Source organism: Leopardus geoffroyi, chromosome C1 (genome assembly GCF_018350155.1).
Source record: "Leopardus geoffroyi isolate Oge1 chromosome C1, O.geoffroyi_Oge1_pat1.0, whole genome shotgun sequence".
NCBI classification, from domain to species: Eukaryota; Metazoa; Chordata; class Mammalia; order Carnivora; family Felidae; genus Leopardus; species Leopardus geoffroyi.
Genome location: NC_059328.1, coordinates 24,619,713 through 24,763,891, shown reverse-complemented (window position 1 = coordinate 24,763,891; position 144,179 = coordinate 24,619,713). Strand labels below are relative to the sequence as shown.

The 144,179-nt window shown below is 41.1% G+C and overlaps 4 protein-coding genes and 1 long non-coding RNA gene across 12 annotated transcripts in view; 3 read left to right on the top strand and 2 right to left on the bottom strand.

Annotated features, from left to right (window-relative positions):
- SYNC (syncoilin, intermediate filament protein) overlaps positions 1 to 4,700 on the top strand; it is a 16,060-nt gene extending 11,360 nt beyond the window's left edge. The window contains exons 3-5 of one of the 2 annotated variants that reach the window (XM_045476527.1): positions 1,598 to 1,722; positions 1,900 to 1,976; positions 3,304 to 4,700. In XM_045476527.1, coding sequence (XP_045332483.1) covers positions 1,598 to 1,722; positions 1,900 to 1,976; positions 3,304 to 3,314 — 213 coding nt within the window. In that variant the 3' untranslated portion in view covers positions 3,315 to 4,700. The remainder of the gene's footprint in view (positions 1 to 1,597; positions 1,723 to 1,899; positions 1,977 to 3,303) is intronic. The other variant, XM_045476528.1, reaches the window with a different exon arrangement.
- RBBP4 (RB binding protein 4, chromatin remodeling factor) lies at positions 4,492 to 25,745 on the bottom strand. Its single transcript, XM_045476531.1, has 12 exons — positions 25,506 to 25,745; positions 24,772 to 24,919; positions 20,168 to 20,313; positions 13,070 to 13,243; positions 12,606 to 12,721; positions 12,327 to 12,487; positions 12,104 to 12,230; positions 11,889 to 11,966; positions 10,029 to 10,105; positions 9,865 to 9,922; positions 9,664 to 9,774; positions 4,492 to 5,509 (listed from the first exon to the last, which is right to left on the bottom strand). Exons 1-12 carry the CDS (start codon positions 25,519 to 25,521, stop codon positions 5,444 to 5,446), a joined length of 1,278 nt encoding a protein of 425 aa, XP_045332487.1. The 5' UTR covers positions 25,522 to 25,745; the 3' UTR covers positions 4,492 to 5,443.
- A 143-nt stretch (positions 25,746 to 25,888) lies between these two features.
- Positions 25,889 to 48,778, top strand: ZBTB8OS (zinc finger and BTB domain containing 8 opposite strand). 5 transcript variants are annotated; one of them, XM_045476532.1, is made up of 7 exons: positions 25,907 to 26,404; positions 36,627 to 36,651; positions 37,181 to 37,302; positions 37,525 to 37,607; positions 38,586 to 38,638; positions 40,690 to 40,726; positions 43,434 to 46,544. In XM_045476532.1, exons 1-7 carry the CDS (start codon positions 26,272 to 26,274, stop codon positions 43,518 to 43,520), a joined length of 540 nt encoding a protein of 179 aa, XP_045332488.1. In that variant the 5' UTR covers positions 25,907 to 26,271; the 3' UTR covers positions 43,521 to 46,544. The 5 variants fall into 5 exon arrangements, with proteins under 5 accessions (XP_045332493.1, XP_045332491.1, XP_045332488.1 ...); XM_045476538.1 differs by having other exon boundaries at positions 26,295 to 26,408; XM_045476536.1 differs by having other exon boundaries at positions 26,331 to 26,404; positions 37,160 to 37,302.
- Positions 48,779 to 55,317: 6,539 nt separating this feature from the next.
- ZBTB8A (zinc finger and BTB domain containing 8A) lies at positions 55,318 to 125,562 on the bottom strand. Of its 2 annotated transcripts, XM_045476529.1 has the most exons (5): positions 125,247 to 125,562; positions 111,726 to 111,829; positions 70,417 to 71,240; positions 65,741 to 65,910; positions 55,318 to 59,381 (listed from the first exon to the last, which is right to left on the bottom strand). In XM_045476529.1, exons 3-5 carry the CDS (start codon positions 71,237 to 71,239, stop codon positions 59,049 to 59,051), a joined length of 1,326 nt encoding a protein of 441 aa, XP_045332485.1. In that variant the 5' UTR covers position 71,240; positions 111,726 to 111,829; positions 125,247 to 125,562; the 3' UTR covers positions 55,318 to 59,048. The 2 variants fall into 2 exon arrangements, with proteins under 2 accessions (XP_045332485.1, XP_045332486.1); XM_045476530.1 differs by lacking the exon at positions 111,726 to 111,829 and having other exon boundaries at positions 125,247 to 125,330.
- On the top strand, positions 125,289 to 139,195 carry LOC123597545. 2 transcript variants are annotated; one of them, XR_006712155.1, is made up of 4 exons: positions 125,289 to 125,383; positions 129,866 to 130,077; positions 131,718 to 131,762; positions 139,031 to 139,195. It is a non-coding gene; the product is annotated as an uncharacterized LOC123597545 (long non-coding RNA). The 2 variants fall into 2 exon arrangements; XR_006712156.1 differs by lacking the exon at positions 125,289 to 125,383 and adding an exon at positions 128,945 to 129,066.
- Positions 139,196 to 144,179: the final 4,984 nt, after the last annotated feature.

The window sequence follows — 144,179 nt, the reverse complement described above, 5'->3', positions numbered from 1 at the left end:
GCCTTTTGACAAGGTTGACCAAAGTCGAAATTCAGCCAGAGTATCAAACGCTGCAGAATGATGTGCCATAGGTATATGAAGGATGACTTAGAGAACAAATTATTTAGATCCTTCTAATAACAGCATGTACCTAAACTGGATTCCTGGCTCATTATTCTTCAAAATCTGAGGTGAAGTCATTACCCCTTTAAAACAGGCCTTCCAGCTGCAACCTTCCCTTCCCATCTCCCTCATGCTTCCTAAGGATCCATGCCAACTACCAACTATGCCAGAGACGGATTTGCTGACATCTTCCTTACCTCACTCCTCAAGCATTAATCCTGGGCAGAGACAGTTTACAGAATATATCCTGTTTGGTTTGGGCAGAATGGGAAACAGACAATCATCTTAAGGCTCCTGAAGGCCTCTGGGGCATATAGCTTCTTCATCTTCCAACTTAGCACTTTGGAACAAATTCAGTCTTTTTGTGTAACAAGTAAACAGTATAAGGTTATAAATTAACAACTAGGATAGCCAACATCCTAATAAAGCACCTATTTGCATATGATGTTACAGAAGTACTGGGCAGAGCTATTTTGGACTTCAAGGAGGTTCAAATACAAAACTTGTGTTTAGTCTTTCCTGTAAACAACTGGACTTCCAATAGTTTTAACTCTCTTAGAAATACATTTAATAGCCAAGAATAAGTGGGGCTAGGTGGCTCAGTCAGTGTCAACTCTTGATCTTGGCTTAGGCCATGATCTCATAGGTCGTGGGTTCAAGCCCCATGTCAGGCTGTGCTGATGGTGTGAGGCCTGCTTGGGATCGTCTCACCTTCCCTCTGCCCCTCCCCTGCTTGTGCTGTATCTCTCTCAAAATTTTGGCTCAGGCCATTACCTTATGGTTTGTTGGTTTGAGCCCTGCATCAGGCTCCGTGCTGACAGTACAGAGCCCGTTTGGGATTCTCTCTCCCCTTCTCAGTCTGCTCCTCCTACACACTCTCTCTCAAAATAAACAAACAAAAAAATAGTTAAGAATAACTGCATACAAAGACTTGATTTTTTTTTTCCAAAGTAGGCTCCACACCCAACGTGGGGCTTGAACTCACAACCCCAAGATCAAGAGTCGCATGCTATACCGACTGAGTCAGCCAGGCACCCCCAAGACTTGCTTTCTTTTAAATTGCTTTAAGTTGCAGGATGATGTAAAAACTGATTATCCTGATAGAAATAAACTTGCACAAAGCCAGAGGTCCATAAAACTCTCAGCACACTGACTAGAGGACCAAAATTCTCCCCAACACTTCTTAAAACTGCAAAACAAACAAACAAACAAACAAACAAACAAACAAACAAAAAACCATCTGATTACCCACCCACTCACCCTTTGTAGGATTCTATTAAGCAGTAGTCTGCCAGTATAGACAAGACTCCTTTCTGGTCACCATTTTCATAAGCAGGATTACTTTGTCCCAACATTTCTTTGAACCAGTTTCTCAAACTATACGGGCGTGAAGATTAAACAACATCTAAGAAAGTGCTTTATAAACTATAACGGGCAATGCCAGTTTTTTTATTGTTCTGCTCACTAGAGATGTTCTTGACTCTCTCACCTGCAGGAACAGCTGGAGGAAATGGAAGAGCGACAAAGGCGGTTAAGGAATGGGGTACAACTCCAGCAACAGAAGAACAAAGAGATAGAGCAGCTAAGGATCAGCCTCGCCGAAGAGCTCTCAACTTATAAGTCAGTTTTTGCTGCTATTCAGATCTTAACTGACACTGGCTGAGGGGATGGTGGGGAGGGAGATGTTGCTCAGGGGAAATTTCATTTAACATGGAAAAGCAAAAAAATGACTTGGGAAAGGATTTCCAAACTGTGCTCATCCAGGACAAATGGAAAATGGCTTTCTTTTTTTTAAAGGGCTATGCTATCCAAGAGCCTGGGACAGGCTAACGCTCCCACTTCTCAGACAGGTGGAATCGAGACACAGTCTCAAGGTGATCCTTGAGGGTACAAGAGTGGTGTTTGCCTTGTTGCTGCTTTCCTAACTTAACAATACTAATGCCTGAAAAAAAAAAAAAGTGTGTCAAATGACAAGTCAGTTAGGAATAACACAGACCTCCAGATTGCCCGATTTAAGCATTCAGCAGTCACTAGGAATGTTTCTGTTTCTAGCAGGACTCAAAATATGCCCTAATTATCACTGGGAATTCTGTAAGAGGATGACACATCTAGGGGCTCTGTGCATCACTTTCCTTGGCCTATTCTACCCCATCAGCTATTCATAAAGTTTCCTTAGAATAGCAGAGAAGACAGTTATACTACCTAATTCAGACGACAAAGGAGGCCAGAAGGCTAAATATGGAAGTTAAAACAAAAACAAACTCAAGTAGGTGTTGTTTTAGCCTGAGGGACAGAATTTATTTCTAAAGTTTATTTTGAGTGACAGACAGCAAGCAGGGGAGGGGCAGAGAGAGAGGGAGAGAGAATCCCAAGCAGACTCTGCACTGGCAGCACAGTGCTGGACACGGGGCTCAAACTCACGAACTGTTAGATCATGACCTGAGCCAAATCAAGAGTCGTATGCTTAACCGACTGAGCCACCTAGGTGCCCCAAGATTATTGCTTAATATGTGAAACAAGCAACACGCCTATCCATTGATTTCTTTATATACTAATATGTTCTTATATTCCTGATAAAATCCTAGATTCTCTTGGATAAAGACATTAAGGATAAAAAAGGTCTATGTTAAGTTGTATACTAGACAGATGCCCATAAATTTAATTTTTACTTTCTAGCTAGTCTTGTGTCTTAGATACAAACTCACAAATAACAGTTATAACCAATACTTTTCGTAACTTACTAGCATTTTCTTTTACCATGTTTTACCTAGGAGTAACTGATTACGCTTATTGTTTGGGAGATTAGAGAACCTTGTAATTGAGGAAAATGGTATGTTAAACACCTTTGTGTGGATCAGATTAAAAGTACAATAGGGAAGGAAAGGGCGATTCATCTTAAGAAACGAGAATTTCAGTCATTGTTAACACCCATGCAAGGTTAACCTGGGCAGAGAAAATTTCTAGCTAGTCCGTCCCATCACCACCACATAGGTTACCATTCACTCAGTTTCACAGGTAAGAGGCACCCTGATAGGCATTTGGAGGGAAATGCATTCCTAATCATATGTAAATCACACTCTAGCAATCTCTCCCCAACTTAGCCCGCACTAAGTAAACTTCGGAAGTTGTGATGAACTTCATGCTGTATTATTTCAAGTTGCACAAAATATAAACTTATTTTTTCTTTTCTCAACTTTACAGGGGCTGTTTAGAAACATATGGCCAAATCTGCAATCCAGAAACAGCAACACAAAACTTCTTAGCAAAGGATCACTAAGTACCCTCTGGACATACTTTTTTTCCAAGAGAAGGGAGTGCCAGGGACTTGGCAAGCAATTCACCCTGGGAAAGTTACAAATACTGGCTGACCTGTTTAAAAAGATTCTAAGGCTGGCTGGAGGCAGAACACCATCAGTCAAGGCTTAGGTGGAGTCTATTTCATAGGCTGCTGGTACCAAGCTAAATGCACTTAGCAACGGAAAAAGAAGCCTTCTGTTCTCCAGCAGCAACCCCACGTGCAGAGTAAAGGATGGATGTATGGACACACTTTAGTGTTGTGAAGAATGTATCTTGCCTTGTGTTGACCCCAAACAAAAACCTTTTTTGGAGCACAGGTAGGGTCAAAAAGGCAGCCGATTTTCATTATATGGGTTTACAATTTGAATTCTTTTGTGCCATGAGTGTTAGACTTTAAAATGAATCCTTTTACAAAGTTTAAGTCTGTGCAGACTCATACAGTTTACTCCTAATTCTGTGAAGATAATTTTCACTATACTCTAAAAGAACTACTGACTTGGAAAAAAGGAACCAATCCAGATTTGAACCTAAAGGTTAAGAATACTCAGATTTTCCCAAAGACTGTGTCTCATGAAAATGATTCTGGGTCAGAGTGATCTACTCAGTTAAAATTGAGTGCCTGGCAAAGAACCAGGCATTTTATCTGGTTATGGTACTTGGTGATAAAGGCTTTCAAGAGCCTATTATTTCTAACCTCTAAGTACAGACCCCAGTGAAAAATATACTGGGGAGATTCAACCTCTCTATGGGAAAAGGTTCAAACACCTTTTCCAAATTTAAAATTTGCCTTAAATGCTCTCTGCCACATTGCCTTTGACAGTCTTGAAAGTCCATGTAGTTCTCTAGAGAGACTTCAAAAAGATGTGATTTTATCAAAGACTAATCCTGTGCCTCTCGAGTTCAGCGTTTTATGTCTTGCACTTTCCCTGGGAAGGAGTGAACCTCTTTTCTCTAGCTCTGGGTCTATTATATTTAATTCTGCTCTTGATAGTCAAAGACCAGAGACAATTACTGTCCTCTGAACAACCCTTCGAGAAGCCAGACTGGTGTTTGATGAATGTTATGTACTAAATAAAACCCATCAGCATGGGGTTACGTAGAAAAGCAATTTATTCCATTATAAGCACTTACACAGTTAGTCATGGAGAGTAACAGGCCTGCTGGTGAAACAGGTCACCCAAAATAGAGATGGTACCAAACTAGTGGTCAAGGACTAACTCCTTAAAAAAAAAAAAAAAAAAAAAAAAAAAAAAAAAAAAAAAAAAAGCAACTCTTATCCAGGATTAATTTAATTTTAAAAACAAATACAAGCTATCAATTCACTCTTCTCAACTCAACTGGACAGTCTACCTGTGGTATAACTGTCAGGTAAAAACATACATCTTTACAACTTGGTGGTCCCAAGTTTTTTAAAAAAAACCATTTCACAGAAAGGAAAGAAATATGAAAACAGCTCAAGAAATACACTAACAAGCAAAAATATATGGGGAAAGAGGAACACATAGGTTTGACTTAACTGAAGAAACAGGGGAGACTGGTCTACATAGGAAAATGTGCATCCTGGAAAGTCAGGTGTGAAGATTTCAGAAGAGGAATTTATAGGACTTGAATCTCCCCCATTTCCTGAATAAAAATGACATCGTGTGGTATTTATACTCCATGGCTCAGACACCTACCTCACTTGGCTCTATTCCTTCCTCACTTTAGCCTTAACTTAAAGGAGTCTGAAAAACTTGGGGATACAGCCTAAGAAGAAAAATAACCACACACAATATTCCCCTTTCTAAAGTGGCTACTTTAGACCTTTGTTACTAGAAAATTCCTGAAGAAAATTTAAATAGAAGTCTGTGGTTTTACTGAATCAAGTCCCCCAGTTAATATTTAGAAAACACCCTCTGTTTGGGCTAGTAACATTGTTGATGGTACCTATCTATCATAGAGGGATAGCCAAACAAAGTCTGTGTCTCAAAACCAGTGTTAAATCAATCTCAGGGTTGAGAGGAAAAAGAGGGGAGTCTAAAAATCACAAGAAGTGCAGACATATCTAGGACCCTTGTCCTTCTGGATCCACGCTTCCTTCAGGGTCTTCATCATTATAAATGTTCTCTGCCTGCCCAAAAACAAGAAACAGAGAAAGGGCATTTAGTAAACATGGAAGATATTTCTTGAAGTTAAAGTTTCAAAAACAGATCAGGCCAGAGAGAGAGACTGAACCAGAGTCTCTGTAGCAACTATTCAGCTCCGCAGTTGCTGCATGAAAGCAACCATTGACCATCTGAAAATGAATGGGTATGGCTATGTTCCAATAAAAACAGGCAGCTGGCCCACAGGCCAAGTAGATTAGGACATTCCCACAAAACTGAAGTATGGTTACTGTTTGTCTTCACACTCAACCTTCAGGAGTCCTTTTATTGGACGTTAGTCACAAGAGTCAAAAAGTAAAAACGACAGGGGCGCCTGGGTGGCTCAGTTGGTTGAACATCAGACTTCAGCTCAGGTCATGATCTCACAGTTTGTGGGTTCAAGCCCCGCATCAGGCTCTGTGCTGACAGCTCAGAGCCTGGAGCCTGCTTCAGATTCTGTGTCTCCCTCTCTCTGTCCCTCCCCTGCTCGCGCGGTCTCTCTCTCAAAAAAAATATAAAACATTAAAAAAAATTTATAAAATTAAAAAAAGTAAAAACACCACAAATGCCCATCAAATGATGAATAAATAAAAAATGGTATGTGGCAATTAAAAAAAAAGGTAGTCACATATTGTATTATTTAGTTTATAGTAAGTGTCCAGAACAGGCAAATCAGTAAAGTGGACTGGGGATTGCCTACTGCTGGGTGGACTGGAGAAAAATAGGGAGTGATGGCTAATGGGTATGCAGTTTTTCTGAGGGGTAAATTACTGTGGTGACAGTTGCATAATTCTGTGATATCAGTAAAAAATAAATAAGCGTTCATTAAAAGACTCCCTCCCCCCCCCCCAACCATGGGTTTCAAATCTCAATTTATGAATATTTTTAAAAGAAAATTGCTCTAGGGGCGCCTGCATGGCTCAGTTAGTTGGGCGTCCAACTTTGGTTCAGGTCATGATCTTGCAGGTCGTGGGTTCGAGCCCCACGTCGGGTGCTCTGCTGTCAGCATGGAGCCTGCTTCAGATCCTGTCTCCCTCTTTCTCTCTGCCCCTCCCCTGCTTGCGCATGTGCTCACTCTCTCTCAAAAAAAAAGAAACGTAAAAAGAAAAAAAACTGCTCTAGCATAAAATAAACTCTACTTCTATTATTTGATGAAAAACTTGCAGCCAAAGGCATAATCTTAAATGCAGAAAATACTTTTATTTGGGGAAAGTTAACTGTTCTTACTTAGCATCTACTGTGCACAAATCACTAGGCTAGGTGCTGCAGAGGATGGGACAGTCTTATCTTTAAAAAGCCTGTGATCTGACTGCAACAGGAACGTGTACGATTTTGTAATGTTTTCTGACAACGAATGTGTAACTGTCTTTTTCACCCAAAGGTGTCTAGCAATTCAATTCAATCCTAACACTAACTACACCTAGAAGTAGTGTCAGACTCCATAGGTTTAAGGGCCTGGTCCCACAAGACAATAATCCTCACTTCAGAGGCCAGTGTCAAGCCGAGTGCCCAGACTAACCAGGTACTTCTGTCCAACTTGCCTATAAAACTTGGGGGTTTCCACAGGCTGCCCTCCCACCTCCTGCCATCTTAGATTTGATAATTTGCTGGAATGACTCATAAAATCATGAAAACTTTTATTTAGTATCAGCAGTTTACAACTTAAAACTCAGGAATAGTCAAATGCCACTGATGACCAGGGCACGGTGAAAAGGGAGCACAGAGCGCCCATGCCTTCCCTAGGCAGCATCGATCTATTTAACAACTTGGAAGCTCATTGCATTGAGAAGTTTTATAGAGGCTTTTCAAGAGTCTTTACAGAGCGCAATCCCCTCTGCTTGTGGGTGGGAGGGACTGAAAAGTTTGCCAATCAACTGTTCAGTCTTTTGGGAGCCCAGACCTATCCTGAGGCTATCCAGTGGCCCTAAGTTACCTCCTTAGCCTAAACTCAGGCGTGGCCAAAAGGGGCTCTTTATACATAGGAATAGAGACTTCTACCACTCTGACAATCCCAAAGGTTTTAGGACCTCTGTGCTAGGAACCTGGACAAAGACCAAATATTTATTTTATAATTCTCCTTTTCTTTTACCACAATTCTAAAAAAAAACAAGTAAATACCTGGCCTGCCTGAAGATGATGTAGTTCAATCTACTACAACAATCCCATGGGAACAACTAAAATATTTTTAATTTAAAGGCTATCCAAGGCAGACTATTTCACTTTTCCGTCTTTAATTTTTATATTAATTTTATGTCGGTACAATACAAGGAAAAATGTGAGCCAGATTTTCTGTTTACACATATAACACATAATTATTACTAAAAGGAATAAAGAAGAAATAAAAATACTCCCTAAATATACCAACCATATTTTGACAAATAGCCTTCTAAATAGTGACACATAATTTTTAAAAAATGTTTATCTTTGAGAGTGCACTCATGCAGGCGCACCCAGGCACCCCTAATTAAACACTAGCTATAATAATTTTAACATGAGGGATTACAGCATGCTATTGTTCTACAACCTGCCCTTTTCCTAGTTAAAATGTCATGGGTATCTTATAAAAACAAAGCACATTTCTTTTTGATACATAATATTCCAAAGTACAGATACACCATACAATATGTTAATCTCAGGAGCACCTGGGTGGCTCAGTCAAACATTGGACTTCCGCTCAGGTCATGATCTCATGGTTTGTGAGTTCAAGCCCTGTGTCCAGCTCTATGCGAACAGCTGACAGCCTGGAGCCTGCTTTGAATTCTGTGTCTCCCTCTCCCTCTGCCCCTCCCCCACTCACGCTATTTTAAAACTAAAATAAACATTTAAAAAAATCTGTGGTAAACACATAAAATTTACCATCTTGGGGCGCCTGGATGGCTAAGGCAGTTAAATATCTGATTCTTAATTCTGACTCAGGTCATGATCCCACAGTTTGTGGGACTGAGCGTCAGGATCAGGGCTGACACCACAGAGCCCGCTTGGGATGCTCATTCTCCCCCTCTCAGCCCCTCCCCCACTTGCACACATGCTCTCTCTCTCTCCAAAAAAACTTACGAAAAATATCTTAAATTTACCATCTTAACCACTTTTTAAAAGCATTTCATTTTTGAGACAGTGTGAGTGGGGAAGGGGCAGAGGACACAGCAGATCCAAAGCGGGCTCTGCACTGATAGCAGTGAGCCTGATGCGGGGCTTGAACTCACCTAACCAGGAGATCATGACCTGAGCTGAAGTCAGACACTTGACCGACTGAGTCACCCAGACAGCCCCCATCTGAATCATTATTAAGTGTACAGTTCAGAGGCATTAAGCCCATTCACCTTATGTCCAACTATCAACCACCATCCATCTCCAGAAGGCAAGTGTTTCTAACTCTGCTATATATTAGACATCATAGTTATCTTTTATTAAATTCCAAGCTCTCTGGAAATTCAAAGAATTCACCTCAATCACTTCCAACCGGGGTATAAAGGGCAGGGATGTTTTCAGCATCTACTAAAATTTCACGGAGAAATGATAGTATTTGATGCTGTGCCACTGTGGTAGGCATGTGCTGGGCATGTTCATAAGCCACTTCAAAGGAATGCCATTCTCAAAGATTCAACTGCCAGCAAAGAGGGGAAAGCAGAAGGCAAGCCAACAGCAAGGAGGTTATTATAGTCTAGAAAGTAGTAGTAAGAATCTGACAAAAACTAGGGTGTGTAGTAGAAACAGGAAAGTAAGTATGTAAGTGTGTATCCTGTAAGAGGAGTATAGATATGACCCTGCAGACAGACAATGTTAAACCTGGTAAGTGAACTAGACTTAGAAGTCTAGTGATAATAGAAAACTCTTGAGTTTCCAAGTTGGAAGAGCTGGAGAAGACACTAGAGCCATATAGGAAACAGGAAAATCAGGAGGAAAGGGGAGTAAGGTAAAGGGGGAGAGAAGTTTGGTTTCTTTGAGTCTGAAACACCACTGGGACAAGGAGATAAAGGTAACAAGCAGACACTTGAAAATGATAATGCGCAGCTAAGTGCTAAAGTCATACTCAGGAATAAACTGACCAGAGAGGCCAGTGGTATTCATTAAAGTCTATAAATATGAAGTGACACTACATCTCATTTACCTAACCTCCCCCAAATAAATGATTAACACTTACCATTTGCCAAACCTGCATGATATTATCTTCTGATACAGAACAAATCACCCAAGGTTCATTGGGATTCCAGGAGAAATCAGATATCTTGGCAGTGTGACCACCATGAATAAACTGCAAGAGGGAGAAAAACAAAGATATGAGGAACAGATAGAGGACAATAAATACAGACTATTTCAATACTACTCAGTGTGCGTAACATACCAACAATTCTGGTGGCCCATCTTCTGCATCTTCTGGGGATTGTTCCTCTCCAATTTTACTAGCACAAGAAAATTTTTATAAGTTAAAACATTTATCCTGAGTAACTAATTTGGGAAAGTATAAATAAAGTTAACTCCACAAAAAGTAACTAACACAAGATTTACCTTAAATCCCAGACGTTCAGTCTGCGATCAGTACCACTGGAAGCCAAAATAGTCTCATTGTGAGGCGACCACTGAACCTATAGTAAGAATGAAGGAAACAGAAAAGCATTTAGAAAATTCAGGGAGGGGCACCTAGGTGGCTCAGTCAGTAAGCGTTCGACTTCAGCTCAGGTTGTGATCTCACGGTTCATGAGTTTGAGCCCCACGTCGGGCTCTGTGCTGACAGCTCAGAGCCTGGAGCCTACTTCCGATTCTGTGTCTCCTCTCTCTGTTCCTCCCCAACTCACGTTCTGTCTCTCTCTCAAAACACAAATAAACATTAAAAAAAAATTTAAAAATTGAGGAGAAAATACCTAAATTATATTTAACAATTAAAACATTTTGTAAATAAAAGAAGAAATCAATGTATTTTAGATGTTATAAAACTTGACAGCTAGATAATATTGTTTCTTATATGGAAATAATCTATCACTAAACCTAGGAAGTCAGCTTTTGTTCTTTTTCACTTTACATGTATGTATTTTAGAGATTTTTAAACTTTAAAGTAGGCTCCACACCCAAAGTGGGGCTTGAACACACGACCCCAAGATCAAGAGTTGCATGCTCCACCAACTGAGCCAGCCAGGTGCTCATCTTATAGTTTTGAGGATCTGATCTTATCTATTCTTACCAATTCTGGCTTCTGGCTGAATGTAATCCAATTCTGACCTTAGAACCAAAATGCAAAACACATACACACAATATCTATTTTCTCAAATACTTACTATAAATTCAGTACTATAAAACTGATAAAAAATGACTCCTTACAATAATGACTTTATTAAAGTTAGCTACTACACACACAACAAAATCACATATTGTTACACTGTTTGATAAGAAAGTCCTAGGTTCACGGTACGGATAAGAGTGCATTAGTGACCAATACTTAGGGAGGAATTTAGACATACTCCTGGCAAGAATACCATTACAGGCAAGGACAAAGAGACAGAGTAAAGACAAAATGTTCACTGGAGAGGCTGAGAGTAGAAAATAAGGTTAAGTGAGACTAAGTGCATGGGAAAATGGCTCACCTAGAGACTAGTTCAGAGGCCACTTTCACACAACCAAAATTAAATTTGACCACTTTTAGGTTCTTAACACTTGACCATCTTTTATTATGGTGACTCTAAATGGGCCTTTCCTTGCTACAGAATTGTAAGCTCTTTGATGGCAAAGACTAGAACATATTCCTCACAGTTTTCCAGCAATAAGCTTTGAACATAGTGCAACATTTCTTGACTGAGTCAGTTTTTCCAGATTAAGAAAGCTTAAACTCATGAGGCAGGAAACATGGGAGCTAGCACTTTAGGCTTCAACTACAAAATCAACAGACATGGCAAGTTCTGGAAATAAGGTAAGAGACAAGGGTCAGAGACAAGAATAAAATCAGACCCTAATTTTCCTTCTTTTTTTGTGGTTTAATTTTTTTCAGTTTATTTATTTTGAGAGAGAGAGAGAGAAAGAGGGAGGGAGGGAAGGGCAGACAGGGAAGGAGATGGAGAATCCCAAACAGGCGTGGAGCCTGACGCGGGGCTTGAACTCACTAACTGGGAGATCATGATCTGAGCCAAAGTCGGACACCTAAACGACTGAGCCACCCAGGCGTCCCCAGGCACTAATTTTCTTAATACCTCAAGAATGTAAGTGGCCAATGACCAGTTTGAGGAAGTATAGAAATAACAATCCCAATTCCTACAGAGATTAGCATAAACATGTAGAAGGTTTTTATTATTTATAGTAATGGGATAAGCCACAAGTGTGCCTACTCACACATCCAGGTTTTCCTTAAAGAAAAAAAAAAAGCACATTAGTTTCTCTTACTTGGAATATTTCATCCTTATGTGATTCAAAGGAATGCAACTTAAGTTTCAGATTTCTCAGATCCCACAAAGCAACGGTCTACATACAAAAAGGAAAGCAAGAACAATCAATTTTTTTTTAATGAGAAGAAATTCCGTAACTAAAAGATCTCTGTGCATTCAAAGGAAGCCAGAGAAATTCACCCTATGTTTTTTCTTAAAATAAAACAAACTGACCTTGTCAGCTGATCCTGTGGCAAGAATGAACTCACTGTAAGGATTGAAAGATAGGCAGTTCACTTCAGCAGTGTGAGCATCAACTGAGTGGCTTGGTTTGGAAGTATTGTTTGAACGAGTATCCCAGCTTTGATAAAAAAGAAAAAACAGGAAAAAAGCTTAAAATAGGTAACAATATAAAACTTAGATAACAAAGAAAAAATTAAAACACGATTCTACTCACATCATAAGTTTCTGATCATCAGCAACTGACCCAAACAGAGACTCATGGAGCAGATGCCAGGAAACGTCTTCTACTACTGCTGTATGCCCTGTAAAGATGGTCTTCGCATCCACAACTTTTCCTTCCTTTGGAACAGCACTGATGTCCCAGAGGCAGATGGTCTTAAATGTAAAATTAACTATTATATAAATGGAAGATTCTCACTTTCCCACACACCCCCGGAAAAGAAACCAACTGATAACTAGCCCAGATTTGCTTCAAAATGGGAAGGATACGCACATGGTCATCTGAAGCACTAAGTAAGTGCCCACTGAGATTTGGGTTCCAAGAAAGCCCATAGCCTTCCTTCTGATGTCCACGGAGACGCAGGTCGGGGTTGCACTCTCCAGAAGGGTCTGCAAAGTAACCGACATATCAAGACTATCCAGAGCCCACTTCCTCCTTGGGTCTACTAAACATAATGGAATTTTGATCAAGAGTTCGAAGGCTCTTCATATCTACAGCGATACAGACCCATTATGATCAAAGAATGCTTAAAATTAAAATGAGCATCACTCTATTCTGTGTAAAAAAGCACTTTTTTCCCCACCTGGGTAAGAAGAATGAAGAATACCCACACATACCAGTATAAATCACCAGTATAAATTATACAAAGAATAACAAGCAATTAAATTCCAATTGAGTGGAGCAATGTATTCCCACAGCGACTCATTATCTGTATTTGAACTAAAGAGGGCAGGTACCTGGTTTGGAAGGATGTTTGGTATAGTCAAAAACAAGAACATCGCTGGATGGAGTCTTTGTTGCAATGATGCAAGGGTTCTGGGGCATATAGCGTGCCCTGTTTACTTCTCCTTCATGGTTGATCTTGATCTCTATTTCAATTTTTCCACTAACTGAGCCAAAACCTCCAAATTCTGTAAATAAGAAATTGCAAATGAGGACAAAGCAAGAGATACCCTATGTCACTCAAATGATGACACAGGCCAAGTTTGCTTTTTATCAGCAAACTGATGTAAGAGAAGTAATCTAGACATTTGTCAGCAGTATAAAGTGTTTTCACACCTTTTATTGATTTTTATTGCAATACTACACAGTAGGGAACAGTTAATATCCTCAAAATTTTTACAAAGAAAAACAGAAATCTGGAGTACCTACACTAATGTGTTCCTAGTGACATGACTTTGGCAGAACCTAATGTGAATCCCCATTTTTTGATTCCCAGTCTAGTATTCTTTCAGCCATAACTACACCAACTCTGGAGAGTTGTATAATTAATAAATATATATGCTATCTAAAAGTAGGAACACTATACCAATTCCACTTCAAAAGTAGGTTCTTGGGGTGCTTTGGTGGCTCAGTTTGTTAACCATTCAACTTCAAGTCAGGTCATGATCTCACTCACTGCTGTCAGCGCAGAGCCTGCTTCAGATTGTCTCCCCCTCTCTGTCCCTCCCCTGCTGGAGTTCTCCCTCTCCCTCTCTCAAAAATAATAAACAAAATAAAAGCAGATTCTCAAGCAATTAAAAAAAATTTTTAACCTTTATTTATTATTTTTGAGAGGCAAAAAGAGACAGTGTGCGAGCAGGGGAGGGGCAGAGAGAGACAGGGAGACAGAATCCGAAGGAGGCTCCAGGCTCTCAGCACACAGCCCGACGTGGGGATCAAACCCATGAACTGTGAGATCGTGACCTGTGCTGAAGTTAGACGCTTAACCGAATGAACCACCCAAGCACCCGTCAATAATCAATTTTTAAATCTCACTTAAAATACCGAAAGTGCTGAATAAACAGAACCTAAGTTACTATTTTAATGAATATTAGAGTACACAGTATGCCAGGTACTAAAGAGTTCTTCCTATACCATTTATTTGAAGACCTAGTTTGGAATGTCCTTTCTGAAATACCATCACATCATTATCTTTTCCCTATACGATTTCTTTTAGTCCAGTGACAAAACACAGAGCCCAAGAGGTAGTTTCGTTTTCCTAACCCCCACTTACATATGCCAACCATGATCCTTAGCTGAAATAAACCAGGCAAAGAATAGATAAAAACATTTCTTATTCACATTTGACTACTGTATGCACTTAGTTCTCCCAAGTGTCACCATAAAATGTATAACAATATAATTTGTGATTATGTAAATCTTGGCAAAGCAACATATAAACAAACAAAGGTAGTTAACTATCAGCCAAAGAATTACAAAAGGCAGAATAAGATATCTAAGTAAGAGTCGGATGTTGGCCTAACTGCCACTTAGCTTAGTGATTTGGGGGAAGACCTTCAATTTCTCTGAGCCTCAAATACTTTATTCATAAAGCAAAGCTGTGAAATTAACTTGTAAATGAAAATGCTGTCAAGAGTACTGTTACTAAGTGTTACACTTTGAAGGACAAAAAAAAATTTTTTTTAAGTTTATTTGGGAGGGTGGCAGGGAGAGGGAGAATCCCCAAAAGGCTCTGTGCTGTCAGTGTTGAGCCCAACATGGGGCTTGATCTCATGAACAGTGATCACGGCCTGAGCTGAAACCAAGAGTTAGACAGTTAACCAACTGAACCACCCAGGCACCCCAGGACAAAAATGTTTTTAAAAAGCAAGGATATAGATGGGTAATATGGCTGGCAGATTAGATAACTTTCAACTTCCAAGTTAACTTTTAGACGTTGAAATGCAAATGTTTCATACAGGCTAAAAATCTAAAAATAAAAGCTCAAAATAGACACTAAAAGAGAAAAAAAACCACATTAAATGAATTTCCCCCCAGAACTCTAGACCATGAGCATCTATGATGTAAAAAAAAGAAGGCATGATAGGATGTGACTACAAGGAACTTTCAGTCCAAACACACAGAGATAAAATGTAACTACAGATGACTATGACAAAAAAGCAGAAATACCAGAAAACAGATACCAATAACAAGGGAAGAACAGCTGGCACAGAGTCTGCGGAACAAGGGTATTAACTACAGAATGTGGGGTATTTTGGTGTGGGATACATACTAAACAGAGGAACTCTCTAACTGTGGATAAAGTACAGTAATAAGTCAGCTTAGAGGATTCACAACTGAGTTTTTGTGAAGATGATGATTTATCAATTTAAAAAATAATTAGGGGTTCTCAAGTTAAAGCTGGTATATGAAAGGCCAAATCTGAAATAGGAAAGATTGAGGTATCAATGTACAATAATTAAATGGCTATCAAAGTCCAGTTATATTTATATTGTTTGCTTCTCTCCATATAAAATGGTATTTAAAAAACTTGAGCTATAATGTAGTATAAGTGCCTAGTTTGACAAATTTTTACAAATGTATACACTAGGAAAACCACCACCCAGATCAAAATACAGAAATTTCCAGCCTCCCAGAAGGTACTATCGTGTCCCTCCCAGCCAGTATTTTCCCCAACGAACTAGGTAACCGGCATTGACTTCTACCTCTAAGCCACTCTTTCAGCCCATAAAAACCTTTTCACTATAAAGAGTAAACTCTAATATCCGTTAACTATCTCATCATGATTTAATAACAGTTTATTATGTATAATTCAGACAAAAGACTAAAGATATCTTAAAAAAAAAAATTCCCCAAATAAGTTGCTAGAAATAAACTTGATATTGGACAATCTTGGTAACAGAGTCATTTAAATGTAAATTTTAGAGGCACCTGGGCGGCTCAGTCAGTTGTGACTTTGGCTTAGGCCATGATCTTAATTAGTAGGTTCAAGCCCCAAGCCCTAAATCCCACAATGGGCTTTGCGCTGACAGAGTGGTGTCTGCTTCAGATTTTGTCTCCTTCTCTTTGCCCTTCCTCTGCTTGCTTGTGTGCGCTTGCTCTCTCTAAAAATAAGTATTAATAAAAATTTTTTACATCTAATCTATTTTATAAGGGCTTAAAACGTGACTATAGCCAGGCTGAACCTAATATAAACACAAATTATTTTAACGTCAAAACAAGACTAAGTCAGTTTTTAGTTTTCACTTTGGAAGTTCAATGATCTTTTGAAGCTACCTGACATCAATTACCTAAAACCAAATGGGGTCAAGTGGATGGTAACTCATTACAATAGTTCAATCTGAGTGTCCAGGACATTTCATCTGAGAGTGAGAGAGACTAGTAACTATCTACTTCACCACCACCCAAGAGACACTATGATATTATGTACTTCCATCATTGTTAAGACCATATGGAGAGAAGCCTATCCAGTGATCTGAAGATGGGGGGGGGGGGGGGGGGGAAGAGGGAAGGGAAGTAAAGAGAAGAGGGAGAAATGGGAGATAAGCTATGTAACCTTAGGGCAAGTTACGAAACATCTGTGAGTATCAGTTTCCTTGTGAGGATTAAATAGGATGGTTTATATAGTGGTACAAATATAATTACTGGTATTTTAAATTGTTTCTCCATAATTAAACATTAATTAAGGGGGATGAAGCAAAAATTGGCTTGATGCTGTTCAAAAAACTCAATTACCAGAAAAAGACTTGAGTATATATGTTAAAAAATGCCACTTCTAAAACCAGTGAAGAAAATAATTTGCCAGCAAATGGTTTTTAAAAAATTGCTGGGGTGCCTGGGTGACTCAGTTGGCTAAGTTTCCAACTCTTTGATTTTGGCTCAGGTCTTGATCTCACAGTGGGATTGAGCCCCTCGTGGGGCTTCGAGCTGACAGTGCAGGGTCTGCTTGGGATTCTCTTTCTCCCTCTCTCTCTGTCCCTCCCCTGCTCAGGCATGGGCTCTCAAAATAAACATTAAAAAAAAAAAAAAAAAAAAAATTAAAAAATAAAGTAAGATAAAAAATTGCTAACCACTTAGAAAAATGCTTAGATTCCTACTCCATACCCAATACCAAAACAAATACCAGGAAGATTATAGTTTTAATGGTTAAAACATAAGTACCAGAAAACAACAGCTAAATATTTTAAAATCTTGGAATGATGAAGGCATTTCAAAGAATGACACAATATCTGAAGGACATCAGAGAAAAGTTGGACAGGTAAATCCAATGTTGCCGAGGGCATGGAGAAACATACAAATACGATTGCTATTGGTGGGACTGAATGTTTTTTGGAGGGCAGTTTTGTTCTGATCGGCCTTCCACTTAGAAAATTTATCCTATAATGGGGCGCCTGGGTGGCTCAGTTGGTTAAGCATCTGACTTCGGCTCAGGTCATGATCTCACTGTTTGTGAGTTAGAGCCCCATGTCGGGCTCTGTGCTGACAGCTCAGAGCCTGGAGCCTGCTTTGGATTCTGTGTCTCCCTCTCTCTCTGCTTCTGCCCCACTCATGCTGTCTCTCTCAAGAATGAATAAACATCAAAAAAAAAAAAAAAAAATTAAAAAAGAAAAACAAAACTTATTCTATAGTAAAACTATAAAGGACATATGGTACAAGTACTGTTTTTGAAGTCCGAAAATTGGAAACCACCTAAATGTCAAATAAGGGATAGTTAATTATGACACAGTATATAACCATCAAAAGGAAATTATGTCTAAACAAAACAAAACAAAAAAGGAGCTATGTCTTACACAAAAAGATGTTCAAGATACATCAGGCCAGAAAAGCCTATTCTATGCTATATCCTTAGTACCAAGGAAAAACCCTGGCATTCAGTATTTGCTTTGATTTTTAAAATAATTTATTACATTACCCATCAGAATATTGCTTTGTCACTAAACCAAAAATCCTATTTCTTTTTAAAAAAAAATTTTTTTTCAACGTTTATTTATTTTTGGGACAGAGAGAGACAGAGTATGAACGGGGGAGGGGCAGAGAGAGAGGGAGACACAGAATCGGAAACAGGCTCCAGGCTCCGAGCCATCAGCCCAGAGCCCGACGCGGGGCTCGAACTGACGGACCGCGAGATCGTGACCTGGCTGAAGTCGGACGCTCAACCGACTGCGCCACCCAGGCACCCCCAAAAATCCTATTTCAAAACAATTTATCTTCACTTTTTTTAAAGATTTTAAATTTTTTAATGTTTAGAGAGAGAGAGAGAACACACGCAAGTGAGGGAGGGGCAGAGAGAGAGGGAGATACAGAATTCAAAGCAGCCTCCAGGCTCTGAGCTGTCAGCACAGAGCCTGATGCAGGGCTTGAACTCCCGAACCGTGAGATCAAGACCTGAGCTCCAGTCACACGCTTAACCGACTGAGCCACCCAGGCGCCCCACAATTTATCTTCATTTAATAAAAAGAAAATTAATGCTCAGAGAGGCTAAATGATTTATCCAAAACCACACAGCTAGTGAGAGGCATAACAGGATCTCAAGCCAAAATCTTCGGATTCTTACATTCAGTGCCCACACCCGCAAACACTAATGCTTATCAAGAAAATAACTTCCCGGGGCGCCTGGGTGGCGCAGTCGGTTAGGCGTCCGACTTCAGCCAGGTCACAATCTCGCGGTCCGTGAGTTTGAGCCCCGCGTCGGGCTCTGGGCTGATGGCTCAGAGCCTGGAGCCTGTTTCTGATTCTGTGTCTCCCTCTCTCTCTGCCCCTCCCCCGTTCATGCTCTGTCTCTCTCTGTCCCAAAAATGAATAAACGTTGAAAAAAAAAAAAAAAAAAAAATAACTTCCCAATAATCACATCACATATATTTGGGTCAGTGACACAAAATCATGTTTGCAGATCATTACCTTAAGATCTTACTACTTTGCATTCTGTATCACCCTAAGGCAAATATGGAGTAATCAAAAGATTAACTGCACAGAACGATCCTGGCAAATAACTGGAGGGAGCTCAAAAGAACTTAGATAAAAAATGGATTCTGCTAGTCAGGAGAAATCTAAGGAAAGAAAGATTAAACATCCATTTTTTTTTAAAAGATCGCAAATCTCAATGAGAGTGTATCTTTTACCTCTTGGTACTAACTTGCGTTCAAGGGTAACAACAAAGGTAACTCACCCATTTCTACCTCTACTAAAAGGGAAAAAGTATTTAGTTAAACCCTTAGGTCATCTCCTAAAAATAGGATACAATTAAATGGCTCATTTAATTTTTATATACATATCAAGTGCCATGGTTGTCATTTCTACCACTTCAATCTGAGAAAGCGTAATTTAAGCCAGTGTTTCTTAGTCTTTTTTCCCCAAGAAACAAGATGTTTTATAAAACATTTTTTCTGACACTCTTGATGAAATTTTAATACCATAGATATCCTGTATATTTATGTACACCATGCACATCTGTGCTTTACACATTTAAAGAATTAAGATGGTTTTCACACATCCCACTCTCTGAGAACGAATTTTCATCCCCTTGGGGGCAATTATCTCCCAAGCTGAGAATGCATGCACAAAAACAGAAATGGCAGACTTTTGGGGCACCTGGCTGGCTCAGTCAATAGAGCATGCAACTCTTAGTCTTGGGGTTTTGAGTGTGAGCCCCACATTGGATGTAGAGATTACTTAAATTAAAAAACAATAAAAAGGGGCACCGGGGTGGCTCAGTTGGTTAAGTGTCCGACTCTTCATTTTGGCTCAGGTCATGATCTCATGGTTCATGAGCTCGAGCCCTGCGTTGGGCTCTGTGCTGGCAGCATGGAGCCTGCTTGGCATGTTCTCCATACCACCTCCCCCCCAAATAAATAAACATAAGGAAAACGACAACAACAACAAAAACCTCCTTAGTAGATAGAGGTTTATAGAAAAGGCACAGAACCATGTTATGTGTTAAGTAGCTCTTCTGAGACTTAATATCTGTACTGTAAACCCAGGCTTTCCAAAGCTCAAAATCTTATTACTAACTTGACAGGCTAATTTATCAAACTTAACATTCGTTTCATGATACTTCAAAAATATAAAAAATATAACCCACACATTATTCCTTCTTTTGTTTTTAAGATTCCTACCTCCTTTCTCACTATCGTAGTGGGAAGCATCAAACTGAGCATCATCGTTAGGGAGCTGCACACTGGCTATCACAAGGTGGTTTTGTTCATCCGACGTGTGTGTTCCCAGGACAAGTCGATGAATGCTGAAGTCTTTCCCTTCTGGTCTGTTAACAGCAACATATGGTCACTATTCAAATTAGCAACACTGATAGAGACAATGAAGTAGTGATATACATATACATGCAAAAAGGCACAATTATAACCAGGTTTTGAGAGGACAAAGTCATTATGAGCCACATTTCTAACTTAAAAAAAAAATTTTTAACGTTTATTTACTTTTGAGAGATAGACAGCATGAGCAAAGGAGGGGCAGAGAGAGAGGAAGACACAGAATCCAAAGCAGGCTCCAGGCTCCAAGCTGTCAGCACAGAGCCTGACGCGGGGCTTGAACTCACGAATTGTGAGATCATGACCTGAGCTGAAGTTGGACACTTAACTGACTGAGCCACCCAGGCATCCCTACACATTTCTGACTTTTAATGTATCTTCCATAGAGAAGACTACATAGCACTTAATAGGACTACACAGCACTTAATTTTCTTAACTTGACAAAAAACTTATAATTACTTTGGGTAAAACATCTAACAGAATAAAATGTGAATTAATTTCTCACCCTCCACAATGGGTTGGAGGTAAACAAAGTAATTGCTGGGTACACTAATGCTTCAGGTTACTTCATTAATTTCATTAAAAGGTATAGGAAAGAAAATAATTATTAGATAAACTAATTGTTCAAATATTTACTAAGTGCCTAATCAGTGACACATTGTGCCAAAAACTACGAAGTACAAAAAATGATTAAGACATGATTCATGCCCTTAAAAAACCAGGGGCAATTAATCACATATACAAATAATTAAAATACAAGTCAATAAATACATGAAACGTACATAAGAATATGAGAATTTAAAAATAAATAAATAGGGGCGCCTGGGTGGCTCAGTTGATTAAGCAACTGATGTCGGCTCAGGTCATGATCTCGCAGTTTGTTGAGTTCGAGCCCTGCATCGGGCTCTGTGCTGACAGCTCAGAGCCTGGAGCCTGCTTCAGATTCTGTGTCTCCCTCTCTCTGCCCCTCCCCTACTCTCGCTCTGTGACTGTCTCCCAATAATAAATAAACGTTAAAAAAAATTTAAATAAATAAATAAATAAATAAATAAGATTGCTTCTGTAATTAAAGAAGTATTCATGAAAGAGGTGATACTTGAGCAGATATCAAAATGAGAGATAAAACCTAGAAGAGACAAGGGTTTTGAAAGACAGTATTCCAAAGAAAGGGAACTGAGCAAAGGGCAGGTCTACAAAATGCCAGATATCATGTTAAACACTTACAAACCATGCATCAAAAGATGAAGATGAACTTGAGGTTTAGGAAAATTAGGCAACTTGCCTAAGATCACACAACTACTAGAGGGGCACCTGGCTGGCTCAGTTGGTAGAGCATATGGCTTTAGATCTTGGGGGTCCTGAGTTTAAACCTCACGTTGGGTGTAGAGATTACTTTAAAAATAAACAAAAGAACTCACACCTACTAGGACCAACATCCCAACTGACCTTGGACATGGCAAAATGGAAAGAGAAGGCTAGAAAGCAGATTCTAGGGTACTGAGTGCCACCTTAAGGAATTCAAGACTCTATACTATAGAGGGAACAAAGGACCATGGAAAATTTCTAAGGACACAGCACCATTTGAATTATCACAGGAGGATTAATCTGACAGTGTAAAGTAGAGGTTCTTCAAGTGTGGTATCCGGACCACCAGCATCAGCATCTAGGAACTTCATCCAGAAAGGCAAATTAAATTCTCAGATCCACTCCAGACCTACTAAATCAGAAATCTGGAATGCAGGGCACCACAATCTATTTTACAATCCCTCCAGCTGATTACAATGCATGTTAAAGTTTGAGAACCTTTGGTCTAGATAAGAGATATTATACAAATATAATTCATTGAGGCTTATAAATGAACCATCAAGTGGAGAAAGAGAAAAACCTAGGAAATGTCAAACCAAAGTCAAGTATGCTAAAGAGAAATAGGAACAATAGGAGAAAGCTGATTGGGACCTCTATGGAAAGAATATACTCAGTTTGGAAAATGTCATGTTGGGGAACCCAGTAAGATAGTTCAGAGAAGACACCAGTAGGCTGCTGAAAATTCAGGAAGAACTCAGAAATTGGGTCTAGAGAGAACCAACAGAAATTCCTCTGCACAGAGGCAATAGGCATCTATATGCTACATAGAAAAAGTAGAGGAAAGAAAAGAGAATTGTCAACACAAAACTGGGAATGTCTACATTTAGACGGCTAAACAAAGAACCACAGGAAGTGGGGGAAAAAGATACTACAGAACTATAATAGTATTTTTTTTAAAAAAGGATATGAATAAACACCATCCCCACAAGAAAAAAAAGAAAACGAGAAAAAGACCAACAGACACAAAATACTAAACACTAAGCCAATAGATATGCTTGCTTCTAAGTAATCCTCGTCTTAAAAAAATTAGCTTTGGGGCTCCTGGGTGGCTCAGTCGGTTAAGTTTACAACTTCAGCTCAGGTCATCATCTCATGGTTTGTGAGTTTGAGCCCTTGCATCGGGCTCTGCACTGACCGGGCACAACTCTCTATCCCCACTCAAAATAAATAAACTTTAGTCTAATTCATTGCTTTCTAAATTGAGCTACTAACTACATTATATAGGAAGGTTTTTAAAAATATGCTTCCAGAATGATTTAGTAGGTATGCAGTGGCCAGTATTTGGGATCCACTGTTCCAATATGATGCATGCAGCTCATGATTGTGGAATCACCATTCAACTATTTTTCATCAATTACTCTGCCAGCTCCTAAATGGTTTGAACTACCATTGAGAACTCCTGACAGAAATGGCTCCACTTAACCTGAACTCAAGTAATTCTGATGATCAGTTAAACATGGGAATTCCTGGTCATGACAAAGCTTCTGACTCTAAATTTCTGGGTATTTTTTTAGAAGTTTGTTAAACATCATTAGGACAGATCTCCTCATTTTTAATGCCACTGTGAAGGTAGCAGCCTTGTTCTTAAGTCATTAGTAAAATTTGTATCAAATTTTATTACTTGTTGAGCTGAAACATGGCCTAATTAACCATATTCTGCAAATATCTTGAATTCTAAAGACATGAATTCTGAAGAAATGGAGTTATTTAATACAAAATGTAATTTTTAAATGCTATTCTGAAAAGTGAAACAGTTTTATAATAGAAAACACATTATTCCAACAGGCACACTGGTTTTTATAAAACCTTGTATTATTTAAATTTACCTTCATCTTTGCATTGTCATTTCCTCCTGGGAGCCTTTCAGGATACCCTAAATTGAGGCGATTTTTTTCCTTCCTCTGATAATTTTATCTGTGCCACTCTCATGATAATTATTTTTCACTGTAATATAGTAGCCCCCCTCCTTCAGTTTGGTCAACTACAGCCCCATCCGGAAGCAGATGATCTTCCTTCTGCCTTAACATCAGGTCAGTAGTAGCCTAATACTTCATCACAAGGCCCATGTCATTCACCTCACTTTATTTCATCACATGTGCATTTTATCTTCTCAACATCACAAGAAGGGTGAGTACAGTGAGAAGTTTTGACAGCAAGAGACCAGCTTTTATTATGGTACATTATTCACTCAGCTTTTGTTATATTATAATCATCCTGCTTTATCATTAGTCTCTTATTGTGCCTACATTGTTTAAACTTTGTCAGTTATGCATGTATAGGAAAAAACATAACACATAGAGTTCAGAACTATCCATGGCTCCAGGCATCCACTGGGGATCTTGGGCCATATTCCCTACAAATAAGGTTTGGGGGAGGGGAAATCTACCATACCATATACACAAGGAGTCGAGGTAGGGAAGGTGACTTATCTCAATTTGCACACCCTGATATGTGGCACCTACCAGACTCTCAATAAATGTAAGCTAAATGAAATATTATCTTATCCTCTTAGAGGTAAGTTTCTCACGTGTAAGACACACAGGTGATTAATCTTTCACTATGCATAATTCCCTTATATAAAAACCATCCCATCCTCAGGTGTTAGTTCTAAATATCCTAAGTATCTCTGTAAAACCGCTCTTAGCACACGTATCTATAATTATTAGTCTACACCAGCCTCTTCAACTAACTAGACATGTGCTCCTTGAAGGCAGGTACCATGTCATACACATCTTTGTACTAACCAGCTACTACCTATACATTCAAACGTTTTCCTGAAAGTACTAGAATGACCCATCATGGCATTTTTTGAAAGCTGACACGTTTTATATTATTTGGCCAACTATAGTTCTAACAGGCTATTCATTTCATATCAGGAAAAGAAAACAAATTTTCCCTTATCAGCTAAGTTGCAAAATTATTTTTACATTTTGTTTTATTTATTTATTTTTTGGCCTAGAAAAAAACATCACCAATAGGCTTTGATCACGTGCCCTCTCCAAGAGACTGGCGGAAAATAGGGAAAATCAATGTGAGAAATCTCCACTGAGGAGGACACAACAAAATAACGTTCAAAAGATTCACGTCACCTGGTTACATCTGGAAGCCACTGTGCAGTTAGGCTAGGCCACTCCAGAGCATGGGTCATCACCAAATCGTAAAGAAAAGGGGTGTTCTTTTTCCATATTTTGTACTCTTCATTGATCACACGTTCTTCTACTGCGTCATCAAAGGCTGCTGGAAAGTTAAAAACAAATTAAGTTAGCAAACACAAATGGAAACGGAGGAAACACTTCCAAAGCTACCGGCACAGCTCGATTCTGAAATGGAGATTTGCCTCAATCTCCCCCAGGCGGAGGTACCGACCCCCCTCCCTACCGTCGCGGGCCCGCAACCACTCTCGGGCCAGTCACTCCGTTAGGCGTTGGGGCGACGGCGTCGAGCTCGGGAGCACGCTCCGGTACGCGCTAGGTCCACGGAGCCGGCGAGGAGGCCCGAGCACCGGCCTCTGGGATAGGGAACGGCGTAGGCACTCCCGGGAGAAGCGGGCCGACCGACAGGGAGCGCGGGGAGGGACCAAACAGCCGCCGCCGCCGCCGCCCCCCCTCCCCCACCACTCCGGCAGCTCCACGCCGCGGCGACAGGCCTCCGCGCCGCTGGAACAGGCGCGCCGTTAGCCCGACCCGCGGGGCGATTTCTCCTCACGCCTTCGATGGTGGAGACAACACTCAAGAGTCGGGCTTGCCTTCACTGCTAGGCCCTGTCAAGGCCGCGGCGCCAGCCCGGCACCCCCGCCCTCCTGGGGCAGCCCCAGCACCCTCACCTTCCTTGTCGGCCATGGCGGGCAGGCAAGCCGGGGGGATCCCGGGGTCGAGCGTTGCGGGAGGGGCGGGGAGGCTACGGGCGCTCGCTCGGCGCGCGCGGCCTCTATTGTTTCCTGCTGCCCCTGCGTGAGGGCCGACTCGCGCACCTTCGCGCCAACACTGGCCAATCCGAGCGCAGCGAACCGTGGGGTGGGCGGGGAAGCCGCGTTCGCAGCCTATCCAGACGCGCAAAATCGCTTTCTGCGGGGCTCAGGCGCGCGCCCCTCCCCTGCCCCCACTCGGCCGGGAGCCGACTTCCTTCGATTGCGCGCGCGCGGACCTGGTGGGAGGGCGCCCGCCGGGTCACGTGAGATGTTTAGTCCGCACGCTACAGGGGGCAGCCATTTTCTTAAAGGCTGTTCAGCTCGCGACAGTTTCAGAGCACTGTCATGAAAAATCTGGGATGCTTTCGGGTCTAGTTATCAACTCTGTGAATGAGGCAGAAAGAAAACACGTCTACCACTCAGGCATAGGAGTGTCTAGCTCAAGTGTCTTACTACTTCCAGGTCCCCCAATTTACTTGTTTCCTGGGTTCTTAGAAGTGATGAAGCAAACGCAGAAAATAGGGCCTAAGCCTATTAAAGACGTGCTTCCACCGGCGGGTCCTAGGCCAGGAGTCTTAGGGTATAAGTACATCTGGGAGAATGGAGTCCTGGTCCTTTAAGGGTGTGTGCCAAGGGGCGGAGTCTAGAGCGGAAGTTGTAAATCAGGGCTGAAGTCCGGCTAATGAAGGGCGGAAGTGGAGTGTCCAGGGTTGTAATTATGGCGCAGGAAGAGGAAGATGTTCGAGATTACAATTTGACTGAAGAGCAGAAGGCAATCAAGGCCAAGTATCCTCCAGTCATTCGGAAATACGAGTGTGAGTAGGTGGCTCAGTTTTCTCATGCCCTCTTTCCTTGCCCAGGTCTTCTGGCCTCTCCTGCTTTACCCCATTAGGTGCTTCAGGCGTGATCCCATTTCGCCCTGTATTGTAGGTACGAGTCCGGGGGATGCTGGAGGAAAAACCCACCTGGTCTGAGAGTCGGGAACTGGGCTGCTGCGTCTACAGTCTTTTGAACTCTTTCTACATATACCTAGTCACATTTATCTTGTGGGAATTTTATCAGTGTATTCTAAAGATAACCATATTTCAGGGGCGCCTGGGTAGCTCAGTCGGTTAAGCGGCCGACTTCGGCTCAGGCCATGATCTCGCGGTCCGTGAGTTCGAGCCCCGCGTCGGGCTCTGTGCTGACAGCTCGGAGCCTGGAGCCTGTTTCGGATTCTGTGTCTCCCTCTCTCTGACCCTCCCCCATTCATGCTCTGTCTCTCTCTGTCTCAAAAATAAATAAATGTTAAAAAAAATTTTTTTTAAAGATAACCATATTTCTAAGCGTTTGCGGGGTTGTCTCCCCTACGTATCTCCCAACAGTGGGATGGTTAGAGCAGTGAATATACTTGTGCATCCTTTGTTTTGCACGTGTGCAAGTGTATCTGTAAATTTCCGAAGTTACGTTGCTTTGTCAAAGGATATGTGCATTTTTAAAATTTTTATTTATTTATTTTGGAGGGAGGCAGAGAGAGAATCCCAGGCAGGCTCTGCCCTGTCAGCCTCATGTTGGGGCTCAGTCCCATGAACCGCGAGATCATGACCTGCACCAAAATCAGGAGTCCCACGCTCAATAGACTGAGCCACCCAGGCACCCCAAGATATATGTATTTTTAACTTTAACAGTTTTTGCTAAATTGATCTCCAGTGATGTTGTAACAGTTTATACTCTCATTGTCATTATGTGAGCGTGCTTTAGTCCTCACACTTCCGCCCATTTACTGCATTACCATACTTTGTCTTTTCCAATTTAAATATTTTGTGATAGGGGCGCCTGGGTGGCTCAGTCGGTTGAGCGTCCGACTTCGGCTCAGGTCATGGTCTCACAGTCTGTGGGTTCGAGCCCCGCATCAGGCTCTGCGCCGACCGCTTGCTCAGAGCCTGGAGCCTGCTTCAGATTCTGTGTGTCCGCTCTCTGCCCCTCCCCAGCTCACGCTTTGTCTCACTCTGTTTTTGAAAAATAAATAAATGTAAAAAAAAAAAAAAATTTTTTTTTTAAATAAATATTTTGTGATATTAGTTGCATTTTAATTTTTTTTAACATTTATTTATTTTTTGAGAGACAGAATATGAGCGGTACAGGGGCAGAGAGACAGGCAAACACAGAATCCGAAGCAGGCTCCAGGCTCTGAGCTGTCAGCACAGAGCCAGACATGGGGCTCAAATTCAGGAACACAAGATCATGACCTGAGCCGAAGTCAAGATCATGACCCGAGCTGAAGTCGGATGCTCAACCGACTGAACCACCCAGGCGCCCTGGCATTTTTCTTATTATAAGTGAAGTTGAACATACTTAAGTATGTTTGGAGCTATTTGTATGTCCACTTCTGGGATGTGTATATTCATATTTTGAACCCATTTTTCTATTGGATTGTTGGTCTTATTTTACTCTGCAGAAATTTATTTTTATGTAGTGAAATTTATTAACCCTTTTTATGACTTCTGGGTAGTCATACTTAGGAAGGCTTTGTCCACTCTAAGATTGTAAAACAATTCTGTGTTTTCTTGTACATTTGGAAATGAAAACTTTTTTTTTTTTTTTAATTTAAGTAAGCTCTGTGCCCAGTGTGGGGCTTGAACTCACCACCCTGAGTTCAAGAGTGGCATGCTCTACCAACTGAGCCAGCCAGGCGCCCTTGGAAATGCAAACTTATATTGAAGTATAATATACAGAAGAATGCACATACCATAAGTGAATGTTCACACACTGAATACACATGTATACCTAATAACCATGTGGATAAACAATATTACAACATCCTGTCTTATGCCCCTTTCCAATCACCACCGCCCTCCCCACTGCTCCCATTATCCTGACTTTTTTTTAAAGATTTTATTTTTAAGAAATCTCTACACCCAACATAGGACTCGAATTCACAACCCTGAGATCAAGAGTTGCCCATGCCACCAATTGAGCCAGCCAGGTGCCCCCCATTAACCTAACTTTTAACATCATAGATTAGCTTTGCCTGTTTTTTTTTTTTTTTTTTTATGTTTATTTATTTAGAGATATAGATATAGATATAGAGAATCCCAAGTAGGCTCTACACTGGGGCTCAAACTCACAGTGAGATCATGCTGAGGCAAAATCAAGAGTCAGACGCTTAACCGACTAAGCCACCGAGGTGCCCCTATTCTATCTTTTAATATGTTGTAGGACACTCTCCCCTCACCATTGGCCCCTTTCCTGCCATTCTTGTTTTTTTTTTTCCTATATGTAGATAAACATCAGCTATGTGTAAATATATACAAAACTAATATGATGATTTCCATCTGCACATCACCCAGCTTCAGCAATGATCAGTTAATGGTTTACCTTTTTTTATCTGTACCCTTATACCTCTGTAGGGGAGGAAAAAAATCTTTCTCCTATACCCATCATAGGTACATTGGCTGGGGCCCTACAAATCAGTTAGAAAAAACAAACTTATAAACACATGTGTTGCACATTCACCTGCAAGTATTTTTTTTTTAAGTTTATTTATTTTGAGGGGTGCCTGTGTGGTTCAGTCGGTTGAGCGTCTGACTCGTGGTTTCGGCTCAGGTCATGGTCTCACGGTTCATGGGTTTGACCCTGTATCCGGCTCTGCGCTGGCAGTGCAGAGCCTGCTTCGGATTCTCTCTCTCTGCCCCCTTCGCTCTCTGTCTCTCTCAAAATAAATAAACTTAAAAAACATTTTTAAAATTATTTTGAGAGAGTGTGTGAGTGGAGGAAGGGCAGGGAGAGAGAAAGAATCCCAAGCAGGCTCTGCACGGTCAGCCCAGCCCAAAGTAGGGCTCAAACACTCAAACAGCTGAAGTCAAGAGTCGGATGCTTAACCGACTGAATCACCCAGGTGCCCCTCACATAGGAGTATTCAGTGATGAGTAACTCAAAGCGCTGGTTAGAACTTGAGCTTATATAGCGTCTTAACAGGAGCAGTAATTTTGTAGAGAAATGACAAGACAAAGGAAAAGCATTTTGTACTTCTGGGGCAGCCAATTGTGGGATGATAAATATATAGAAAACTAATGGAAGGTGAGGGCTAGTTAGGAAACTTTATTATGTAGATTCCTCTGGTGCTGACTGGGTGGATAAGGGTCTAGAGTTTTCTTTAATTGATTTCTGTCCTTGCTGATAGGCAAAGGGGAGCACCTTTATACATTTATGTTTTAGACATATAGTGGGAGGGCAGAGAGTTTTTCTTGTATCTTCTCTCATTTGTCTTCAACTCAAAGTAATCTTTATACCTGAGTGGCATATTTCTGGCTACCTTTCACCTCCTTTTCATTTATTTTAAAGTAAACTGCAGATAGGGGCACCTGGCTGGCTCAGTAGGTAGAGCATGTGACTCTTGGTCTTGGTGTTGTGAGTTCTAGCCCCACAATGGGTATAGAGATTACTTAAATAAATAAAAACTTTTAAAAATAAAATAAACCACAGATAAAAAATACTATTGGTATTTTCTCAGTCATATTAATTATAAATTTAGGGAGAATTAAAACTTTAATATTTATATTAGGAATTTTTTTTGAGGAATGGTGTATGCCTTTCCACTTTTCAAACCTTGTGTATCCTGAGAAGGTTATTTTTAGGTATTTCATCTTTTTTGTTTCTTTTCCTTTTTAAAAAAATATTTATTTATTATGAGAGAGAGAGCGAGTGAGTGTAGGTGGGGCAGGAGAAGGAGAGAGAGAATCCTAAGGAGGCTCCATGCTGTCAGTGCAGAGCCTGACATGGGGCTCTATCCCACAAACCAGGAGATCATGACGTGAGCCAAAGTCAAGAGTTGGATGCTTAACTGAATGAGCCACCCAGACGCCCATCTGTTTTTTGTTTTTTGTTTTTTTTTTTTTTTTACAGTAATGTCTTTGCCATTGTGGGACTCAAACTCATGACCCTGAGATCAGGAGTCACATGCTCTACTCACTGAGTCAGCCAGGCCCCCACACCTTTTTTGTTTCTGATGTAAATGATCTTTTCTGCCCTGATATCATCTCTTGTCTATCCTGTTATTGACTATAATTGTGAAAGCTGCTGAGTTGTATAATTAATTTTTTACCCTGCCTCCTTATAGTATTCCCTTATAGTTAGTATAATTTTCAGTTGATACCCAAGAGTATCCAAATTTTTTTCATCGTACACTTTGAATTTTGTGTGTTCAACTGTGTTATAATAATATATGCATTATAAAACTCTGTTTTCTTTCCTCTGATACCACTTCTGACGTCAAGTGTGTGGTTTCTCCACATCAAGCAGTTTTCCAGTTCTCTGACGCCAACTTGGGTATCAGTCAATTCAATTCTGTTCTGATCCTAACTCCCTGGAATTAACACAGACCCCACAGTTTAAGGGTTGAATTGCACAAGACTGCTTCCACTTCATATGGCAGCCCCAAATGGGGTACCCAAGCTACCCACACTTCTGCCTAACCAGTTGCAAATTCTGGTGTTCCCATGCTTCTCCTCCCACTCCTCCTTGGGCTCAAGTTCAGTAATTTGCTAGAACAATTCACAGAACTCAAGTAACCATGCTTTACTTAGGTTTACCAGTTTATTATAGGGGATCCAACTGAGGAACAACCAGACGGATGCCATGCATAGAGCAAGGTATGGGGAGAGGGTCTGGAGCTTCCATGCCCCCTCTGGGCTTGTCGTCCTCCTAGCACATGGATGAGCTCACCAATGGGATGTTCTCCAAATCTCTTTAAGAGTCTATAACTCAGTCTCCTGCTCCACCCTCCACAGGCCAAGCACTCACACCTGGTGGTGAGGGGGTGGGGCTGGAAGTTCCTGCTCTTTAATCATCATCTTCCTGGTGACTGCCCCATTCTAAGGCTATCTAGGGACCTTACCCTGAGTCACCACCATAGCATAGATTCAGGTGTGGACAGAAGGTAATAATTAATGAATAACAAAACACTCATCACTCAGGAGAATCCAAGGGTTTTAGGAGCTTTGCCAGAAACCAGGGACAAAGACCAAATATATATCTTTATTACACCACAGAAACATTCAGTAAATATAGCAATTAAGAATGAGAGAAAAGGGGCTCCTAGGTGGCTCAGTTGGTTAAGCGTCCGACTCTTGATTTTGGTTCAGAGCATGATCTCCCCATTTGTGGGATGGAGCACTGTGTTGGGCTCTGTGCTGGGAGCCTGCTTAGGATTCTCTTTCTCTCTCTCTCTGCCCCTCCCCCTGCACATGTCCTCTCTCTCTCTCTCTCTCTCTCTCTCTCTCTCTCAAAATAAGCATTAAAGGGGCGCCTGGGTGGCGCAGTCGGTTAAGCATCCGACTTCAGCCAGGTCACGATCTCGCGGTCCGTGAGTTCGAGCCCCGCGTCGGGCTCTGGGCTGATGGCTCGGAGCCTGGAGCCTGTTTCCGATTCTGTGTCTCCCTCTCTCTCTGCCCCTCCCCCGTTCATGCTCTGTCTCTCTCTGTCCCAAAAATAAATAAACGTTGAAAAAAAAAAAAATTAAAAAAAAAAAATAAGCATTAAAAAGAATGAGAGAAGAAAAATAGTTTAACTTTTTAATTTGTTGTACAGAAAAAACTTTTTGCTCAAAAATCCTGTTAATATTTTTATATGTTTCATGATTGTATCTATGGAGAGGATCATATATGAATTACATTAATCTATTTCCTAATAACTGAATCTGTGCATTCCAAGAATAAATCCCACTTGGTCATACTGGATTCTACTTGGCAACATTTTGTACAGTCTTTGAATTGATGTCAGATTGATTTGTGAGATTAGTCTGTATTTTCTCCTAGTTTCATTTCTTTCCATAGACCACCCCCAAATCTCTCCCCAAGCTTTTCCTGTAGCCCTGTTTTTTCCTTTAAGACTGTGTAGACAACAGTGTAGTTGTCATCTTATTGATTCATTCAGCAATATGATTGAACACCTGTTGTGTATCATGCATTGAACAAAAATTGGAAATAAGAGAATGGGCAAACACGTACGGAGCACCCTTAGTCTTTTGGCACTTACAATGTTAAGTCTTGTTTCCTTTGGGAATTCAGTCCAAGTTAAGTTTATTTCCTAGTCTCTCCTATGTTTCAGTTCTCAAAGTGTGACCCTTGGACCCCTGGGGTTCCCCAGACCCTTTCAGAGGATCTGTGATGTCAACACTACTTTTGCAATAATACTGAGATACTTGCTCTTTCACTGTGTTGGTATTTGTGCTGATGGTGCAAAAGCATTGGTAGATGCACCTGCTGTCCCCTTAGCACAAATTGAGGCAACACCAAACTGTACTGGTAATCACTTTATTCCTTAACCACTATGTACCTAAGGTTAAAAGAAAAAATCATTTTCACTTAGAGATGTCCTTGATGAATCAGTAAGGACTGTCAGTTTAATTAAATCTTGGCCAGTGAGTACATGCCTTTTTAATGTTCTGTGAAACAGAATGGGAAATGTGCATACAGTGTTTCTGTTGCTTGTCAAGGTATTGATGATTACCTTGAGGAAAAGAACTTGTGTAATTGAGTTGTGAGCTGGTTTTTTGTTTTGGTTTTGTTTTTCATAGAAGACCCCCCCCCCTTTGTTTTCCTCCAAAGAAGGACTGAAAGATGTAGTGTTGTTATTCAGATAGGGGTATTTGGCACTTAATTTCTTTAAAACACTTCAAAGAAAAGAACACAATATTTGTTGGCAATGATAAAATTCAAGTATTTGAGTGAAATTCGAATTTTGGAAAACTTGTGTCTGTCATCATGAGCTTGACAGTTTCCTAGTACTAAAAGATCTTTCTGATGAGATTGGTGGTGATATTAACAAATATACGTATATATGTAATTTCACTTCATATAATTAAATGTGTCGACATTACCTGTATAAATCAATGAACTAATATTTTTTCAAAAGACCAGTGCTTTGGTGTTATACCATCAGGCACAGATAAGATCCCTTCTAGGCACAAGATAGAGTTATGGATTTTAATGTTACAGAGTATGAAAATTCATTATAACAGCTTCAAATTCCACATTGCATGTTTCTAGTTTCGGTATAGCATCATGGAAGATTATATATAGTTTTGTGAAAAGCTATTAAGATACTCCTCCCTTTTTCTCCTACATATATGTGAGGTTGATTTTATGTACGTATTTCAACTATATCAATATATTGCAACACATTGAAAGACATTCAAAATACTTACCTAAATGGTGCCACTCTTCTCACTAAAGTTTTGGGGAAATATGGTTATTTTTTATAAAGGTATGCAATTTATGTTTAGTGAAATGGCTTTGTTTTTTATTGATTATTACTATTTTCTAAAGATTTTATTTTTAAGTAATCTCTATGCCCAATGTTGGGCTAGAACTCAATCCTGGGATCAAGGGTCACATGTTCTACTGACTGAGCCAGCCATGTGCCCCAATTTTGTTGTTATTTTTAAATGAATTAATAAGTATTTAAACGTTTTTTTCATTAAAATTTCTAGTATGGTTAACATGGACAGATACAACACATATCAATCAAACCTTTTTGGGATCTTCAATAATACTTGAGTAAAGGGTTCCTAAGACCAAAAATTTGAGAACTACTGGCCTATAGTAATCTGTCATTGTTCTTTCAAATTGTTTTTTAAAATGGAAATATAATTTATATATGGTAGAAGTGCTCAGATCTTAAGTGTAGAGTCTGATAAGTTTTGATAAACATATACATCCATTTATGATTGGAGTGTATTATACATTGGATTGTAGAACATTTCCATCACCCTAGAAAGTTCCTTGCTTTTTTTCCTATAAGCCTCCCCCCCCCCACCCCCGCCATGTCCTTACTTTGAGGCAGTTTGGATTTCTATTACCAGAGCATAATTTTGCCTATTTTAAAGTTTCGCACAGTATAGATTCTTTTATGCCTGGCTTCTTCACTTAGTATCAAAGATAAACACAGCTGGACATTAAAGTGGTGAATGACTTTTTTTCAGTAATTATAGTAAAAGAAAGAACTGAACTCCATTCCAAATTTTGCAGAGGTGATGGGGCCTTTTAAAGGGAGAATGGAGAAGAGGGGAGAGCAGGGGCCTCATAGTTTCAGAGAAGTGAAAAATTACAGTTAGTCTGCGTAAATTCGATTAGGCCTGTAGGATTTGGTAGCAGGTAGTTATGGAAGTTAGGATTCGATCCTCCCACTGAGACCAGGAGTCCTTTATGCTGATTACATTTCAAAGGAGTGGCTCTGGAGTCCTTGAGAAGGACCCTGCTGAGTTGTAAGAGATAAATATTCACAGTTGTAAGTCCTTTATAGTAAATGCTTTAAGAAAGGGAGGTTAAGGGCCTATTGTTAGGTTTTGGTTGGAATGAACAATAAATTCTCCTGTCTGTGTAGCGCTTTCCCCCGGCAGGTAATCTAATGCTTTGGGGCCCGGGTGATCCTCGGAACTAGGCTTATGCTGCTAGAAGTCCAGCTGTGCTAAAGTTTGATCACTCTTGTCACAGAGGAGTTTGGATAGAGGTGTTACATGCTGAGAGTTCTGCAGTTTTCACTTAATGTTTTTGAGATTCATGTTAATGCATGAGTCAGTAGATCACACCATTTAAAAAAAAATGTTCATTTATTAATTTTTGAGAGAGAGAGAGTGCAAGCGGAGGGGGGAGGGAGGACAGAGAGAGAGGAAGGGAGAGAATCCTAAAAAGGCTTCTTGCCGTGAGCGCAGGGCCTGTCGCGGGGCTCAGACCCATGAACCATGAGATCATGGCCTGACCCAAAACCAAGAGTTGGATTCTTAAGGAACTGAGCCATCCAGGTGCCCCAGTAAGTCACACCATTTTATCGCTGAGTAGTATTGCATCGCATCTTTATCTGTTCTCTTATCGGTGAACTTTTGGTTTTTCATTTTGGGGAATCCACTGCTGTGAGCATTCTGGACACATGCTTTCATTACTCTAAGGTTAATACCTGTCATTTTCTTTTAACTTCTTTATCATCTCTGCTGGTCATCTCTGGTGCCTAAAACATATTAAGTCCACAGGAATATTTTTGAGTGACTTGGAGAAGAATTTGAGCCTTGAGTGTCACCAAAAAACTATGTGTTACGGTACAAAATCTACTACACTGGCACTCAGGACATCTCAATTCTAGGCCCAACTTTGCCTCTAAACAACAGTAGTCTTTAACAAGTCCCACGATCTCTTCGGATTTCAGGTTTCTTCTTCTTTTTAAAAAAAATTTTAAAGTAATCTCTACAACCAACATGGTCTCAAACTCACAACCCAAGGTCAAGAAGTCACGCGCTCTACAGATTGAGCCAGCCAGGTGCCCCAGTTTTCTTCTTGTCCATGAGGGAATTATATTAAATGAGCTGCAAGGCTTCCTTCTAGCCTGAATATTCAATGATCTAAGTAGGAAGAACTGACAGAAGTCATAATACCAGTGAAGAGTAGACTGAAATGTTGGGATAACAGATCCAGTGGGAGTTTGCTGTAGTAGCAGGTGTTGCTTTCAGGTGTTTCTGTGGGGATAATCAGGAAGAAGCTCATAAACATCGTGTTGAGTTTACTTTTTTTTTTTTAATTTTTTAATGTTTGTTTACTTTTGAGAGAGAGAGAGAAAGCACGAATGTAGGGGCACAGAGAGGGAGACAGAGGATCTGAAGCGGGCTCTATGCTGACAGCAGAGAGTCCGACACGGGGCTCCCAACTCAGTGAACCGTGAGATCATGACCTGAGCTGAAGTCGGACACTTAACCGACTGAGCCACCCAGGCGCCCCTACTTTTTTTTTTTTCAGTAATTTATTTATTTTTGAAAGAGAGAGCAAGAAGAGGAGGGGCAGAGAGAGAGGGAGACAGGATCTGAAGCGTGCCTGTGCTGACAGCAGTGAGCCTGAGGGGGGCTCGAACTCTTGAACCCCGTGAGATCATGACCTGAAACACAGTTGAATGCTCAACTGACTGAGCCATCCAGGCACCACAGAAGGATAATATTCTTAATAATGAACTAGAGTTTCTTGTGACTTGCAAGTCAAGTTCAATGACATATGTGTTTCCCCCTCTGTCCCTCAGATTTGGATCATACGGCAGATGTCCAGTGAGTATACCTACAATTTATGTCTTTGAAATCATGTTCTTAAATAGGAAGTCCGATGTTTTAATCTCGATGTCCCTAATTTTATTTTATTATTTATCTATTTATTTTTTAAAGTTTATTTATTTTGTGAGGGAGGGAGAGAGAATGTGCACACAGATGCACACACAACCCAGGGAGGGACAGACAGCGAGGGAGAGGGAGAATCCTCTCTGTCAGCACAGAGCCTGATGTGGGGCTCAGACCCACAAACTGTGAGATCATGACCTGAGCTGAGATCAAGAGTTGGACACTTAACCAACTGAACCACCTAGATGCCCCTCGATGTCCCTAATTTTAATTTTCTCTTCCTATTTTCGTTCCTTTACAACATGAAAATGATGGTTTAAAAGAACCCAGTTTCTGTGCCATTAAATTGATTGCTGCCTTTGGTTTTGTATTTACCATGCTAATTTTATTTTGACTTTGCTGTCAAGTTTTCTCTCTTGCTGTCTTGAATTTTATTACACAGGGCATAAATGTATTTCTTTAGGTTACATGCATGGGGAGATACTCTGGAGGAAGCATTTGAGCAATGTGCAATGGCCATGTTTGGTTACATGACAGATACTGGGACTGTGGAGCCCCTCCAAACACTAGAAGTAGAAACCCAAGGTAACCAATTTGTTTTCAGGGAAGAAATTGTTATGCAAATGTGCAGTGTTGTACATGATTTCAGTATATTTTCACAGTAAGAGCAACTAAATTAATTATGAGCTTGTTCTTCCTCTTTTCAGCTAGCCTAAGAAATTCATTACACTTTTAAATTCAAACAAGTTTTTAGAGAGGAGAATCATTAAACATCATACTATCATGGTTCTTCTTGATCCTATGTAGGAGATGACTTAGAGTCTCTTCTGTTTCACTTTTTGGATGAGTGGCTTTATAAGTTCAGTGCTGACGAATTCTTCATACCCCGGGTAAGCAACGGTTTTTCTTTTTTACTGAGCAAACGGGTTCTAGTTCAGATTTTAAGAGAACAAATGATTGAGAATAGAATGTGTGATGCAAAACCAAGCCATACAGATCCTAAGATGATACTGATTTGTAGAAAACAGGGACTCCTTGGTTAATCTGCCTTTGCCTATGTATATGCATCTTGTAATATTTTAGATCTCTTACCATATACTTGTCACTAATCAGGATTGTGTGATCAGAATGCACCTGCTGTCTTCACCCACACTTTTTATGTCTCCCTAGTTTGAGCTGTATTTATGTCCATCCGTATGTTCCTTTGTCCCTTGTGAAATTTAGCAACTCTGCCATGTTGGCCTAAATTTAAAAATTGCTGTCAGTTTTCCTTAACATGAAAAAGGAAAATCCAAATGGAGATTGCCTGTTGCCATCAGCCTCTAGAAGGGAATCTATCTCAACATCACTGTTACCTAACACACAGCGCCTTGCTTCCTTGCTTCCATAATCGCTCCATTCTCTCCCTTTCTAGCTATGCTACATACACTCTTCTAACTGGTCCCTTGTCCTGCAGAGTTCAAGAGCCTACAGTGTTAGTTAAAAATGGGCCAAGAATGATTGAAATCCTGTATCATTCTATTCTATTTTACAGAGAAAGTTCTTGACTCCTGTTTTTAGAGTGTACATTTTTCAAGAACGTTTCTCTTCACTATATAAGAAAAAAACCTTATTTCCTTGAAGTATATTTAGTTTGTTGTTCTACTTTAGTTAACATTTTAATTTTCTTTGCTTCAGGGAAGTTGTACATTGTTATTTTCTAGGAAAGGGGACAACCTAGACATATTTTTGTTAATTAAAGTATAACTGACATACAATATTATGTCAGTTTCAGGTGTACAACATAGTGTTTTGACAGTTATTAGACATGTTTTAGTAGATGTCTATTATGAACATTTTTTTAAATTAAATTTTCTTTTCCTCTTTAGGAAGTGAAGGTACTTCATATCGATCAAAGAAATTTCAAATTACGGTCAATTGGGTATGTTTTGAAGATCTTTTTAAGTAACAAGCCATGAAAGATGTTAAAATTATATTCTTCACTGAACGTACTGGGCAGGAAGACAGAAATGTTAAGTCAGAAGTCCCATTGCAGCCCAGTGGGCCTCTGCAGATTAAGCTTTGTGAACCCTAGGAGCAAGGGCTTTGGTCCTCAGCTTTGGAAGACCAGAAATGTGTCAGAACAGAGTTAATTTTGGTTCTTAAGCCTGATTCCCAATTTATTGATTTTTTTTTTTATGTTTATTTATTATTGAGAGAGAGAGAGAGAGTGCAAGCCCAGGAGGGACAGAAAGAGAGGGAGACACAGAATCTGAAGCAGACTCCAGGCTCTGAGCTGTCAGTACAGCAGAGCCCAATGCAGGACTCGAACCCACGAACTGAGCTGTCAGTACAGCAGAGCCCAATGCAGGACTCGAACCCACAAACTGTGATCATGACCTGAGCCGAAGTCAGACGCTTAACCAACTGAGCCACCGAGGCACCCCTGGTTTGTTTTGTTTTGTTTTGTTTTGTTTTGTTTTGTTTTGTTTTGTTTTGAAGATTTATTTTAGAGAGAGTGTGAGTAGGGTAGAGGGGCAGAGAGAGAGAGAATCATAAGCAGGCTCCATGCTCAGTGTGAACCCCACGTAGGGCTCAGTCCCACAGCCGTGTGATCATGAACTGAGCCGAAATCAAGAGCCATATACTCAACCAGCTGAGCCACTCAGGCTCCCCTCTTTTAGGTTATTTCTATGTAAAGCCTATTTTTTCCACTTCATGTTGAATTTGATTCATTTCTTTTTTCTTTTTGTAAAGTGAGGTCTTTTATTCTTCTCCCTCCTTTTTTTTTTTTTTTTAATGGGTATGGAATCAGCCTTATCCAAGGGTATTTAGCTAATAAATGGTTGAACAGAAATTTAAAACTTTGTTCTTTTTACTACCAATGCTGCTTCTCCAACTGTGATCTCTAGCCACATTCATCTTGAAGAGAGAGAAGATACTTATCCCGGGTTCTAGGAAAGTACCCTTCTAGGGCCTTCTATGCACAGACCATGGACATTTTCTCAAAAGTTATAAAATAAGAGCGTATTACAGAATGTAGTATTTTGCCTCTGTGATACTCAGGCCTACTTTCTCCAGTGGGAGATAGTATTTAAATCATTGTATAGCCTTGAGTACAGTGAAAATTTTAATTTTTTTTTTTTTTTAACGTTTATTTATTTTTGAGACAGAGAGAGACAGAGCATGAACAGGGGAGGGTCAGAGAGAGGGAGACACAGAATCTGAAACAGGCTCCAGGCTCCGAGCTGTCAGCACAGAGCCCGACGCGGGGCTCGAACTCACAGACCGCGAGATCATGACCCGAGCCGAAGTCGGCCGCCCAACCGACTGAGCCACCCAGGCGCCCCAAGTACAGTGAAAATTTTAAACATGCTGCTGTATTTATTTATTAAAAACTTTTTTTTAATGTTTATTTTTGAGAAAGAGACAAAGCATGAACAGGAGAGGGGCAGAGAGAGAGGGAGACACAGAAGCTGAAGCAGGCTCCAGGCTCTGAGCTGTCAGCACAGAGCCTGATGCGCGGCTTGAACTCACTGACCATGAGATCATGACCTGAGCCGAAGTTGGCTGCTCAACTGACTGAGCCACCCAGGTGCCCCTATTAAAAACATTTTTTAATGCTTATTTTTGAGAGAGAGCGCAGGTGCATGAGTGGGGGAGGGGCAGAGAGAGGGAGACACAGGGGCAGAGAGGGAGACGCAGAACTACAAACAGTCTCTAGGCTTCATGCTCCGTGCTGTCAGCACAGAGCCAAATGCGTGGCTCTAACTCACGAACCACGAGATCATGACCCGAGTCGAAATTAGACGCTTAACTGACTGAGCCACCCAGGTGCCCCTCAAACTGAAATTTAAAGCCCCTTATCCCTCCCATCTCTTTTGGCCTTCTCGTATCTTAACCACATTTATAAGATTTATTTTAAAATATGTAAAGGGAGAACAGGTATTAAATCCTGGAAGTCTAAATCATGTTTTAATTTTCCTTCTCAAGGTGGGGAGAAGAATTTTCATTGTCCAAGCACCCTCAGGTATGTTTAAATCCAGCCATTGAAAACATTTTCTACTTTCTTACCATAAAGTTAGTATATACCAGTAAACTTTAGTGAGTTCTAATAAATTGGTGTGAAGTAAGTGGTAAGTTTTCCTCAGGCTTCCCTGACCATGTTATGTTTAAACGCTGATTCCACACATCTGATTTGGTGGATTAGGAGTCAGCACTTGGGCTCCAGGGTCAGGTTTGTTATACATTTTTATGGGATTTAAAAGTCCCTTTGCCTTTTCAAGCTTCTGTATCTCTTCCTGTGATGAAGGTTTTAGACTGGATGTTCTCTAAAGTACCTTCTACTTTCTGTGCTTCTCCGGATTCTGTATTTGCCAACCTGTATGACTCCACTCTATACCAGTCAAATCTGTATATAGGAATAGGAGGAGGCAAATTTTTTCTGTAAAGGGCTAGATAATGTTTAAAGCTTTGTGGAACAAGAGTGATAGAAGAACAATATTTAGCTCCTTTATTGTATCACTATAGCCACCATAGACAATACATACACGAATGAATGTGGTTGTATCCCAATAAAACTTCACGGACATTGAAATTTCAATTTCATATCGTTTTCAAATGTCATGAGGTATTCTTTTGTGGTCCCCCCCCCCCCCCCCAACCATTTAGACATGTAAAAAACCATTCTTAGGTGGTAGGACTATACAAAACCAGGTGGCAGCCTGGGTTTGCCCTGTGATTTGCAGGTTGCTGACCCTTGTGTTTAGGCCAAAGAGACCTAAATTAGTTGAGGGTGACTGGGAAGTCCTGGTTGCTTCTAGTAGCTGCAGTATCATTTCTTCAAGCACAACATGATGAAATGAAGCCTGATGAGGGAACTTCGGGAGAGAAGCTTAAAAAGAGAGAAACTGCTAGAAGGGAGCATATGAATTACAATACAAACGACACGTGGAATTTTCTTTTGAACATCTTATGTGTGAGGTATATATTAGACATCTAAATGGAAATGTCTCATAATAGGCATTTGCCTATAGGATGTCTTGTTCAGGAGATAGCTATCTCTGCAAACATAAATCTGGGAGCCACCACTGAGCAGAGGATATCTATAGCCATAGGATTAGATGAGATTATGTCGGAGGGAGTATAGATAGGAGAGAGTATAGAGGGGACTGAGCCCTGGGGCACTAAGTTTGGAAGAGACAGAGCCAAAAAGTAAAAGACAAGGAGAACCTCATGAAAGGGAGCAAAAGAAGAGGGGGTGCCCTAAAGCCAGATATCTAATGATCTTGAGACCGCACAGAGGTTGCGTAAGATGAGGATTGAGAATTATCCATGGGTTTACTAATCAGTGGAAAGATACATGGGTCAAAGAGAATGAAAGATAGGAAAGTGGAGGCAGTGTATTGAGACAGTTCTTTTGAAGAGTTTGAAAAGGGGAACAAATAGAACAGTACTAGCCAGAGGGGAATGCGGCTGGAAAGGGAGGAGTTGTGTGTGTGTGTGTGTGTGTGTGTGTGTGTGTGTGTGTGTGTGTCTTGTTTTAGCTACAAGGTTTGTAGCACCAGCGTAGGCTGTGTGGAAGTGATCTAGGAACTTGGGGCAAATTGATCATGCTGGAGAGCAAGAGAATAATTTCAGAACAAAGACCTTAAGTTTTGGTAAAGGGGGGTGTGGGGTGGTGTGTTCAGGTACAGGAGCTGATCTTCTGATAGGAGCAGGGACGGGCTGTTCATTGTAATAGGAGGAAAGGCTAATGTGAGTACGGATGGAGAAGATAAGTCACTTCTTGCTGATTGCTCCTGTTTTCTCTAGGACGCCTGGTGTGAGGGTGAGAATGAGGGAGGAATCCTAGAGGTGAAGATGGAAAGTAATTGTTTCAGAGACTGAGCAAGGGAATTCAGTGGCAAATGTAGGATGACTAGTCAGTGCTGAGTGCCCTTTTGAGATTGTGGATGTGATTTAAAGTGACACCACTTAGTATGGTGTGTGCTGCCGTAGGCAGAAAGTTGAATTTGATTTAGGTTGTGGTTTCACCGGGTGATTATGGCGGAGGGAAAAAAGCAAAGGTGGGTGCCATTCAGATCCATCTGGGAAACGTTCAGATTTCTTTTGTGCCATAGAGCTAGCAAATGCCAGTTGCCTATTGCTGGCTATGTTTTGTGCTGCAAAGAATTATTGTAGATTCTTTTCTAGAATGGGAAGGAACCAAGAGAACATCTAATCCTGTGGTTTTAAACCAGGGCAGGCAAGGGGGGATTGTCTTGTATCAGAAACATGTAGAGAGAGAACCCAGGAAGTAAAGTGAGTTGGCAGCTGAGGAGGAGAGGAGTCTGTGTTCCTAGGCCCCAGGTTAGACTATAAGGAGGAGGTCCCGAGAAGGAGCTCTGAGCCAGACCATAGGAAAGCTTTGGGCTCCTTGACTCAGTCCACTTGGTAAATGAAAAAGGGGATGCTGGAGAGGTCAGCCACCCTCCTTATCCAGGTGGAAACAAAGCCAGGATTAGAGCTTCATCTCTTACCTCCCAGTCAGCGCTCTTTCCCTGTGCACAATGTGGCTTCTCATTTTTACCGGATGACTGTACAATGCTGTACAAATAACTGCTTGTATCACGTGAGTTTTTAGTTTTTCAGAATAATAGTAAAATTTGGCCTTTCTGCCTATTGTTGTAGAGTTACTGATCCTGAGTTTGATTTTCATTTTTTCCTATTTGTTGTTTCTCTAACCCCAACTTTAGGGCACTGAAGTCAAGGCAATAACGTACTCAGCAATGCAGGTCTATAATGAAGAGAAGCCAGAAGTTTTTGTGATCATTGACATTTAAGATGCAAAAAAACAAGAAAAACCCCCTCCTATGAAGAACTGTTTTTTCTCTTCTTTTTAAGAAGATACCATGATACCATGATATAAATTCTACAGTATCTGTTGATATATGGAGATTTGCAGAACAGAACTTTTTTTTTTTTAGTGTTTGTTTATTTTCGAACTAGAGAGAGTGTGAGTGGAGAAGGGACAGAGAGAGACAGACAGAAGATCCGAAGTGGGCCCTGCACTGACAGCACAGAGCCCGATGTAGGGCTCAAATTCATGAACCACAAGATCATGACCTGAGCCAAAGTCAGACACTTAACCAACTCAGCCACCCAGGCGCCCACAGAACAGAACTTTTTAACTTAAAGTGTGACTTTCAGAAATGGAACATCAAGGTGCAGGTTTGGTCCGTGTTACGCAAATACTCAAACTTTAAAGAATTCTTCAGGTGGCAAGTATGGCTTCTCATCTCTTAGTCCCCTGCTGTAGTAGCACCCTTCTAGCGAAACGTCCTGCCTGGTCCCCAGAGGGACCAACGGTGTCAGCAGCAGCCCAGGATACTCTGAACCTTCCATAGTCTTATCGAATTCAATTTGAAAAAAAAATAATATAATTTGAGAAATCCTCAACCAGGACTTTGCTTTTTTCTGAATTGGTTAACACATATATTTTCTATATATACATTAAGAGAGGTTTTGTTTTAGATTTCCTGTGGGACAGAGCCATCCTGTATGCCACTCGGTTTTCTTAGAAGAAATAATTATAGTTGGAACATTTGGAAGACTTCTCTAGAAAGAGTCCTGAGTTTCTCTCTTTCTCACTATTTTAAAGCACTAATGTATGGACACTTTTCCTATTTTCTCGTAAGAACAAGTCAGTGCCCTTACAAATGAGCCCCTTCCAGGAGTGCCTGGGTGGCTCGGTCAGTTAAGTGTCAGACTTCAGCTCAGATCATGATTCTCGCTGCAGTTCATGGGTTCAAACCTTGTGCTGGGCTCTGTGCTGACAGCTTGGAGCCTGGAACCTGCTTCAGATTGTGTCTCCCTCTGTCTCTGCTCCACCTCTAGTCTCACTCTGTTTCTTTCTCTCTCTCAAAAAATGAATAAACATTAAAAACATTTTTAAATAAAAAAATGGGCCCTTCTAACGTGATTTTATATTAAAGCCCATATATTTATACAGTTGGAGAAGAAAACTGTTTTACATTTCTTTGTGTTTTTCTAAGTTCTTCATTGTGGAAAAAAAACACGTTAAAAATGATCTAAACTTTTCAAAGTAGGTAATGTAATGAAACTGCTTCTGTTTGATTTGCAACATTATGCTATTCTCTGTTCATTGATTGAGGTATTTGTTGCCACCACAAGAATTTGCAAAGTTGCTATTTATTCGCACATACAGGAGAAAAGATTGCCACTGGGTGGTGCCAGATACCATTACGGCATGCTAAACTTGACCTAAAACGAAATGGTGAGCTTCCGAAGTGTTCTCAGCACTGTATCTTTTGCTAGCTCTCTAGAAAATAGAGCTAATGGAGACTAGGCCAAGAGTCTACCATTTGAATAGTAGTTCTTGCAGTGAATACGTAGCAGGATCACTGGGGTGGTGTTTCTTCCCCTTCTTTATTTTGAGGTACATTTTGTTCATTTGAATTGTGGCCCTCTAAGCAAAAACTGTCTAGAAGAACCTCTCTGCCTTTTGTCAGGATGAATTTCCAGGCTAACCTAGGTCCCTTTTTTTCATGGACCCCTTTGTATATCATGTGCTATTTGGGACATTGATTGTGAAAACGAGCAGCGGGATATTGTGAGTCCAGTGGAAGAGCTGAATCCAGAATAAGAGCTCTTGGGATGTATTAAGCCAAGTAGGGTATAGTCTTGACTGGGAAAAAAAACGGGTAACCGCACCTCTTACCACCAGTGCTGTGTAATGGGGTTCAGTAAAAGCAAGTCAGTTTTAATTACACAATATGAATTCTATTTCCTTTTATTTATAATAAATTTATAATTAACTATTTTATGTGAATTTTAAAATGCAGTTTGTGGGGTGCCTGGGTGGCTCAGTTGGGTAAGTGTCCGACTTCGGCTCAGGTCATGATCTTGCGGTCCGTGAGTTCGAGCCCCGCGTCGGGCTCTGTGCTGACAGCTCAGAGCCTGGAGCCTGTTTCAGATTCTGTGTCTCCCTCTCTGTCTGTCCCTCCCCCATTCATGCTCTGTCTCTCTGTCTCTAAAATAAAATAAACGTTAAAAATAAAATTAAGTTAAATGCAGTTTGTGTTAGGGGTGCCTGGGGGGCTCAGTCAGTTGAGCGTCTGACATCGGCTCAGGTTATGATCTCACAGTTTGTGAGTTTGAGTCCCATGTCGGACTCTGTGCTGACAGCTCAGGGCCTGGAGCCTGCTTCGGATTCTGTCTGCCCCTCTCTCTGCTCCTTCCCTGCTCACACTCTGTCTCTCAAAAATAAATATTAAAAAAACTTTTTCTTTTAAATGCAGTTTGTGTTCATTTTTAAATATGCCAAAATGAAGATACTCAGTGGAAGGAAAATGAGTATGTTACCTTTGTGTGTGAAGTTGGCATTCTTGACCCAGCAGCAGCACACAATTTATTTGTTCATTTTTGTTTTTTTATTGAGATGGTCGTACAGTCTCCCCCCCACCCCCGACTCTTTTAGTTTCAGCTATGTCTTGGCCTCGGGAGCATATTTTTCTCCTACCGTATAACATTCCCACTCATTGTCACTTTTGTGTCTTATTCTCCTATCTGGGCTGTCTTGCCCCTTTCCGAAAACATGAACAGCACATCCAGTGCCCAAGGAGTCACAGAAGTAATGAGAGTGAACTGTGGGTGTTTGGCTGAAGATTTATGCAGTAGCTATGGGGGCAGCTGCCTCACAGCTCTTGCCCTTATTGCTACTGTGAATACAGGCCTAGTGCTGCACTTTTCGTGACACCTCACAATTGGGATTTTTATCTGAAAGTCCCAAGTTTGGGGAAAGAAGAAAAAAAAAAAAAACACTACAGATCATCACAATGGGAAAACAAATTGCGGGCTGAATCTGTCCACAGGTTGCTGGTCGGAAAGTCCTGCTTTAAAGCGCAGCTAAGGGGCCCCTGGGTGGCTTAGTTGGTTAAGCGTCCAACTGTTGATTTCGGCTCAGGTCATGATCTCACAGTTTGTGAGTTCGAACCCTGCCTCAGGCTCTGCTAAGGAGCCTGCTTGGGATTCTGTCCCCTGATTTCTCTGCCCCGCCCCCGCTCGTACGTGATCTCTCTCAAAATAAAAACATAAACTTCAAAAGAAATATTAAAAAAAAAAAAGCTCAAGTCCCATTTTCTTGAGGCCTTCCTAATATTCTAGCCTTCTGTGGTCTTTATGTCTCCCTAGTTAGCTTTAAAGATTTGCAGCCTTAATGTTTTAATTGTTCAGTGTTTGCTAGCCTCATCCCTCTAAACAGAAGGAGTGCTTCCCGATGGCACATAACGGATGGTCCATCACCGCCTGGTGGTCTCTGGGTTAAGCATCTCGGAACTGCATCAAACTCAAGCAGAGCTTGAGCTCTGAGAGATCAGCTCCTTGAGCAGATCTACAAAAGCGTAAGATTGCAAGTCACAAGCCTCAATTTCTAGCCCTCACTCTGCTGTCTAACCTTGGACCTGCTTCCCCATCTGCATAAGTGTTAGTGGGGCACCTGGGTGGCCCAGTTGGTTGAGCTTCTGACTTTGGCTTAGGTCATGATCTTGTAGTTCGTGAGTTTGAGGCCCACATCGGGCTTGTTGATGTCAGTGCACACACTGCTTCGGATCCTCTGTCAACCTCTGTCTCCCTCCTGCATGGGCTCTGTCAAAAATAAACAAACATTTAAAATAAGTAAACAAAACAAATGAAATGGGAGTGTTAGTGATTCCTGAACTTTCCAGTTTTAAGTTTCTGTGATCCTGTATACTGTATTTTAAACAAGTGAGCTGAGAACGAGCAGGTTTCTGCAGTTTCTGTTTGTTTAGTCCAAAGCACACCCATCAGCATCTTCTCATTCACTCTTATCAGACAGCCTTTGTTGTGAGTATGGCTGGATGTGCTCTGATGGTAGCAATTTGCCGTAGTGGACATTCCATAGTGGCATGGTGACCTTTTCTCACTGGTGTCTCTCCCTCCCAAGTGGGCCAAGTGGTCATCTGTCTCTGTGACCACTTTGCCAATTCTCTTTCCACTTTGTTATTTTGCCACTTGGGCTTTGGAAGAAAATGTTCAAGAAGGGTGGAAAAAGAACAATTTATACCCTCCTCAAGGTGGGGCATGTGCACTGAGTGAACTAGAATTCTGGCCCGTCCCCACCTCTGAAGTCTGAGCTTCAATCAGAAGGCTTTGAGGATTCCAGATTGAGACCGAGGATTCTGTTTCTTCATCTAAGAAACCAGGGAATTGGAAAGGATGTCCTCCAAAAGCTTTCAGAGCAAATATCCACAGAACTTAGTGACTATAGTACTTTATCAATGTTGTTGCCCATCTAATGTACTATAAATAATTTTTATTTTGTTACCTATCAAATGAACGATGTCTAATTCTGGACATGCAAGAAAGTACTCTTAGGAAAAGGGCCAACACATTTATTTTGTCATAAACGCATATCCAGGACTGGTCTGTGTGAAGTATTTTCCCAAGTGCTTTCAGTATGTTTCCCATTTGTCCTTACAGTATTTTTTTCTTTTCTTCCTTTTTTTAGAGAGCGTGCACATGAGTCGGGGAGGGGCAGAAGGAGAGAGAGAATCTTAAGCAGGCTCTATGTCCAGCGCATGGGCTTATGACCTGAGCCAAAATCAAGAGTCAGACGCTTAACCGACTGAGCCACATAGGTGTTCCATGTTCTTCCAGTATTTCTATACATGGTATCTGCATTTTACAAACATGGAAATTAGTAACACCTAGAACCACCTGGCTGTATGACTCTCTTCATTGTCTTCATACCATATCCTTTAATATATAACAAATCACATTTATGTAATGATCCTCTGAGATTAGTATAGCAGCCATCACTCACATTTTATATATAAGGAAACACTTCATGTTTGGGTGATATTTCTAAGGTACAACCCAAAAAGAGATCACTGACAAAGATTGTGCCACTTTCTCTGACATTTATTCTGAAAGTTCAAAAGTTAATGTTATTTAGCAGAGACATTTGAACTATAGAAACGTCTGGTTTCCTAGGACAAGACAGTAAAGAATGGTGGATTTCTACTGTTTCTTCCCACTGTCAAATAAATATACAACTGTGTGTGTGCGTTTTAATTTATATCTATATATTAAATTTTTTAAACATTTATTCATTTTTCAGAGACAGAGACAGAGCATGAGTGGGGGAGGAGCAGAGAGAGAGGGAGACACAGAATCCGTAGCAGGCTCCAGGACTGCTATCAGCACAGAGCCTGACGTGGGGCTTGAATTCACAGACCTCAAGATCATGACTTTAGCTGAAGTCGGATGTTTAACGGACTGAGCTCCCCAGGCGCCCCTATATCTATATATTTTTAAGTAGACTCCACACCCAATGTGGGGCTTGAACTCATGACCCCAAGATCAAGAGCCGTATGCTTCGCTGACTAGGCCAGCCAGGCCCCCGTGTGTGTTTTTTAAACTGCTTCCAAGTATAACTATTAAGGTCATTAGAGTCATGGATTCTGACGCTGACTCGGTCATTCATGAACTGTATGACTTCAGGAAATTTCTTTAACCTATCTGAGGCTTAGTCTCCTCAACTCTGAAATGGTGAGGATGACTACTGACAGACTAGGTTGCTGTGCAATACCCCAGCATCACTGGGGTCATTAAGAATCTTATTTTGTAAATGAAAAAAAAAAGGGAGTAATTTTGGAGTTACACTTGGAGCTGTGGACTATGCTAGCGTTATTTTGAGGGTTTGGACTGTGTTGTAAACAGCACAAACCAGACCCAGATCACTGGGGTTCTTGAACAGTCCTGGTAAGCCACTTACTAACTGTCCACTTTGGACATGTTGCTTTACCTCTCTGCCTTAATTTCTTTATTTGAAGTGATGATGATAGTACTTGTAGGATTGTTAAGAAGATTAAGAAATATAAATAAAGGACAGCACATGACACATAGTAAATGCTCTGTGAGGGCTAGTATTATTACTTTGATGAGAATAATAAATGCTAACAGCTCCTTACTTTCCTCTTTATTAAAACAGTCCACAGTGTTTGGTTAGGGGGTGTCACCAGCCTAGAGACAACCCTGGTAGCCGGTGCCATTCTGCGAAGGTCTGTGTTTATAAAGAAGGGCAAAAAAGCCGCTTCTTTCTGCTTCTCCCCTCTCCTGTTTTCTCTTTCGACTTCATTTTCCTTCCTGCTTCTCTACGCCAAGTTTTTCCTGTTTTTCTTTCTTCCATATGTCAGTTGAGCATCCATTTTCAAAAGCTGTGCCCATCTCTTTATGCCAAACCAGTTGCCCTTCTGAGGCACTCCCTTCCGCTCGTCCCTTCTGGGTTTCTTTGTAGCTCACAGCGTTAAACATTCAAGGGTGTATCACAAGGAGAAGGAAGATGAGCCAGTTATTGGGTGACTTTGTTTCTGCCTTTATCATTGTTCCCCTAGGCCCTCCAGAGCCCCTCTCAGGACCAGTGCAACTCACCATCACCAACCAGCTAAGTTTACATAACTCTCCAGTTCTGCCCTTTGATTTTTTACCCAGATTGTTTTTATAACTACTTTATTGAGATATAACTCTACCATACAGTTCACCCACCGAAAATGTACAATTCAGTGGTCTTTAGTATATTTTCACAGTTGTGCAACTGTTGCCACAATCAATTTTAGAACATTTTCACCCTCCAAAAAACCCACTACTTTTTTAAGTACACTCCCCACCCTCCTGCCTCCCAGCCCTAGGCAACCACTAATCTACTTCCTGTTCTTTAGCTCTGTGTATTCTGTTGCCCAGATTCTTACCTGCCAATCCTGTCCTTTTTTGAAATAACTGGAAACTCACCTTTTAGAAGCTATTTGGACTCATCCCACCTGCTTGATCCCAACTTTCCTGGGTTCTCTGATTTCCAAAGAAATACTTAGACTGTGTTGTAAATATTTGGATACATTGCTGCATAAAGTCCCTTAAGTAAATATATGTAGTCACAATTCTGCTTTATATACGTTTTTTTAAGTTAATTTATTTTGAGAGAGTGGAGGAGGGGCAGGGAGAGAGAGAATCCCAAGCAGACTCCGTGCTGTCAGCACAGAGCCTGACACAGGCCTTGATCCCATGAACAATGAGATCATGACCTGAGCTGAAATCAAGAGCCCACGCTAAACCGACTGGGCCACCCAGGTGCCCCTATACCCTTTTTAAACCTTCTTTTTTTTAATGCTTAAAAAAAATTTTTTTTAACGTTAATTCATTTTTGAGAGATGGAGAGAGACAGAGTGTGAGCGGGGAGGGGCAGAGAGAAGGGGAGACACAGAATCTGAAGGAGGCTCTAGGCTCTGAGCTGTCAGCACAGAGCCCGATGCCAGGCTCCAACCCATGAACCATGAGATCATGACCTGAGCCGAAGTCAGATGCTTAGCCAACAGCCACCCAGGCGTCCCTGAACCTTCTATCTTTAGTGGTCTGTTTCGGTGACACTTAATCCAGGTTTTCCTGGATTCCAAAGCTCCTGGCGCCACGCTCCTTAGGAAGAGATCCTTAATGTCATGTTTTCATATCCAAATTCCATATTTCTTATTTCTATCTATAGCACCCTTAGCCTCCCACTCCCCAGACTGCAGCTGTCTTGGATTCCTCTTAGACTTCTATTCCCTGCACTCATTCCGTGGTTATATTGATGTCCTTTCCATTCGAGGCATAGCTCAAAACCAGCTTTCCTTTTCTTTTTAAATCAGCACGTCATTTGTATGTTGGGATGAATGGCCATTTTTGTTATCTATATTCGTTTTTGTGTAAAAACGTAATACTCTCCCCACCCAAATAATTTGTCTCAACTCCACCTAGGGATCCGTGTGTTTGGAGGAGGCTGCAAATGGTAGATGTTCAGGTATCTGTTGAACGGACAAATTGATACGATTCTGGCAGTTGGTACTTTTCGACCTCACATCATTATTGGCCGTATGTACGTCTCCCCACCTGGAATGTAGTGTTCCTCCACCCTTTTCATTTCATTCCTCTGCCTTGCACGTGACAGGGTTCCCTGAGTCATTATAAATGCCTAATCTCCCAATATATACTTAGAAGCAGGAGCCAGAGCCTCTGCTTCCAGTTCCGTCTGGAAACTTCCCGACTGTGGTCTTCCCTAAGCCTGTTTCTTCATCTACCACAATAGCACCTACCTCACAGGAGTGGACCGTTAAAACATTTGTTCAATGCTTCTCTTAAAGAGTTATGACCCTCTAAAAATTAAGGGAACGAACGAGGGACGAGGGGCGAAGAAATAGAAAGGGCAGGTACGCCGGATAAACTGCAGAACAGCAGCGAGGTCCTGGCTGAGTCTGACCAGCAGGGCGTTCTGGAGTGGCAGGGGTTTCGGCCAACAGCGGGTCCGGCTCCGCCCCACGTGCCTTTGCCTGGCTGCGATTGGCTTAGCTGCGGAAGCCTAAGACTCTCATTGGCCGCCAAGGCCTGTCTGTCCAAGCCACCTGACCGGCGTGCGCAGCGGCCTCGGTAGACTGGTTCGTGTGTGAGGGTCCCGAACTGGCAAGCGGGGAAGCGCCTGGTCGCAGACCTCGCAATAATGTAACCGGAAGTCGGGATCAAATGGACTAGCTGCCCCTGGCGTGGCCACGACTTTCGGCATGCACACGTGGGTGTGCCACCGCGTGGGCTCAAATCCCTGCTGGGACATCAGTCAGCGTGGCTTCGGAGTCAGTCATTCACCTACTCAAGCCTCAATTTCCTCCTGAGACAGGGGAAACTGAAGGACTTCATAAAATCTGCGTTTCGTTCCTTTTCCTGCTCCTGTTCTTGCTAGGACCTGCACCGCCACTTTACACATGTCTCATCGTGCAAATAGCATATGTCCTTGTAAGGGACAGGGAGTTCATGATTTCTTTAGAATAGATAGCATCTAAGGAAGGACCAGGTGAGAATTACCAGCAGAAGCTATCGTATGCGTATTCCAGACCACTGGCCTAGACAGTTCCAGGTCAAGACCCCCTGGCTCCAAAGAATAACTCCTGGGCCCTCCTCTTTGTTCTAGCTGGTTTCTGGATGCCTGCGAGGAGTATACACCAGATCACAATCCTCAATAAAAACCCCAGACCCCCAACAAAGACGAGGCTCTCCTTTCTGAGTCTCCCACTCTACCTGCACTCTCTCCATACCTTCAATAAACTCTTTCACCTCCTGCTGGCTCCTGTTTGATTTCTACCCTTGCTTGCATCCAGGGACCCTCTTGACTGGTTCCCTGGGATCCCCTCTGGGTCCTCACCAGGGCTGCCAGCATCACTTTCAATCATAAACAGGGATGGTGCCAATGCCTACCTCAGAGGACTGGGATCCAGTAGGCACTCGGGAAATGGGGGCTCTTTAATCTGGTGCCCACTTTGCAGACCTTTACGTTTTTCCCCTAGAATGTAGTCTTGGGGTGTCTGATAGGTCGCGGGCCTCTCCTGGGATCTAGCTGCGGGACTCTGTGATAACTTTCCAGGAAAAGCATTTGTGGGAAAAAAAAAAAACAGGACTTAAAAGGAAAAGGAAGGTTCGTACTACTCACTGCTGTACTCCTCCCTGAAAAGAAGATATAAAACCAAGCCGTTTACCCACCTGACTGCGAATAAATGTTGCTGATAGTTAGCAAGAAAAAACAGGCTTTCATTTTTTAACATGGCCCCCAAATGCTGGAGCCTTCTAGTGCTAATGCTTACAGGTGCCGCTTTTCAGGGTTGTGTTCCTCGTGGATTTTTTTCCTCCAGGGGAAAAAAAAAAGTTTTAAGTCAATTCAAAAACGCAGCAAAAGGCACAGTATCTATGTCTATTTTGTTTCAGCATTTAACCTTTTGAACTAAGCAAAAAAGTGCCACTTCGTTATTGGATAACATTCTTTTTTTGTAGGGGACCAAGCAAGGGAGTGTGTGTATACTATACTGGTGAAGGGGATATACCCATAGTGTTTGAATCACAAACACAACCTTAAAGGTGGGAATGAGGAGGTACTCTACTCAAGTCTTCTCATTAAAGAAAAAAAAAATTTTAATGGTAATACTTGAAGAATAAGGAAGAAAATTACTTTTGTTTCCTAATTTGTCCTCAGCCTTCTTTAAATAACACATCTTAGTATTGAATCCTACCTTTCCAGTATGACATTTAACTTGAATAAAAAATGATTTAATTCAATTCATTGATGGAATTCTAATGTGTAGCAACTAAGTTCCATAGTGCTTAGAGAGCGTTCTGGTTCCTTCTTCAAAAACAAGACATAATTTCAAGATACTGTATTTCAGTCACATATTCCTAATGTAGTTTTTATTAATCTGAAGTACTGTGTGAATTCCCAGAATGCAATACCCATAATCAAATAAAACCCAAATGTATCCCAAAGTAAAAATGGACTAGTTTAAGACTACCCAATAATTTAGAGTGTTATTATTTGTCCTAATAAAAACTTTAAGGAAACATATACGGTATCTTGACATTTCACAAAAATTAATATCTTCCTTTCAGATAAGGTTGAGAACCAGTAAGCTGGAAGGTCAAATGGTTCAAATGCCCATTGGGGCAAATATAAGGACAGAGGGAAACCTTGAATAGGGGTCCTATTTTGCACAAAAGACACTGGGAAGATTTTTAAAAAATATCTCATCAAGGTCCCATCTGCCAAAGATTGTGATTTGCTTAGGCATCTGTGTTTTTAAAAGCTTCAGAAGTGGAGCGCCTGGGTGGTGCAGTTGGTTAAGCATCCGACTTCAGCTCAGGTCATGATCTCACTGCTCATGAGTTCAAGCCCCGTGTTGGGCTCTGTGCTGACAGCCTGGAGCCTGCTTCAGATTTTGCGTCCCCCACTCTCTCTCTGCCCCTCCCGGCTCATACTCTCTCTCTCAAAAATAAATAAACAAAAAATAAATAAATAAAAGCTCCACAAGTGATTCTAATATGCAGCCAAGGCTGAGAACCATGGTCTAGGCAGAAATGTTCCCCTTTCTCCCCTTAAGGGTTGAATAAATGTAAATGTAAATGTAAAGTTACTCTTTAATGAAGAAATTTAAGTGGTTGTAAATAATATCAACAAGGGATTAAAAGATTTTCCCAATGGGAAAATCAAGCAACTATATAATGGATTTGTATATCTAGAAATCTGAAAGAGCAAAGCAGAGTATAATAAATTCCTAGATATACTTTATAAGCTGTATTCCATTTAATAATGTTTGTAAATGATCTATCTAATCAAGTCTAAAGGTAAAGAGCTGACTGGCATTACCCTGGTCACTGGTTTCCAATCTCAAGGTGGTAAGTATCCAATGGCTTTTGAAATGGATGTGAAAAAAAATAAAGAGATGGAGAAAAGTGTTTATCCTATTTCAGTATTGAAAAGCCTCGAAAAGTTAAGAGGCCCTTGGCTTCTCTTGTGTGTGGTTTATCACTTATTAACATATTTGACTTTTTGTTGGCATGAAGACGAAGTGTATAGATCCTCTGTGGATTTCATTTTTCTGGTCTATTCATGGCTCCATTAGCATGAATAGTTAAGAAACTCCTATATCAAAATAAAATATTAATTATACTTCACAATATATAAAGCCACTGGCTAAACAGTGCTGTTTCTGTGATAACCTGAATTTTATCATTAAAACTCTTATAACTAAAGTCACATCCTTTACATAATATTTATTCTGTATAGGATTTATCCACATACAATGACGTCAACTTTAAGACAATTGACTATTATTTGTAAAAGGCATCTTATAAAATCGAGTAATACACAACACACCTCAGTGAATTAAGCTGATATTCTAGGATTCAGAAAATCCGATCATTCTAGTTCCTATTTTTGCCATCGTTTCACTGGGTTGTCTTAGGGAGGTTGCTTTACTGTTCTGTGCCTCAATTTCTTTACCTTTCATGTGAGAGAACTGTCCTATTTCATAGATATGTAAAGAATAACATAAAAATTATTAAATACTTTGTAAATATAAAATGCTATATAAATGATAAATAGTAATACTGATCCACTCTAATATAAAATAACATAGAACTTTCCATGTATAATCTAAAGTTTGGTCCTCCAGTACCTATTATTATCAGCCTTCCCAGTTAAATAATCTTACATTATGTCACTTTTAGTGATTTTCCACATTATTAAATTTCCATAGTATTGATTAATTTACGATATATATGTATATATAGGATATATATGTATATATAGGATATATATATATATCCAATATGAGTGGAAGTTTCGATATATCTTAGCATGACTTAGCAAAATAACTTTAATGAATTCAGTCTGAGCTCTTAAGTAACTGACACACCAAACTTTCTTCATCCATTAAGCAATGACTTGGTGGCATAAAAGCAGTAACGGTGCTTGTTTTGATTTCATTAGTCAAAAATACAATGTTGAAAAATTTGTTCTTCAAAAGACATGCTAACTATAGAAGGAATATTGTACAGATGAAGGCTGTGATCTGCTGCTCTAGGAGACCCCGTGATTACCAGTTTATCAGCACGGTGAGTAACAGAGGTAATGAAGTAAGACCGCAATGCTCAAAGGGAATTCAAAAAGTTCCCTGGTTCCAAGGTTTTCAGTACCGCACTCCTGAGCTCTGCAGAGGTGTCTGGTGAAAGGCTCACAGAGGGCTTTAACAAGAGCAGCTCTGATTTTAGGGTTTCGCCCACCTTAAATGGTGGGCTTCTCTCTGAAACAATTCATTTGAAGAAAGGGTTTCTTGGGTTAAAAAAAAAAAAATCTTTTAAACCACCGATCTAGTCCATTTTGCCTCCTCCAGCCACTAGGCACGACTGCAGTATTGCTTTATTTTGCAACACTTCCTCCCATCGCCACACACTCTTGAGGACCACACAGTTAGAAAGGCATTCACCAGCTGATAAGCAGCATTACTGTAAGAGCAAACTTTGTTCTAACCGACTCCCGCTATTTTGCTAATATTAAAAAAAGAAAAAACCCTTGGCATAAATTAAGCTTACATTAAGAGATTACACCCCTATGTAACATTTCCCCACATTTAAAAGCCAAAGACTTTTGTTTTCTCAGAAACCATTACTGGACAGTCTCACTCTGGGAAAGAACTGGTCTTTAAAGTCTTCGATACATATGATATGATAACTGGAGTTATTATTTACAACTTACAAACATGTCACAAATGTTTTTCTTTTAGGATACTAAAATGGTAGGATAGATGAGCTGTCTAGTTTGATGAGCCTGATGGCTGTTTTGTGGGGATAGCTTGTTGCTTGTTATAAACAATGAGAAAGCATTATTTCAGATAAGGTGCTGGTGGCACCGTGTCCAGTGGACTTTGCTGACATTCATGCTGATGTTCGCATGCAGAAGAGAACAGCATAAAAGAACATTTAGATCACAGACTAAAGTGCATTAGAGCATACACATGCAAGCACTAATCATCCTCATGAATAAAGCTCCCATCACTCATTTTTCCTCTTGGCTCCAAGGACTAAAAAATCAGATAATAATTTTAAAAGATGCTACCATCTGGTGAGACTAGAGAATGACAAGTGTTCCCTCCCTCATTTGGATACAACTTCATTGTTAAGACTCCTGATTCAGGAACAGTCATGTTGGGAGCACAATGAACTCAGTGCATACCATCCAGTCTTGAAGCGAATGGAAATTTACCGTCAGGGGAATCTTGAAAAAAGTCTCAGCATTAAGTACCATAAAACAAAAACAAATGGTTAGTCATCTATTTATAAAAAATGTTTTAGAAATTAACCATTTTAGCCCTCAACTTGTATCAAAGGACAATCACTAATGAAAGAATGAGAGAAAGAATAAAATGAAAAGGATCATATTGACATATGTTATGACATTTAGAAATATAGTATAATTTGATAGAGAGCCTCTCTCAATCAAAATTAAATCAGATCAAGCTTAATTGTAATAACTTGCAGTGACCTTTAGTAAGGTCAGGTTTTTTTTGGCATTTAGATTTTATCTTCAGAACTAAAATAATGCTTCTCCAATTTAACTGTACATTTAGAATGTTTCCTAATTCATACAGGGGAGGAGTTTAAACTCACCTTTGTTTCCTTGGGGAAAAGTTTGTTTTGAAAAATTACATAAACAAGATAAGTAAAAATGCTTAAAGCATTTAAGAGAATTGGTTCAAATAGTGTTATATATAAAATTTACATATAAATAACCTGACATTAAAAACATGTCAAAAGACACTGTGGGGACATTACTGAGCACTCTTGGATAAGTCTAGTTCAAGTTATTATATGTTGTTAGAGATTATTAAATTCTTTCATGCTTTCTGATAGGCTTCTTTTTCTAATTACTGCAGATTGGTGAGGTTTGACTTTAATTCTCTGCCATTTCCAGAGACAATACAGGGAGAGACAGTTGGAAGAGGGCTGTGTGAAATCAAAACCTGTCCGTCACAAGTCCCAAAGCTTAAACTTTCTGACCTTAATTTCGTCATTTGCAAATCAGAGGCAATTAATATTTACCTTGCTGATTAAGTGAGAAAATGTGTGAGACAGCACTTTAAAAACAATAGAGCAGAAAAATAAATGTTAGAAATCATTCTTAAGAAGTGGTAACCTCCAATTTTCTTGTGTATCGTTTTTTGTTGTTTTTTTCTCCTGTAGAGAGGAAGAGGATTACATTGTCAGATCTTCACAAACTACCTTGACTTTTAGGCAGTATTAGTTCCTGCTTTAGAAAATGAGGTCTGTATGTAATCTCTGGTCTGCCTCTACTTTAGGTTTTTGTTTTTTTAAAACAACACGGACTACGTAAGAGTAATTTTCAACTGCATGACAAAACATTCAAATATGAATCGTTTCAAACATTTTTGATTTGTCTTCTTCCATGATCCTAAAACAATATGTAGCATATTGGGATAATGATAGGTTGTTTTAGATCTGAAATTAATAGAAAGACTTATCAGTTCAGTCAGATTGGGTGCCAGACCCTTAAATGTGCTCTTACCTGGTTCCCTGTGAAAATTCAGTATTTATAGTTTGTGTTTTTGCAACACCTTGAAATTCTCTTACATAAGGTTTGGTTGTGGTAAATTTATTTAAAATATTTTCTTTGAGAAAAGTTTGCTAAGTAGATCTTCCAGTATTAAAAGGGGGAAAAAAAAGAGGATTAATTGTTCATCCATCATGCCAACTCAAGCTAGGTCTTCCTTTCCGGTGCAGCAACATATTTTAGGGCAACAAAGTTCAGAATGGATACAATGACCTGTTTGGAAAGCATGCAAGTTATATTAGGTCATTACTTTTAAGTCAGTCTGATAAATTTGTTAACCAGACTCTGACCATGGAAAGAGAGATACAGGAAGTCAATGTAAGTTGCATACACACCACAGCTCTGTGGGGTCACACATCAGCTACCTAATGTTGGGTTTTATTTCCTTTTCTTCTTCTTCTTCACTATCATCAACCTGTTGTATGACCAGATCAGCAGACCCATCCTCTACAATCTCCACGTATGATCTATTCTCATCTTCACTCAAGTGCCATCTGGAATCCTTATCTCCATCTGATGGGGACATAAGATGCTGTTCAGCTTCCAGATCAATGGGGAGGCTGTCTATGCCAACTTCAGCAAGGCACTCGTTACAGAGTCTGTAGCGCCTGGTTCCTTCCTGGACCACTTGCCCTGTTAGATCAGTCACGTGGCGTTTGCATTTTCTGCAGATTAGTTTGCATGCCTGGTGAATCTGTGTAGAGATTTAAATAGCGATAAAAAAAAGATTTTTCAAAAGCGGCATAGTGCGAGATCTCAGTACCAGTGCATAAACTTAAGATGTCCAAAACCAAGCACTAATATTAAAATTAACGTCTAATTATTAGAAAAAGATCACAGGTTTTGATGATAAACTGACGTCACAAATAAATACCAACTTTCTCTAAATGATGGCTATAACATTTTTATGATTAATATCACATGCTTAATAATTTCACATATCCCTTAATCCAACAATATTTTGATATCTAAGGTAACAAGGGACACCTTCCAGAATAATAATAATTGCAAACACTAAATATATCACATGTACTATTCTAAGGACTTTATATACCTTAATTTTGGTGAGGGAGAAACCTCTTGTTTTGTGTGTTAATTTATTATTATCGGCTAGAGAAAGAAAAATATATTGTCCCAAATTTAAGTTTCTCGAAACATTTTTTTAAAAAAGATTTTATCTTTGGGGCACCTGGGTGGCTCATTTGCTTGAGCATCTAACTCTTGATTTTGGCTCAGGTCATGACCCCAGGGTTGTGGGATTGAGCCCCACATCAGGATCCACACTGAGCATGGAGCCTGCTTAAGATTCTCTCTCTCTCTCTCTCTCTCTCTCTCTCTCTCTCTCTCTCATTCTCTTTAAAATAGAATAAAAAATATACAGGGTGCCTGGTGTCTTAGTCGGTTAAGTGTCTGACTCTTGATTTTGGCCTAGGTGATGATCTCACAGTTTGGGAGAGATCAAGCCCCAAGTTGGGCTCTGCACTGACAGCATGGAGCCTGCTTGGGATTCTCTCTCCCTTCCTCTCTCTCTGCCCCTCCCCTGCTCGCTCATGCTCTGTCAAAATAAATAAATAAACTTAAAACAATAAAAAATAAATAAAACTGGGGCACCTGGGTGACTGAGTCAGTTAAGTGTCCGATTTCAGCTCAGGTCACAATCTCAACATTTGTGAATTCAAGCCCCGCATCAGACTCTCTGCTATCAGTGCAGAGCCCGCTTTGGATCCTCTGTCTCTCTCTCCTTCTCTGCCCATCCCCCACACTCTCTCAAAAATAAAAAATGGGGGGCGCCTGGGTGGCGCAGTTGGTTAAGCGTCCGACTTCAGCCAGGTCGTGATCTCGCGGTCCGTGAGTTCAAGCCCCGCGTCAGGCTTTGGGCTGATGGCTCAGAGCCTGGAGCCTGTTTCCGATTCTGTGTCTCCCTCTCTCTCTGCCCCTCCCCCATTCATGCTCTGTCTCTCTCTGTCCCAAAAATAAATAAACATTGAAAAAAAAAATTAAAAAAAAATAAATAAATAAATAAAAAATAAAAAATGAGACATTAAAAAAATATATATATATACACATACATATATGTGTGTATATGTGTGTGTGTGTGTGTGTGTGTGTGTGTGTATATATATATATATATATATATATATATATATACATTTTATCTTTAAGTAATCTCTATACCCAACGTGGGGCCCAAATCCACAACCTTGAGACCAAGAGTTGCATCCTCCACTGACTGAGCCAGCCAGGATACATATTTTTAGATAGAAGGATCTCTTGTCACTTCTATTAATGAAAGATCCTGTAGAAAGAGGCCTAGACCAGGAACTGGAAGGCTTGGGTTCTAGCCCTGCTTTTGTCATTTATTAACCATGTATCTTTTTTTTTTTTTTTTAATTTTTTTTTTTCAACGTTTATTTATTTTTGGGACAGAGAGAGACAGAGCATGAACGGGGGAGGGGCAGAGAGAGAGGGAGACACAGAATCGGAAACAGGCTCCAGGCTCTGAGCCATCAGCCCAGAGCCCGACGCGGGGCTCGAACTCACGGACCGCGAGATCGTGACCTGAGCTGAAGTCGGACGCTTAACCGACTGCGCCACCCAGGCGCCCCTATTAACCATGTATCTTGAAGCAAGTAACTGAAAACAATATAAACCTGTTTCCAGGGTGATAGTCAAAATATCTAACAACCAGCAAGGTAGAAGTACCACCCAAACAGAACAGAAGCCTGAAAATCACAATGGACGTTGGTCCAAACAACAACATATGTCAAAACATCACAGGCCGCTATGTGTCAGCCTATTATTATCCCTGCTTCCTTCCTTAACAACTAGTGGGAATACAACTCGGGTTGTGAGAACCAAATCAGTTAATACGTGTGAAGTGCTTTAGAAAAAAGTTGTAAGATGAGTAATTATATAATTATACTTATTAATAAACAGATTTCTTTCTTTCTTTCTTTCTTTCTTTCTTTTTTATTTATTTTTGAGAGAGAGAGGGTGCAAGTGAGTGGCAGAGAGAGATGGTGAGAGAATCCAACAAGAGGCAGAGAGGGAGAGAGAGAGAGAGAGAGGGAGAGAGAGAGAAGTGGGGCTCACCTGAAGCAGGACCTGAACTCACGAACCGTGAGATCATGACTTAAGACGAAGTCAGATGCTTAACTGACCACGCCACCCACATGCCCTAAATAACTTTCTTTAATAGCTGTCAGAGCAGAGATTATGGGTTCTACTCTAAAAATCACTATAATTAATATCATAATGTTGAATTAATATTTATGGCATATTCATTTAGATAAAATCAGAACACTATGGAAGTACACCACCAAACACAAATGGCCAAAAACCCCAAGAAAACTAATGCAGTGTGGTAAAATATCTAAGAAAATGTATAGGACTACAACTCAGTATAGTTATTATTTTCTACTTAACTCCTGACATATTAATCAGTAAACACTGAAAGTACACAATTTGAGTGTACCTTTATTTCTCCTGAAATAGTAATGTTATGGGTATCATATGTGGTACTGTTTTTGTTAGAAAGTTCTGGCACAGATTCATGTTCATCCCCCATCCCTTCAATTCCAATATGATTATGAAGTCAAAGAAATTAAATAAAACATTATGTTAAAATTGAATATATCATCGTGAATTAATTTTTTTAACTTTTTTTTTTTAATGTTTTTATTTATTTTTGAGACACAGAGAGAGACAGAGCACCAGCTGGGGAGGGGCAGAGAGAGAGGGAGACACAGAACCCGAAGCAGGCTCCAGGCTCTGAGCTGTGAGCACAGAGCCCTACGCGGGGCTCAAACCCACGAACTGTGAGATCATGACCTGAGCCGAAGTCGGACACTTAACCGACTGAGCCACCCAGGTGCCCCATGAATTCATTATTTTAAAAACATATATCTTCCAGCTCTGTCCACTGAAATAATCTTTTTTTTTAATGTTTATTTATTTTTGAGAGAGAGAACGAGCAGAGGAGGGGCAGAGGGAGAGGGGGACAGAGGATCCAAAGTGGGCTCTGCGCTGACAGCAGTGAGACCAATGTAGGGCTCGAACTCACGTACTGTGAGATCATGACCTGAGCTGAAGTCAGACGCTCAGCCGACTGAGCCACCACAGTGCCCCTGTCCACTGAAATAATCTAAGGGGAATGACACCATAGTAACAATGAGCACCCCAGGTGTCCAAAGTTTGGTTTGTAATTTCATTCCCCATTAAAAAGAACCACAGGTCTTTTGAGAAATGGCTGATTCCAGTTTTGTGACAGGGAAAATACAAGTTGAGCCTAGGGAAATTTGGGGGCCAGAGAATAAGGCCACCTTGGATATTTAATGGACTTATGACAAAGGGACACAAGAACCAGTTTCAAGTCGTCCAACTGGACAAAACTGAAAATTTGAGTATCAAAAAGAATAATAATTGTTGTGGTCCCAAACACAATGAACCAATGAAAATTCATGAGACTGTAATGCTATTTAGAAAAAAAATAAAGCCAGAAAAAACTCATATTACCATTTGAAACTGCTATTTAATCAACTCTTTATTTTGAAAATTGATAATTAAAGGGAAAGAATTAAATATTTATCCTGTTTCTCCTATAGTAACTGTATGTCAAAGTAACCAAGTAGTTCCAGGTGATGAGGGAAGGTTTTACTTTATAGAATTCTAGCTAATAATGTAGAAGAAATGATAAAATCAGTAAATCATTACCACAAGTAAAATTAATAATTTGGGCAGAGTTTATCAACTGCTGTTAATCTCATTAAACGAATGCTTGATGAAGAAATGGATATAGCATAATGTCAAAATAGTTCCACATAGATTCCTTTCTAATCATGTGGTGGCACCTTTAACTGCACAACGGTGGGATCATGGTATCATTACCTAGCTTAGTGACCAATCTTTTTTTTTTTTTTAATTTTTTTTAACGTTTATTTATTTTTGAGACAGAGAGAGACAGAGCATGAATGGGGGAGGGGCAGAGAGAGAGGGAGACACAGAATGCGAAGCAGGCTCCAGGCTCCAAGCTGTCAGTACAGAGCCGGACGTGGGGCTCGAACTCACGGACCGCGAGATCATGACCTGAGCCGAAGTCGGACGCTCAACCAACTGAGCCACCCAGGTGCCCCGGAAAGTATTTTTCTTGAATCCATTAAGACTTTAGATAAAAATTCTAGTTTATAGAAAATGCAGGGGGGAGACAGGAACAAACTAAATGACACCATGTGGAAACAAGCAGAGAAATCAAGAGGTAGGTTATTTTATAAAACAATTATCTTGATATCTCAAGTAAGTCAGTGTTATGGAAATAAAAAGGGTGGCTGAGAGAACTATGCTCTCTTAAAAACATATTTAAGGGACTTAACAGTGAGATCCCTGGGTCCTGAATTGGATACTGGCTTGGAAAAACCAGCTATAAAAGGTATTGGGAGACCACAGGGAAATGCGAAATTGAACTGGATGTCAGATAAAAGTTTACTGAGATGGAAAGGTAGATTATTCACGAAAGAGAGTAGGCTACAAAATATCACAAGTAGTATGATCTAATTTAGTTAGAAACAACCCATATATATCCATGTGATACAGTGTTAAGAAAGGTATATTTCGGTGGTGAAAATAAAGTATTTTATTTTTCTTATTTTTACTTTGTTTAATACTTTTTCATTGCTTTAAATAATAAAAGGTTGTTTTTAATTTTAAAAAACCAGCTTCATAAGGTTAATGAAGGTAGAGATTTTGTCTGTTTTGCTCACTCACTGCTGGATACCTAGCACTGAGAAAAGGGGCTGGCGCATAGGTGCTCAGTATATATTTGCTGACTAACTATAAAGCAATGCATGAAGAAATTGCCTTAAGTGACCCACTGTCCTTTATTTTATTTATTTATTTATTTATTTATTTATTTATTTATTTATTTTAACGTTTACTTATTTTTGAGACAGAGACAGAGCATGAACAGGGGAGGGTCAGAGAGAGAGAGGGAGACACAGAATCTGAAACAGGCTCCAGGTTCCGAGCTGTCAGCACAGAGCCCGACGCGGGGCTTGAACTCACGAACCGTGAGATCATGACCTGAGCCGAAGTCGGTATTTATTATTTTTTAAAGTTTATTTATTTATTTTGAGCGAGGGAGAGAGAGAGTGAGCACAGGGAAGAGGCAGAAAGAGAGGGAGAGAATCCCAAGCAGGGTCTGTGCTGTCAGCACAGAGCCCAATTTGGGGCTCAATCTCACAAACTGTGAGATCATGACCTGAGCCAAAATCCAGTTGGATACTTAACCAACTGAGCCACTCAGGTGCCCCAATCCACTGTCCTTTAAAGCTAAAAGGAGATCATATAAATGGAATAAAAGTATGAGTAATACAACAGATTTTGGAAAACATTCTTGCCTCAAGATGAACAGCAGAGTAATTTTCCAATGTCCTTACCTTATTAACCCACCAGAGCACTGAACAGCAAATTCCCTGAGATTTCTGACTGCTGACAATCCTGTCCCTGGCTGGAAGTGGCTCAATCTCCCACCTTGCTCCCTTCCTTGAGGAGACTACAGATAAACTAGAGAGAGACTAAAAAGGGAGTATAGTGGACAGAGGTTGAACAGTAGAAACTAGACTGAGATCCTTTCAGAAAAGGATTCGAGAACCACTAGCAGAGGCTGAGTACCTGAAGTAGTGACTCTGACCTAGACATTCAAATATCTTTGGTTTACATTGTCTTCGGCTCTTGAAAAGACCAGTATACAAAAACATATCAGATTTTAAATGAATTATAATATATATTCCAAAAAATAAATAAAAAACAAAAAAGTAAAATGGATATTCAAAAGAATATCTCTTACTTCAAGGTCTCAAAGGAGAATAAAAAAATGTATATATATTATATATTAAATTATGCATCATGTGTAAAGGAAAACCATTAAGTTGGAAACATTTCCAATATGGTAGAGTTGTATGAAAAGATTTCCCGCAGTAAATGAGATTTAGTAAATCCTAAAGCAGATAAATGCACACATTTCTTAAGAAGTAAGATGATGAAAAATTATATACATACTGTTCGGAAATGGCTACTTAGATGGTCCAGCCTGCTAAATCTTTTCCCACAAGCTTGACACGGATAGGGCCTTTCTCCCGTATGGCAGCGAAGGTGGCGCTTGAGGTCTGCTTTCCGCTTCACCACGTGTGTGCAGTACGGGCACTTGAACCGCATCCTGGGCAGATCATCTGTCAGGAGACAGTTTGATTAAATTACTGGAAAGTTCATCATAACAATTGTATAACACGAAGAATCCCAAAGGAGTTGGTGAGTCCTGTCTTCGAAAGGCAGGAGAAAAGGAGAAGGAAGAAATTGCATTTATTTCTTTTATTTATTTTCCCTTTTTTTTTTAATTTTAATTTTTTTATTTTGAGAGAGAGAGAGAGAGTGCAAGCAAGCAGGGGAGAGGCAGAGGCAGAGGGAGAGGGTGAGAGAGAATCTCAAGCAGGCTCCACACTCAGCACGGAGCTGGACTCGGGGCTCTATCCCACGACCCTGGGATCGTGACCTGAACGGAAATCAGGAGTCAGTGGGCCGCTTAACTGAACCATCCAGGCGCCCCAAGAAAGAAATTTTATTAAGACTAGATCATTGGGGCGCCTGGGTGGCGCAGTCGGTTAAGCGTCCGACTTCAGCCAGGTCACGATCTCGCGGTCCGGGAGTTCGAGCCCCGTGTCGGGCTCTGGGCTGATGGCTCGGAGCCTGGAGCCTGTTTCCGATTCTGTGCTTCCTTCTCTCTCTGACCCTCCCCCGTTCATGCTCTGTCTCTCTCTGTCCCAAAAATAAATAAACGTTGAAAAAAAAAAAAATTAAAAAAAAGACTAGATCATTAATGTGATCCTGAGTCCAGAACTGTAACTTCAGTATTTGATATATTTACAAAGTCAGGGTTAACTGACTCTCACCCTTATCTTTCTACTCAGTGTTGTAGAGTCACTAGATTTGAAATGTCAAAAGGTGGTGCTGGATTTTAAAACTGGAGATACAATCCGAAGTAAAAGTATTTAATATTACAGCTTTTAAGTGACTTTTTTATTTACCTATTTTTATCCTCTTGCCTTTTCTTTTCATACACTTGTAGTACTTTTAAAGGTGAAAAAATGACAAGGATATTTAATTTTTTGTTTTAAAACTCATGTATTCAAGGGGCGCCTGGGTGGCACAGTTGGTTAAGCGTCCGACTTCAGCCAGGTCACGATCTCGTGGTCCGTGAGTTCGAGCCCCGCGTCGGGCTCTGGGCTGATGGCTCAGAGCCTGGAGCCTGTTTCCGATTCTGTGTCTCCCTCTCTCTCTGCCCCTCCCCCGTTCATGCTCTGTCTCTCTCTGTCCCAAAAATAAACGTTGAAAAAAAAATTTTTTTTTAATAAAAAAATAAAAACTCATGTATTCAAAAGAAAAACGAAAAAAAAGGGCGCCTGGGTGGCTCAGTCAGTTAAGCATCTCACTTCAGCTCAGGTCATGATCTCACAGTTTGTGGGTTTGAGCCCTGTGTTGGGTTCTGTCCTGACGGCTCAGAGCCTGGAGCCTGCTTTGGATTCTGTGTCTCCTCCTCTCTGTCCCTCCCCTGCTGGCACTCTGTCTCTCTCTCTCTTTCTCTCTCTCTCTTAAAAAGTAAATAAATATTTAAAAAAAATTTTTTTTAATAAAACTGTATTCAAGGGGTGCCTGGATGGCTTAGTCAGTAGAGCATGCAACTCTTGATCTCGGGGTCATGAGTTCAAGCCCCATGTGGGGCATAGAGATTACTAAAAGCAAAACAAAACAAAACAAAAACATATATATACATACATATAAACTTTAAAAAAATAAATAAAACTCATATGTATTCAAGATGTTAGTTATGATTGGAGGCAAATTTCATCAATTTATTTATTTATTTTTTTCAACGTTTATTTATTTTTGCGACAGAGAGAGAGAGAGCATGAACGGGGGAGGGGCAGAGAGAGAGGGAGACACAGAATCGGAAACAGGCTCCAGGCTCTGAGCCACCAGCCCAGAGCCCGACGCGGGGCTCGAACTCACGGACTGCGAGATCGTGACCTGGCTGAATTCGGAGGCTTAACCGACTGCGCCACCCAGGCGCCCCCTTTTTTTTTTTTTTTTTTTTTTTTTTTTTAAATTTCATCAATTTAATAGCTGTTAAATTCAGCTGTTCATTACTGAAGTTAGGTTAACATAGCCTAGAATTACAGAAGTACAGAGCATAAACAGAGAAAAGATCAGTCTTTTGCTGTTTTAAAACTCAATAGAGATTTCTCATTTTTGCTCTGTTACCAGTAGGCCTTGGTCAATGGTCAGAGCTCAGCAGGACGTTTAGTAAGCTCTGTAATAGGATATAATTTCATGTCTTTTCAGGTTAGTACTACAGAAAAATGTGGTTAGTAAAGATCAATCCGGTTGCCTATTATTTTTTTTAATGTTTCTTTTCGAGAGAAAGCGAGCGAGCAGGGGAGGGGCAGAGAGAAGGGGTCAGAGGATCAGAAGCGGGCTCTGCACTGGCAGCAGTGAGCCCAATGCAGGGCTTGAACTCACGAACCTTGAGATCGTGACCTGAGCCAGTCAGACGTTCAACCAACAGAGCCACCCAGGCGCCCCTTGGTTGCCTATTATTTTAAGGTATCTTATCTACAACTGAATTGTTTGTTGTTGTTGTTGTTTTTTTAAGTTTATTTATGTATTTAGAGAAAGAATGTGCATGTGAGTGAGCATGGGGGAGAGGCAGAGACAAAGGGACAGAGAATCTCAAGCAGGCTCCTTGTTGTCAGCATTGAACCTGATGATGCAGGGCTGGAACCCACAAACCATGAGAAAATGACCTGAGCTGAAATCAAGAGTCGGATGCTTAACCACTGAGCCACCCAAGCACCCACAACCGAATTATTTTTTAAAACTATATGACAACCCAGGAAATGTGAATACTGACTGGCTATTTACTGATGTTAAGAAACTGTTAATTTTGTTTAGGTACAATTATGGTATTGTAGTGGGTTTTTTTAAAAGACTATATTTTAGGGGTGCCTGGGTGGCGCAGTCGGTTAAACGTCCGACTTCAGCTCAGGTCACGATCTCGCGGTCCGTGAGTTCGAGCCCCGCGTCAGGCTCTGGGCTGATGGCTCAGAGCCTGGAGCCTGTTTCCGATTCTGTGTCTCCCTCTCTCTCTGCCCCTCCCCCGTTCATGCTCTGTCTCTCTCTGTCCCAAAAAAAATAAATAAACGTTGAAAAAAAAAAAAAAAAAAAAGACTATATTTTAGGGACACTTTCTGAAATATTTACAGATGAAAACTTATGATGTGTTATATTTGCTTAAAAATAATAAAGGGAGGGATGCTTAGGTGGCTTAGTCAGTTAAGTGTCTGGCTCTTGATTTCGGCTCAGGTCGTGATCTCATGGTTTGTTTGTGAGATCAAGTCCTGCATTAGAGCCTGCTTGAGATTCTCTCTCTCCCTCTCTCTCTGCCTCGCCCCCACTCAGGCTTTCTCTCTCTCTCGCTCTCAAAATAAATAAACTTAAAAAAATAATACTAAAGGGAAGGGTGAGAAGTACTGATCTAGATGAAACAAGATTGACCATGAGTCGGAAGTTGTTCAGACTGGGTAATGGGGTACATGGAGGTGAATTATGCTATTCTCTTTACTTTTTTATATGTTTGAAATTTTCCTAAATTAAAAAAAAATTTTAAATATATAATCTGAATCTTATAATCAGTAGGAGTTTCATCTTACGATTTTCCTTTAAATTCACACGTAAACTATTAAACAAATTTGCTACTTGATTAGTTAATTTGCTGCCTGATTATGACATGCATTTCTGGGGCACCTGGGTGGCTCAGTCAGTTGAGCTTCTGACTTTGGCTCAGGTCATGATCCCACAGTTCATGGGTTCGAGCCCCACGTCGGGCTCTGTGCTGACAGCTCAGAGCCTGGAACCTGCTTCTGATTCTGTGTCCCTCTCTCTGTGTCCCTCCCTTACTCACAGTCTGTCTCTCTCTCTCAAAAACAAATAAACATAAAAAAGAATGACATGCATTTCTAATCCCTGTTCTCTATGGCAGGGAGGGGAGAATTACTGAAACCAATAACCTACATAATAATGTTTCTGCATTTTACTACTATCATAAAAATGAGATGTCTCATATTATTGTTGCATATAGGATTACAGTGTCAATGCTATGGGTTGTGTGTTGTTTTTTTTTTTTTAATTATGTATTTATATCTCAATAAAATCAGATGTAGTTTCATTTCTGGTAGGTCTTGGGTCTGTGAACCTTTGTAAGTTCACATGGTTGCTCTGTTTAACTTTTCTCTATAAAAGTACTCCTCCCGAGTGAATACTCAGAAAAAAAATAACCTACTTAAAGTGAAGCTATGCCCCTTAGGGATTTAAACCATTTAGAAGAGAGCTTTAAACACCTAACAGTGATCTAATCATCTGTTGACACAGGTTTGGAAATCTTGGGCTTTGCACCTCAGAAGTCTGTTAAGTTTTGACTATTCTCAAATTTAGCCAATATTATTTTTAGTTAAAAATTTAAATTTATGTCTTATACAATAAATTTCATTAGAGAAGTAGGACTTAAAAAAAATCTCTTGGTTTAACTGCCTGTAACACTTCAAAGTAAGGGCATGTTGAGATAGGACTGATTTGTATAGGAGTCTTAGAAACTCATTGAGAGGACTGATGCTTTTTTGGGGTACCTGGAAAGCTTCTGGATGTGACATCAGATCCTGGACCATACGGATAGCCAACAGGAGTAGAGTCCATGTCAGCATCAACTTGTGCTTGTTCTTCCGACTGGGAAATGTGGCCGGAAGAATCCGATGTCCGAGCTTCTCGTTTGCTAGACTTATAATGAGCAACTTCAGGAGGCTGTGACAGCCTCCAATGTTTGGACTTTTTAATGGAATCTTTCCTTTGTTCATGCTTGACCAAAGGTTGTTGGGTGTTCCTTTGGGAGGCTGGATGGTAATTATACTTGCTCCAAGATTTCCCACTTACTATACCCGTTCCTTGATCTGGGCTTAGGTGAGAATGTGGAGAACCGCTTTCTTCTTGCCAGCTACCACTATAAAAGGAGGAACGTTCTATACCGTTAGAATTAGCATCTTTATCGGAGAGACTGAAATAGCGATCTTTTTCTTTCTCACTAATGTCTAGTGAAGATTTAATAAAGGTCTTACATACACTAATGACATCAGTCATCTGAAGGAAGCTAGCAGCTGACATCACTTCTATGACATTCTGACCAGTAAGAGAGAGTTTGCCGGAATAGACGAAGTCCAGGATAACCGTAAAAGTGTCGGGGGAGAAAGCCTGAAATGTAGCTGTAGTGGGTTGACTGGTCTCCTTTGAATTCTGAGAAAGAAGCATTTTGAAATAGCCACTGCTAGCAAATAATACATTTCGATGCGCTTTGAAGACCTTCCCTTCAACCAGAATGCTGCAATCACAAAAGACATCTTGCCTGCGCTGCTCGTTCAGTTGTTGCAGGAGGTGGGACTGGTGGGAGGAGATCTCCATGCTGGAGGGAAAAAGACACGTGGTTAACCGAAATGACACAGGCAACTGAAATAGCCATCAGAAACCTCTCTCTTGTTTCCACTGAAAAACACTTTCTTAGAGAATACAGTCTCCAAAACACAGGAGATTACTTAGTACTGTGCTATTAGTTACGTGATTCGGGGACAATTGTTTGTTCAGTCACCAACCTTTACTGAGTATCCTCTATGAATCAGGCTTTCTGCTATGTGCTGAACTGAACAGGCTTGCTTCCTGGGTTCATGCAGTGTTCAGTCTAGAGGGGGACCAGGAACTAAGCAAACACTCACGTGAAGTCACAAATGACTTGCCAAGGGCAAAGACAGAAAGACAATGTTGTGAGTAGAAGAGTAAGTCAGTCGAGATTGGGATGGAGAGGGTTGGGAATACCTCCCTGAGAAGTAATCTTTAGGCTGGGACCTCAAAGGTGAACAGGAATTAGCCAGGGGAAGAATGAGGGGAAAGATTACAGCTTCCAGCAAAATGGTGATCTAGAAAGGGCGGAAACTCTCCTGCCACAAATTTCTAGAGATGCTGGCTAAAATATAACCAAATGTTTTAAACATATGCCAGGGCTTGCAGAGAAATGAGAAATCCCTAGATGCCTGCAGTGGAGAAGGAGTAGAGCTGAAGCAGCAATATGGGCTCTGGTTTTGATCAGTAACAAGTAGGAACCCTCTAAGGACCACGACCTCAATGAAGAAAGACTAGTAAACTTTGCCCATAAATCCCTGGCAAAAAAAACAAAGAAAGTTTGTCTTTGTGGGACTGGGGGAAAAAAAAAAAGTACCTAGGTGAGATATCAAACCTTTTGCTTTTTAATTTTTTTTAATGTTTGAGAGACAGAGAGCAGGGGAAGGGAAGAGAGAAAAGACAGACACAGAATCCAAAGCAGGCTCCAGGCTCTGAGGTGTCAGCACAGAGCCCGACGCAGGGCTCAAACTCACGAACCTCGAGATCATGACCTAAATCCAAGTCAGACATTTAACCGACTGAGCCACCCAGGCACCCCCAACCCTTTGCTTTTTGAGGTTCTGGAATCCAAATTGATTTTACCTGTTTGGTGTGGCAAACCACAAGGTGAAATTTTAATGTGAAAATTAGTCTGGGCTGGTAGGGCCCGTTGGGCGCCTGGCAGAAGTAAATGCAAAACCGCTCAGGAGGGGTGCTCTCAGGAACCAAGCCAGGTGGGAAGTAAGCTCTGCTTATGCTGAACTCAAAGTCATTCCCTTCTTCATATAAAGTGGATAGTTTCCATATTGGATCGTCATGGTGCCTAATACCTCTTATCTTAAAAAGAAACAAGCAAACAAAACCTCCCTTGGTTTCACAATCCACCTCTGGCTACTACTCATTTCTCTATAATGGTTTTAAATTTTGCTTTAAGTAAACTCTACACCACACATGGGGCTCGAACCCATGACCCTGCGATCAAGAGTCAATCAAGAGTCCTATGCCCTACTGGCTGAGCCAGCCAGGTGCCCAGGTTACTACTCATTTCCCTGCTCCCTTCACACAAAATTCATTGAAAGCGTGTTTTGGTTTGCTCTTTTCACTTGCCGTCTTCACTTCTGTTCTCTATCAGGTTTCATCCCGATCCATCAAAATCATTTTTAAAAAGCTCATTAGTAACTTGCATGTCAAATCCAACGGTCATTCCTTTGTCCTCATTTTACTGAGGCAGTGGGTCCTTCTCTTCATCCTCAAACACTTTCTTCACTTGATGCTGGGACACCAACTCCTCCATGGTTCTTCTCCTATCAGCCACTCCTTCTCAGTCTCCTTTGCTGGGTGTTCATTTTCCTAATCTCTCAGTGCTGGGGGATTCCGGACATGCTACCCTAAAATATGGCACCTTGGTGTATTGAATATTTTGAACTAAAGAAGTTTGGGAAAACAGCAGAAGCAGAAAGGTCACTCTGACACCCCCCTCCCTTCTCCCCTGCAACTAAAATAACCCTACTGTGAGAGGTGCCCTCCCTATAACCAGAAGAAAGAGATTCCTTATCTCAAAAAAACAAAGGACGCTGAAAAGAATGTGAACAAACAGGCTTTGGCGAGTCCCCCCACCCCTTACTAAATTTATCTCCTACTCCTTGACCTACCATATTCCTCCACGACTGTCCTGTCCACTCTTCATCCAACCTAGCATAAAAATATACTCAGTGTCTGTTTCTTCCGGTCTTCAATTCCTTATGAAGGCTTCTGGGTCATGTAAAACTTACATTAAGTAATTTGTTTGCGTTCCTCGTGTTAATTTGCTTTTGTCAGTTTAACTTCCAGACCCAGCCAGGAAGACGGTCAAGGAAAAATTTTCCTCCCCTACAGCTGGAAGGTCCCAGGCCTCAGGGCTCAGACCTCTTCTCCACTTAACACTATTCTCTGGGTGAGCCCATCTGGTCTCATAGTTTTAAATACCATCTTTGAGCTTATGACTCACAAAAAAGCCTCCAAAGGCCCACCCCCATCCAGCCTCAAAGTTATGACCTCAAAGGCCCTGCGTGATGGGCACCTCTCGCGTCCAGGTGTCTCTCTGCCCTCATCTGCTCTGCTCTGTCCCTCACATGCCACATTCCAGCTACACAGGCCTCTGCCCATTCCTGAACATTCAAGGCATGTTCCTGCCGTGCAGCCCTTGTCTTGGCCATTCTATCTGCTTGGGGATTCTTCTCCCAGATATACACATAGCTCACATTCTCACATTTTCAGGTCTCTTTTCAAATGTCACCTTATCAGAGATCTTTCCTTTACCATCCTATATAATCACTCCCTTCTGTTCTCTGTCCCCTTGTTTACTGTTTTCTCCTACTAGAATTTAAGGTAAGAGAGCAGAGACTTGGCCTGCTTTACTTATGTATCCCCAGCTCCACACGATACGTGCTCAATCAGTGTTGCTGAATGAATGAATCAAAAATGTTAAAACATACAAGGGAATCATTCTTTATAAAAAAGAATCAGCAGGTGGAACAAACAGGAGAATAGGAACACCAACAATTTTAGAAAATAAAAACCCAAGAGACTATTAAATAAGCACGTTTAAGACGGCCGAAGAGATAAAAGAGAATAAAAAGTAGCAAATAGTCATGAGCATAGACGCTAGAGCCGGGTAGCTGGATTTGGAATTCTGGCGCCACTTAATAGCTGTACGAACCCAGGCAATTTATTCAACCTCTGTATCCATTTCCTTACCTGTAAAATGGAACAAAAAATAGCACTTCTTTCATAGGATTATTGTGAGGATTGAATGAGCTGAGGTACACAGAGCACTCAAAATTATACGTTGGACATGTAAAAAGTACTTCATAAATGTTAGCCATTCTCCTTTTACTTTTATTATTATCCACAAAAAAAGAAACCAGTGGGGGGAGGGGCGGGAAGAAGAGGTAGGTTTGAGGGGGAACCAAATGGATTTAATATATGGAAAATATAATCAATGAAATTAAAACACCTCATGTTGCAAGATAGCGGCTGCCCCATCTCCAGCCTGATGTCCACATTCCTGGCAGGGAGAGGAAAAGACAAAAGACAATACCAGCCCAGTTTGTCTTCTTTTTTTAATCGGGGCGGGGGCTGTGTGGAATGGCTTTCCTGGATGCCTCACCCAGGGGACTTACACTTGCAATGCAATGGCCAGAGCCCTGTCACTCCCATTAACGGTATATATCAATTACTACTTCTCATTTCTGTCAGAACTTAGTATTATACTTTTTAATTTGGTCAATCTTTCAAATATGCAATGGTATGTCATTGCTTTTATTTGTGTGGATCGTACAATTAATGTTTATTAACTGTGATTCGGAGAATTTCTTGCTCATTACAGTGTTGTTAACTAACACTGTATAACAACTAACTACAAAAAACAATGCCGTACGGTAAGTATTTATTTAGCTCACATGCCTGTGGGTTGGCTAATTTAGGCTGGACTTGTTAGGGCAGCTCTGTGATCTTGCCTGGGTCCACTCACATACCTAGGAGTCAGCTGATTTAGGCAGCTTGTCCAGGTTAGTTGTGTTATTACATGGTCTCATACCTTCCTCCTGGAACCAGTTGGCTGGCTTGGCCAATTTCATCTCGTGATAATGGCAAAGGTACAAAAGACCAAGTGGAAATATATGAGACCTCTTATGGCTTAGGCTTGCAAGTGGCACACTGTTACATCTACCAAATTCTAATAGTCTAAAGCAAATGCCATGGCCAAATCTAAAGTCAAGGGAAGAAATATCTCCTGCTGCGTGAGTGGGAAGAACTGTGAAGTCATATAACAAAGGGTGTGAATATTGGCAGGGGATGATGAACAGGGGCAATAATGCTATCTACACAATAACCTTTCTTATTTTTCAAGTTGGGTTGTCTTTTTTTTATTTATTTATAGATATCCTTTAAATAGCCAACATACTAATCCTTCATCAGCTATATGCTTTGCAAGTATCTTCTCCCAGTCTGTGGTTTGACTTTTTAACTTCACTTAAGGTGGTTTTCATTAAAAAGAAGCTTTTAGGGGCACCTGGGTGGCTCAGTCGGTTAAGCGTCTCTCACAGTTCATGGGTTCGAGCCCCGAGTCGGGCTCCACACTGATAGTGCAATCCTGCGTGGGATTCTCTCTCTCTCTTTCTGTCCCTCCCATGCATGCTCTCTCTCAAAAAAAAAAAAAAAAAAAAAAAAAAAAAAGAAAAAGAAAAAAAATTCCTGTTTCAAGGACATAAAGATATTTTTTAAAGTTCTGTTTTTCACTTTTAAGGCTTTAATCTACTATTTATTTTGCATGTGGTATTCTAATTTTTTTCATTCAGGTAACCAATTTTTCTGGCACTATTTATTGAACAGTCTATCCTTTCCCCATTAATTTGTAATACTATGTCTGTTATACATTTAGTTTACATAAATTCATGGATCTATTTCTGAGCTCTTTGTTCAGTTCAGTTGGTCTATTTGTCTATCTCTGCAGTAATACTTCACAGTATTAATTGCCAAAACTTTAAAATGAATTCCCCCATCTAATTCATCAAATAACATTAAAAAGAAGTGTCTCTTTCTACTTCCATATAAATATTAGGGTAAGTTTATCAAGTTTCACTAAAAAAAAAAAAAAAATCCTATAGGCATTTATTTTGGAATTGAATTTATAGATTATGGGAAAACTCACATCTTTATGATATTGAGTCTTATCATCCAGGAACATAGTATAATTCTCCATTTATTTAGGCCTTTTTTTGTATTCTTCAGTAATGTTTCCTTCTTTTTTCTTTTTTTTTTTTTTTTTAATGTTTATTTATTTTTGAGAGACAGAGAAAGAGAGAGCAAGCAGGGGAGGGGAGGGGAAGAAAGAGAGGGAGACAGACACAGAATCTGAAGCAGGCTCCAGGCTCTGAGCTGTCAGCACAGAGCCCGACTCAGGGCTCGAATTCACGAACCGTGAGATTATGACCTAAGCCAAAGTCGAATGCTTAACCAATTGAGTCACCCAGGAGCTCTCCCTTATTTTCTTTATTAAGATCTTGCATATTTTTGTTAGATTTATTTATATTGACTGAATGGAAATGCTCCTAAAATTTCAGCATTAAGACTGATGTTTAGTATAGGTGTTTGATGGTTACCCTTCTGTTTCCAACTTGCTAAAAATTTTTATCATAAATGAGTGCTAAATTTTATTAAATGCATATGTGGTATTTACATGTTTTTTTCTTTCTTAATCTGTATATTAGTTTCCTGGAGCTATTGTAATAAAGTACCATAAACTGGGTGACTTAATACAACAGAAGTTTATTATCTTGCAGTCTGGATGCTGGATATCTAAAACCAGATGTCAGCAGCGCCATGCTCCCTCTGAAACCTGTGAGGGAGGAATCCTTCTTTGCTTCTTCCTAGTGTCTAGTGACCCCAGGAATTCTTTGGTTTGTGGCAGCAAAACCCCAATCTGTTTCCATCTTCACACGGCTGTCTTCTCCCTGTGTCTCTGTGTCTTCACAAGGAGCTCTCTCCTTGTATCTGCACAATGTCTTCTTATAAGGACATTAGTCATTTTCTACAGCCATTTTTTAAAAGTAAGCGCTAGGCTTGACATGGGGTTTGAACTCACAACCCCGAGATCAAGAGTCACATGCTCTACCGACTGAGCCAGCCAGGAGCCCCAGACATTAGTCCTTTTTTTTTTTTTTATTAAAAAAAATTTTTTTTAATGTTTATTTTTGAGAGAGAGAGACACACACAGAGCATGAGTGGGGAGAGGGGCAGAGAATCTGAAGCAGGCTCCAGGCTCTGATCTGGAGCGAAAGGACACAAAAGGACATTAGTCATTTAGGATTAAGGGCCCATCCTACTCCAATATGACCTCATCTTAACTGATTACCTGTGCAACAACTGTATTTCCAAATAAGGTACTGCAGGTTGGCACTTAGACATATCTTTTGGGGGAACACAATTCAAGCCACAACAATCATATTACATTTTCTGGGTGTTGAATTATCTTTGCATTCCTGAGATACTTTAACCCAGTCTTTACTTTTGTTTTTCTACCGAATCAGAGACTTTTGAAAAGACAAATTTTCTGCTTTTTCAGCATAGTCTCCAATAATATTAAGTGAACTTAGTGGGTTGAATACTGACCCCTCAAAATTCATGTCTACTTGAAAAAAAAAAAAACTTCATGTCTACCTGGAACCTCAGAATGTAACCTTGTTTGGAAATAGGGTCTTTGCAGAAATAATTGGTTAAGACAAGGTCACTGGATTAGGGTCTCCTGTCCTTATAAGAAGAGGAGAGGACACATAAATACAAAGAAGAAAAAAAACCCTTGTGAAATAACAGGGAGACTGGAGTCATGCAATACTAGTCAAGAAATACCTCCCCCAGAGGCTGGAAGGAGTCTCCTCTAGAGCCTTCAGAGGGAACACCTTGATTTCTGACTTCCAGCCTCCAGAACTGAGAGAATACATTTTGGTTGTTTTAAGCAACCCAGTTTGAGGTACTTCATTATAGCAGCCCTAGGTAACCAGCACACACTGCATGAAATTGCCAGGATTTAACCATTCTGACCAATAAAAATAGTAATTTCATATAGTGGATCTAAACTCTTGATTTTAAATGAACTGATGAAAGGGAAAATATTTATTTCTGCATTAACAGAAGAAGCTGCAGCCCTTTAAAAGCTGTGATTTTAGGGGGGCCCGGGTCGCTCAGTTGGTTAAGCGTCTGACTTTGGCTCAGATCGTGATCTCTCAGTCCATGGGTTCGAGCCCTGTGTCAGGCTCTGGGGCCGACAGCTCAGAGCCTGGAGCCTGCTTCGGATTCTGCGTCTCCCTCGCTCTCTGCCCCTCCCCCACTTGCACTCTGTCTCTCTGTCTCTCAAAAAATGAATGTTAGAAAAAAAATTTTTAATAAAAAAATTTTAAAAATAAAAGCTGTGATTTTAATTCTTTCAGTGATGTTTTCGTTTACCAGCCTGTTATACAACTTCCCTTCCATTTACTCATTATTCTATTCTGACTTCTCCCTCTTCTCATTTTTCTGGCAATTGCTTCCCACAACTTTTCTTGAGAGGATCACCCCTTCATCTCTTTCAGTTCTTATGGTTTGGGAGATACTGACTTTACTCATCACTCCAGAGGTCAACCTGTGACCTAGACCTGACAAATCGGGGCACTGCATTCCCATGGCCAGTTACTGGCTTGAGGATGGACACACCAAGCAAAGCAAGGAAAGGAGGTTCAATCAAAGTGAATCCTAGAATTTTTACTGGAGCAACTGGAAAGAAGACCACTCCCGTGAGGATGTATCCCTGGAGTTATATATTGTAGATGTTCTTTCTGCCACCATGACAGAGCCTCCATGAGAAAGGGCCAACGCTGAGGAAAGCAGAGCAGAGAAACAGAGAAAGGCCAGATCCCACGGACATCATTCTGTTTCCTAGGTTGGTAATTTTTTTTTTTTCTGTAAAGGGCCAGGCAGGAAATATTTCAGGGTTTGTGGGTATGAGATTATTATTTATAATAAATATGTTTTTGATTTTGCCAATGGTCCCTGGCTCATTGCTTCCCAAACCCTTGTAATTTCCTAAGCAGTAAGAGCAATAAAAGCATCTTTTAAAAAAATGTTGATTTATTTATTTTGAGAGAGAGGGAGAGAGAGAGCACGTACATGAATGGGGAGGGGCAGAGACAGAGGGAGAGAGAATCCCAAGCAGGCTCCACGCTGTCAGTGCAGAGCCAGACGCAGGGCTCGATCCCACAAACCGTGATCATGACCTGAGACGAAATCAAGAGTTGGAGACTTAACCAACTAAACCACCCAGGCGTCCCCAAGAGCATGTTTTGTTCTCATATTTGGTCTTTTATCCTCAGTTCCCGAAATCACTTCAGAGCCATAAAGGTGCCACACAGGTGTCTTGCTATTCACAAAAAAAAAAAAACCCTTTCAACAACAGCTGAGTTTATGTTAATGAGGTGACTCTTGGAAGTTCCCTAAGATGGTGGGGGGGTTGTGCCAGGAGAACCAACCATTACATTAGATTAATTAGACTAGAGGTTTGGAACTTTCAGTCCCTCCCCATGACTTCTGGGAAAGAGGGGAGGGGCTGGAAATTGAATCAAGCACCAACAGCCAATGATTTAATCAATCACATCTATGTAATGAAGCATCCATAAAACCCCGAAAGGACAGGGTTCTGAGAGCTTCCAGGTTTGGTGAACCAGAATGCATCCACTTGTTGGCCCCAAGCTCCATGGGAAAGAAGTTCTTGCATTTGGAACCTTGCCCTATGTATCTCTTCATCTGGCTGTTCACCTGTATCCTTTAATATCTTTTGTAATAAACTGGTAATCTGGTGAGTAAACTGGTTTCCTTAGTTCTGTGAGCCACTCTAGCAAACTATTCGAACCCAAGGAGGGGGTCCTCCAGTCAGTCAGAAGCACAGGTAACAACCTGGACTAGTGATGGGCATCTGATGTGGGGGCCATCTTGCGGGACTGAGCCCTTAACCTGTGAATCTGATGCTATCTCCAGGCAGACAGTGTCAGAACGGAGTTGGATTAGTCTTGGAGAATTGCTTGATTTGGGGCGGGAAACCCACACAACATAGTGGGGCTCTCTCTCACAACTCCTCAGCTTCACCACTATATTACTCACTTCTGCCACTGTGGCACAAAAGCAGCCATAGGCAACAGGAGAAGCAATGGGTAGGGTAGTGTTCTAATAAAGCTTTATTTACAGAAATAGCCACAGGCTGCTTTTTGCCAACCCCAGTCCTAGTCCCAGCAATGCCTTAAGCTATATCTATCCTTGGACTTTCCAGTTACCTGTCCCAATAAATGTCATTTTCCTTAAGCCAGCATGAGTTGGCTTTCCTTTTACTTGTAACCAGAGAATCTCACTTTATAAGTTATTTCTGAAGGTTCTGAATTCTTTGATCACCTTCTCCTAATTATTAGTGCAGCTTTTCTTTTTAAAAATGTTTTTTAATGTTTTATTTATTTTTGAGAGAGAGACAGAGACAGAGACAGAGCAGGAGCAGGGGGAGGAGCAGAGAGAGAGGGAGACACAGAATCCGAAGCAGGCTCCAAGCTCTGAGCTGTCAGCATAGAGCCCGATGTGGGGCTCAAACCCACAAACTGCAAAATCATGACCTGAGCCGAGGTCACATGCTTTAACCAACTGAGCCACGCAGGAGCCCCAGTGCAGCTTTTCTTTAAAATCTACTCCTGGGGCGCCTGGGTGGCGCAGTCGGTTAAGCGTCCGACTTCAGCCAGGTCACGATCTCGCGGTCCGTGAGTTCGAGCCCCGCGTCGGGCTCTGGGCTGATGGCTCAGAGCCTGGAGCCTGTTTCCGATTCTGTGTCTCCCTCTCTCTCTGCCCCTCCCCCGTTCATGCTCTGTCTCTCTCTGTCCCAAAAATAAATAAACGTTGAAAAAAAAAATTAAAAAAAAAAAAAAATCTACTCCTGATTCTGAAAGGAATCAAAATTGATTTCACAGAGGAATGATTAATTGACATCCAACACATTGTCAGTTCTTTTTCATACATGAAAGTGTTTTATACAGTTTTAGTGAAAAGTTAATTCCGTGGAGGAAAAATGTTTTGTTTGTTTTTTTAGTTTAAATTTCAGTCAGATACTGCTTTCTTTTCTAGGCAACCTGTAGACGTTCTAAGTGAGCTTCAGTATTGTTACGTGTTGCAAACGGTAGTCACTCTGTGCAAATTTAAACAGGCTCCTGAGAGTTGATGGGGAGTGAGAAGATGTTTAACAGTGAAAGCAAAGTAGAAAACTGTCTCCTGACTGGAGACATCTGAACACTGCCTTTGACAAGTGGAAGGAGTAACAGAGGACCTCTGAGGGAGAAGGCTGAGGCCTGGCAGAATGACCAGCAGCAGACTGTGTCAAAGGGCAGTCATAAGACTATTCCCTAAAGTGAAATATCCCACGTTGGCGGCTGAATTCCCAGTGCCATGTTCTCCTGTCTTGAAAGGAGGCTCTAATTCCAAGATAGGATTAAGAATAAGTTTAAGAGCCTTAATGAAAAGACTCCGATAGATAAAAGGGAAAAGGCAATTCACACGCATGTGCGCGCACACACACACATACACACACACACACACAGGACCACAACCAGGTAACACACATATGGCAGGGAGAGCAAGAGAACAATCGAGGGTGACCCCGAGGCCAATGGCGTGGTACTGGCAGAGAAATGGGGAAGACTAGGAAAGGAACCCGTGGGGGCTGGTCTCTGCAGCTCAAGTTTGGACATGGTAAGTTTAACATGTCCTGTTATCCATCCAACAAGAGAGAAAGGGTGGGCGGTTGGACATACGAGCAGAGGTGAGGAAATAGGTCCAGGCTGGGGATGGGAACTGGGAATCAGCATTTGAATGGTATTTAAAGTCATGAGACTAGATGTGATTACCAAAGGAGGCAGGCCACATAGAATAGAGGTGAGCCCCTGGCCCTCTGACATTTAGGGAGTAGAAGGATAAGGATCAAGCAAAGAAAGATACCAGAGAAAAACCAGAAAGCCAGGAAGACATCCCGGAAGTGAAGAAAGTGCTTCAAGGAGAAGCACTGGATGGATCAGTAGTGTGTGTGTGTGTGTGTGTGTGTGTGTGTGTGTGTGTGGGTGTACACATGCACATGTGTGCATGTGTGCATATGTGGTGTGTGTGTATGATGTGCATGTTTGCATATGTTGTATGTGCCTGTGTGTGTCTATGTGTGTGCACGTGTGTATCTGTGTCCCTGTGTTGGGGTGAGTTTCACGAGAATGGGATGGAGGAGAGAGTACATACAACTCTTTCCACAGAATTTTGCTGTGAAGTGAAAGGATAAGGCAGATAGTGATAGAAAGGGGAGGTGTCATCAAGACTGAAGAAGAATTTGAGTATTCTGGAAAGAAAAAATTCACTGAAGAAATAAATTTCCAGATAGGGCAGGGAGGAATGAGACTGAGAACACATTAAAATGGTTATTGTTGAAAAGGATTAGTGAGGGGCGCCTGGGTGGCTCAATTGGTTGAGCGCCCGACTTCAGCTCAGGTCACGATCTCGAGGTCCGTGAGTTCGAGCCCCACGTCAGGCTCTGGGCTGATGGCTCAGAGCCTGGAGCCTGCTTCCGATTCTGTGTCTCCCTCTCTCTCTGCCCCTCCCCCATTCATGCTCTGTCTCTCTCTGTCTCAAAAATAAATAAAGGTTAAAAAAAATTAAAAAAAAAAAAAAAGAAAGAAAAGAAAAGGATTAGTGAGGGGTAGGAGGACAGGATACCTTCTTCTTTGCAACAGAAAGAGATAATGAAAAAGTGTACAGATCTCTAAAGGAAGATGATATCGGGGCTCATTTCCGATGCCTTTGATCTCTAAGTAAAATAGCATTATTTGTGAAAACGATGAGGATATGGGAAATTTGGTAGAATTACAGTAGTTAACATAAAAATGTATATCTGATGTTTAATCTACTCTGATTTATACTTTCCACTTAAATCACAAGATTAAGTATAACAGCATGAGCCCAGCTTGCAGCATAGTAATACTCAGCAAATATTTGAGGGATTTCTACTGGTGAAACTGTTCCATGGATAGACTACAGCAACTGACAGGCAGGAGAAGCTGCCATTTTTCTTTAACCTACCCATCTATGGCTGAATACATTTGTTCTTTGCCCTTGTAAGTAAGCAGGGCCTTCGTAACTAAGGCAACGGATTTTGGTTTTTGTACTGGTTATCTACCTATTGTTTTTAAGCCCCCAAACTGCCTTTTTATATTCTGCTCTGTTTGGTTTTTTTTTTTTAACTTTTTTAAAATTTATTTTTCAGAAACAGAGAGAGACAGAGAATGAGCAGGGGAGGAACAGAGATAGAGGGAGACACAGAATCCGAAGCAGGCTCCAGGCTCTGAGCTGTCAGCACAGAGCCCGACGCAGGGCTCGAACCCACAAACCGTGAGATCATGACCTGAGCCAAAGTCAGTTGCTTAACTGACTGAGCCACCCAGGTGCCCTGTTTTTTTTTTTGTTTTTTGTTTTTTTAATGTTTATTTATTCTTGAGAGAGAGAGACAGAGCATGAGCAGGGGAGGGGCAGAGAGAGAGGGAGACACAGAATCTGAAGCAGGCTCTGTACTTGCTCTCCCTGCCATATGTCTGTGCTGATGGCTCAGTAGGTTCTGAGCCATCAGTATACAGCCTGATACAGGGCTCAAACTCACACATCATGAGATCATGACCTGAGCCGAAGTCAGATGCTTAACTGCCTGAGCCCTCCAGGAACCCCATATTCTGCTCTGTTCTGATGGGGCTGAGAGTCTGCAAACTACATTACCCCGTATCTCTCACCAGCTGGCTTCCTGCAGGATATGTACAATGGGACTTGGAAGGCTGGAGGAAGAGGGGAACTCCCTGCTCTAGCTCTCACTGTTGCTAGTGGTTGCTGTAGTGACAGCTGGGTGGCAAGATTCTGGACTACAGCAGCTCAGGCAGATGCGGAATCTTTCTGGTGGTCCCAGCTCTCATCGAAGTGTTACCTCTCAGCGGATCCTGGACTGTGTCTCCAAAAGCGTAGCAGCAGGTGTATGCTCAAGGGCTCCAGCAAGGGTATATGCTTCAAGGGACATTAGCAGCTTGTGATCCCTGAGTATCATTTCCTTCTTTTTGTTCTCCCAGCCCCCATCCTCATTTGTGCTCTCCCACACCTTCCCACACCTGTATAATTTCCAAAGTATCTTTGTCTGGAATATCTAGAATGGCATCTGTTTTCTGGATAGGACTCTTACTTTATAACCTGGGTAACAGAAAAGGTCCCAGGAAATAGAATCTCTAAAATAGGGTTTGGGGGTTGGTTTGCTGTTTTGAGCTTGAACAGAATAATGGCCTTATTGCCAATGAAAAACAGAAATACTGGTAATCCATGTCCTGTAGTGGCATTCTGATTACTTATCATCATTTGCTTCGGGTGAAGTCCTACTGAAGCCAACACTTTGGGAGACTAAGTGGCTGCTCTATCTCACCATGACCTTAGTAATGATGACTACAAGGACACATCAGGTGAGCTGCTTCTGACTGTACTGGAGCACTTACAGAAAGGAAATGACAAGCTCCAAGCTTTAAACTCAGCTTAGGGCGCCTGGGTGGGTCAGTTGGTTAAGCATCCGACTTCGGCTCAGGTCATGATCTCACGGTTTGTGGGTTTGAGCCCCACATTGGGCTCTCTGCTGTTAGCACGGAGCCCACATCAGATCCTCTGTCCCCTTCTCTCTCGCCCTCTCTCAAAAATAAATAAACATTTAATGGGGTGCCTGGGTAGCTCAGTTGGTTAAGCATCGGACTTCAGCTCAGATCATGATCAGGAGTTTGAGCCCCACGTTCGGCTCTGTGCTGACAGCTCTGAGCCTGGAGTCTGTTTTGGATTCTGTGTCTCCCTCTCTCCCTGCCCCTCTCCCTCTCTCTTTCCCTCTCTCTCTCAAAAATAAATATAAGCACTAAAAAATTTTTTTAAATAAACATTAAAAAAAATTTAAAACTCAGCTCAGGTCAACCATTAGAAAATCAGAGAACTTTGACAGGGACCTTAGAGGAACCTCTGTGAAGCCACAGGGTAGATATAGCTAAAAATCAGACACTAAATGTAATTGCGTGGGTTGTAAAATTGCAGCCTAAGTTGATTTTACATCTGACCAACTCTCTTATATGATGGGTGCTGATTGTGAAGGAGACCCTGGGACTGGGAACATTTGAATAGATTCAGACACTCTGAAAACCTTGAACTTGTAAATTCCCATGAGTCTCCCTTGTCAGGAAGCAGCCTCTCCTTTGTCTGAGGAGACTAGCCTTCCCTTTCTCGAAGACTCTGTAATAACACACCAGAGGGAATTGCCTTACAAGAAGATGCCAATTTTCCTCCAAACACACCTCACCACCCCTTATTGCCACGGACCATAACCAGAATCAGCATTTCTCCCGGGGAATAATGAAAAAAATATCATATGGGAGGAGATAATTTATAAAACCAAAACTATTGCAAGGTTTTTCTAATTTACCTTGGCAAACATGGGAATATGTTTAGTGACGGATTCTGAGGGTTACCATGTTGAAACAGGCTGGATTTATTCATAAGGCCGCACTGGATTTTATGTGTTAGTTCAAACACTTAGGAATGGCTCTAAAAATTTGTGTCAAGGGCAGACCACAACTTGAACTCAAGGGTGGACTATTTTCTTTTTAAAAAAAAATTTTTTTTAACGTTTATTTATTTTTGAGACAGGGAGAGACAGAGCATGAACAGGGGAGGGTCAGAGAGAGGGAGACACAGAATCCGAAACAGGCTCCAGGCTCTGAGCTGTCAGCACAGAGCCCGACGCAGGGCTCGAACTCACGGACCGCGAGATCATGACCCGAGCCGAAGTCGGCCGCTTAACCGACTGAGCCACCCAGGCGCCCCAAGGGTGGACTATTTTCAATGAAGCTGAGATGCCAGAACTCCTGCCATAATGTGGAGGAAGAAACCCAGAGATTCAGATGACACTTCCTTCACTAAGAGAATGCAGCTGTCACCTATAGGATGGAAATGACAAAGGGAGATGTCTTCACTGAAATGGGGATGACGAGATCCCAGAGTGGCAAAGGCCAAGTGACAGTGGTTAAATGCCAGAGACAATGTGTACACAATGACCATATACACAGCAGGAGTGGGTCTTTGGTGATGGCTAGTTGACCATGTTGTCTCTAAGAATTATCCAGATGAACAGCTTCCTAAAGTGTTAAATTGACCTCTATCACCAAAAAGCCAACAAACAAAAGTAAAAACAAATAAACAGAAATTCTAGGTCTCTTGAGCAAGAATCTGACCTGGTGTGCCTTACTGGGGGCATGACAGCCTGTCATGTATACCACAGACCTAAACCAATGTGCAGAACTGGATTTGTTGAACCTTTGATCAGAGAAAGATACTACACTACCACGAGTACGTACTGGAACATTTCCTCCATGTCTTCCTCAAAGAGACCTGAAATAATGTCCTGGTAAATGATGTCCTACTAAATGAATGTAAGTGAAACCATGTACTAGGATGACTGAAGACTGAGAAAGAGTAATATCTAGAGCTCCGAGGGATTGCTAGATATTGGTTCTGAATTGATGTTAATCTCTGGGTACCCAGAACAGCATCGTGACCCACCAGTGTAGGCAGGGGCTTATCAAGGTCAAGCGTTGTGATCTTTCCATCGGAACAAACTGGCATAGTGGCCAGCACCTGGGATACAGCTATTGACTTGGAGAGATGTTTTCGTCTCTACATGGATTAGCAAGAACATGAGCTGCAGTTTGCTCTTACCTGTCAGGGACAACAGTTCACACACTGACAATGTCGTCCTGACTGGACACAACGAGCAGAAAGCAGCAACTATCCTAGGTGTCTTAGTAGGACAGATGCATGCCAGAAGGTAGGAGACAAAGACCCTGAAGATTGAGGGTCCCGCCTCCTTGCTGAAATTTTTAGGGGTCATATGATCTGCGACAAGTTGGGATTAGCCCAATATAAAGTGAAAGACAAACTGTTCTACCTTATGCCACCCACCACAGAAAGAGAGGCAAGTTGTAGGAATCTTTTGGTTTGGGAGCAACATTATGCCTCAGTCTAGGAGCTATTCCAACCTATATCTTCTGAGTAACTCACAAGATGGACAGTTTTAATTGTGGCCCAGAGCAAGGAAAGATTCTGCAGAAGGTCCAGGCTACAGTGCAAGTTGCTCTGTTACGTAGGCCTTATGACACAGCAACTCCAGTGGTGTTAGAGGATGCTTGATGGCACCAATGGCCATCCCCAGTAGAGGAATTATGGCCCTTAGAATTTGGGAGAAAATTCAATACTTCTTGTATTAGTTAAGGTTCTCCAGAAAAAGAGAACCAATAGAATGCATACACACATACACACACACACACACACACACACACACACACACACACACACACATAAACATACACGTACACACACATATGTATATATAAGATTTATTATAAGGAATTGGCTCAAATGAGTCTAGAGGGTAACAAGTCCAAAAATCTGCAGTTGGCAAGTTGGATGGAGTAGTTCCAGTCCAAGACTGAAGGCCTGAGAACCAGGGGAGCCAATGACGCAAGTTCCAGTTCAAAGGCTGGCAGGCTTGAGACCCAGGAAGAGCCAATGTTTCAGTTTGAGTCCAAAGGCAGGAAAAAACCCAGTGTACCAGCTCAAAGTAGTCAGGCAGGAAGAAATACTTTCTTACGTGGGAGAAGATCAGTCCTTTGATCTATTCAGGCCTTCCACTGACTGGATGAGGCCGACTCACATTAGGGAGGGCAAACTGCTTTCCTATCAATTTCAATGCTAAATGCATCCAAAATCATTCTCACAGAATCACCCAGAATAATGTTTGACCAAATTACTGGGTACACTGTAGACCAGTCCAGCTGACACGTAAAATTAACCATCATACCTCTCCACCAAATAACTATTCTCCTTTTGAAAAAGAGCTTTTGGAATGCCACCAGGCCCTCTTATTAGAGCCTGATGCCTGACCATGGACATCAAGTGGGTATGCCTGAGTTGCCTATCATGGGTGTTCCTGACGTACCAAATTATACATTTGGGCATGTGCAGCAGCACTTCATACCAAGGTCAAATGTTACGTACAAGATTGAACTGAGCAGGTCCTGAATCCAGAAATAAGTTCATGAGCAGGGGGCCCATGCCACAGTTCCTACTCCTAGTACACTGCTGCTTTTCCACCACTCACACATATGGTTGTTGGGTTCCTAAACTAGCTGACTTAGGAAGAAAAAGTTGAAGCGTGATTTATAGATGGTTCTGTGTAATATGCTGGCACCAGCTGGAAGTGGGTGGCAGAAACATCATAACTCCAATCAGGAGTGCCCCTGAAAGACACTGGTAAGGAAAGTCTCCCCAGTGAGCATCTGGTGGTCCACTTTGCATGCCCAAAGAGATAGACACAGGCACAGGTTTTACCTTGATCCATGGACAATGGCTAACAAGTTGGCCAAACAATCAAGGATTTAGAAAGAATTGGACAGAAGGATTGGTGGCCATGTGAGGAAGAGGCATGGGGAAAAGGCAGGTGGATATACCTCTTGGAGCGGGCACAGAGTATAAAGTTTTAGAGCTCAGGTGAATGTTTACTAAAGGGTACCCACTTCAGAGGAGGTTTTCAGAAATCAAGGCGACCTGTTCTGTGGCTGTCAGCTGGCCTCTTTCCCTGGCCGCCATGAAGCTTGCCATCTACTCTGCCACACAGAAGCAGCTCGCCTGATAAAATGATAGAATAACCAAGTCAGGGGCGCCTGGGTGGCGCAGTCGGTTAAGCGTCCGACTTCAGCCAGGTCACGATCTCGCGGTCCGTGAGTTCGAGCCCCGCGTCAGGCTCTGGGCTGATGGCTCAGAGCCTGGAGCCTGTTTCCGATTCTGTGTCTCCCTCTCTCTGCCCCTCCCCCGTTCATGCTCTGTCTCTCTCTGTCCCAAAAATAAATAAACGTTGAAAAAAAAAAAAAAAAAAAAGAATAACCAAGTGAATATTCCATTATGACCCCATCTGAGGGATGACAGCCTGAGAGATAGGGGTGCTATCCAAATGGGTGTGGTTGGGGCGCCTGGGTGGTCCAGTCAGTTAAGCAGCTGACCCTTGATTTCAGTTCAGGTCATCATCTCATGGTTGGTGAGATCAAGCCCTAAGTCAGGCTAGGGCTCCATGCTGACAGCTCAGGGTCTGCTTGGGATTCTCTCTCTCCCCCTCTCTCTGCCTCTCCCCCATTTGTGCATGTGCACTCGCTTTCTCTCTCAAAATAAATAAACTAAAAAAAAAAACTTCAAATGAATGTGGAATATGCTCTTAACCACTGACCAATAGATAATGCTATGTTTTTCCATGGCTAGAAATCAAGGGATGGGAGTGCTTTCACTTTTATCTCTAATAACCCATTTACAGAATTTTTGCTTTCTGTCCCTGCCAAGGTCTTAGCTCCCAAGACAGGAACACTTCCAGCAGGGAAACATCACATGATTCTAATAAATTTGATTATGACTGACCTAGAAAAGGAATTAACATCACCCATTTTGGAAGTGGGTGAGGACTTTTTTTTTTTTTTTTTTTGGTATGAAGGATAGTTACATATTGTAAAACAGACTCATGAATTTATTTAGAATTTTAAAGATGGGAAGAGTGATGTATATAGATGCCAAGTTGCCCAGAGGGTGGACTGTGCTGGTCATTTACATGTTGTCTCTCAGCTCAACACGTGCCCTGCTCTACTCTACTCTCTGATGGAATTGGAATTCTGCAAATGACATTTCCTGGGCTTCCTTCCTTGCAGCTGGCTTCCGGTTCAATTCTTTCAAAAGGAAGCACGATAGGAGGTCAGTAAAAGGAAAAGAAGTTTCCTGTTTTACACTTGATCTTAGCCAAAAGGCCGAGAAGCAATAGAAATGTCCTGTTTTGGGGCAGTGGAAAGGCAGCAATGGCTAGTGGCTGCTGGCTGGTGTAGTGGCCTAGGGTTGGGTGATTCTGGACTCCACAGCCTTTCTATCCTTTGGTCTTTCCGTCGCTGATAAAAGTGGCACCTGTTTGGCAGATCCAGAACTGACTGTGACAGCATCAACTACACAGCAGCCAGCACAGGCTCGTGGGCTCCGGGTCAGGGACACAGCAGCTTCTGATGTATGATTAGAATCCTTCTTGCTCCCTCTGGGCCCTCCTTTCCATTTTGCTGTTCTAGCCCTTCTAAGACTTTTGGAACCAATTTCATATATTAAATTCACTCTCTGTGAAATACCCAGAGTGGTTTCTGTTTTCCTGAGTAGACTCTGACTGATAACATTTCTAGGACCAAAAATAGATAAATCAGCTGTCTAAGGAAAGGATCTATCCCAAGACTTTCCCTTCTGGACAAGTGACATATAATCTTTCCTCTCAGTGTCTCTCTTACCTTTTATTTCTTAGAAACAATTGTAGCCAATTAGAAACTGCATTTATTTTTACTCTTAACTTCTTTAAGCAAAATTTTAAATGCTCCCCAAAGCAGAACAGATAATATAAGGGGAGCCTGGGTGGCTCAGTCAGTTAAGCATCCGACTTCGGCTCAGGTCATGATCCCATAGTTCGTGAGTTTGAGCCCCATGTCGGGCTCTGTGCTGACAGCTCAGAGCCTGGAGGCTGCTTCAGATTCTGTGTCTTTGTCTCTCTCTGACCCTTCCCTACTTGCACGTGCTCTGTCTCTCTCTAAAAAACAAATAAACATTAAAAAAGTAAAAAAAAAAAAAAAAAAAAAGAATAGATAATAAAAGGAGTGCTCATATATGTACTATCCATCTTTAACACTGATCAGTTTTTCTAACTTTCTGTCTTCCCTCTGCCTCCACTCCCCCCCTCCCACCAATAGTTAAAAATAACATCACAGGCATTAAGTCATGTCACCCATAACTTTTCAGGTGTACTTTTTTACATGATCCTCCTTCCATGTCTGTTATTATACTCGGACTTCTGCCATCTTCTGTGTGCACAGCATGCCTCTCTTCCTCAGCGACCCCCTGAATGCATGACCAGACTGGTCAGTCTGAGTCCTCCTTTGGTTGTGTCATGGAAATTAGAGAATGAAGTTCTCACTAGAGGCCTTAAGAATCATAAAAACCTAGGATTACAAAAAGTTACCTTCAAGAAGTGAGAAACCCACCTGAGAGTGATGCTAACACAGAGGAAAGCCAGACAAAACTGTTTTGGAGACAGTCCTGGTAACATTATTCTAACTCCTAGACCCAGCTATGCCTAAAGCCAATACTGTATCTAGATTTTTAGTAACAAGAGTCAATAAATTTCCTTATCTACTGAAATTTGAGTTTTTATAATGTGACCAAGAATCATTTATTCCTAATTTGTGACACTTTCCAAGGCTGCAACTGTAGCCCATTCAAGAACAGTCTATTTAGGGGTGCCTGGGTGGCTCAGTCGGGTAAGCATCGAATTTCGGTTCAGGTCATGATCTCACGGTTCATGAATTCGAGCCCCGTGTCAGGCTCTGCACTGACAGTGTGGAGCCTGGAACCTGCTTCTGGTTCTGTGTCTCCCTCTCTCTCTGTCCCTCTCCCCTCACGCTCTGTCTCTGTCTCTCAAAAATAAATAAACATTAAAAAAAAAAAAAAAAGAATAGTCTATTTAGCAGAGAGAGGGGAGCCTGGCTGGCTCAGTTGGTTAAGCATCAGATTCGGCTCAAGTCCTGATCTCAAGGTTTGTGGGATCGAGCCCTGCAGCGGGCCCTGCACTGAACATGGAGCCTACTTGGGATTCTCTCTGCGCCTCCCCCACTCACATGCTCTCTGTCTCTCTCGAAATAAATAAACATTAAAAAAAATTATCAGGGGTGCCTGGGTGGCTCAGTCGGTTAAGTGTTCAACTTTAGCTCAGGTCATGATCTCATGGTTCATGAGTTCAAGCCCCCACATTGGCTCTGTGCTGACAGCTCAGAGCCTGGAGCCTGCTTCAGATTCTATGTCTCCCTCTCTCTCTCTGCCCCTGCCCCACTCATGCTCTGTCTCTATCTCTCAAAAATGAATAAACATTAAAATTTAAAAATAAATAAATAAATAAATAAATAAATAAGCATTGAAAAAATGTTTTGTTTTTCCCTTCATACCCGCTGAAGTCCTGCTATCCCTACAGACAGAGTTTCCTTCAGCTTGGTTCGTTCATAGCTGTGAATCATTTCTTTGCAGGCCACAATAACTTTTATGATGCCTTCCATGATGTCAGAAGTCTTCCACCAATCTCTAATAACAGCTGACAAGTTTTTTGAGGGTGTTTCCCTAACTCAAGCCACTGTAAAATATCCATTTCAAATCCCAAGTAATATTTGTGTTTAAAGTAACCTTAGCCTTAACACTTGCAGACCTGTGATAAGTCATTATGGGTCAAAATCATTCAGCAACACATGAAATAATGACAGAAGGTGAGACCATGGCCTAGGAACACAAACAGATTAGTGAGGTCTCTCAGACTCAGGAACAGTCTGTTAAATCAGCTCTCATTAGTGCTACCTGTATTGAGCAGACTGAGCAGTTATTTTAAAAACGCATTAACTACAAAAAAAATAAATAAAAATAAAAACGCATTAACTACAATCCAGTACTGTATCAAATTTATAAATATGAATGTATTTAGAGGTGAAGAGCACTCTAATAAATTAATGTTCAAGGAGTTATGTCTCTAATGAAGTTTCTTCCACGTTTAATGTAATCCAGATTCTAGCTAATAGTGGGCTTCAAAATCCAGAAATTACTTTATAAAAAAACAATGAATCACTTGGTTAGAGATTGGGGACTTTGCAGTCTCATTATATGCCCAAAGACCCAGCTGTTTCGGAGTTCTCATATGACCATGTCTCCAGAGCACAGGCAAACGAGAGCTACTAGGCTGAAAGAAACGGAACATACTTGGGGCTATGGCATACAACTGCCAAAACAAGACACCTGGGAATATTGCTAGAAAAGCATCAAATCAATACCCAATTTTTCGCTATCATATCCTGTCGGTTAAAATCTAATAAGTCCTCCATTCTCATCTGAAATGTGGTCATGGGGCATGACTTTACAACTTTTCGCTATTATAAATGATGCCACAGCAAATACACTTGCACACAGATCCTTGAGCACTTGTGAAATAATTTGGTTTCCAGAAGTGGAGTTGCTGAGTGGGTACAGAGTACCTTCCCAAAACATTTTATCAATTTATATCTTCACCAACACCATTTGCCAGTGTCTGTTTCCTCCAACACTTTCATTAACTCCAGATATTGTCCTTTTAAAGTCCTTTCCCATCTACCCTTGGGGAAAAATACCAGGAAAATATTAATAACATTATGTAACATTGGCCTGGAAGTACTAGCCAATGAATTAGGCAAGATAATTAAATATACAGTATGAATACTGGAAAGGATGAAACAGTTATTGATATTGCAGGTAATATTATGTATCTTCAATGCAAAAGTGGGGCACCTGGAAGGCTCAGTCCATTAAGAGTCCGACTCTTGATTTCAGCTCAGGTCATGATCTCAGGGTCATGGGATTGAGACCTGCATCAGGCTCCACACTGACTGCAGAGACTGCTTAGGATTCTCTCTCTTCCTCTTTCTCTGCCCCTACCCCACTCATTCTCTCTCTTTCTAAAATTAAAAAAAAATTAATGCAAAAGTAAAATTAGAAAACTATTTTCATCGATTTTTTTTAATTTGAGAGAGAGAGAGAGAGAGAGAGAGAGAGAGAAATAACATGAGCGGAGGAGAGGGGCAGAGGGAGAGAGAGAGAATCTTAAGCAGGCTCCACATTGAATGCAGAGTCCAATGTGGGGCTTGATGCCACAGTGCTGGGATCATGACCTGAGCCAAAATCTAGAGTCAGATGCTCAACTAACTGAGTCATCTAGGTGCCTCCAGAAAACTATTTTCTAGAGTAAAATTCTTGGGCTTTTGCCATGTTGAAGTAACTGGTACTACACTTGGCATTTTGCTATAAACAATTAGAAAACTGAATGAAATACATGAGAAAAATGTTTGCAGGCAATAAAAAACGGCAAAGTGGGACTATGATCCCTGAGAGAAGGGAATCAAATAAGGTCAGCTAATCACTTTGGCTCTCTGGATTGGGATACAGGGAAGGGAAATCAAAATGGACTGAACAGAGGTGTCTGGCTGGCTCAGTTGGTAGAGCATGTGACTCCTGATCTCAGGGTTGTGAGCTGGAGCCCCATGCTGGGCATGGAGCCTATTCAATTAAAAAAAAAAGTGGGGGGGCAGGGAGGGAAGGGCAGGGCACAGACTGAACAGAGTTAGTGTTCAGGAGGGCTGTGGTACCTGGAAATTATAGGGTAAAGTGACAGAGGAGGCAACTACACAGGCAAAGAGGTCAATAAATCTATACAGGAATATTCTACCTCTGTGCTGAACACTAATCCGTGCAGGTGTAGTGTGAAACTTCAGGAGTCTGAGTAAAGAACTACTGTGGGCAGAAAAATTCCCAGAGCTCACAAGGAGTTAGGAAACAATTGAGTTTTGACCAGCCCAAGTAAGAATTCTCTGCTGAACACCCAGGGCATTAAGTAGAGACCCCAGAACAGTAACACCTTAGTAGAAGAAATAACTTAACAGTATTCTAGAACTGCCCCCAAAGCTCAAAATCAGGCCTCAAATCATCAGACTGATCCCTTAACAACTAAACTATCAAGTAAACCAAAATTCGTAAGTCTTTAAAGACAACGAAATTCAGACACTCAAAAAACATTTACTTCGTTCATCATTTCACCAAAAATTACTAGACATATGAGAAAGAAAAAAAGAATAATAAAAAAAAAATCATGCTAAAATCAGAAGAAATGTATGAACAACTAATCTTTGACAAAGCAGGAAATACTGTCCAATGGAATACAGACAGTCTCTTCAGTAAATGGTGCTGGGAAAACTGTACAGCAACATGCAGAAAAATGAACCTGGACCACTTTCTTACACCATACACAAAAATAAACTCAAAATGGATGAAAGACCTAAACGTAAGACAGGAAGCCATCAAAATCCTAGAGGAGAAAGCAGGCAAAAACCTCTTTGACCTCAGCTGCAGCAACTTCTTACTCAACACATCTCTGGAGGCAAGGGAACAAAAGCAAAAATGAACTATTGGGACCTCATCAAAATAAAAAGCTTGTGCACAGCAAAGGAAACAATCAGCAAAACTAAAAGGCAACCGACAGAATGGGAGAAGATATTTGCAAATGACGTATCAGATAAAGGGTTAATATCCAAAATCTATAAAGAACTTATCAAACTCAACACCCAAAAAACAAATAATCTAGTGAAGAAATGGGCAAAAGACATGAATAGACACTTCTCCAAAGAAGACATCCAGATGGCCAATGGACACATGAAAAAATGCTCAACCCCACTCATCACCAGGGAAATAAAATCAAAACCACAATGAGATACCACCTCATGCCTGTCAGAATGGCTAACATTAACATAACAACTCAGGCAACAATAGATGTTGGCGAGGATGCAGAGAAAGAGAATCTCTTTTGCACTGCTAGTGAAAACGCAAACTGGTGCAGCCACTCTTGAAAACAGTTATGGAGATTCCTCAAAAAATTAAAAATAGAACTATCCTACAACCCAGCAATTGCACTATTAGGTATTTACCCAAAGAATACAGGTATGCTGTTTCGAAGGGGCACATGCACCCCAATGTTCATAGCAGCCCTATCAACAATAGCCAAAGTATGGAAAGAGTCCAAATGTCCATCCATGGATGAATGAATAAAGAAGATGTGGTATATATATACAATGGAGCATTCCTTGGCAATCAAAAAGAATGAAATCTTGCCATTTGCAACTATGTGGATGGAACTAGAGGGTATTATGCTAAGCGAAATTAGTCAGAGAAAGACAAATATCATATGACTTCACTCATATGAAGACTTTAAGAGACAAAACAGATGAACATAAGGGAAGGGAAGCAAAAATAATATAAAAACAGGAAGGGAGACAAAACATAAGGGACTGTTAAATATAGCAAACAAACAGAGGGTTGCTGGAGGAGTTGTGGAAGGGGGGATGGGCTAAATGGGTAAGGGGCATTAAGGAATTTACTCCTGAAATCATTGTTGCACTATATGCTAACTAACTTGGATGTAAATTAAAAGAAATAGTAATAGCAGGTTATAAATGGCAGAATAATCCATGAATGTGAAGACATAACAACAGGAATTATCAGATGTTTAAAAAAAGAAAAAGAGAGAAACTGACAAAAAATGAACAGATCCTTAGTGACATGTGGAACAATATCAAATGGTCTAATATGTAATTGAAGTTCGGAAAAAGGTGGAGGCAGAAAAAATATTTGAAGAAAAGATGAGAAACAGAAATATACTTTATTGTACATCAGAAGTTGACAAACAAGTAAATATTTTTTGCCAAAAGGCAAAAAAGACAAGATAGTAAATATTTTAGGTTTAGAGGCTAATGGTTTTTGTTGCAACAACTGAACTCTGCCACTGTAGCACAAAATATGCCATAAACAACATGTACATGAATGGCTGTAGTTTTACTTATAAAAGGAGACAGGGATCCAAACTTGACCCTAAAGCTGCAGTTGCCAACCCTTGCTATATATGAAGTGGTATAATATGAGATGAGTAATAAGTAAAATGCATACTGTGATGAGGGAAAATGCATATACTGTAACCCCTAGAGCAACCACTAAATGTAAAACAAAGAGATTAAGCTAATAAATTAATGTGAAGATAAAACAGAATACAAAAATTACTCAATATTCTTTATTGAGGCAGGATAAGGAAAAGTCAGGAAAATACAGGAAAGAAACAAAGATCACATAAACAGAAAACAGAAGGATGGTGTATTTAAATCCAACTATGTTGATAATTATATTAAATGTAAATATTCTGAACTACACTTAAAAACATTATCAGACTGGATGAAAAATGACCAGTCAAATATATGCTGTCTACAGGAAATGCACTTTAAATATAAAGATACAGATGTTAAAAGTAAATAAATGTAGGGGTGTCTGGGTGGCTTAGTTGGTTAAGCGTCTGCCTTTGGCTCAGGTCATGATCTCGCAGTCCATAGGTTCGAGCCCCACATCAGGCTCTGTGCTGACAGCCCAGAGCCGGAAGCCTGCTTCGGATTCTGTGTCTCCCTCTCTCCCTCTCTGCCCCTGCCTTGCTTGCACTCTGTCTCTCTCTTTCTCAAAAATAAATAAATATTAAAAAAAAATTTTTAAGTAATCAATTGTTAAAAAAAAAGTAAATAACTGTAAAAAAGTATACCATAAACACACTAATTATAAGAGAGCTGGAATGGTTATACTAATATCAGACAAAGAAGACTCAAGAAAATACCAGAGCTAAAAAGAAATTTTATAATTTAAAAAAATTAATGCATTGAGAAAATATAACCAAAAGTATGTATGCACCTAATAACAGGAGTTCAAAATATGGAAAGCAAAAACTGGCAGAAGTGAAATGTTGAAATTCATATTTATTATTGTATATTTCAACACTACTCTCTCAGTAATTGATAGAAGGAATAGCTGGAAACACTGATAAGGATATAAAATACTTGACCAACACTATCAACCAACTTGACCAAATTGACATTTATAGAACACTCTATAGAACAGCAGCAAAATACACATTCTTTTTAAGTGCATTTTGAACATTTACCAAATAGACTACAGACTTGGCCATAAAACAATTTTTTAATATATTTAAAGATTGTAATCATACAGAGCATATTCTCTCCCAACATGGAATTAAATTAGACATCAATAGCAAATGAAAATCTCCCAAATTTTGGAAATTGAAGATTAAACTTTCAAATAACCTAGGGGTAAAAGAAATCATAAGCAATATTAGAAACTGTTTTGAACTGCATAAAAACACAACATATGAAAATTTCTCATTCGTAGTTAAAGCAGTGTTTAGAGGGAAATGTATAGCTTCAAATGCTTATATTAAAAAAGAAAAAAGATCTAATACCCAATGAGTTAAGTTTCTACCTAAGAAGCTAGAAACGGGAGATCAAATTAAACCCAACATAAGGAGAAGGAAGAAAATTAAATAAAGACAAGATCAGAAATAAATGAAATAGAAATTGAGGGGCGCCTGGGTGGCGCAGTTGGTTAAGCGTCCAACTAGCCAGGTCAGGATCTCGCGGTCCGTGAGTTCGAGCCCCGCGTCAGGCTCTGGGCTGATGGCTCAGAGCCTGGAGCCTGTTTCCGATTCTGTGTCTCCCTCTCTCTCTGCCCCTCCCCCGTTCATGCTCTGTCTCTCTCTGTCCCAAAAATAAATAAACGTTGAAAAAAAAAAAAATTAAAAAAAAAAAAGAAATAGAAATTGAGTAAATGACAGAAGAAAATCAATGAAACCAAAAGCTAGTTCTCTATATCAATATCAATAAATTGATCACTAGCAATAAAACTGATACCAATATTAATTAAATTTATCAACTTCTAGTTTGACCAATTAAGAAAAAAAAGAGGGGTGCCAGGGTGGCTCAGTCAGTTAAGCATCCAGCTTGGGCCCAGGTCATGATCTCACAGTTTGTGAGTTCGAGCTCCCCATCAGGCTCTCTGATATCAGCGAAGAGCCCAGTTCAGATCCTCTCTCCCCCCTGCTCTGCTACCTCCCCACTTACATGCTTTCTCTCTCCCTCCCTCCCTCCCTCTCCCTCCCTCTCTCTCTCTCTCTCTCTCTCAAAAACAATTGAAAAAAAAAGAAAAAAATTATCAATAGCAGCAATAAAAAAAGGAAACACCATTAAAGATCCTACAGACATTAAAAGAACAAAAACAAAATACTATGAACAACTCTGTCAATAAATCCAACAATTTAGATAAAATGAACACATTTTTTTTTAATGTTTATCTTTGAGAGAGAGAGCGCACACACAAGTGAGCAGGGGAGGGGCAGGAGGGAGAATCTCAAGCAGGCTTTGCACTATCAGCACAGAGCCCAATGCGGGGCTCAAACTCACGAAGGGTGAGATCATGACCTGAGCTGAAATCAAGAGTAGGACACTCAACCAACTGAGCCACCTATGTGCTCCATGAACACATTTCTTAAGAGATATAAATATTCAAAACTGATACAGGAAAAAAAAATCTGAGTAGCCATGTATCAATTAAAGAAACTGAACATATATGGGAATGCAAGCTGGTGCAGCCACTCTGGAAAACAGTATGGAGGTTCCTCAAAAAACTAAACATAGAACTACCCTACAACCCAGCAATTGCACTACTAGGCATTTATCCAAGGGATATAGGTGTGCTGTTTCGAAGGGACACATGCACCCCCATGTTTATAGCAGCACTATCAACAGTAGCCAAAGTATGGAAAGAGCCCGAATGTCCATCGATGGATGAATGGATAAAGAAGATGTGGTATATATATGTATGTATGTATACACACACACACACACACACACACACACACACAATGGAGTATTACTCGGCAATCAAAAAGAATGAAATCTTGCCATTTGCAACTACATGGATGGAACTGGAGGGTATTACGCTAAGTGAAATCAGAGAAAGACATCATATGACTTCACTCATATGAGGACTTTAAGAGACAAAACAGATGAACATAAGGGAAGGGAAACAAAAATAATCTAAAAACAGGGAGGGGGACAAAACAGAAGAGATTCATAAATATGGAGAACAAACTGAGGGTTACTGGAGGGGTTGTGGGAGGGGGGATGGGCTGAATGGGTAAGGGGCACTAAGAAATCTACTCCTGAAATCATTGTTGCACTATATGCTAACTAATTTGGATGTATTTTTATTTTAAAAAATAAAAAAGAGGGGCGCCTGGGTGGCGCAGTCGGTTAAGCGTCCGACTTCAGCCAGGTCACGATCTCGCGGTCCGGGAGTTCGAGCCCCGCGTCAGGCTCTGGGCTGATGGCTCAGAGCCTGGAGCCTGTTTCCGATTCTGTGTCTCCCTCTCTCTCTGCCCCTCCCCCGTTCATGCTCTGTCTCTCTCTGTCCCAAAAATAAATAAACGTTGAAAAAAAATTTTTTAAATAAATAAATAAATAAATAAAATAAAAAAGAAAATTAAAAAAAAAAGAAAAAAGTCAACACATTAAAAAAAAAAAGAAACTGAACATTTAATATTAAAGAAATTGAAAATGTAATTGTAAAATCTGCCTACACAAAATAAACTGCAGGCCCACATGGCTTCAATGTTAAATTCTATTAGACATTTAAGTAAGACATAATACCCATCCTATACGAACACTCAAAAAGTATGGAGAGAGGAAAACTTTCCAACTCACTTTATGAGGCCAGTATTACTGGTACCTAAACCAAGACACCATAAGAAAAGAAAACTAGAAAACTACAGAATAATATCCTTTGTAAACAGAGACACAAAAAATCCTTAACATTATATTAGCAAATCAAATATATAAAAAGACTGTAGCAACTAAGGGTTACTCCAGGAAGCCAATATAGTTACACAGTTGAAAATCAATCAGCAAAATGCACCATATTAACAGAATAGATTATAAACAGCTGTAGAAAAAGCATTTGAAAAATTCAACACACGTTCATGATAAAAACTCTAGTAAAACAAGAATAAAAGGGAACTTCCCCAGCCTAGTAAAAAGCATTTACAAAAAGCTAAAGATCAAATAAATGCTTTCTCCTCTAAGATAGGGAACAGGGCAAAGATTTGTGCTCTCACCACTTCTATTCAACATTGACCTGGAGGTATTGGTCAATGTAATAAGATGAAAAAGAAATAAAAGAAGATGAAAAGGAAGAAAAAAACTGTTAGTGTTTACTCATTGTACAAATGAGTAAATCCCAAGAGCAATAATGTACACAGAAAATCCCCAGAGATCTGGGGTGTCTGAGTGGCTCAGCTGAGCATCCAACTCTTGATTTCAGCTCAGGTCATGATCTCACTGTTCATAAGTTCAAGACCCATGAGGGTTTCTGCACTGACAGCATGGGTCCTGTTTGGAATTCTCCCTCTCTCTCTGCCTCTCCCCTTCCCCTGCTTGTGCACATGCGCTCTCTCTCTCAAAATAAATAAAATAAACTTAAAAAAAAAAAAAAGATCTACAAGAGTCTTCTAGAACTAATAACTGAATTTAACAAGGTCACTGGATATAAGGTCAACATATAAAAATCATTTCTACTTCTATAAGTTAGTAATGAACAATTAGAAACTGAAATTTAAAAAAACAATGCATTCATAAAAACATCAAAAACATGAAACACTTAGGGATCAATTTAATAAAATATATGCACACTGGAAATTACAAAATGGGTGAGAGAAATGTCAAAGATCTAAATAAATGGAGAGACAGGCTGTGCATATGAATTAGAAGACCAAAACATTAAATATGTCAATTTATTCAAATTAACCTATGGAATCAATGTAATCTCAATCAAAATCCAAAATGGTTCTTTTTGTGGAAATTACCAAGCCCATTCTAAAACTAACAGAACATGAAATGGACCTAGAATAGCCAAAACAATGTTAAAAAGAGTAAAAGAGAACTTGCCTTACCAGATTTTAAGATTTAATATACCTATCCTGTAGTTATATTAAAGAGAATTATATTAAATTTAATTAAGAAGACAGTGTAATATTAACATTAGGATACACACAAAGATCAATGGAATAGCATAGAGTACAGAAATATGCACACAAATATATTACCAATTAAGTTTTTTAGTCAAGTTCATTTTATCAAAAATTTTAAAAGGCACCACAATAATTCAATGAGGAAATAATACTTTCAAACAAATGGTGCCAGAATAACTGAGTATACATTACAGGAAAAAATGAAACTTGACCCTTACTTAACACGACAGACAAAATTTTTTTTTAATGTTTATTTATTTTTGAGACAGAGACAGAGTGCGAGCAGGGGAGGGGCAGAGAGAGAGAGAGGGAGACCCAGAATCCACAGCGGGCTCCAGGCTCTGAGCTGTCAGCACAGAGCCTGATGCAGGGCTTGAACCCAAGTCGGACACTTAACCGACGGAGCCACCCAGGCGCTCCATAAATTTTAACTCAAAATGGATCACAAAACTAAATGTAAAGTTCAATTTCTAGAAGAAAACATAGGAGGAAAAGTTCAGGACCTTGGGGTAGGCAAAGATTTCTTAGCTCACAAAAAGCATGGGCCATAATGAAAAACTTGATGAATTCTGCTCTTTGAAAGTTACTATTAAGGAAATGAGAAGTCAAGCCAGGAATTAGGATAAAGTATTTGCAATACATATATCTGACAAAAGACATGTATCCAAAATATACAAAGACCTCAAAAAAAAAAAAAAAAAAAAAAAGTGGGAGGCACCTGGGTGGCTCAGTCCGTTGAGCTTCTGACTTTGGCTCAGGTCATGATCTCACAGTCTGTGAGTTCGAGCCCCACATCAGGCTCTGTGCTGACAGCTCAGAGCCTGGAGCCTGCTTCAGATTCTGTGTCTCCCTCTCTCTCTGCCCCTCCCCTGTTCATGCTCTGTCTCTCTCTGTCTCAAAAATAAATAAACATTAAAAAAAAAAAAAAAAAAAAAAGAACTCAGTAAAACAAACTACATACATTTCCCAAAAGAAGATATACAAATTAGTACATGAAAAGATGTTTAACATCACTCTTCATACAGGAAATGCAAATTAAAACCACAATTAAATATCATTACACACATACTACAATGGCTAAAACTAAAAAGATGGACAGTACCAAGTGTTGACAAGAATGTGGAGAAATTGGATCTCACCGCTGCCAGTGGGAATATGAAATGAGACAGTCACTGTTGGTTTTTGTTTTTTGTTTGTTTGTTTTAATTTTAGAGAGAGAGAGTATATGCACAAGTAGGGGAGAGGGGGAGAGGGAGAGAGAGAGAGAGAGAGAGAGAGAGAGAAACAGAATCCTAAGCAGGCTCCATACTCAGAGTGAACCCTGACTCGGGGCTCAATCCCACAGCTATAGGGTCATAACCTGAGGCGAAATCAAGAGTTGGACACTCAACTGACTGAGCCACCCAGGCGCCTTGGGACAGTCACTTTGAAAAACTGCTTAGCAGTTCTAATAAAGTTATACCTACTTTTGAGCCAATGATTTCATTCTTAAGTATTTACCCACAAGAAATAAAAACATACATCCACAAAGAGACCTGTCCAAGAACTGTCATAGCAGCTTCATTCATACAAGTCCCCAAACTAGAAAGAAAATGTCCATCACTTGGTGAATAGCTAAATTGTGGTTCATACGTACCATGGAATAGTACTGAGCAGTAGAAAGGAACAAACCTCTGATACACACAATGGCATGAATGAATCTCAAAAGCATTAACCTCAACAAAAGAAGCCAGACACAAAGGAGTACATATTGTGCAATTCCTGTTACATGAAAGTCTAGAACAGGCAAAACTAATCCAGAGTGACAGAATTAGGAGATTAATAGTTGCCTGGGGTTGGGAGTGAGACAGACAGGAGGGTTTAACTACAAAAAGGCATAAGGGGGGTGGGGAAAGACATGAGGGAAATTTTGTGCAATAGAAATGTTCTTTCTCTATCTTACTTATGGGGACTGTTACACGTGAATATACGTCAAAGCTCATTGAACTGTACCCTTCAAATGGGTGCATTTTATTGTATGTAAATTACACCTTAATAAAGTCAATTGAACACAAAATCCCAGAAACCAAAGAATTTGGTAAGATGACTAGTTATAAAATTAATACAGAAAAGTAAATAGCTAGTTTGCAGATACAATGGAAGATCCCTTTCACGAAAATAATTGAAACTAAATATTTTAATCAGAAGCATGCAGGAAGTTTGTCACAAAAATGGCAAAACCCTACCAAGGATTGTAAGTGAACACTTGAGTAAACAGACTACTGTATTCACTTCCTTGCTGGTCTCTGCTTTTTCCAAAGGGATCTACTCAACCTAAGTCAGAGCATAGCATTCTTCTACTCAAAACCTCCAAAGGCTTCTATCTTACTAGGAAAGGAATCCAAAATCTTTTACCCTGATCTAAAAGGGTTGCAAGATGTCTTTTCCTCCTACCTCCATCCCCACCCCCAGCACCAACCTCATTGGTTTTGATGTGTCCCAATGTGCCAGTTCACTTCTGGTGGCCCTTATCTCAGGAACACTCCTCACCTGGATCTTCACATAACTTGTTCCCCAACTTTATGCAAGTCTTTGCTTCAATGTCATGTTATCAGAGGTTATCTTAACAAGCCCATCTGCCGTACGAGGAGGAGTTCTACTGTATCACTATAGCTCACCATAGCTCAATGGCTGGTATCAGAGAAACTATGTCCTAGGAGGCATGGTTTAGAAACCAGGGGAAAGGATGCAAAGGGAACATGATGGCTGTCTTCCAATACTGAAGGCCAGTTATGTGGAAGAAGTAGAATTATTCTTTTAGTCACTCCAATAGACAAGTCCTCTGGACCAATCGCTAGAATGCGCTCCCCTAAAGGGTGGAGACTCTGTTTTGTTCACCCAAGCATCCCTAGTACAGAGCATAATGTCTGGCACACAGGTGTTCAATCAGTGTTTATTGAGTGAACGTTCAGTGTGGTTCTGAAAGCCAAAGTGGACCAAGGATGGGACTAAAGGGAGCCAGAGTTTAGCTCAATGTGAAGAATAGCTTTTGAAAAACGAGAACTTAATGGGATTTGTTGAGCTCAGGTATCCTGATCTAGTGCCTTCACACCTATATGCCAGCAAACTGAGGTTTGGTTAAGTACTAAGCCAACAGTTATCATATTGCTTGTCTCAATCCATTAGTGGGTTTTGAAATCAATTTAGGATTTTAAAGAACACAGAAGAGAATTTAAAATATTAGGGCTTATTTCAAGTAGTAAGAATTCTTTCATGAGTTTTTTTGTTTCAGATAGAGAGAGAGTAATACGCAGAATCACAAATATGTGTGTACTGGGTCATGATGTAAAATACATTTCCTCCTGCGGGTTTGGTAAAACAAATAGAGAAGTAGTGGATTAAGCTGTTCAACAACAGAATTTGCCCCCTTGCAAAGTAATGAGTTCTATATTTCTGCTGTAGTACAGGCTGAGTGTCCCTGATTTAGGATGAATGCACTTGGGGAGAGGTGAGACTGCATAATTTCAGGAATTTATATTTTTTCTTTATATTTGTCCACATTTTCTGAAGTGATTATCTATCTTTTTTAAAGCAATTGCAAGTAGTTTTAAATAAAATATATATACAACATATTTGAAAACAAATTAGACATTTAAAGGAAACGAGATGATTTCTATACACTTAAATTTAACAACATTTGTTCTGGAATCCAGGGCAAAAACAAACAACAGGGAAAACAAATGATTTATCTAGTGTTCACATCACCTCCCCAGTAAAAATGAGCATTTTTCTGCCACTGACTTCTAGGAGGAATTTGTCACATGAATCCTTATATAAGGACACTAAATGTCATCATAGAGAATATTTGGACTAATACAATAAACTTCCTAATTGGTCTCCTTGCCTTTTATCTTTCTCCCTTCAATCCACCCTGAAGTATGTTATCTTTCTGGATTCTGCTGCTTAAAATTCTTTAATAGCTCCTTCCTGCCTGCTGGGTAAAATCCCTATTTCTATGAATGGATTTAATACTCTTTGGGACCCAGCTTCTGTCAATCTCGGCATGCTTATCTCCTACCACCTACCTCGCCTCCCATCCTTGAGCTACATGCCAATTCCCAGACACACAGTACCCTTCAGGCCGCCAAGCTTTTGTACATATTGTTCCTGTGCTACAATAAAACCATCCTTCTCAATCTGAGAAGCTCTCATTCCTCCTTCAGAGTCAGCTCAAACAGAGCCTCCCTTGGGGGCTTTCCTGGACTTCCCTGGGCTGATGTTAATTTCAACTTCCTCCACACTCCCTCCAATGTACCTTATACGTGTACTTCGTGGCAAGTGCTGGATTGTATTGGTCTATCTTTTTTTTTTTTTAATTTTTTTTTTTAACGTTTATTTATTTTTGAGACAGAGAGAGACAGAGCATGAACAGGGGAGGGGCAGAGAGAGAGGGAGACACAGAATCTGAAACAGGCTCCAGGCTCTGAGCTGTCAGCACAGAGCCCGACGCAGTGCTCGAACTCACGGGCCGTGAGATCATGACCTGAGCCGAAGTCGGATGCTTAACCGACCAAGCCACCCAGGCGCCCCTATTGGTCTATCTTAAGGTCCTTCCCTGCTACACTGTAACATCCATATGAGCAGAGATCATGTCTGTGTGTATGCCTGGCCTTAGTTTAATGTTTGTTATGTTGGAGGCATTTGATAAATATTCTCACCAGTGTCCTTACTGAACTAACAAAGATTCTTCACGCGACTTTCCCTATACGTTGCCTCCGAAGTCAAGGACATCTTATAATGAATTTAATGAAAACATTTCAATGCAAACTAAGCTAGTATGTTTTAGTACCTTGTTCTTTGGAATTTTATCTTGACATGGGGCTTAAGCTGATCAGCTATCGCCCTTTTTTGTGTCTCCACTGTATACTCTATATAACTTTGTTGTGACATCCATAACATGGATACACAGATGCTGCAGAGACCAGCAAGGAAGTTAATACAGTTAATACACTAATTTGTGTATCTGTCTTTCCCTGTAAACTCTTTGAAGCCAGGCAGAGTCATACTCATTTTCTTTTCTTTTTAATTTTTTTAAATGTTTATTTATTTTTGAGAGACAGAGCGTGAGTGGGTGAGGGGCAGAGAGAGAGAGTGGGAGACCCAGAATCCAAAGCAGGCTCTAGGCTCTGAGCTGTCAGCACAGAGCCCAACACGAGGCTCAAACCCACGAGCCGTAAGACCATGACCTGAGCGGAAGTCAGACACTCAACTGACTGAGCCACCCAGGTGCCCCCTCATTTTCTTTTTTTTTTTAAATCTCTATTTTATGGTACAGCATCTGGTCCATAATCTGTACTCAGTAAAACCTTGTGGTGATAAAATATATCTATCTGTTTCAGTCTAAAACCTAGCATCTGAATAGAACATTCCAGTAAAGCCAGCAAAAGAACAAGGATACCCACTAATACCACTATTATTTAACACTGTTCTGAAGGTGTTAGCCAAGGCATTTAACTTGAGAAAGAAACTAGAGAAAGGACCACTGGCAAGTAGGAGGCAAAATTATCATTATTTGCAGATATTATTACTGTATACCTGGGAAATACAACAGTCTCAACTGCAAAATGAACAAAAACAAGTAGAAGGGAAAGAGATTATAAAATTAATATTAGAAATCACTAACTTTCATATATACAAAAAGACACCCACATTAGGTAAGAGATATAATGGAATAAAAGACTCCCATTTACAATAGCATCAAAAATACGAAATACTAGGAATAAATTTAACAAGGGCACAAGACTCATAATATGAAGAAAACACAGGGACACAAAAGAAGACTATCGAAAGCCAAGCCTTTTGAATTGGAAGATTCGACATGTTAAGATGTCAGTTCTTCCTAAGACATTTTATAATAACATGAGCATCATAAAAACACCACCAGGTTAGTTTAAGATCAATGCAAGTTGATGCTAAAGTTTTATGGAAAAATAAACACACAGGAATAGCTAGTTAAAATTCTGAAAAAAGAAGAACAAAGAGGGGGTGCCTGGGTGGCTCAGCTGGTTTAAGCATCCAACTTTAGCTCAGGTCATGATCTCACAGTTTGTGGGTTCAAGCCCCGCATCAGGCTCTGTGCTGACAGCTCAGAACCTGGAGCCTGCTTCAGATTCTGTGTCTCCCTCTCTCTCTGCCTTTGCCCCACTCACGCTCTGTCTCTCTCTCAAAAATAAATAAACATTACAAAAAAAGAATAAAGAGAAGGAGTTAGCACCAACATCTATTCAATTATATTATACTTCCTCGGTAAAGAAAACTGTGGTGAGGGAGATAAAGCAAAAGACCAGTGGAGTATATTTGGAACTCCAGAGTGCCTGGCTGGCTCAGTCGGTAGAGTGCGACTCTGGATCTCGGGGCTGTGAGTTCGAGCCCCACATTGGGTGTGGAGATTATTAAAAGAATAAAATCTTTTTTTTTTTTAATTTTTTTTTTTAACGTTTATTTATTTTTGAGACAGAGAGAGAGACAGAGCATGAACGGGGGAGGGGCAGAGAGAGAGGGAGACACAGAATCTGAAACAGGCTCCAGGCTCTGAGCTGTCAGCACAGAGCCCGACGCGGGGCTCGAACTCACAGACCATGAGATCATGACCTGAGCCGAAGTCGGACGCTTAACCGACTGAGCCACCCAGGCGCCTCAAGAATGAAATCTTTAAAAATTAAAAAAATCTAGACATACACCCTACTTCAGGTGGGAATTTAATAGACGATAAGCCTGTCATAAAAAACTGAGCAATTTAATAAATGGCACTGGGGCAATTTTAGATTTCCAGAAAAAAAAAATTAAAGTGGATTTACAATTCCCATCTCATACAAGGATAAGTTCCATATGGATCAAACATTTAAATGTGAAAACAAAGCCATAAAAGTTCTAAGAGAAAATATGGAAGACTACACAGTGGGAAGGGCCTCTGACTCAAAATACAAAAGCCATAAAGACTGATAAAAAAAAAATTTTTTTTAAGTTTTATTTATTTATTTTGAGAGACAGAGACAGCATGAGTGGGGGAGAGGTAGAGAGAGAGGAAGAGAGAGAATCTCAAGCAGGCTCTCTACTGTCAGCACAGAGCCCAATGCAGGGCTCAAACCTATGAAACCACGAAATCATGACCTGAGCCAAAACTGAGAGTTGGACGCTTAATTGACTGAGCCACCCAGGTACTCCCCCCGCCAAAATTTTTTTTAAATAAAAGATTGATACATTTGATTACATAAAGATGAAACATGAATAGCAAAAAAAATCATAATAAAAAAATACCACAAGCAAAGGCATAAGGCATATGACAACATGGTAAAAGAGTCTATCAGAGAAAAGGGTCATCTCAATACACACCAAGCGTCTAGAAATTGGCAAGTAAAAGAACAATAACCATGAGACAAAATGAGACAAAGGACAGTCCCCAGGAAAAGAAATATGAATGTCCCTTATCATATGAAAAGTATATTTAACCTTGGTCATAAAATATAAATGCACATTAAAACCACACTGATGTATCATTTTTTCCCCTCTCAAGGCAGCAAACCAATCCAAAAATGTGATAATATTTATAAAAATGTGGGAAAACAGGTACCCTCAATCATTACTGGTGGGAATGTAAATTAGTATGACCCCTTGGAGGTCAGTTTGGCAATAGCTCTCAAAATTACGAATGTGTATCTTTTCTGACCAAGCAATTTCACTTCTGGGGGTTTATGCTACGGGGCCACTGGTACATAATCAGAAAGACACACGTATATGGTTATTCACTGAAGAACAACTGTGACAGTGAAGGGTTAGAAAAATATCCACGAATAAGGGATAGCTATATGGAAAGATGGCTATGACACATAGTTAAGTTTTGTAAAAAGCATAGTTAAGTTATGTATATATACATACACACACACACACACACACACACACAGGAAAAGAATAAGCAGAGACTCTAAACAGATTAACAAGAAACATAGAACAGTGGTTGCCAGTTGGAGTGGAAATGGGGTCTGGGAGACAGGAAACAAGAACGGGAGGGAGATTTTATATGGTAAACTTTTAAATATTTTGCGGTTTGAGTATTAAAAATATATTCAAAAATAAAAAATTTTAAAGTCTGTCAAACATATGGGTGAAATATTAAGCATGAGTCTTACATTTAGCCAGATCTGGGTTGTAATTCAAGATTAAGATATTTTGGAAGTTCTCAGAGTTAAGGATATTCTGTGTCTGTACTTAAGTCAAGATGCATGTGCTAAATGAACAAGCATGGAAAGTCAAGAGGCTGTATTTCTGGGGGAGAGAGAGAGAAAAAGAACCCAGCCATTTCCAAGTGAAAGAACAGCTACTTTATTGGCAACTGTGGATCTGGTTAATGGCTTGAACACCGTGATGACGGCAGGAATGGGAAAGAAGGAAAAGATGAAAAATTCTTCAATGGGAAATAAATCCACGGGTCTTGATGGCTGATTGAAAAATCCTACTACAAATGTTCACTGCAGCCACCCAGATATTTTGTAACTTATTCAATCTGCCAGATTGTACCCGAGGGTACCACAATTTGTCATTGGCTGTGGAAGGCTAGAAAGCCTAAAAAAAATTTTTTTTAACGTTTATTTATTTTTGAGACAGAGAGAGGCAGAGCATGAATGGGGGAGGGTCAGAGAGAGGGAGACACAGAATCTGAAACAGGATCCAGGCTCTGAGCTGTCAGCACAGAGCCCGACGCAGGGCTCGAACTCACGGACCACGAGATCATGACCTGAGCTGAAGTCAGCCGCTTAACCGACTGAGCCACCCAGGCGCCCCGAGAACGTGGGGATTCTTAAAGCCTCGGTGTTTGGTAGTATCACTAACAGAAATTAGGAAGTCAGTTAGAAGAACTTATTTACGGGAAAAGGAATGGCTTTGGTTTTAAGTTCACCATGTTTGAGGTGAATGGGAAATCGGGAAGCGACGGCCATGGGGCCACTGGAAATGCCGATCTGAAGCTCAGGGGGTAAGTCAGACTTGAAGACAGAGAAGTGGAAGATCTCGGCAAACGGATGGAGGGGCTCACAGGAAACATGGGCTGAGATGAGAACCTGGAGGGCTGCCCTCGTCTGTGGAGTAAGATGGGGAAGAGAAGCCAGTTTCACAGAGAATTACAGGGAGAATCAGGACAGCATTGCAACCGTGAGCCAAGGTGTGGAGTTTCAAGAAGCAGTGAAGGGGTCAACCCAATGGGAAGTAAAAAGGGCCACAGACAATAATAGCAGAAGCACAATATATTGTCTTCTTTAATCCTCACACACAACAACCCATCAGGTAGGTGGTATTATTCTCCCCACAGAAAAGGGTATTAACCCAGACAGTGACTCCAAAGCTGCGGGATGTAATTTCTGAACTATACTCCTGCCCAAGTGTCGGGGGAAGAGCTGAGAGGTCTGACACTAGCTCTACTACTCAATTGGCTCTGTGTCCGTGGACTCTACCTTCACCTTTCTAGGCTTCATTTCCTTCTCTGCAAATTGAGGGGATGGGCCTACATAATCTCCAGCTCTAATATAATATGAATCTTTGATTAAGGCAGAATGGAAGGTATACATACACAAGAGAGGCAATGGATTAAAAATTTAGCAATAAGTGAACAGGGAGTCCCGGCCAAGAAAATCAGAATGCTGAATGTTTTATACAGTGACTTTTCAAGCAATAAATCCATCCTCTGACATATAAAATCTATAGTTACGAAATTCTACTTTCTGTCTATATATTTAAGTTAGATACAATATCAAGAATTAAAATTGTTCATACCTGCAAATTTATGAACGCTGCTCTTGAAACCCTGCTAAGTCAATTGAGTGGAGTAAAAAAGGGAAGGTTCCAAGTCAAAAACACTCTGTATATGAAGGTTTGTCCTGTAGAGAGAGCAAATAGCTATTTACAATGTACTTTTACATTATAAGAGACAGAAACATCTGCTAAGGTCCTTAAAAGATACTTATTGAAATAAATTACATGGCAGCCCTTATCAGGTATCACTTTTGAGCACGTAAAAATAGATAATCGGCACAGATGATTAATTAATGGAAATAAATAAATTTGTATTTCTAACGGAAACCTTAATATTCAAATCTGCAAGAAGAGAGCTCTGATATTAAAATGTATTATGGCAAATTGAAAGCAGACACACTTTTTAACTGTGACAATAAAATAAACTTCTTTAGACAACAGCTGTTCAAAGGCAGGCCAGCAGATGAGATACTAAAACAGCAACACATGTCTTATTACCCTTTGCCTCCAAGTGGCCTAATATGATTTGCAAGAAAACCAAACAGAAGAGCTTTAAAGATTCAACTTGAAAAACGCAACATTTCTGGAAAACTGTATGGTTGCGGGAAGTGGGGGAAAAAAATATGTTCAGAAAGCCCTACTACAGTCACCAGATCTTTTATAACTTACTCAATTTGCCAGATTATACCAGAGTGTAACACAATTTTTTTTCCTGCCCCTCAGGGTTCCCTGAGTGTACCGTAATTTGTAATATCAGTTGTAACAATGTTATAAAATGTTCAGTTTTTATTCTATTCCAAACCTTTTTCATTACCAAAAAAAAAAAAAATTTTTTTTAATCGGTTTGATTTATGTTTTTCATTGACCATGAAGTTTTGTTAATCAAAGAGAGTGTCAGGCTTGGTGTCCACAGGCAGTGGAAAATGAATTTGATGCTTTCTAAACCAATCAGTTAAGAATTCTTGCCAAAAAACTTTTGCCTAAAGTAATGGAATCACTTTTTAAGGTAATATGTCTTTTTTTTTTTTTCTGATTATAAAGGTATTATATAATTACAGAAAATTTAGAAAATACAGGCCAGTAGAAAGAAGGAAACTGAAATAATTTTTAAATGAGTATCCTGAAAACACCACCAGAGAAAGAAGAACCGTTCAAATATATTTAAATTAGTAAAGCGATTGCACGTCAACTACCCACTCATGAGGAGGTCTGAATTCTGGCAACTTAAACCATTCAAAACATTGCTGCCTCGAGGCTTACAAAAATCTTTGAGGAGAAAACTGTAGTTGGGGGAACAAAATTATTAATTTTGGAAAACAACTCCTTCCTACACTAAAAGCTCATCTATCACCCAGCCCAGTGAGCTAGGAGGACACTCAGTAAAGGGACTTCCTGTGATAGCTTTACTATTTCAACAAAGGTACTTAACAGCAAACTAACTAGTACTGGGTCTGTACTGTGGAAAGCAAAAGTTGATTCTGTAGCTTTTAAAGAGCGCTGATTTCTTTTTTTTCTCTTAAAAAAATTTTTTTTAGATTCTTTATGTATTTTTGAGAGAGAGAGAGAGAGAGAGAGAGAGAGAGAGAAACAGCACGAGTGGGGGAAGGGCAGAAAGAGAGGGAGACAGAGAACCGGAGGCAGGCTCCAGGCCCTGAGCTGACAGCACAGAGCCCGATGTGGGGCTTGAACTCACAAACCGTGGGATCACGATCTGAGCCGAAGTTGGACACTTAACCGACTCAGCCACCCAGGCGCCCCAAAGAGCACTGATTTCTGAATATAGTCTGTGCCCGAAACAGTTTTTACATACGGATAAAATATCATTTTTAGGGCTAACCACCACGTTCTACCCTAACAGATATATATATATGTATATGCCCAACATGGGGCTTGAACTCACAACCCTGATTATCAAGAGTCACATGCTCTACCGATTGAGCCACCCAAATGCCCCTACCCTAGCAGATATTAGTTTGTGTATTAACCTTCAGCATCCTTTATTACTTCCTTTTGGTAAATGAAAAAGTACATTTCCCAGACTCCTTTACAGTTGTTTCCCCATGTGAAATAGGGTCCATCCATCGGATGTTCTTCTACGAGATTTGGAAGGCAGAAATGAGGCGGGGACCATCTTCCTGCTGCTTAGGCATTAATGCTGGCAAGCACATTTATGGAAACACTGGATTTTCCTGCAGCAGAATTCCAGTCTCCAGAGCGTCACTCATGGCTGTTTGGACATAAGTTGGGTGGAGACAACCGTCACCAGTTGGTGGGTGCTGAGGGGCAGTTTGGGGATAGCAATTTCTTGACCCTTGAACTGCAGCTAGCAATGTCATCTGGAACTTAGCAGTGCTGTGGCGGCCTCCTGATGCCCTCCCCTAAGGGACCTGGTTGGCAGTCTGGTTCTGGGAATGATTTCTGCAGGCCCAGCCTGGAGCCCATTCCTCCCGGCCTTTCCAGGGATTTTGTAAGCACTCAATTCCCTTTAGTAAACGAATTAAAACACTGGTGTGGTGTCTTTTTCCTGCAAAAGGGCCCAGATGGCATATTAGGACATCGCTTGCCTCAAAATTTAAGCAGAAGGGTGAGTAGTCTGTCTGTGAGCAGCAGTACTGGGTAGTGTGCTCAGGGGTACAGGCTCTGGAATCAGACTATCCAGGTGCAAATTCTGGCTCTGCCACACACAACTAGATAACACAGGAAGTTAACTTCCTAGAGCCTCAGTTTCTCATTCTATAAAATGGAATAATAATAATAATACCTTCTACAGTTACAGGACAGAGTAAATGAGAAGATCATCTAAGTAAAGTGCTTACAACAGTGCCTGGCTTATAACAAGCCCTTGGCAGATGTTAGCTATGATTATAGTAATAATAATAAAATCACTATTATTAATTATGCAGACCACTTTAAAACACTTTTTTAACTGAGTTGAAAAAGTAAACAGTTTATAATTTTCCTACCATACATTTTCTTGTGGCCCGTAAAATGCTAACTTATACAAAGGTGGACACAGAAAAAAATGTGACTGAGTCCATCATATTTGTACCCAAAGAAAGTGATCTTTCCAAAACCCCAGGGTACATGAAGATAGCAAAACTCCATTCTCACTGGGCAACTAGTAAAAGCTACTCTAACTAGCTGTTGTAGACCTCGCCCTAAGGAAGAGCTATTCTTTAAAAACAATTGTTGCCATTTTCCCTTTCAAATGTTACCTCATTAATTATGCTCTAGGAACCTGGGTGTTTGCTATTCAGATTTTCTTCGGCTTCAGTTACCAGATCATTGACAAACTAAGATATTTAAAGTTACACTGCGGTGATTTCATATACATATACACTGTGAAAGGATTCCCTCCATCTAGTTAATTAACAAATCTGTCACCTCACATATCTGTCATTGATTTTGGGGGGTGTTGGAGTTTGTTTTTGTTTTTGCTTTTTGGTGATAACATTTAAGTTCTACTCTCACAGCAAATTTCAATTAGGCAATACAGTGTTATCAAGTATAGTCACCACATTACACTACAGATCTTCAGACCTTATTCACCTTAGAGCTGAAAGTTCATGCCCTCTTACCAACCTCTCCCTATCTTCTCCACCCTCCAGCCCCTCACAACCACTTTTCTAGTCCATTTGTATAAGTTTCACTTTTTTTTTTTTGAGATTCCACATTTAAGTGATAACATGTAGGGGTGCCTGGATGGCTCAGTCGGTTGGGCATCTGACTTCAGCTCAGGTCATGATCTCATGGTCCATGAGTTCGAGCCCCGCGTCGGCTCTCTGCTGAGAGCTCAGAGCCTAGAGCCTGCTTCCGATTCTGTGTCTCCCTCTCCCTGACCATCCCCCACTCACACTCTGTCTCACTCTCTCTCTCAAAAATAAATAAACATTAAAAAAAGAAAAAACTTTAAGTGATAACATGTAGCATTAGTCTTTCTTTATCTGGCTTATTTTACTTACCATTAATGCCCTCTGGGTCCATCCATGCTGTTGCAAATGACAGGATTTCTTTCTTTTTCATGGCTGAATGTTATTCCATTTTACGTATCTGTATCTATATCTATATCTACATTTATATCTCACATCTTCATACCCATACATTTGTTAACACTGAGCTTGTTTTGTCATTTAGATTTTTAAACTTATTACAGAGATTTCATGAGAATAGGATCTATACTCTCCATAAGATTTACAATCTGAAAGTTAAAATTTTAGTGTTTAGGGGCACCTAGGTGGCTCAGTCAGTTAAGCGTCTGACTTCGGCTTAGGTCATGATCTCGCAGTTCGTGGGTTCGAGCCCCACGTCAGGCTCTGTGCTCACAGCTCAGAGCCTGGAGCCTGTTTCGGATTCTGTGTCTCCCTCTCTCTACCCCTCGCCCACTCACACTGTCTCTCTCTCTCTCTCTCTCTCTCTCTCTCTCTCTCTCTCGAAAATAAACATTAAAAATTTTTTTTCTAATTTTAGTGTTTAGGCTTAGGATACTATTTTAATGTACATATTAAGAAAGTCTTAAAAAATAAAAAAAGGCCTTAGATAAAATTATGGCCTTGTTTGGTTTGCTAGTATCTTCTTTTTTTCAGAGAGAGAGAGAGAGAGAGAGAGTGTGCGCAAGTGGGGGAGAGGGGCAGAGAGAGAGAAATAATCTTTTTAACATATTTTTTTCAATGTTTATTTATTTTTGAGAGAGAGAGAGACAGAGTGCAAGCAGGGCAGGGGCAGAGAGAGAGGGAGACACAGAAGCTGAAGCAGGCTCCAGGCTCTGAGCTGTCAGCACAGAGCCCCACGCGGGGCTCAAGCTTGCAGACTGTGAGATCATGACCTGAGCTGAAGTTGCATGCTTAACCGACTGAGTCCCCCAGGCGCCCCAAAAGATAATCTTAAGTAGGGCCCCATGCTTAGTGTGAAGCCCCGCGCAGGGCTTGATGCAGGGCTCGATTCCACAACACCGCCAGGATCATGACCTGAGCCAAAATCAAGAGTCCCATGCTCAACTGACTGAACCACTCAGGCATCCCCTTCCCCACCTTTTTTTTGGTTTGCTGGTATCTTCTGTTGATGGAAACTACACTGTAGATGTAGATCTTGAAATAAAGCTTCTCCCAAATATCCTGGAACCATAAAAACCTTATGTTGCACCTTATCCAACAGAACCAGTGAGACAGAGGGAACTGAAGCAGACACAAAGGTATTTGCTGTACCCTGGATGGTTCAGATGCTGCTGAGATCCAAGGAAGGATTCAACAGCAGTGGAGACTTTCTGAAGGGTTAGGGAAAAAAAAAAAAAAATGGAAAGAGCAACTTCAACCTTTGATTGAATACTTTCACCCTGTTCTGAACTCCACATAGCTCTATATGCTTTCTTCTCTAATTTTCTTAAAGCAAAACTCTTTTATTCTATTTTTATGAGAAGGAAAGATCCTCAAACCGAAAGGATAAATGTATTTATTCAATACATATTTATTGAGCACCAACTCTTTGGCAGTCTCTCTCTGACTCTGGGAATACAAAGATGATGACACATCAAAGGTCAGTGCTCTGGAACACCACACTATCTATGGAGACAGAGAGTCAGAGAAAGAGAAAGACAGCGAGGAAGAAAGAAACTTTTTTTCATGTTTATTTATTTTTGAGAGAGACAGAGACAGAATGAGAGTGGGTTGGGGCAAAGAGAGAGGGAGGCACAGAATCTGAAGCAGGCTCCAGGCTCCGAGCTGTCTGCACAGAGCCTGACGTGGGGCTCGAACTCACAGACTGCGAGATCATGACCTGAGCTGAAGTTGGACGCTTAACCAACTGAGCCACCCAGGTGCCCCTTAAATTTTTTTTTTAATGTTTGTATTTATTTTTGAGACAGAGCAAGACAGAGCATTGAGCGGAGGCGGTGGGGGGGGTGGTGGCAGAGAGAGAGGGAGACACAGAATCCAAAGCAGGCTCCAGGCTCCAAGCTGTCAGCACAGAGCCCGACGCGGGGCTCGAACTCACAAGCTGTGAGATCAAGACCTGAGCCAAAGTCGGCCGCTCAACCGACTGAGCCACCCAGGCACCCCAAGAAAGAAACTTTTAAATAAAGTCACAACACAATGGAAAAAATACAGTAAAACCTTGGATTGCGAGTAACTTGTTCTGCTGGTGCTCTGCAAGACGAACAAACATTTCTAATAAATGTTAACTTGATAAGCGAGCGATGTCTTGCAATACAAGCAGTACCTGACGCTGAACATCCCATGATCACAACCGAATCAATGGTTCTCATCTCTCTCTTGCACACTCTCTCTCTCTCACTGTGGGATTGTGGGTGATCATCTCCCATGCTCAGATGGTTGGTCTCAGGCCACAGTGTTTGACAGCAATCAGTGATTTTTCAGAACGTTGGGAGGTGCCCACAACAGGCACTAGTGTATTTTTTGTCACTTCAAAGCACCTATGGACAACAGTCCTCTGCTTTTCCATACAAAAGTAAGCTTAGGAATGCTTTGCTTCATTCTAGGTCAGGCTGCCTGCCGATATAGACCCTATCCTCTGCTGCCTTATTGCCAGTTACATTAAATACAGTAGATGACAAGAGTTTATTAATACTGTACTGTAGTCAGCATCCGTGTGAGCGTATACAATGGCCCCCATGCAGAAGAAGGGTGAAAAGAAAGGAGGTGAGAAGAAGGAGGTGATTATGGTGGAAGTGAAGAAGGAAATCACTGAGAAGTATGAACGAGGTATGTGAGTGGCCAAAATTGCAAGATTTGATGTCTATGGCTGCATCTCCTCTGCAGAAGAGGAGGAGAAAAAGGAGGAGGAATCCCTCACTTCAAATGAGATTAGGGAGATGTGTAAAACGTGGGAAACAGTGCAAAATTTTGTAGGAAAGCACTACCTGAATAAGGCAGTAGCAGTGGCAGTGATGAATCCGTTTAAAGACAACGCAATGTCACATTTCTGTGAAATCCTCAAACGAGGCAAAAGCAAGTGTCACTGGATAGGTTCCTTGTTAAAGGTGCGTGAAAAGAAAAAGATTCCATTGAGCCAATAGATAGCAGTGATTCCGTCAGTGATAGTGAAAGTCGTCCTCCACAATAACCCTCCTCTCTCTTGTCTTTCTCACACCAGCCCTGAAGGTTTTCAGAGGTAAGTGCAGGTTAATTTGTTTATTTTTCTTTATATTTTGTACTTTCTTTATTATTTGGAGGAGGAGTAAAAGTTCATTCATGAAAAAGAGGACACAAAGGACATTCCAGATACAGCACCAAGGGCAAAGGCACAGGCAGGTATTCAACAGCATGCCTTCTTCGGGGATGATAAAAATGTTGCTGTGGCTACAGACTTAAGGCCTGTGGAGGGATAGTGGAAGATAAAAAGAGAAAAGCATGTAAGCACCAGATCCTGAAGTGCCTCCACTTTTGCAGGTTCGGGGCACTTTTGAAGGATTTTAAGAAGAGTGACATGATTATAGGTCTACCAGTGACGGTGTGACATAGTCAAGCTACTTTACACATCAGTTTCTTCTTTGTAAAATGAGGATCTTGACTGTTAAGAGGCTCTAAGGAAGTCTGTTAAGAGGATTAAATAAGATAATAGCTAAGATAAATAAGATTCATGGAATAAGAAATAAATTAAGACAAATAGTAACAAGCACATAAAGATATGTTTAACATCATTGGCCATTAGGGAAATGCAAATCAAAATCACAGTGAGATACCACTTCACATCCACTAGGATCGCACCAATAAACACACACACACACACACACACACACACACACACACACACACACAAGTGTTGGCCAGGATGTGGAGAAATCAGAACCTTCAGACACTAATGTGGGAATGTGAAATGATGCAGCCATTTTGGAAAGCAGTCTGGCAGTTCCTCAAATGATGAAACATAGGGTTACCATGGGACCCTGCAATCCCACGCCTAGGTATGTATCCGAGAGAAATAAAAACATATGTCCCCACAGAAATCTGTATACAAATGTTTATAGCAGCATTATTCAGAATAGCTACAAGGTGGAAACCCAAATGTCCACCAAGGGGAAAATGGAATATGCATACAATGGAATGTTATTCAGCCTTAACAAGGTTTGGAGTACAGGTACATGCTTCCAATAGGGATGAACCATGAAAACATGGGGTGCCTGGGTGGCTCAGTTGGTTAAGCCTCCGACTTCAGCTCAGGTCATGATCTCACGCTCTGTGGGTTAGTCCTGCATAAGGCTCTGTGCTGACAGCTCGGAGCCTGGAGCCTGCTTTGAATTGTGTCTCCCTCTCTCTCTGCCCCACCCCCGCTCACATTCTGGCTCTCTATCAAAAATAAATAAACATGAATGAATGAATGAATGAATGAATGAATGAATAAGGGGTGCCTGGGGGGCTCTGTCAGTTGAGCATCCCACTTCAGCTAAGGTCATGATCTCATAGTTCTCGTGGAACCAGGCCTTGGGCTCTGTGCTGACGACTCAGAGCCTGGAGCCTGTCTCAGATTGTCTCTCTCTCTCTCTCTCTCTCTCTCTCTCTCTCTCTCTCAAAAATAAATAAATATAAAAAAAGAAGAAAACATTATGCTAAATTAAAGAAGCCAATCACAAAAGACCACCTACTATAGGATTCAATTCCTATGCAAGTCCAGAATGGGAAGATCTAGAAGACAGAGAGTAGATAAGTGGTTGCCTGGGGCTAGGAGGAAGGGTTGTGGGGAGGGGGATGGGCTGAGTGGCCTTAGAGCTAAAGGGTAGAGGGTTTCCTTCTGAGGTGAAGAAAATGTTCTAAAATGGACTGTGGTGGCAGTTGTACATATCTATGAATAGACAAAAAATCATTGAATTTTACCCTTTAAATAGGTGAATTTTATGGTATACAAATTGAATTTCAATAAAGCTATTTTTAAAAATTACTTAATCCAATGACTCCACTCCTAGATATACACCCAAGATAAATACAAACATTTGTCCTCAAAAAAGCTTGCACACAGATGTTCACAGAGGCATTATTCATAATAGCTCAGACATAGAAACAACTCAAATGTCCATCAGCTGGTGAATGGATAAGCAGAACGTGTCACATCCATACAATAGAACATTATTAGGCCAAGAAAAGGAACAGAAGTACTGATACTTGCTACAACATCGGTGAACCTTAAAACCCTCTAGCCAAGTGAAAGGAGCTAGTCACAAAAGACCATATATTTTATGATTGTATTTAAATGAAATGTCCAGGGGAGCCTGGGTGGCTCTGTCAGCTATCCTTCGGCTGGGGTCATGATCTTGCAGTCTGAGATTGAACCCCATGTCAGGCTCTCTGCTGACAGCTCAGAGCCTGGAACCTGCTTCGGATTCTGTATCTCCCTCTCTCTGCCCCTCCCTCTCTCCCTCTCTCCCTCTCTCTCAAAAATAAACGTTAAAAAAAATTTAATAAATGAAACGTCCAGAATGGGCAGATAGGGACAGGCCAGGTTAGTGGTTGTCACAGGACTAGGGAGATACAGCAATGGAGAGTGATGGTTAATGGGTATGAGGTTTCTTTATATTATGGTGAAAATGTTCTGGAATTTGAGGGTGGCAACGGTTGTGCAACTCGATGAATACACTACAAACCGCTGAATTACCTATACTTTAAAGGGTGAATTTTATGACCTGTAAGTTATACTTCAATAAAAATAGCTTGCGAGAGAGAGAGAGAGAGAGAGAGAGAGAGAGAGACTCAAGCAGGCTCTTAGAGAGAGAGAGACAGAGACAGAGAGTGAGCGCAAGCAGGGGAGAGGGGCAGAGGAAGAGAGGGAATGAGGGAGGGAGGGAGAGAGAGAGAGAGACTCAAGCAGGCTCTTGAGAGAAAGAGAGCAGACAGACAGAAAGAGTGAGCTCAAGCAGGGGAGAGAGGCAGAGGAAGAGAGGGAATGAGGGAGGGAGGGAGGGAGAGGGAGGGGGGGGGGGAGAGAGAGAGAGAGAGAGAGAGAGAGAGAGAGAGAGAGAGAGAGAGATTCAAGCAGGCTCCATGCTCAGCGCAGAGCCCAACCTGGGACTCAACCCGGGGCTCAATCCCACTACCCTGGGATCATGACCGAAGCCAAAAGCAAGAGTCCGACACTCAACTGACTGAGACACCCAGGCACCCCCAAATGGCTAATGTTTGAATGTTTACTTGGCACTGTGCTAAACACTATACACTCATCTTATTGCAGTCCTCACAACAGCCTCAAGCTGCGATCCATGATGCACACTGTATAAAGAAACTGAGGCATGCGGAAAATTTTTAAAAACTTCCAAGATTGCACAGGATCAAGTGAACAGACTGGAATTCTGGCTGACTGACCCTAAACCAACAACCCTGAGTTTTGCACTCTTCTGTCCAGAGAGTATGCACAAGACCCAGCCTGCAGCTGCGGCTCAATAAATATCAGGTATTATTGTTACAATGATTCCATTTGTGTTACCAGAAGAAAACTTGAGAGGGCATGGAAGAGAAAAGGTGGGAGAGGTAGGCCCAGGGAGACCAATTTAAAAGCTTATGGCAATGGTCAAAGCAAGACATGGTAAAGGGACTACACTAAGACAGGCAGTAGAGACATAGGCAGGAGCAAAAACAGCAACTTTTACAGGACAATAGGAATTGTCCTATAAATTGGGTTCAGTTACAACTTGGTAATATTTACATCCACAGGACATTAACATAACCTACATTCATAACTGTACTCACATCATTAAGAAAGCTTTAAGTTACTTTCAAAATATGTGATTCAGTCATGGAAATGGGTAATATGTTTCAAATTTTCTTCTCTTGGTAGATTGACTTTATAAGTTGAAACAGCAAATTACTTTAATTCATGTGGGACATCCAAAATTCAACGAAATATTTTAGATATCTATAAAAGAGATAGAGTTAAATATCATAAAATCCTAAGAATATTAAAGAAATCTAGATTCGCAGTTGAAAGATCTTTAAACAGGTGAATGGAAAAGTCAATTACATGTTTTAGGAACCAAAGTTCAAATGTCCTTGGAATAGAAGGAAAAAACACATATTTTATGATTGAAGATTTAGGTGACAAGTACAGTCAATTAAAACTGTGGGCTAGAAGACCATCTCTTTTAAGATATATAATCATTAATCTAGAATTTAGTGTGTCCGTCAGGGTCACCAAAATAAATCTCATTAGCCTCCCTAGCAAAAATCCCTGAGTCAAAGAATTTGGGCTAACTAGCATGGTAATTGTATTCTTTGGTGAATGAACATCTTTTAACCCTGGTAAGATTTAGAATGAAGTATTAAAATGTTTAAGAAAATCAAAACCATAGCTGGGAAAGTCTCATTGAGAAGTTGGCATTTAAGTCCAAAGGAGGTGAGATAGTCATGTGGTATCTGAGGGAAGAGTGTTCCAGGCAGATGAAGGGCGAAGGCTCTAAGAAGGAGCAGGCAAGGAGGACTGGAGGAACATTAAGGAGGGAAGGAGAGAGCAATGAGAAATGGGAGTCAGAAAGGAAGGGGAGATCGTGCGGCCAGAAAGACATCACAGGACCAACTTTTACAAGGCCTTGGCTTTTACTATGAGTAAGATGGGGAACCACTGAAAATGGGGAGGCACTGACCAATTCTGAACAAAGAAGTGACAAAAACTTCCCTCGAGAGGATCAAAAACTTACACCAAATCCTTTAAATATTATAAACATATAATTATATCACTGAAAGGGCTAAACCTATTAAACAGAAACCCAGTTTTATTATAGGAAATAAGACTGAAATTATATAGGATGAATCGAGTATCAAGGGGTCAGAAATTTACATGACCTGGAAAGAGCCCAGGTTTTCAGGATGCCTTCTGCTGACATCTTAGAGTCTAACCTACCCATGCCTATTTGCCCAAGGGCTGGGGGTTAGATTCTCCCTTCCCGTTTACCACTGGTGTGGCCAGGGAGATTCCCAGAAATAGACACCTGATCACCGGTTATCAGTGAAGAACTCTTGCTTTTCAGGGGTTCCACAAACCCACCCATATTTGCAGCTTGGGGAAGATAACCCTAGAGAGGAAGTTTGAGCCTTGGTTCTTCTGCTGAGGATTTTGGAGTTTTTTTTTTTTCTGATAAAGATCAATCAAGGTTTTTAGAGCAGGAAAGCCAAGTGACTGACTTGCTTTCCAGAAGACTCTGGAGGTGCCTTTAGGAGGGAATGAAGAACAAGAACAGGAGGCAAGGGCGTTGGGAGGCTGCCATCGTTCACCTTCTGGTTTAACGGTTACATTCTGCACATAACGCATTTCCTCATCTGGAAAGTATAATAACCATCGACCCAACTGGGTTGCTGTTTTATGTGAAATTAAGTGAAATAATTCATATAGGTGAAGGCACTCCATTTACTAAATAAAGTTCCACAAATAGAAACGTTTATTGAGAACAGAATACTGACGTGTGTAGTTAGAAGCCCACTAGGTGGGAATCTACTGCTTCCAAAGACGTCTTAAATGAAAACTAACACAAAATGTTACATATCGATTATATCTTTTTTTTTTTTTTTTTAAGAGAGAACTAAAACCTAACACTTCTTGGAAAGATGTGGAGTCTGCCTAGGAGCACAATCAATGCTAAACAAGCGCATTTGAAGGGGAAGGGGCCAAACCGCTAACTTACAAAAGAGGCAGTCTACACATGGGTAGAAGGTGCGTTTGTGCGGTTCCGTCATAACCCAATAATTATGGCTCAATATGTGTGAGGTGTAGCAAGTCTGCCTTCGGTTCTGAGCCCGGATCTGTTGCATCACGACATAAAACCAAAGGATGGAAGCTGGAGGAGAAACTCGGACTACTGCCTAGGGAGCCACCTTCCCGAGGAAGCGCCCGGGACGCGGGGGAGCAGCTCCGGGACCCCGGCCCGCCCGCCCCCCGCCGCCCCATTGGGCAGGCCGCCCGTCACTCGCCCCGCAGCCCGAGTCCGGCCGGCCGCCGACCCTCCGGGAGTCCGCGGCGCCCGACGGCTCCACACACGCCGGGCACCGTCCCCGCGCCGCCTTCCCGCCGCCGCCGCCGCCGCCGCCAGGAGGCTCCGCGCGCCTTCCCGCCTTTCCCCGCGCCGCGGTCGGGCCGGGCCCGGGCGGACGGGCGGCGCGGCGGGCGCGGGCGGCGACGGCGCGGCCATTGTCCCGCAGCCCCTCCCGGGCGCGCAGGAGGGGCTGGCCGGGCGGGGCGGCCGGGCGGCCGCGGAGAAGGGCGGCCTCGGGGTCCCGAGCCGGTGCGCCCCGGCGCCGCCCGCCTCTCCTCGCGGGCCGCCGCCCCGAGGCCGGGGGCCCCCGCCGCCAGCCGCCCGCGCCGCCTTTGTGACCGTCCCCAGCCCCTCGGAACCGGCGCGCCGCCGCCGCCGCCGCCGCCGCTGCGCCCGGGGCTGCAAATGGCGCCCGCCCGCCTCTGCGCCTCCCGCCGCTCTCCCGGCCCGGGGACGTCTGGGGGCGCCGCGCCCGGGCCGCATCCCGCCGCCGCCCGCCCTCCGCCCGCAGCGAGGCTCGCGGCCCGTCCCGGCAGCCCCGACGCCCCGCCCGCCCTCCGCCCGCGCCGCGCGCAGCCACTTACCGCGGGCCGCGGCGCACCGGCGGGTCGCGCGCGCGGGCTCGGGGAGGATTCCTGGTCTTCGGCAGGGGAAATACCCACTTTCGAAGCCGCTCCTTTGCGCCCTAAAACAAGTAGCCCCAACGTGAGAGAAACAAAAGGTATTTGCTGACGTGGGCGTTGGACAGAAACGCCCGAGGGCTGGGGACACAATTAAAGGGGCAACGCACAGATTTCAGGCACCAACCAGCAGCTTCGCCCACTCCCCCTGCCCTAGCCTACACCCCGCTGCACCCTCCAGAGGCTCTGGGGTGCCCAGGTTCCCTGGCAGTTGACTACAGAACCATTATTTAGGCAGGAGCTTAAATTTTAAAATTGTACTTTACGTTGAGAAAGGCGCCTCCGGAGGGCAGGAGGGCTGGATTTCTAGGATCTGGAGAATTTGGTTTAGGAAAGAGGGAGGGATTTAGGCGTGCCCACAATTACTGTATAAGTACATGTGACATTATTGTACTTAAGTTTAGCAACGTCAAATACAAGCGATTTCCACGGAATTTTGCCCTTTATTGAGGCACTTGTTTTGGTCGGGGATAACCTTTTCTAAACCTCTACAGGTCGCGAGCATTTTATTTGAAGAGGAAAACCCAGAGAGTCTGAGATATGAGAAAATAATTCTCGCTTATTCAGAGAAAATATAAAAGTAGTAAAAATAGCAGGTTTTGTGTTTTCGAATACAAAGATTCATTGGACATCAAGACTTTCCGAGGACGTATTTATGACCCTAAGTACAGACAGGTTAAATATTTGCTAAAAATCTTAAATCACTGAATTTTCACTGCAACTGCAGAAACATGATTTCTGCAGAAACATGAATTCTGTAGATTAGTTTCTAGTTCCTTATGCTGGGTCAGGTACTGAAAAGCACCATGATGTAATAAAACTGGGGGGGAAATGTCAAAACCTTTAGTTTTTCGATGGCTTCCTCTCCTACGTGATAGTCATATCAGGCAAAGTTTATTGCCTTGGTTCCAACAACAATTAGCTATGCATTTTGAGGATCATATGTTTTATGAGAGGGATACAGAATATCCACAACCAACTCTTAACGTCACTAACCTATTACTCTAGAGGTGTTTTGCTATTTAGCTGCATATCCTCACATTCTGAACAGGTAAACGGAAACATGTTCAAAAAGGAGGGTTGGATGTACTCAAAGTACTCTGCAAGCATCCCCATTGAGAACTTGCCAAGAAAGACCTGGGCATTTTTATAGCAAAAGGTTTTATTTCAGCCTTCATTCATTAAAACATGCAAAGGCATTCTACAAACTTGATCCTCAAGAGAGCACGTCAGGTGGGTGATAAACTCTTTGTTCCAAGGAAGAAGTAATGGGAATTTTTTTCCCCTCACCTTCTTTCCCCCTCCTAGCTTCTGAAACTTGTTTATATATTTGGAGAATTCCTTACGTTATGATTAATTGGTGAGAGGTAGATTCTGCCTTCTGCAATAGAATCTGGAAGTGCCAGTGTCTTGCTCTCCCAGAATCCCTGCAGCTAGGACAATGCCCATGCACTACACTTTGATAATCAGATGCATGCACCAGGGACTTTGAAGAGGGAGCTATGACACCAAGAAGCAGGAACCTCAAAGAAGCTTTTCGTGCAGTGGTAACAGCTACAGCAAGGTAGTATCTCCAGGTGCTGTCGTGGCAGGACTGTTAGTGGCAGCATCCACATTATCCAAGGTTAGTGCTATCAATGGTGCCAGCTGCCATGTCTCTGCTTGCTGAGAGCAGTTGTTGGTATCCTCACCAGGCCAGCCCTGTGGTATGATTTGGCTATTGTTTCTGCCTGCTTAGTGTAGACTCCAGCCCCTGTGCTCTGCTCTGCCTGGAACTCTGGGAACTTTTAATCCATTCATTTCTGCTTAAATCAGCCAAGGCCAGTCTGTGTGCAACTAAGAACCCTGACTGGTACAAAATGTTAAGAAGGCATCTGGACATATGGCATAGAGCTTACTAGATACAATAGTTAGGGATAAAGTGTTGTCACTGATGTCGCATGGATGGGAATTAGAACCATGGATCTGGATAGAGAGAGAATACAAAGTGAGAAGAGAAGAAGAAGACTTAGAACCAACCTGCAGCCACATCATCACCCAATGGCTGGTTAGAGGAAGATGAAATTGCAAACGACACCAAGAAGCAACTAGAAAGGAAGGAAAAGGCCTGGGATAGGGTGGTGTCATAGAAACTAGGAGAAGAGTAACTCAAAAATGAAGAACTAAACAATAGTGTTAAATACTTCTCTTAACAGTCTAAGAGAGGGGCGCCTGGGTGGCTCAGTCGCATAGGCGTCCAACTCTTGATCTCGGCTCAGGTCGCGATCTCACGGTTTGTGAGTTTGGGCCCCAAGTCAGACTCTGCGCTGACAGTGTGGAGCCTGCTTGGAAGTCTGTCTCCTTCTTTCTCTGCCCCTACCCCCCTTGTGCTCTGTCTCTCTCAAAATAAATAAATGAGCTTAAAAAAAAAAAACAAAAAACCCTGTCTAAGAAAGTGTCTATTAGATTTAATAACTTGGAGATCATTGACTTCAGAGACTTAAGAAAGGAGTAAAATCCAGATAAGAGGAATAAGTAGGGGGTTAAAAAAAATAGAGATGATGAGAATAGACAACTCTAGAGAGAGCTGGGTAGAAAGGGTATGTTCCAGTGCCATGTAACAAGCCAACCCAAAACTCAATGGAATAAAAGAAAGCTATATCATCGTGCTTACGGACGGATTCCACAGATCAAGAATTGGACAAGTGACAGCAAGGATAACCGGTCTGTGTTTCATGGTGTCTGGAGTCTCAGCTGGGAAGACACAAATGGCTAGGCATGACTCGAACTGCTGGGAACTGGAATCATCTGGAGGGTTCTTCACGCACAGGCCTGGCACCAAGATTGGGATCACTTGAAAACTGGCTCTGCTAGGGCTGCTACCTGGAGCACCTACACATGGCCTCTCCATGCGGCTTGGGCTTTTCGCAGCATGGCGTCTGGGTTCTGAGAGGAAGTGTTCTCTCAAGAGAGCCTACCAAGATGGAGTATCCAAGAGAACTAGGAAGGAGCTGTGTGATCTTTTATACCTATCAACAGAAGTTACATTGCCTCACTTGCCATATTCCATTGGGAAAAGTAGTCACAACCTACCAAGATTCAAGCGGAAAGGGACATAGCTGCCATCTGTTAACAGGAAGAATCTCAGAGAATTTGGGGACATGTTTTGAAACTACTGCAGGCAGGGGCTCCTGGGTGGCTCAATCGGTTAAGTGTCCAACTATTTTTTTTTTTTTTAAGTTTTTTAAATGTTTATTTTATTTGAGAGAGAAAGAAAGCATGAGTAGGGTAGGGGCAGAGAACGGGAGACACAGAATCTGAAGCAGGCTCCAGGCTCTGAGCTGTCAGCACAGAGCCCAACGTGGGGCTTGAACTCACGAACTGTGAGCTCATCACCTGAGCCACCCAGGCACCCATAAGTGTCCAACTCTTGATCTTGGCTCAGGTCATGAGTTCACAGTTCATGAGATTGAGCCCTGTGTTGGGCTGTGCGCTGACAGCCCGGAGCGTGCTTCGGATTTTGTGTCTCCCTTTCTCTCTGGTCCTTCCCAGCTTGTACTCGGTCTCTCTCAAAATAAATAAATAAACATTATAAAAAAAAATCTATTATAGGGGCACCTGGGTGGCTCAGTCAGTTAAGCATCTGCCTTCTGCCCAGATCATGCATGATCTCATGGTTCGTGAGTTTGAGCCCTGCATCGGGTAAACGTGAGCCCTCATCGGATGAACACGAGCCCTGCTTCAGGTGAGCAAGAGCCCCGTTTCGGGTGAGCCCCACTTCTCCCTCTCTCTCTCCCTCAAATAAATTAAGTAAGTAAGTAAATAAATAAATAAATAAATAAAACTATTAGCAAAGAGAGAGGGTATTAGCTAGAAGGCAATATGGTAAAAGACTTAAAAATAAATGTGTTTAAATGCTAATGGAAAGCGTGAAGACAAAAGATTAAATATACAAGAAGAATAACTGATAGTGGCTGAATTTGTGTAATTGAGGGAGAAAGAGATCAAAATCTCAAACAGAGGAGCAGCGCCTAGATAGGAAAAGTGAAAACTCCACTATCTCCATTGGAGCTAGAGGGCAAGGACAAGAACATGGATAGTCATGGTGGTTTTAAATTTTTTTTTATGTTTATTTTTGAGAGAGAGAGAACAGAGCATGAGCAAGGGAGGGCAGAGAGAGAGGGAACACAGATCAGAAGCAGGTTCCAGGCTCTGAGCTGTCAGCACAGAGCCCAACACAGGACTTGAACTCACAGACCGTGAGATCATGACCTGAGCCAAAGTAAGACGCTTAACTAACTGAGCCACCCAGGTGCCCCTAGTCATGGTGATTTTTGAATGCTTACATATTCTTTGGCACTGTTCCCTTCAAGACGTTAATCCTAATTCCCCTCTGCATGAGTGTGAGCTGGACTTAGTGACTCACTTCTATAGAATAGAATAAAGTAGAAATGATAGTGTGTGATTTCAGAGTCTTGGTGATAAAAGCAAAACAGCTTCCTGCTTGCTCTTTCTCTGTCTTGGATCTGTTGTTCTGGGAGAAGCCAGTATCCTCAGGTGTCCATGGAGATGAACTGAGGCTTTCTGCCAACAGCCATGAGAGTATGCCACCTTGGAATGGATCCTCCAGCCCCAGACAAGCCTTCAGCAGACTGCAGTCCCAGTTAACAACTCGAGTGAAACCTTGCAAGAGACCCTGAGCCGGACCAACCAGCTAACCTGCTTCCAGATTCCTGACCCTCAGAAATCTTGTGAAGTAATTAATATTTGTCCTTTTAAGCCATTAAGTTGTGGGGGCAATTTGTTATGCAGCAATAGATAACTTATACACATTGTCGTACCTAAAAATGCTACCATAACAAAAACCTAAAAAATGTGACTTTGGAACTGGGCATTGGGGGAAAATGGAAGGACTTTGAAAGATGAGTGTTAATGAAACTTGACTCTTTCAAAAAATATTAGAGTCCTGATGGCCTTTGAGGAAGCTGCCAGTGAGGGCTTAAAGGAAAGCCATACAAATCTGATTGGAAACTGAAAGAAAAGGGGTCCTTGTGATGTGTTGATAGAAATTTAGCAGCACTATTGCCTGCAGTAAGGTGAAAAGTGGAAAATGTACCTAATAAATCAGGTAATCTAGCTAAGGAGATTCCCAAGCAGAATGTTGAAGGGGCTGCCTGGTCTCTTCTTGCCACTTGTAGTAAAATATGAAAGGAAAGAGATAAGGTAAAGGAAGGACTATTTGACAAAAGGAAGCCAGAACTTTCTGGTTTCCAGAACTTTCTGGAAAATTCCTAGCCTCTCCAGGTGGCAAATGGTGCTAAAATTAAGAAATGGCTTCTGAGCAAATATTAAATCCAGGAAAACACAGTCCAAAGGTGAAATGAAGGGAGTAACATTAAAATCCTTTGCCAAGATCTAAGAAAGATTGAAGGTATTACCTCAGAGTATTGTTCATTTAGATAAAAAGCCCTTTAAAGATTTAAGGATGCGACTCAGGGACCCTCATTTAAAGAGTTGGATTCCTTTTTAAGTTTATTTATTTATTTATTGAGAGAGAGAGAGAGAGAGAGCAAGCAGGGTAGGGACAGAGAGAGAGAGGGAGAGAGAGAAACCCAAGCAGGCTGTGTTGTCAGTGCAGGAGCCCAACTCAGGACTCAGTCCCATGAACCGTGAGCTCATGACCTGAGCCCCTCAAACAGTAGAATTCTAAGAAACTTAAGCTTATTGTTCCTCAACAGAAGCTCAAGGCAGAGAAGGGTTTATCTTGAAGAGCTTTGTGAGGATACCTTTTCTCTAATGGAGTGAACCTCAAGAAGATTCGCGAGAGCCCCATGTTTTTCAGAAGTGTTTGGAAGAACGCTGCCCACTTGGACTGAAAGGATCAGAGGCAATACAAAATGAAAAGACACCTTCTGACCCCCAAAATTCTGCTGGTAGAATGCAATCTGTGAAAACTACATAGTTGCGGGGCGCCTGGGTGGCTCAGTCGGTTGGGCGGCCGACTTCAGCTCAGGTCATGATCTCGTGGTCCGTGAGTTCGAGCCCCGCGTCGGGCTCTGTGCTGATAGCTCGGAGCCTGGATCCTGTTTCAGATTCTGTGTCTCCCTCTCTCTAACCCTCCCCCGTTCATGCTCTGTCTCTCTCTGTCTCAAAAATAACGTTAAAAAAAAAAAATTAAAACTACATAGTTGCAAATCGGAATTGTTTTCCATGCAAAAGGAAAGATGACTCAGAGGGCAGAATCAAGAGCCCAGAGAATAGAACCAAGAACCATGGATGATTAACCCCAGGCCTTGAGTTCTAATCAAGGAATTTCCAACATTTGTCCAGATAGATTTCAGAATTACTATGGACCAGTGATTGATTTGTGCCTGCATTTTCATCCCTTTTGAACAGGAATGTCCATAGTGCTTATCCCATATGTACCACGACTGCCAGTGGGTAAGCATGAAACAGATAACTTTTCTCTTTAGTTCCTGGGTCTTCAGATCAAGAGGGACCATCTTCAAGGAGCTGTATTTAAGGAACTATACCCTTGGGAGTTACTGTAAGATGTGGATTCACATGAGAGACTGGATGACATGAAAATTTTAACTAATCCCTAAATATGAACAAGGGATTAATGGGCAGAAAGGAAGGGTATATATTTTCTGAATTGGGGTGATGGTTTATTGGTCATTGATTCATTGAATTAGATTTGTCTGAGAGTGACAATCTAAAATAACAATGGCTTCAACAAGACATAAGTTTATTTTTCTCTCACATAAAAAACCTGAAGGTGGATGATTCAAGGCTAGTATAGGAGCTCCATTCTATGAAGCCTTCAGGGAACCAAGCCTGTTACCAAGTTTCTGTTCCACCATACCTAGCATGTGGCCCTAATGCTCCTATTCTAAAATGGACTGCCAACTCTCAAAGAAGATAGAGAAAAGGAGAAGAATGGGTAAAAGGCATATATTTGCTGTCACTTAAGGAAGATTGCTGGAATCTGCCACATCACAATTTCATTTACATCCCATTGGTCAGCACTTAGTCACATGGTCACATCTAGCTGCAAGAGAATCTGGGAAATACGGTCTTTACATGGGGTAGTAATGTGTATAGTTAAACATTCTCTTACTAAGGAAGATAGAAAAGATGTTGAGGGACCACTAACAGTCTCCTAGAGTCAGTATTGTTACTTGTAGAGAATAGAATCCACTCAGGGTACTTTAAACTGAAAGAGCTTTTTATTAGACAACATTGTGTGATTTATGAATATCCCGGTGGGCCAGAGAATCATGCTTAGATGCTGAAAGTTCAGGACAACATCAACCATGAGAAACTCCCAACCACACCATGTGACTATTGTCATAGGATCCCAAATGCTGCCACCACCTAATACTATGACATTAGGAATAGACATTGAAATCTCTGCCAAACTGCCCCAGAAGAACCAGCCCCTTCAAACTAGGCTTGCAAGAATAGCTAATATACCCAGAGCCATGGCTTTTGCCTCACATTTCTCCTTTCCTCCATTTCAGTCTCACGAGGATGCATCTATTTGAAAAATAACTCCAGGGGAGTCTGGGAAATGTAGTTTTTAGCTTTCCAGCCTATGCAGTATAGGAAGGAATACAAGAAGGGGATTGGAGAGTGTGTTAAATGAGCCAATACACAGTATATGCCACAGTCCATCATTTTGTATACTAGTTATCCGTACAAACTTACCATACTTAAATTAAAAAAAAAAAAAGTAACAAAATGTTCCCGCCTAATATAATTCAACTGTCATAGAAAAAAAATTCTCATTATCTCAGTGAAAGGGAATACCCAATGACTCATGAAGAACTACATCATTCTCTGAGAAATATTCATGTCTTATCCATTAAATCATAATATGATATTCTGTAACCAAGAAAGAAAATGTGTATAGTTACTACAGTCCTTGTTTCTAAAACTGGTCACAGGGAATAGTTGGCATTTATAATTTCCTTCCTCTCCTTCCTGTGTTCTGTCCCATAATATGTTTTGTCTTTTATGAAGTGTTTTTTACTTTAAGTCCTATTTTATTACATATTAGGATTATTGGCCTCTAGATTCTTTTGATTTGGATATGCCTGGCATAGCTTTTTCTTTTTTAATATATTTTGGAGAGAGAGAGAGAGAGGGAGAGCAGGGGAGGGGCAGAGAGAGAGGGAGACAACAGAATCCAAAGCAGGCTCCAGGCTCTGAGCTGTCAACACAGAGCCCGATGCAGGGTTTGAACTCACAAACCATAAGATCATGACCTGAGCCAAAATTGGATGCTTAACCTACTGAGCCACCCAGGCACCCCTGGCATAGCTTTTTCTATCCTATTTTCAACCTTTCCATTTCTTTTAAGTATATGCTTTGATAAATTATATTGTTGGATTTTTAAAAGCTAGTCTGAGAATTTCAGCCTTTTAGTTTTGAATTTAATGCAATTATTGTATTTGCAGTTAAGATTTACTTCTGTCATATTTTACATTTGCTTTATGTTTTACTCCTTTTATTCTATTTTTACTGTTCTTCTCTTTAGTCTATTGGTTAGATTGAGTTTCCTTCTCCTGATTCAAAAGTTATATATTTATATTTTGTTCATGTTGTGGTTGTCTTTAATTTATTACCTATATTCATGTTTTTTACTCCTGTGAATAATTAAATGTATCAATATTTATTTCTTCACCTTAATAAGAAAGTACTTAAGCATATGCTCATCTCTCTCTTTTTTTTCAGAGAATTGATATTATTTGTTATAGATGTGTTTTCTCTTTTCACCTTATTTGATACAACCCCTTTTCTTTAAAAACAAAGATAAACTTTACAAAAGTATTTGAATACTCTCTCTCTCTCTTTTTTTAAGTAAACTCTAGGCCCAACATGGGGCTTGAACTCAGGACCCCAAGATCGAGAGCCACATGCTGTACCGACTGAGCCAGCCAAGCACCCCAAAGCACCTGAACACTCATATTGCTTCAATCTCTTGGAGCATCTCTGGGATTTGTATCTCATCTCAAATTCTTTCTCCAATACTATTTTCAGTGTTTGTGTGGCAAAGCTTCCAAAGCATTGTGTACCGGAAAATATTTTTATCATGCTCTAACATTTGAATGACAATTTTACTGAATATAAAATTCTAGAATCAAAGTTCTCTTCCTGTGATACTATAAAACATATCGCTCTATTCTTATCTTGCATCCAGTGTTGCTGTTAGGTAGTATGATACCAACTCACTCTTTATCTTCCCATAGAATTCTTTTTTTTTTTTAACTTTTTAAAAAGTTTATTCATTTCTAAGAGACAGAGAGTGAGTGGGGGAGGGGCAGAGAGAGGGAGACAGAATTCAAAGCAGGCTCCAGACTCTGAGCTGTCAGCACAGAGCCTGATGCATCATGATGATTAACCAACTCAGCCACCCAGGCACCCCTCTTCCCATAGAATTCTTCTTTTACAATTCCCTTACAATTTTCTCTTGTCTTTGATATTCTTGCATTTTACATTTGATAGTCTTATATTTTGTTATAATGTGTCTGAGTGTAGATTTTTGTCTTAATGCTCCTGTTCGGCACTCTATGGGTCCTTTTAGTCTAAACCTTTCATCCTTCTTTAATTCTGGGAAGGTTACCTTCACTATTCAAAAAATAATTTATTCCTCTCCATGTTTTTTCGCCTGCCTTCTGGAACCCCTAATTTTTCAGATGTTGGCATTTTTATTCCTGTTCTCCATGTCTCTTGACTTCTTTTTATATTCCTTATCTTTTTGTCCTTTCTTGCTATCTTATGGAAAGTTCCTCAATATGATCTTGAAATTTACTAATTTTTCTTCAGTCACATCTATCCCTCTATTTATTCTATCTTTTGTGTTCTATTTTCAATTCTCATATTTCTTCTTGGTTCTTTTTTATGATTTCTCATTACCTCATATGTTAATATAATCTGTTCTCTAAGTATTTTTATCATCCTTATTTTAAATTTTTTATTTTATTCCAATAGTTCTTAGATTATATATATATGTGCTTGTGTGTGTGTGTGTGAAAGAGAGAGAGAGAGAGAGAGAGAGAGAGAGAGAGATTCGGTTTATTGTTTCTCTCATACTGGTTGTATACTGGCTCATGAATTCATGTCCCCTGAAAGTATTGGCTATTGTGTCGGCTAATGAAGTGCTTCTCAAACTGTGTTGAAGAACCAGATTGTTTTTGTTTGTAACGTCTTTATTATATGAAACTTCTTACATTTTTTCACTTACTTTCACTTTCTGTACTTATTACAGACTGTGGACATCAGTCTGTGAACCACACATTGACCAGTATTGTCCTAATGCACAGTGGAAATGGGTATTGGTTCAGAGTGATATATTGTATTAGCCTTTCCAACTATTCCCTTCTTTCATTCTGAGAGGATTATATGTCACCACCCATTGCTGTGTGATGTTCACTGCCTCTCCGGAGACAGAGTGCAGTTCCCGGACCCATTGTCTAGTTTGGTTTTGTGACTTGCCTGGGCCAACGGAGTATGAACAGTGACAGCATGCCAGTTCTGAGCAGGAGCTTTAGGGCACATCGTATGTTTCCACCAGTGCTCTTGTTCTTCTTCTCTGCCACATAAATATGTGACCCAGGGGCACCTGGGTGTCTCAGTCAGTTGGGCGTCCGACTCTTGGTTTCAGCTCAAGTCATGATCTCACAGTTTGTGGGTTCAAGCCCCGCATCAGGCTCTGCACTAGCAGCACAAATCCTACTTGGAATTCTCTCTCTCCCTCTCTCTCTCTGCTCCTCCCCTGCTCACATGCTCTCTCTCTCTCTTTCTCTAAATAAATAAATAAACATTTAAAAAAATAGTGTGAGCCAAATAGGGGCTGCTTTTATAGCCCAACCTGGGTCCCAGAGTGAGGTACTTTGAGCCATGGAAGCTGACCTATAATCACCAACTTGTAAAGACAGCAAAAAATATATGTTGGCGGTTGTAAACCAAGGGTTTGCAAACTACAGCCCATGGGCCAAATCCAATCTACTGTCTGTTTCTGTAAGGTCCATAAGCTAAGAATTTTTTTCATTTTTGAAAAGTTGAAAGGTAATATATGGTCCATAAGTCATATATTAACGAGGCTTACACCAAAGGAACCAAGAACACACAATGGAGAAAGGGCCATCTCTTCAATAAATGGTATTGGGAAAACTAGACAGCAAAAGATTGAAACTGGACCATTATCTTCTATCATACACAAAAATTAACTCAAAATGAATTAAAGACTTCAATGTAAGACCTAAAACCATAACACTCCTAGATGAAACCGTAGGCTGTAAGCTCCTTGACACGGGACTTGGCAATGACTTTTTGGATTTGACCCCAAAGCCAAGGTGTCAAAAGCAAAAATAAACAACTGGGACAACATCAAACTAAAAAACCTCTGCACAGCAAAGGAAATGCTCAACAAAATAAAGGCAACCTACTAAATGGGAGAAAATATTTGCAAATCATATATCTGATAAGGAATTAATACCCAAAATATATAATGAATTCATACAACTCAATAGCAAAACCAAAAACCAAAAACCAAAAATCAAAACCAGTCTGACAAAACCAAACCAATGGGCAGAGGATCTGAATAGAAATTTTTCCTAAAAAGGCACATGGGTGGCCAACGAGTACATGAAAAGGTGCTGAACATCCGTCACCACCAGAGAAATGCAAATCAAAACCACAATGAGACATCACCTCACTGCTGTTAGAATGACTGTTACCAGAAAGATAAGAAAACAGGTGTTGCTGAGGATGTGGAGACCAGGGAAAGTTTGTGCACGGCTGGTAGGAACGTAAACTGGTGCAGGCACTGTGGAAAACAGTATGGATATTCCTCAAAAAAACTAAAAATAGAACTACCATATGATCCAGCAATTCCACTTTAGGATATTTATCCAAGGAAAACGAAAACACTAACTTGAGGAGACATATGCACCTCACGTTCATTATAGCATTATTTACAATAGCCAAGACATGGAAGCAACCTAAGTGTGTCCATGCACGGATGAATGGATAAAGAAAATGTGATGTGATACACACACACACACACACACACACACACACACACACACACACTGGAATATTATTCAGCCATAAAAAAGAAGGAAGTTTTGCCATTTGCAACAATATGGATGGGTGTTGAGGACATAATGCTAAGTGAAATAAGTCAGAGAAAGACAAATACTATATGACCTCACCTATATGTGGAATCTAACAAAACAAAACAAATTCATAGATACAGAAAACAGATCGGTGGTTGCCAGAGGCGGGAGGTGGGGTGGGGGGCAAAATGGGTGAAAGGGGTCAAAGGTTATGAACTTCAAGTTATGAAATAAGTCATGGGACTGTAGTGAACACGTGGTGACTGTTGTTAATCATATTGTGTATTTGAAAGTTGCTAAAAGCATAAACCTTAAAAGTTCTCAGCATGAGGAAAAAAAAATGTGTAACAGTGTGGTGATGGGTATTAACCAGACTTACTGAGGTGATCATTTTGAAATATACACAAATATCAAATCATTATGTTATACACCTGAAACTAATATAATGTTATATGTGAAGTATATCTCAATAAAACATGATCAAAAGAAGGATGAGATCTGGGACATAAAAACCATATGAAGTTCAAATTTTAGATTCATAAAGTTTCATCAGAACGTAGACACACTTACTTGTTTGCATATTGTCTACTGCTGCTTCCTTGCTCTAAGGGCATAACTGAGTCGCTGCAACAGACACCATATGTCCCACAAAGCCCAAAATATTTACTATCTGGCCCTTCACAGAAGAAGTTTGCCAGCCTCTGTTGGAAGCCACAGCGATTTTGAGGTTGGTTGTTACTGGAGCAAAAATGACTAATGTAGTCGAAATGAGTTTAAGGAGAGGGAAGGGAGTAGCTTCAGAGAAGGGAGTGCCAGGCACCACCAAACTGCTCTGGATCCTTCCCATTTGCTGTCACTGTGGACCGGCAGCCCTTCTGAGCTTTTACCTTTCAACTCCTTAGCAGAAGCAGCATTGGGATAAGGTATCCTCTTAGCTTGTAATTCCTTAGCCTTGAGTATTTGGAGGAGAGGCTGGCAGAGAGAATGCTCACGTGCTGTAGTCGGTTCACCCCCATCTTTAATCCCCCAGCAGGAGTTGGCAGAGCCCCCATATTAGTCTTTCAGTACTGGCAGCCTGGGTTTTTGCTCTCCGCACTGCAGCCTGAACCTGTTGGAAATATTTTTATTTCTTTGGGCCCTACTCAAAGTTGTCAATCCTTTGGATTACTTGGTAGGTGGATCAGAGCAGTTGGAGAAGGGAGAGGGGAACATATGCATTCTGCTATGTTTTCCTAAATGGAAGAGAAAGAGTTGGGGTAAGAGCCAGGAATTTTGTGTACCCCACAGCCTATTTTATCTATGCTATAGACAGTAAGGAGCAAGCATTATCAATGTTCCATTTTTGGATGCAGCAACTATAAATTACAGATGCTTTGTTACACCCGTGAACTAGGGGAGGGGTGTTGCAGCAAAAACCTGGCTCAGGTATGGAATTGTTAAGAATATGAATATTATCTGTGGTGGGTGTCTTGATGCAAACTAGGTTGAAAATCTCTGGCCTGGAACTCTAAATGCAAACTACTTAAAGTGGCTCACGATATCTTTCATGTTCCTTACCATTCTCTCCTGCCTCCTGTTCCCCAGCTTCAGGAAGCTACCAGTATGTAATGTGCTTCCTCTTGCCTCTGGACATGCTTTCTCCCCTCCATCTGGATTATGCTACTCTGTACCTTCATTTGCCTGCGAAACTATCTTCCTTCAAGATTCAGTCCAGACATCATCCATCCTGTGAAGCCTTATGATATATCCCATGAGGTAGGTGTTCCTTCCTCTCTGCTTCTGCATGGCCCTAACAAGCATGTCCATCATTGTTCTTATGTAATGTTTTCATAGCTTTTCCTTTGTCCATTTCTTTCAACTACTGAAAGAAGGTACTGTATCTTATCTTACTATGATCATCTTCATGTGTGTGGCCTGATATCAGCTGGTATCAATCAATGTCTCGTCAGGAGACAGAAAGCACACCATGAATTTAAGCATGGAAACTTTAGTATAGAGAATTCTATTTTTTTGAGAGAGAGTGAGAGAGTGGAGGAGAGAGGCAGAGGGAGAGAGAGAATCGCAAGCAGGCTCCATGCCCGGTGTGGAGCCTGACACAGGGCTTGATCTCACAACTGTGAGATCATGACCTGAGCCGAAATCAAGAGTCAGACGCTTAACTGACTGAGCCAACCAGGCACCCCACTATAAAGAATTATTAATTGGGGAAAGGTATGTATGTATATATATATATATATATATATATATATATATATATATTTACACACAAACATTTTTTTTTATTTACTTATATAAAGAGATTTATTATAAGGAATTGGCTTACATGATTATGAAGGTTGTCAAGTCCAAATCTGCACTGCAGGTCAGAAGGTTCAAGACCCTGGGGCTCCTGGGTGGCTCGGTCAGTTAAGCGACCTACTCTTGATTTTGACTCAGGTCATAATCTTGCAGTTCGTGGGTTCGAGCCCCATGTTGGGCTCTGTGCTGATGGTGCAGAGCCTGCTTTGGATTCTCTCTCTCTCCCCCTCTCTCTCTCTCTCAAAAATAAATAAACCTAAAAAAAAGAAGGAGGAGGAGGAGCAGGAGGAGGTTTGAGACCTAGAAGAGCCAATGTTCCATTTCCAGTTCAAAGGCAGTCTGCTGGTAAAGTCCCTGTTACTCAGAAAGGCCAGTCTTTTTGTTCTTCAACTGATTGGATAAGCCCCACCTACATTATGGAGGGTAATCTGCTTTACCCAAAGTTCACCAATTTAAATGTTACTCTCATCAAAAACTACCCTCTAAGTTGATTCAACACATAAAATTAACTATCACAGGTGATTATCTACTGAAAGGGTAAAAGAGAACTTCAAAGAAAACAGGAATAACTAGTGGCAAAACAACAGACAAACAAAAAACAAGAGCGGCTAGCAAGGAACAAAATTACAAGACCCTCCCATCTCTCCTGCCAAGGAGATTTAGATGACTGATGATTTCTCTGCAGCTCACTGGATGATAAAGTTCACTGAGGTGCCACAGGCCTGAACTGGAGGGTCAGAGACCACCCACCTACAGGCCAGTATAACTTGCTGTAATGTGAGCAACACTCCCCTGGTTTAGGATCAAGAACAAAGATAAACCAGAGCCAGAACCCCTGCCTCTGCTATTGCAGTGTCTCTCCAGTGCCCTCTATTAACAAGGACTAACATTGTTCCAGCTGACAAAGAAGACATGCTTACAGGGTCCTTCTCTTTTCACCAAAAAAGGGCAAAGAAGGGTAGATTTAGACAATAATGTGATAAATCGCTACATTTAAGGAACAAATGCGTGTTTTCCTTTTTAATTTTTTTAACGTTTATTCATTTTTGAGAGAGAGAGAGACAGAGCATGAGCGGGGGAGGGGCCGAGAGAGAGGAAGACAACAGAATTCGAAGCAGGCTCCAGGCTCTGAGCTGACGGCACAGAGCCCCACATGAGGCTTGAACCCACAACCAGGAAATCATGACCTGAGCTGAAGTCAGATGCTTAACTGACTGAGTCACCCAGGAGCCCCCAAATGAATGTTTTCATCACCAAGAACTGTAACTAAGTAGGAGGATCATGTGTTATCTGAGATAATCAAATGAGAAAAACGTATCAAAATTTAATAAGGAGGGGTGTGGGGCTTGTTACTGGAAGAAAAAGGGGAAATAGGCTGTAAGACTCCTGGTGACCAGGGAGATCAGAGACTAACAGAGAGCTAAGAGGACAAGATGGGCCGATTCCTGTGATGTTTTACTAACTCTTTAACAAATGTGATTATGTTACCCTTATCCCAGAAGTAGAAACCTGTACTTCGTATGCTTATTATTCCAGTGACCATAAATCCATACCCATGCCACAATTCAGAACACATCATCACAATGAACTATTTTCCCAGTTTTGAATTTATTTCCCTAAGACTATTTACAAAGGAAATAAAAATTAAATCTCACTTTGTTTCATTTAATGTATTACTCCACCTAAAATAATATCTTATTTAAACTTATTGGTTCAGGTAATATTAAGCTAGCATTTCCCTTTTTTATGTTTATTTATTTATTTTGAGAGAGGGAGCATGAGTGAGTGAGCGGGGAGGGGCAGAGAGAGACTGAGATGGGGGGGGAGGGGCTCGATCTCAGGAACCGTGAGATCATGACCTGAGCCGAAATCAAGAGTCGGTGGCTTAATTGGCTGAGCCACCCAGACGTCCCTAGGCTAACATTTCCATAATTCATTCTGTTTATCTCCCTACTATATTTGGCTACAAAATATTACACAAAGACTATCACATTTTGATTTTGTTGTTGTTTTTTTATTACACAAGCAATTTGTGAATGCAGTCTTGTAAAAGATTTAAGCAATGCAGAAGTATACATGGCTAAAAGTGAAAGTCTTCGCTTACCAAGATCGGTTGTGCTGGATCCCAATTATGCATTTCCCCAGATGTGCTCAGTGGTCTTTTCTCTCACCGTTATTGAAGGCCCCTGAAACGATTGCCTGGTAGTAAGTACATTCCTCTAGTCTGCAGGGAGGAGGCCTGTCACGCTCCTAAGGCAGAGGAGAAATTGCCTTGGTGCTCTACTGGTTTATCCTGGAGGGCTTACCATGGGGACTACTCCTGGCCCCCCATGTTGCTCACAGGCATGACCCATTCTTGCCTTGGGCCTCAGAATCACCTTTGGGGCTTATCTGTTGCTGCTAAGACACAATATTCCATACAACCTACTCGACACCCATGCTTGCAGACTGGCTGGCCAGGCTGGTTCCAAAAATGTGGGGAGAGTTGATGCCTTTGGGGGTGAATGCTTTGTCTAGTGAAATACAGCAATGAGCAGGTAAATTCTCCCTTCCTCCCCACCATGGACAGTTGAAAGATACAGTAGGTTTATACAGCATCTCTGACGACCTCTCTTGAGACCAAATAATCACTGGTGCTTGCTATAAAGCTGGGCCAGCTCAGTGATACATCTACATCTTTATTGTCTCCCTTCCCTGCCTTACTCTCTTTTGCCCCTCACTCCTGCTTCCCTAGAACTGCACTATCCCCGAAAGTGTTGGCACATAAGCTTTTGCCCTAGGCTTTGCTTTCTAGGGAACCAAGTTAAGATTCCAACCCTCTCATTCTACTTTCTTCCCCAAAGGTCACCATTGTTAATAGTTTAATATGTATCCTCTATTAATTTACTCACAGAAGTGAAGTTTTTGTTTTGCTTAGTTGCTTTACGTGCATATCATACTATACATTTCCTCTGAGGCTTGTTTTTTAACAATATGTTTTGGATATCTCTAATATTAGTATACACGTATTCAATCTCATTTTTTCCAAATGTTATAAACATTTTCAATCATACAACAAAGTTGGAAGAACTTTACAGTGAATGCCTGTGTACTCATGACCTAGACCCTACCATTGACATTTTCTTAGACTTGCTTTATTTCATATCTGTCCATCCCTCACTTCCTTCACCCATTCATTTTCCTTTTTGATGGATCCAAAGTAAATTGCAGACATCAGTACACTTTCCCCCAAAAAAGCATCATACATATAATTAATTAGCATTTAAAGTTTGCATACACATTTTCATTCAAGGCAAAATATAAGTACAATGAGATGTACAAATCTTAAAGTCTACTTTTGCTGAGATTTTAAGATTTCATACATTTGTGTAATCAAACCCTCTGTGAAGACATAGAACATTATCACCACCCCAGCAAGTTCCCTCTTGCTCCCTTCCAGGTCAATTCCTGACCCTAATCTTCTATAGGCAGATAAGAAGAAATAAAATTTCTTCCAATTTTATTCCATAAAAGTTTAGTTTTACCTGTTGTAAAATTTCATGTAAGTGGAATTATAAAACATGTGTTCTTTTGTGTAAGGGTTGTTTCATTTGGCATAATGTTTTTGAGATTCACCCATATTGTTACATGTAGTAGTGATTCCTTTGTATCATTGAATGGTATTCCACTGCATGAATATAGAAGAGTTTATATATTTGTTCTCCTATTGATGGGCCCTTGATCTGTCTCCAGGTTGTGGCTATTATGAATATGCACATTTTTGTATATCTTTTTATGTACATAACTTTTTTTTTATCTCAGTGTTTTTTTTTTTTTTTTATGTTTATTCTTGAGACAAAGAGAATGAGCAGGGGAGGAGCAGAGAGAGAGGGAGACACAGAATCCAAAGCAGGCTCCAGGCTCTGAGCTGTCAGCCCAGAGCCCGACACAGGGCTTGAACCCACGACCCGTGAGATCCTGACCTGAGCCGAAGTCGGATGCCTAACTGACGGAGCCACCCAGGTGCCCCTGCACATAACTTTTTTGATGTTTGAAATTCAAATAACTTTTATTTAAATTGAAAACAATTCTTTTTAAAAAATATTTATTCTGAGAGGGGCCCCTGGGTGGCTCAGTTGGTTAAGCGACCAACTTCGGCTCAGGTCATGATCTCGCAGTTTGTGAGTTTGAGCCCCGCATCAGGCTCTGTGCGGACAGCTCAGAGCCTGGAGCCTACTTCAGATTCTGTGTTTCCCCCTCTCTCTACCCCTCCCCTGCTCATGCTCTGTGTCTCTCTGTCTCTCAATAATAAATAAACGTTAAAAAAATTTTTTTACAAATATTTATTCTGAGAGAGAGGAGAGGGAGAGCAGACACACATGCGAGTGGGGGAGAGGCAGATAGAGAGAATCCTAAGTAGGCTCTGTGCTGTCTGCACAGAGCCCCACACAGGGCT

Coding starts and splice junctions, on each gene's coding strand:
- RBBP4 (XM_045476531.1), bottom strand. Junction 11,967..12,103: donor CCACAGGATCAGCTGACAAG/GTCAGTTTGTTT, acceptor TTTTGTATGTAG/ACCGTTGCTTTGTGGGATCT. Junction 10,106..11,888: donor ATAAGGATGAAATATTCCAA/GTAAGAGAAACT, acceptor TTCTTACTATAG/GTTCAGTGGTCGCCTCACAA.
- ZBTB8OS (XM_045476532.1), top strand. CDS start 26,272: ATGAAGGGCGGAAGTGGAGTGTCCAGGGTTGTAATTATGGCGCAGGAA. Junction 26,405..36,626: donor AGTCATTCGGAAATACGAGT/GTGAGTAGGTGG, acceptor TCTGTCCCTCAG/ATTTGGATCATACGGCAGAT. Junction 37,608..38,585: donor ACGAATTCTTCATACCCCGG/GTAAGCAACGGT, acceptor TTTCCTCTTTAG/GAAGTGAAGGTACTTCATAT.
- ZBTB8A (XM_045476529.1), bottom strand. CDS start 71,239: ATGGAGATCTCCTCCCACCAGTCCCACCTCCTGCAACAACTGAACGAG. Junction 65,911..70,416: donor CACATCCAGAAGCTTTCCAG/GTACCCCAAAAA, acceptor GTCTCCTGACAG/ATGATCTGCCCAGGATGCGG. Junction 59,382..65,740: donor TAAGTAGCCATTTCCGAACA/GTATGTATATAA, acceptor ATCTCTACACAG/ATTCACCAGGCATGCAAACT.